The sequence below is a fragment of the Drosophila busckii genome, chromosome X (genome assembly GCF_011750605.1).
Source record: "Drosophila busckii strain San Diego stock center, stock number 13000-0081.31 chromosome X, ASM1175060v1, whole genome shotgun sequence".
In the NCBI taxonomy this organism is placed as follows: domain Eukaryota; kingdom Metazoa; phylum Arthropoda; class Insecta; order Diptera; family Drosophilidae; genus Drosophila; species Drosophila busckii.
The window spans coordinates 4,625,560-4,769,738 of NC_046608.1; the positions used below are offsets into that span (position 1 = coordinate 4,625,560).

The 144,179-nt window shown below is 36.2% G+C and overlaps 3 protein-coding genes across 5 annotated transcripts; 1 reads left to right on the top strand and 2 right to left on the bottom strand.

The window, feature by feature from the left end:
* Window positions 1–7,217: 7,217 nt before the first annotated feature.
* Window positions 7,218–23,592, top strand: LOC108606844 (mucin-19). Of its 2 annotated transcripts, none has more exons than XM_017997338.2 (6): window positions 7,218–7,697; window positions 16,727–18,193; window positions 19,676–20,185; window positions 20,242–21,090; window positions 22,341–22,565; window positions 22,643–23,592. In XM_017997338.2, exons 2-6 carry the CDS (start codon window positions 16,728–16,730, stop codon window positions 23,205–23,207), a joined length of 3,615 nt encoding a protein of 1,204 aa, XP_017852827.2. In that variant the 5' UTR covers window positions 7,218–7,697; window position 16,727; the 3' UTR covers window positions 23,208–23,592. The 2 variants fall into 2 exon arrangements, with proteins under 2 accessions (XP_017852827.2, XP_017852826.2); XM_017997337.2 differs by lacking the exon at window positions 7,218–7,697 and adding an exon at window positions 12,203–12,310.
* A 7,476-nt stretch (window positions 23,593–31,068) lies between these two features.
* LOC108604942 (homeobox protein cut) lies at window positions 31,069–103,458 on the bottom strand. 2 transcript variants are annotated; one of them, XM_033294540.1, is made up of 8 exons: window positions 103,046–103,457; window positions 59,600–60,736; window positions 46,547–47,115; window positions 45,325–45,482; window positions 44,312–44,354; window positions 43,299–44,194; window positions 35,072–35,558; window positions 31,069–34,234 (listed from the first exon to the last, which is right to left on the bottom strand). In XM_033294540.1, the coding sequence occupies exons 1-8, from the start codon at window positions 103,166–103,168 to the stop codon at window positions 31,156–31,158; spliced, it is 6,492 nt and encodes a 2,163-aa protein (XP_033150431.1). In that variant the 5' UTR covers window positions 103,169–103,457; the 3' UTR covers window positions 31,069–31,155. The 2 variants fall into 2 exon arrangements, with proteins under 2 accessions (XP_033150431.1, XP_017850066.2); XM_017994577.2 differs by having other exon boundaries at window positions 43,299–44,714; window positions 45,310–45,482; window positions 103,046–103,458.
* Window positions 103,459–137,139: 33,681 nt separating this feature from the next.
* LOC108606602 lies at window positions 137,140–138,137 on the bottom strand. The gene is made up of 2 exons (XM_017996862.2): window positions 137,358–138,137; window positions 137,140–137,303 (listed from the first exon to the last, which is right to left on the bottom strand). Exons 1-2 carry the CDS (start codon window positions 137,921–137,923, stop codon window positions 137,300–137,302), a joined length of 570 nt encoding a protein of 189 aa, XP_017852351.1. The 5' UTR covers window positions 137,924–138,137; the 3' UTR covers window positions 137,140–137,299.
* Window positions 138,138–144,179: the final 6,042 nt, after the last annotated feature.

Genomic DNA, 144,179 nt, shown 5'->3' on the forward strand with positions numbered 1-144,179 from the left:
AATATTATATTATTCTAAATGGTATAACATATATAGTAGCCTAGTGTATAAGTGTGACTATCACTCTGTATATAAATTCGTAGAATGAAATAGCGCTAGAGCGTTGATTAGACAGAGAGGCAAAGCTCCAACATGACCGTAGACCGCGAAAGAGAAGGCAACATTTCGTTAGCATTTAAGCAAAAGCAACTATATTAAGACAATTCCATAATTTATGCTTATGTGCGTGTGTGTGTGTGTGTAGTAAACACTAAATCCCAATTTAAAGTCAAAATATTAAATATATATAAATGTTAGCAGGTAAGATTTCCAGGCGCTTATTCTTAGAGAAAAAAAAACTCATGTTAGTCTGTATGAATTGATGGAATTTCCAAAGTCTTCGATGATCTTCTCTGTAAGAGCCGACATAAATTTCCGAAAAACTACAAAAGTAAAAACTTAGCAACACTTATACATATATACTATGAATAAACAAAGTTTAAATTATTACTTTAAGCTCCAATGAATATGCACATTCATTTAGAAATGAATAAATTCATTTTAGTCAACAGCCATTCATTTCGTCGATCAAGTCGATACAAGTCAAAAAGCATAAGTATAGCTTCAACGATTTTATACGTAAATCAAGCTTACATTAGTTAATGTACTAGTTATATAAGCAAGCCAAAAATATTACTCAATTTGCAACTTGCAACATTACATATAAAAAATATACATTTAGCTAAGTACAGTGGGCAGCAAAAATGAATTCATATTTAGTGGATGCAATATGGCAACATTTTTGTTGCACACTGTAAATGGAATTTTTTTTTAGCATTGTAACTGTAATATTAATAAAAAAAACAATATTAAAATATCCAATATTACCAATATTGAATTTCAAGAAACTAAATAAATGTCTGCAATCAAAATAAAAAAAATAAATTTAAGCTTACAAAATGAAAGTCTTGTAAATTAAGATGCAAGTTTAAATGTAACCAACCCCCCAAAATTGTATATTGACAGCAAGAACAAATAAAAATTTAAATAAATGTTTAAAAAAAAATACAAAATGTGCATTGCATTTAAAGAAATATTTAACAAGAAATTCCATTCAACTGACTTGGTGTTTCAAACAATTGGATCTCCTTCTAGTTCGATCTTTCAGTTTTACAATCTATAATTAAATTGCTGTCTGTTATTCGACAAAGAATTTAAATTTGGAGGCTGTTTTTCAATAAGGTGTGTCAAGAAGTTTTAGAGCATGGATTTCTTTTCTGGATTTTTTCCGATGTGCAAAACTTTGAGCGTAATTTTTTGGCATTTGACATCGAGTGGCGCCATCTGCTGCATAAGTTGCTATGACTGTGCGGCATGCGCGTTTCTCTTAGTAAGTAAAGTAGCGCCATCTAGCGCATAACTGCAAGCTTTAGCTCTTTTAAGCAAGTTGTCAGCTTTGCTTGGGCGCGCATTTTGAAATTCAAAATAAATGCAAATTAATTGCATGACATTAACAAGAAATTGAATGTTTTTAGCCTTTATTGTTAACATACCATTTAGCAATAATTAGAAGCAGCGCACTTGAGCTAAAAGCCTGTTTGACAATAATGAACGGCAAACAAATTACTAATCCATTCATTTGTTATTAACTATTTAACCTTCGGCAAATTATCACAAATATGCGATTGCACGCGAGTTGCTAATTCAAAGCTGATTTTGATTCAGATTTTCTTATCATTTATCAAGTTAGTATAGTATAGAGTACACACAACTATTTCATTCTAAGTTTGTGTTTCATAATATCTTTGCCGTTGCTGTGTTATCTTTTGTGATAAAAGCTATCGATGTACCAAGGCTTAAATTGCTGCAATGACAGCTTGATGTACAGTAAGTACAGCAGCAAAAGAGTGAGTATTGCTTAAAAGAGAGTCAAATTTATTTGTTTACATTTACATAAGCAACAATTGTATATAACAGACCATGCGTACATAGCTATGAAAACTTTACATACATTTTGAATTGCCTTTTGCTTTTGTACACATAGAACAACTAAAACGCACCGTTTGACCTCCCCGCTTGCTTTTGCACACTCTCTGCCCCTCTTACGCTAACACTCTCTTAAACGCTATCGCGCGCGCGCTCTCGTTTATGTGTGTGAGCTCTCTCTTTCGTACTCTCTCTGAAATAAACATTGTCAGCGCGCCGCCGCTCTCTGCGATCAACACACGAATTTTGTTTCTGTTATTGTTGGCTGCTTTGCGTTTTTGATATTGCTGCTGCTCTTTTTGTTTTTTATTAATTAGTTTTATGTACACGTTTGTTATACAACAACAAAATGTAAGAAAGAATAGCATTCATGAAATTGAAAACGTTTATTTTTACATGCATGTACGCTTAAATGCAATGCAGACGAAATTAAATTTAACATAACCAAACGACAAATGTGCGCCCACCGCCCACTGCAATCCACTACGCCCTGCGTCCACACACACACACACACACACACACATTCATACAAAACTACACAACAAAAAGTAATGTTAGCTGCGACGCGACCTCACCTAGCCATGCACAGTGGTATGCATGCTATTGAAATGCGTTTAAAATGCTGTGACTATTAGCGCTCTATTAGACTATTGGCAATTTGAATATTTTTGTCACACTGTGCGTCGTCATAGCTGCTGCTGCTGCTGCGTGTCAACAATTTTGAGGCGTTTTTCGTATTGCTTGCTCTTTTCACTCTTCTGTCATATCTCTTGCCACTATTAGCGTCTAAATTTGTGTTTCTTAATGTTATTAGAATTTTTAGTTTTTCTTGCCTAATTTCATTGTTGTGGAATGTTTGTGCTGGCAGGAGAGGATTTTCAACTTTGATGCGGTACACACAAGAATTTTGCTATTTTACATAGCATATTTTAATAATTAAAAAATTATTTAAAAAAAAAAAGAACAAATAGCATTGACAATGTGTACATATATCAATCTGTAAATCTCAAGCTACACTCTTTAAATATTTGTTGCTTCTTGTTTATTATTGAAATTTAATACAGCAGATTCGGACAAAATATAGGGAACGTATTTGAATAAATAAATATGTACATATATACAAATGTGGGTATGTAATATTTAGGTATGTACATATATTGTCTACTGCATTAAATAAGAACTATTTGCATTTTTCGTCTGCCCTTTCTTTAAATTGCAAATGCAACAAATTCAGACGGTAGGGTATACTACATACATACATACAGACATATATGTATATATGTAAATACATAGGTGTACACATCAATGGAAAGTGGGGGAAATGTACATATGTACACACATATATCTTAATCTAAATACATATGCACACATACATATATACATATGTATGCTTAGAAGTATGCACTCAACAGAAACAATGCTCTTTTTTCTTTTGGCTATTTTCAACTGTTTGCTTTATTGCTCCACTTTTGCTTGGTGACTTTTTAGTGCCTTGTCGCAGCCGCTGTTATTTGATTTTCACATTTTTCTTTATTTTTGGTATCACATGATTATACAAACAGGCAGACACATATTGTAGGTGTGTGTATATATACATACATAAGTATGCATGTGTTTGTAGCTAGTCTAAGAAGAAATGGCATTTGAACAGTTTAGTTTGTCGCATTAGAAGAGATCAGCAGCTCGTTGATTTAAACAAATTTGTCCCCCACAAAAATTCTATTCTGCAAAAGTTGTGACGTAAAACGATCAGTTTGGTATTATCTACAGAATAGGCATTTTTTTCTTCTATTTACTTGATGTTTGATTATGTTTTTGCATCACGTGTTGGTGTCGCAGCGTAACAATTTTCAGCTAACACTGGACACACTGTGCAAGCTTAGCGTGCGCGCTCTTTATTTGTTTGTGTGCGTCATTTTAAGCTTTTGGGCTACCGCGCGCGCTCTCTCGCTCGCATACTCGCTCTCTCACACTGTCCCCAATTGTTGTTATGCTTTTTTGCACCTGTTTAACTGTTTTTGTTTTTGTTTACTCTCTGCTGCTCGCAAGTTGCACGTTCTAACTGGTTTTTTTGTTTTGTTTTGTGCTCTCGCCGCTCTTGAAATTCCTACACATTGCAATTCCCAATCAAGCAATTTCACTTATTGGACTTTTAGTTGTATAACGCAGTATAAAATAAAACAAACTTACATAGCACGTATGTATGTATGTATGTACGCTTGTATGTATTGATGTATGAATATTCATCAGAACTTAATGTAAACCGCATGGCGACAGTAGCGTCTTAAGCTGTGTGTAAACATTTTTTTATTTTGTTTTACCCGAGGCGACGAGCACTCTTATCAGGCTAATTTGCGTGCGCTCTTTTTCTAGGCGCTCTTTCTCTATTGCGCTCAGTTTTGTCCCATATATTTTTGTTTGTTAGTTTTTCTGCTTCTTTATATTGTACATGCAGTTGCTATCGCTCTCAGCAGCGCGGTTCGACATCGCGTAGTTGTTGTGTCCCCAACCACACACACACACACACATTGACGCTGACGCTGACGTTGACGCTGACAGCTTTGGTTGCTCTGCCTGCTTCATTTGTTCTATTTAGTGTAGTATGCTTGCATGTTTAAATGCCTTTGCATGTGTGTTAGTATGTGTGTTTGTAGTATTTTTGGCCAGCCACGTTGAAAAAAACAGAAATTCTCTTTGGCCAAAACCGGCCGGAAAACGAGCAGACGCAGACAACAATTCCAATTAGAGTAAAAGCCGCTCGACGCCAGCAACGATTCAATTACGTGAGCAAGGCTATATGTACACACATACATGCAAACATATCTACACATGTATTTACATACACACACATACATATACATACATATAAGAAATCCACTTGCAGTACGAAAAAAGGCAATGGCAAAATCATAAAAATTTGTATAATTGAGTGACAAGTGATAAGAAGCTCTTGGCTGTTTTTATTATTGTTGTCAACTTTCTTCAACTTTTTTGTTGTCTCCACTGCCATCTACTATTTCTCTACTATTTGTTCTCTATTTATGTACACACATACATACTTACTTACGTATAAACATATTTATTTACTTGGTTAGTTTTGTTTGTTTTTACATCGTCACACACAAACACACGAGCAAAGAGGATGAGCTGCACACTGTGCCTAGCTCCATCTCATTCTAATTAACACGTTCGCATTACAATTCATTTTCATTAATAGCGCGACGTGGAACAAGTGTTGCTCTGCCAGCGTCGCCCACCCCCCTTCACTCATAGCTTAACTGCTTCACTCCAAATGTAACTGTATGCGTGCGTGTGTGTGTGCGTGATCAAAACTAGATCGCAACACACACGCAGCGCAACAACAATAACGGTAGTAGTGTATCTCTTTACAAAGGACAGTGTGCTGATTCTCTTAAAAAGCAGATACAAAAATTATTATGCTTATGCATATTTAAAGCTAAGCAAAAAAGGGCGCATAAATAAGTTTCGCTCAGCATATACATACATACATACATTAATACATACATATGTATGTATGTATGTATGTAAGTATGTACCTTAAATCAATTAAATGCCGATACATTGTATGCGCGAGTTGCGATTGTCGCTCTTTCTACCACTCAATGTATGTGGGAGAATGAGCGAGATAGCGTGGTCGATTTTTTTTTGTTGACGACGACGCTATGTTTTTGTTATTTGCGGGCGGGTTGCGGGGTAAACACAAATTTAGCGTCAAACGCAAACGCAGGCTAATATTGCGGTTGTGTTTGTGTACTGCTGCTCTGATTCTCTCTCTCTATCGGTTGCTCGCTCACACTCTCTCTCTCTCTTGCGTTATCTCAGCGTGTGACACATGGTGTGTGTGCACATACACACTCGCTGCACAAATAATATGCATGGCGCACTTTTTTTTTTAAGTTATATACTAAACAAGTGTTTACATATATATGTACATATATATATGTACATATATGTACATACTGATATTACGCCCAAAATTTCAGCTGAAAAGTGAGAACTTGAAATAATTTTAAATGCATACAAACAATATAAAGTGTTAATATCAATAAAAGCAAACATACAATATAAAAAACATATAAATACAGTGTATCTTCTCAAATGTGTGCAAGTATATCTTAACAATAATTATTGTAAAATGCTTACTGAATTTCCATATAGCACAATAACAATACAAAAAATTGTAATTAATTTAATTTCAACTCATTAAATCAATGTGCTTTGCGTTTACTGTGAATGTCAATGCCTTCTATGATGACATTTAGAAAGGTGACTACTCTAGTTTTTGTCGGTCTATAAAAATTGATAAATATGCATAATGCCAATTTGATTTTATATTTTCCTACTTTCTAATGCCTGCCATTGTTATTATTCAATTTCAATAAACATTTAATTTTGCATTTGAAAGCATTTCGCACCACTGTGCAAAGTACACACATTCACACTTGAACTAACTGTAAGCGATCCATGCTGCTGTAGCTGCTTCTTCGTCTACACGTTTGCCAAAAACAAAAACCATGTGTTTGCCACGCGCTTTGTACGCTCTTCAAACTGAACTCTCTCTCACGCTCACTCTCTCTCTCACGCACACAGTCAAACGGCTTTACATGTGTGTGTGCGTGTATATGTATAAAAATCACATAAACAACTTATTTGTTGTTATATTAAAGTGTGTATATGTATGTACTGGGTACGCTTGCAATAAAAGCACATTTACTATCGTTTGTATGTACATCTATTATTTAAACAAATGAATTACTTAAAATATGATTTTGCGTTTGGCCAAGCTGGCAATGCCGCGAAAAGAGCTTCATTATATATTCATACATACATACATATGTATGTATGTTTTGACATGCAGCAACAAGAATAACAACAACAACAAACATTAACAGTGACTTACAGCAGTGCTCTCAATGGCACAGTGGTACAGTATTGGAAAGCTGCTAATCAAATGTCAAAAATGCAACTCTTACAAACAGTGTGCTAAACAATAAATTAAACCACAAAGTGAAATCTCTATTATACATTGGTGTGTTTGCATATGTTTTAGGCGTCTTGCTCCACTGTTAATCGTGGGCGACAATGCCGCGGTTACCGCTGCTCTGCTGCCAGTGCTCTGCCTTTCGTTTCGTTTTATCGCAGCGCGCGCTCGTATTCGTTTCGTTACGTTCGCTTACGCTAGCGTCTCATTTCATTTTGCATTGTGCCTTTCAGCGCAACGGACGTGCCGGCAGTGAACTTCGACTTATATCAACAAAAAAGAACTCAAGTAACAACAAAATAATAAGCAACTTGGTAAATTCTGATGACTTTGATTTAAGATAATGCGTCAACGAAACAAACACAAACAGCTTAAACTATTTTTTGCGTAGTTATTGTTGCCTGTCATTTTGGCATTCGCCACATAAAATCGTTGTTGTCTGTTTTGTGGCTCGTTCGCGTGCTGTGTTAATTAATTAGTCGATATCTAACGTTTAAAAAACAAAAACAACTAGAAGAAGAAGAACATAAAACAAATAATACGCTAAATACAAAGGTTTGCAAGTGCCGCCCACAACAAAAAGCTTCAAGGAAGAGCGCAAACTACAGCAAGAGCGCTGTACGAAGGAAAGAGCAAGAGCAAGAAAGAGAGAGCGGAACGTAACGTAAAGTGCGTGCCGACGCCGCAGCAGCAGCGAAACTGGCAGACGCTGACATCAACAACAACAAATGTGAGTGCAAAAAGTAAAAACAAAACAAATAAGAAAATTTTTTGTATATATTTTTTTTTGTATACACATGTATGTATTTTTTTTTGTTGTAAGCCAAAAACAACAACAACAAACAAAAGTGTGCAGTGCATATTTTCTGCGTGTGTATGTGTGTGTGTGTGTGTCGCGTCAACAACAGCAGCGCTGTATCAGCAGACTGCGGGCAGTAACGTCAACGCGACCCCCGGGCTGTTGTTGTTGCTGCTGCTGCTGTCGCGACGCGACGCCCCCCCGCTGCATTGGCCCGCAGCAGCAGCTTCTAGGCAATAAGCAACAATTGAAATTGAAAGCCAGCAGCAGCGCAGTTGCGATCGTCTTGAATTGTTGACAGTGCCGTCCAATTTGGGGGTAGTGATAGGTGTGCCCGCATACGCAATATGTATATATGGCAACAGTGGCGATTAACGAGTGTGTGTGTATGAGTGTGTATCTGTGTGTGAATTTATTTGCTGCGCACAACCAATAAAATATCGTAAACTAAAAACGTATTTACCAGTTGAAACACACGAGAAAAGCACATGGTTTAAAAAAATGTGTCTTTGTGCTCTTGTGACGTATGTCTGAGCATATTTGTGACGTCACATGTCGTATATGCTACTTATGTTTTGTAAACTTAAGCTCGCTCTCGCTCAATTTACATCTGCGTCAGCATGAAAAACTCAGCGCAGCGCATCGCGACGTCAGCGTCAGCTTGACAGCATCTCTGCGTCTGCGTTGGCGTCCTATGGCAACGGCGCTAGTTTATATTGTTGTTGTTATTGTTTTGCTGTGCAAATTGTTGTTAGCATCGAAGTATGAAAGAGAGAGAGAGTGAGAGAGAGAGAGGTTAGCGTGCATATACAATTGTTGTGACTCGCAGCATTTGATTTTTATTTTGTGATAAAGCCGTCGGTCGGTCGTGAGCGACGACGACGACCTCGTCATTGTCTGGGGATCGTGCAAGCTCGTGCTTGCTGATCGACGACGCTAAAGCTAACCGATTACTTTAAGCAATTAGCAGCAACAACAAAGAGCGGGCCGAAGAGCGAGAGAGCGAGTGCGAAAGTTTGACAAAGTGTTTATGCAACTTTGAATAAAAACTATTATACATACATGTGCGTGTCACTTTTTCGACTTAAAAATCAATTGAAAGTTTTTCAACCACGCATGCATGCAATAGATATCAAAACCCATTAAAAACCAATTGAGAACATTATAGTATAAGTTATTCTAGCGTGTGTGTGTGTGTGTGTTCATAATTATGACTGACTGACTGACTATAGAGCACATTTTTGTAATGACGTCGCATTAAAAATACGTCAAAGAGAGTGAGAGCACCACCCACCCGAGCACCTAACGTAACGTAACGTCTCTACTCATTCTACTCTCTTTACCGTTTTGTATGCTCTTGCGTATTTTTGTTGACGCTTTGCACCTCTCGCCCCCCATGCGTGGCTCCTCTCGTTCGTCCGTTCGTCTGCCATGTGTGTGTGTGTGCTGTAGTTATAGTTGGCTCTGTGCTTTTTTTGAGAACCTTGGCAAGAGTGTAGTAGTTGTTGTGTTGGTTAGAGCGTACAGACGTCAGAGCAGGGGCGTGCGGCGAGTCGAGTGGGTAGGGGGCGGAGGCAAATGACAGAGACAGAAGCCGTCGTCGTCGCCGCATGTGGCTCGCGCCGTTTGTTGATTATATAAAAAAAAAATAATAATGAAAATATATTAGCTATGACTTCTTTACGTATGCAATGGCACTTGGAAACAATAAAACAACAACAACAACAATCATATATTTGTTCTTATACAACGTAGCAGAGCCCAGAGCCACAAATAAACTTAGCAGCAGCAAAAAAAAAATAAAATAAAAAGAGAGTGCACGACAAGTCAAAGCCAAATCCAAATCATTCAAGCTGCAGTGCAGTGCAGGCGACAAAAATGTCAGTGTGCTCGCCGCGCAGCGCATTAAAGTTATGCTTATGTAAAATTGATTTAAATTCGCTGCTATTATAAACGTTAGCTGCTGTTGCTGGGCCAAATCGGTTCGACCATAAATAGTTACGCATATTTACTAAAGCTTATCACGTGAATTAAAATACACACATACTACGAACTTTATTTGATATGCAGATCACTTACGTTTTTTTCCGCATTTGAATTCAACTAATTTCATGCATAATGGGGCTGGGATGCTGCTTGTCCGTACTAGTAAACGCCGGTTGTACTATGTCATCAACTACAATGTGGTTAATCTCTATGCATATTTATCCAAGTGCTCAACAAACATACTACTGATACATATAAACGTATGAAGTAGTTCAGTTTGGTATAGTATGTGAACATTTTAAATGTGCTAATTAGCTGAAAACGATTATCGTGCTCTTTGTGTGTCTGTGTGTGTGTGTCTGTGTGTGTTTGTATCGTTTGCCTAGATATTGCATTGTGTGTGTCAATTGATAGATTGAAGGGCATAGACAAAACAAACAGAATGTGTGTTTTCAAACAAATGTAAACCAAAATCTGTAATAAAAGTTGAAGCACGATATGTGTAACAGGCGTTGTAAAAATATTTTAGTCATTAGCGTTATTGCTAAAATACCTTGACTGAATGAAAAGAAATAAATTTAGTATTTATGCAAAACAATTTTATTTGCTTGTTAGCAAATAAAGCATTTAAAAATTACAACAGTTTGGTTCTGCAGCTACTGACATTTTTGTGTGGTGTATGTGTGCGCTTTGCTTAGCTAACTGTTGTTGTCTGCTCTGCTTGTGCACGTAAGAGAAAAGGACGTCAGCAGCGCCGTTGGCGTTGCCGGTTCGATGATCAACAAGACTTTAAAATTTTTCCATCTTTTCGTAACAAAAGAGTTTATTTATGTAGTGCATACATATGTACATATGTATTTTATATATATCAATGCTTATCAATGTTGCCGTTAAAAGGCAAACACCTTTTGGCTATATTTAGTAATGCATATGGGTATATACAAATACATTTTGTGTTGACCCAATTTCTTGTTGCTGTGTGCTTGTGGCAATTGCTTGGCCAAAATAAAAGTGTAGACACACACACACACACACACATACTATTGTAAAATGCACGAAATCAATTGAAATTGAAATTGCCCAAGAACTGTCACTCAAAGTGAGTTGTAAAGGTGGCCTGCCTTGCTTTTGCTCTCTTTTTTACGCTTGCTCTTTCACCCGCCTGGCAACAGAGCTCTAGCGTTTGCTTAAAGTGTGTGTGTGTGTGCTCTCTCATTAAAAGCAAAGCAAAGAAGAAGAAGCAGAATATTGTGTGCTGTGCTTATTTTTAGTTCAGACTTTTGTTTGATGCGCTTATTTTAGTTGCGGCGCTGCATTTGTCTGCGTCTCGCCCCTCCCTCTCGCCATGCACCTTGCCCAGTGGCTCGCATTTGAAAGCCGGGTAAAGTTTACTTGCACACTCACTCTCACTCGCTCTCTTTCTCTTACTATCTCTGCTGCTTTGCTTGGTCACTCTCTTAGGCTTATGCGCGACGCTTTGTGTTGTATGTTGAGTGCGTATAGAAAATTCATGTATAATTTATTTTTAACAAAAGAGACGACGCGCTGAAAACAACAACAACAAAATGTATTATTTCAATTTTCCTTTCCGCTCGGCTAAAATTAAATATGCTAATACAACAACTAAAACTCGCGCTGCATTTGACAGCGACGTTGACGCTGAAGCTTTTGGCTATTGCTGCTTGTTGCTGCTGCTGCTGCTTTTTTTGGCTTCTTGTATTTCCTGCTGTGTGTGCGGCTGCTGCTGCGTTGGACGCGACGTCGCTGCCAACGCCAGCGAAAATGTATTTTTTCAGCTTGAAGCAGCAGCGCACGTGTCAACGCAACGTTTCCAAATACTTTTTAATACGCATTTAAGTATTTATAAACAATTTCCTAATGAGCTACAACAACAACAACATAAACAAACATACGCAGCGCTCTCTCTTTAGCCTCTGCGCCTAAGGTAAACAGCTGTTTGTTGTGTCTGCATTGTTATTTTCTTTCTCTGCTGCTGCTGCTTCTTCTTTTTGTTGTTGTTGTCCTTTGGAGTTATTTACTGTTGTGGGGCTGCCTATTAAGTTTTGTTTCGCTCAGTTTACAATAAATGGCAATGTCATACATCGCAACGCTCTCACTCGCTCGCTCGCTCGCGCTCTCTCTCTCTCTCTCTTTGTGTCTAACTTTGTTTACGACTCGTCGGCTTCGTTTGCCTTTGCTTAGGTTATATGCCGGCTCTCCCACACATTGAAAGCTTACGTGTCACTCACTCTCGCTCTCTCGCTTCACTAGCTTACGCTCTTTTTATGCTGGTGTGTTGGGTCGTTGTCGGCATCTCATTTGCGCTGCTGTTTCATTCGTTTGCCTGCTCGCGTGCTTAACAGTTCGAACTAATAAAATCAGCTCCGGCGGCGGTGCCACCGAAATCGAAAATCTAAATAAACAAATAAAAAACACACCAAGTCGAACAAATTATAAAAATACTCGTTTAAAAAAAAATCGTTTTTTTTCTCGTTTTGTTGTTCTCAGTGTGCTCAAATGCTTGGAAAACAGTTCGCATTACATTAGTGCAAAGAGAGGTATGTGCATAATAATAATAATAATAATAATAATAATAACAACAATAACAATAACAATTTTCAATTGTTTGTTTTTGCGTGCAATATAAATTTTTTTTTTTGCAGCTTTTTGCTAAACAAATAACAGAAAGGCGCATAAAAGTTGTCGCCAAGTTAAAAAATATATGCGGAGAGAAATAAAAACCACGTTAAGTTAGCAAAAAGCGCGTGTGTGTTTATGCCTCTGTGTCTATGTCTATGTCTCTATGTGTGTGAGTGAAAGCTTTGGGCTGAGAGCGCGCGCTAGAGGCGAATAGCGCACTTGTTTTTAGTTTAAACTCAATATAAATAAAACATTTATGCATTTTTGTTTATAGGCGTTTGTTAAAAATAAAACTAATAATTAAACACACAAACATACACGCGTACGCACACACAGACATAGACACAGACACAGACACAAATACTTTGCGTCGGCCTTGTCGTTCGCTCGCTATTGCGCTCTCGCTCGCACATTTAGCGTTCTTTTACGCTTTGTTGTTGTCATACATTCTATTATTGCTGTTGTTATTGTACTTTTTATTGAGACATTTGCGCATTTTTGTTGTTTATTCTTTCAAATATTTGCAATTAACTGTTGCTCCCTACGCTTTTGCCTTTTTTATTTTTTTAATGCCTTATCAATTTTCATTTTCTTTGTCGTTTTTCGTTTGCGTATACGTAATGCAAAACTGTCTTCCATTTTAAAAAAGCATCGCAGAACACACACACATGCAAACACATACATATATAGCTAGCGCTATAAACGTACACATACATATATAAATATATATATATATATATGGGGTTACGTATACGCCGCGTGTTTGTCGTGGCTGTCAGTTTGCTTCGCTGCTGCCTTTTGTTGTTGGGAAGCTCGAGAAAATTCTTAAAAATATATGCAAAACTTATGTGCATATATATAAATATATAGTTGTATATAAAGCAGCGTGAATGTAAATTATGCAGCGTAAATTTTAAATATTAAATTATATTAAGTATTAAAAAAATAATTTAATATTAATAAGCATGCTTAAATGATTATTTAGCGCATTTAAGCAATTGTTTATATTTCACAAGGCACGCAGCTTAACTGATTTGAGCTAAGAGCTTATGGCTCTTAAGCAAAGAGAGCGCAAGAGCGCGAGAGCGAGAGCGAAAGAAAGCTCTCAAAAAATGCTTGTGGCCAGCTGTTGTTGTTGACTGCCGGAAATATACAAAGCTTAGCGAGTTTTGTTGTTTCTCTTGCTATCGCGGCGGCGCTCGCGCTACAAAATGTTTTTGTTATTATTTATGTAAAGAGTGCTGCTGCTGCTTATGAAGTGTTGAACTCGCTTCTGTCTGTCTGTGTGACAAAACTTTCAATAATTCTGACGCCCTCCCCTTTCATCTTCACACACACACACAGACAGTCGAAAGAGACAAACAAATGACGCTATTTACATATTATTTTATATTAAATAAGGAAGCAGCTCATTTAACATATTTCCCTTGTTACAATTTTCACAACAACAACAACGCAAGCAAGCAAACAATGAAAAATAAGTGTTGTAGTGTAGTCGTTGTTGATATTGTTGCTGTTGTTGTTGTTGTTGAAGCGATTAACACGCTGCTCTGCTCTTTGCTTTTGCTTCTTGCCTATGTAGATGATTCATCTACAGTAAATATGGCGCGCGTTTTTAACTTAGGTACAGTTCAGCCAGCAGCAGCAGCAGCAGTTGCCCATTTTTAATTGCAACCAGCCAACCACCCACCAACCCACCCAGCTGATACTCAAAATAGCAAAATAGCAACAACAATGCAATGGAGAAAGCTGCAATAGCGAGTCTCGTGTCTAATGTCTCGGCGCCACATTCTGAAAGGTCCATAGGTCAACGCAGCAGCAGCAGCGGCAGCGACAGAGTGGACAACGCCAACGTCAACGTCGCGTCAGCGTTGACGTTTCTAGAACGAGAGTCGAGCCACACACTGACGAGTCAGTTGGCCTGCCCGCCTGCTGGCTAATCTTATGCCCATTGCTTGGTGAAAGGTGCAAAGGGAAGTGAAGGCAGCAGAGAGAGAGCGAACGCGTAGCGTCGAGACTGCTGCACATACAACTGCAAAAATAAAATACAAACGGCTTAATAAACAACACACGAACGCGCGCTCTCTCTTTCAAACTACGCTTAAAGCTTCAGCAAATTTTAGATAAACAAGCAAAAGCTTTAAAAGAGCGTAAAAGAGAGCGCAAGAGCGCGCATGAGCGTCAAATTGCATTTGTGAACGCGCAAACAAAGCGAAAAAACAATAACAAAACAGCTGCTGCTGCTGCTTGCTGCTGATCAAATTATTTTTAAACTTTAAACTGCCCAAAAAGCAGCGCTAGCTAGACTTTATTTAAGTAATTGTTTTAAAGTAAATAAATGTTGAGCTGTCTATATGCTAATTGCAAATATTTACACTTGTGCGCTGACGTTTGTATAATGATGAAATAGCATAACAAAAAGTACAGCAGCGTCTCGCTAATTGGCACTAGTTGTAGTTCGAGCTAGTAAATTAAATGCAAGTAATTTTTTTTTGTTAGTTAGCTGCAAATTAAAACATAATTAGTCTAGTCTAGTTAATATTAAAATTTATTAAATACATTACATACTCATGCATATGTACTCATATATATCGTAATTTGAATAATGGCAAACATGGCATTAAAAGAGAGCAACAAATGCTTAAAGCATAACAAAAACCACGTTGTCGTTTGCCCCTGACGCTGAAGCCAGCGAATGCTTAGCCACGCTCTCTTCACCCTACCTTGCGCTCTCTCTTTCTTGCGCTCTCACTCACACTGTTGCTCGCAAGACGCGCGCTGCCTGTATTTGTTTATGTATGTGTGCATACGTTTTTTTTTTTTGTTTATAAAAAGTTACCAAGACAACGCGCAAAAAACAAAAAAAGTAAAACAGAACAAAAAACTTTCAAAATTGCGTCGCAAGCAAAATGCTTTTGAGAGTGTGCCTAATATATTTGTGCGTGACTGTCAACACACACACACTGAGACACACACATACAGCCATATATAGAGAAATACAAGTTTGAGAGCGTACGCTTTTGTTTAACAATTCGTTTAGTTTGTGTTTTGTTATTGTTCTTCTTTTTGTTGTGGCGCGGCGCGACGCTCGTTGAGTTTTTCATTTTGTTGTTGCTGTCAAAGTAAATGAAAATCAATAAATAATAATGCGCTTGTTATGCATGTGTGTGTTTTAATTTTTTTTTTGTATTTTTATTGCTGCTGTTGTAGTTGTAGTTGCATTGATTTTGATACTCAAGCATTAGCAACTAAGTCGAAGGCCTTCGCCACACACATACAGCAGCAATAATGCTGATAAGATAATCCCAACTGTAAATTTCACACATTTAAAAACTAAAGAGCGAGCGCTCTGGCTAAAACTATGCAACAACAATAGCAACAAAAGCAGCAACAGCAACATGAGCAACAGCAGCAGGTGAGCGCAAGCTTCTCGCACTCAGCGCGCAATAAAAAAAAAAAACAACAGCAAAAACTACACACGCGTAAATTAAGAAGCAATAAAAAAAATACGTCTGCTTGAAAATCGAACAAAAAAAAGTATTTAAAAAAAATGGCTGCCCAGGCGTGTGTTGATTGCGTAAAAAACTACGTACAGTATTTAAAGTTAAATAAAAATTCAAATGTAGCCGCAAAAAATGTTCTAAAAAAATGTTTTGTTGGTTGGGTGGCAACCCATTTAAGTATGCAATAAAATTTTAATTCAAGGACGCCAATTTACCAATAACAACAATAACAAAAACAAAAACTTTTGTGTTCTCAACAGACCTTCAGACATCAAATAAAAATCGTGTAAATTGTCTTTTAGTTTGTCACTGCTGCGTAACGTAAAATAAATTAATTAATTTATTCTTGAGCAGGTTTGAGCGTCAGTCTGACAGTCTGACCCACTCAGGCAGAACAGAATAATTTGATTTTATTATTTAAATATTATATTGGTTTTTGTTTGTTATTTTTGCGCTTTACTCCAAACAAACACATTTATTTTTGTTATATATTTTACGAGTATAATGCGCTTTTATATTTTTAATAATTTGTTTTATTATTTATTCTATGCTAAACATGCATATAATTTTTTTTTTATATTTTCAATATATTTTTATTTCTGTTTTTTTTTTGTATATTTTAATAAATTTGTATTTATTTTCATATAATTTTATTTTTATATATTTTTTTTAAATTTTGTTGTGTTCATTTAAGCTTTGTACATGGTATTGCACTGTCGGCTGCGTCCGACTGTTTTCGTCAGCAATTTCTAGTATTGCTTAGCTATTAATACAACAACAAAATGCATTAAACATTTAAACTAAATATTCTTTTCAATCTTGTCATTGCAGCATGTCCACAGATAATCCCACACAATTGCTGACAACACACGATCTGAATCAATTCCGTGGTCAATTGCAGACAGCAGCAGCAGCAGCAACAACAGCAGCCGTTGTGGCAGCCGCAGCAGCTGCCGCACACGGCTATCGCAGCGTGGCAACCACAGCGACAGCACCAACAGTAGCAACAACTCCCAGCACAGTTAACGGACACGGCCACATGAACGCGGGCTCGAAGTACGTCTTGCTGCAGACCAATGGGCAGAGCTTTACAGCTTATGAGAGCAGCGCTCAGAATGGCAGCTCCAATGGCAACAGCTCGACTGCTGGTGGCGGTGGTGGTGGCGGCGGCAACATTGTGCTGGTTGCCACCGAACCGCTGGAGTTGAGTACAGCCGATGCGCTGGTGGCAACAGCAGCAGTCACGGGAGCTGTTGCTGGTGCGGGTGATGATGGCGAGCTGCGTCCGTTGGCTTGGCTAAGCGACAGCAATCTTATCAAAGGCATTGTGACAACAACAACAGCAGCCACAACGCCGCAACAGAAACGCGCAGCAATTGTCTCGCTCAAGGCAGCAACGCCGGCAACCACAGCAACCAACACAACAGCAGCAGCAGCAGCAACCACAAGCGCTGGCAGCAGCAGCAACAGCAACATTTGCTTAGTTAGCGACATTATTGAGGGTCTGCCCAGCAGCAATGGCAGCGCCGCCAATGAGGAGCGTCAGTCCCCCGCCGTTTATAGCACAACAACGGTGCATAAAGGACCCAGTGGCACCACCACGGTGGTTGAATATAAATCAGCCACCAAGGTAACCACCACAGCGGGCACAGCAGCCACTGCGTATTTTGCACGCGCCGGCAACACTTTTCTGCCCGCCACAACAGCAGCAACAATCACAGCAACAACACCAGCAACAGCAGCAATCGTCAAGCAGCAACAGCAGCAGCAGCAGCAACAAATCTTTGTTAGCAGCAATGGCCAGAGTGCAGCAACAACATCAGTTGTCTATAAAGCAACCACTGGCAATACAACAAGCACCACACATCATCCGCATAAGAAATATTTACGCGAGAAAATGAATGTGGAGCACAACAACAACAACAACATTTGCAATAGCCATGTCGTTGCTTCAACAATAACTGTGGTCAGCTCGCCCGCCTCCTCAAATAATTCAACGCTTAGCTCGACATCCGGCGCTGGTTCGGTGTCCGTCTCTGGATCCTCGACAGCAGCCGTCAATGGCGGCAGCAGTCCAAAGCGCAAAACGAGCTTTAACAATGCCTACGATGCGCTCAACTATGCAGTCATCAGCAGCAGCAGCGGCAATGCCATAAGCAGCAACAACATCACCAGCAGCAGCAGCAGCTACAACAACAACAACAATGCCAGCGAACAACAGACGGCAGCAACAACAACAATTGTTAGCACTAGCAGCTTAAAGCCAGACTATGCTTTTGTTAGCACACCACATGTTATGTAAGTTCGCTAACGATTTGCCATACATAGCACATGGAGAGTCAAAGTCGAAAAAGTCGAAAGCTGTCGAAAAAGTTTGACAAGACTGTTCCAATAGTCGCAAAGAATAGAAGAAAATTCTTTATCTATGAAATTCAACCTTACTTCGATATCTTAGTTCATATTAAACTATTTTCAAGCATTACTACGAGTTCGAATTCGAATTATTCTTTTACCTTATTTGAGTCGAACAGTCATTTTCACTACTCGTTTTAAATATGAAATTCAACCCTACTTCGAGATTTTATTGCACATTAAAGTAATTTCAAGCATTACCAACAATTTTTGTCAACGAATTCGAATTCGAATTATTCTTATATCTTATTACTTGTCATTTTAAAAATGTAATGCAAGCTTATCTCGAGATCTTAGATCATATTAAACTAATTTCAAAGATTATCAACAATTTCGCTCGAATTCGAAGTATTCTTATATCTTATTAAAGTCGCAACTTCAATATGAAATTCAAACTTGCTTCCAGATTTTAGTTCACGTTGAATTTATTTCAAACTCTACCAAAAATCGTTTCGTTTGAATTCGAATTGTTCTTATATCTTCTTTTATTAAATTCAAACAGTTCACTTCAAGATTTTAGTTCATATTAGACTAATTTCAAACATTACCAACAATTATTGATAACGAATTCGAATTCGAATTATTCTTATTTGAGTCGAACAGTCATTTTCGCTACTCACTTTAAATATGAATTTCAATCTTACTTCGAGTTCGATCTTAGTTCATATTACATATCTTCTAATATAGTATGGCCAGTTATTCTTGTGCTCGAATTCGAATTCGAATTGTTTCTATATCTTATCAAAGCGGCACAGTTAACTTCACTCAATTATTTAAATATAAATTTAAAGCTTAGTTCATATTCAATTAATTTCAAACAACAGCAACAATTTTTACGCTAAAATTCGAATTCGAATAGTTCTTATTGTGTTATTGAGTGCTGAATTCGAAAAAATAAGCAAATAAAAAAAGTCAAACTATCAAAAAGAAATTAAATAGGCAAATCAGTAGAATATTGTTTGGCTTACTATTCGAAAAGTCGCACACTGAGCGAACAATTGATTAAATGTTTAATAGTTAATGCAAATTGCAATTTAGATGCCCAGACTTTGAAGTGCGTCACGTATGACTTTTGTTAAAGTTTTACCACCTGTCATTGCACTTGGGAGTCGCTCGCTGCGACTTTGACTGGGTCACGCATTTGTCTATGAGCTAAACGAAGGCTGCCCAAACCGGAACTGAGCGAATTATTCAATTTTTAATGTCAGCTAAGTGGTTTGCAGTGGGAATCGAACAATATGGAGCGATATAGACTCAGTCACGAATCTAAATATAAGTCAAATGCAAATTCTTTGGCAAAATGGCTGTGCCGCTGTTTGGTCGCGCCTTATTAAGTGTCTCTAACTTTTCGTTTGCTTTATTCTACAGCTCTCAACAGCCCGCCGCACGAATTGCCTCACCAACGGAGACGCCACCAGGTGCTGCTGCTGGAGCTGGAGCGCTGTTGCCGCCCGGCGGCGGCGGCGTTTATTACACTGCGGTACAGTCACGCTCGAATGCGCTGCAGCTGCCAGTGACGCCACCGCCGCAGCCAATGACGTCGACAGCAAATCAGAATGGCAGCGGTTCGGCTTGCAGCAGCAGCAACAACTTGGGCAATCTGCGCAGTCCGGCGAATAGCTATGCCAGCTATGAGAACGAGGAGCTAAAGGACTTTGATATTGTTACGGCCGTGGTGGCCGCCACAGCCTCGAGCAGCGCCACTGGGACGCGCATGCACAGCACGCCGGTGTATCAAACTATGGGCAAGGGCATCAATGCCGGCCTGGCTGGCTACAGCAGCAGCAATCCGAATACGCCGCAGAAACAAAAGCATCCCAACAATGTGCCATACGATCCGTTTGTGCATACAAACAATAAGCCGCCATATAGTTTTAGGTAAGTAGCCATTAAATTAATTAATATTAAATGCATATTAATGTTTTGCTTTGCAGTTGCTTGATCTTTATGGCCATTGAGGACTCGAATGAGAAAGCGCTGCCGGTTAAAGAGATTTATGCGTGGATTGTGCAGCATTTTCCTTACTTCAAAACAGCGCCCAATGGCTGGAAGAACAGCGTGCGTCATAATTTGTCGCTTAACAAAAGTTTTGTCAAGGTGGAAAAGGCGCCCAACATGGGCAAAGGATCGCTTTGGCGTGTGGAGCCGCAGCAGCGTCAGAATTTGCTGCAGGCGCTCAGTCGTTCGCCTTATTTTCCCAACTCTGCAGTGGAAAAGATTAGTCCAGTGCTCAAAAGTCCCAGCGCCGGCAACAACAGCAGCAGCAGCAACAACAACAACAGCGGCAGCAGCCACGTCGTCGCCTCCTTTGATAGCCTTGATAACAACACTTCGGTTGTGCTAGCGCCAGCCACGCCCATTAAGAGCAATGCCAGCCTCGCTGTTACCAACGGCATTGCCGCTCAGCTCACCAGCACGCCCAGCGTCAATGTTAGCAACAGTCACGTTGGCAGTCACGATCGCTTCGACCCCAAACTGTTTCCCAATCTATCGAAAACCTTTTCAAACATCAGCGACGAGCATCATCATCAGCAGCAGCAGCAGCAGCAGCTTAGCGCCGATGATATCGATAGCGAGGATTATGTTAGCAATAATAATAACAACAAATATACTTATGGCAATCTTAATGGCAATACCAATGGCGGCGGCGTCGTCGGCGCATTTAACTTCGAGTGCTTGGCCCGCGACTGCGGCGCCGACAGCATGGACGATGTTCATGCCGCAGCTGCAATGCTCGTCTTAAAACACGGATCAAAAGCTTTTAGCGAAAACTTTCAAAATGGGTAAGCTGCAAGTTTCAAAAAATAAAATAAAGCAAATAGCACTAGAATTTATTAAAGTTTGCCTACATTAACTTAAGGCTGCAATAGCTTGCTAAATTAAATTACAAATTAAATAAATATTGAGCACAGTCAACAATCAATCAATTAATGCAATATATTTTGCCTAATTAATTGTACAGCAGAACAAAACATTAAAACAATTAAAAGAATACAAATATTAAAATGAAATGCAAATGCAACGCAAGAATTTTAAAAAATCTTGAAGTCAATCAAATAACTAATAAAAGATAATTTGAAATTAATTTAATTATTGCTGCAATAGAACTAAAAATTAAATTAAAAAATATATGCAACTTAAAAAACAGACAAAAATTCAAATAAAAGCACAGAATTTTGAAATGTTCAAGTCAAATAAAAGTAAATGCGAGCAGGTTTTGAAATTTATTAGAATAATTTGCTTAGCAGGCTTTGCTAATGAGCAAGCAATTAAATTAATTCAATTTTAAGCAATTAAATAAAGACAAATATTGGAATAAAATGCATAGCAAGAATTTTAAAAATATTGAAAATAACTAATAACTAAATTTATAAAGATAGTTTGCCAACAGACTGAGATTGAGATGGAAAACAATTAAATTGTTTTAGGAATTAAATAAAAAATATAAATAAAGCCTGAAATAAATATTTTGACGCATTATTTTAAATGCAGCAGTTGATAGTTTTAACGCTTTTCAAATGTTTAGGCTGAAATTAAAGACATGACAATAATAATAAACTAAACCTAAAGCATAAATTATAAATTAATAGAGCAGCACTTTAGTCGTAAAGAGTTGAGCTCTAAGTCTATGCAGATATTTGAAAGCTGAACTGAAAGCTGAAAACTTTTAGCTGTAGTGGGCAATATAAATAAAAAATTACACACATACATATATAGCTATAGTTATATCATACATACAGCCAAACAATAATCAAGCTAAAGTTTACAGTTAAACTAACTGCATTCATCTAACTTACTTACACTTTATTAATCTCACTCTAACATAAGCAAACAGCTGCTCTAACGTTAAGTAAAGATTCAAGTCTACAGTTGATTTAAATTGCAATTGATTTATTATAATTTAAGCCAACTTAAGCTGCTTTTATGTGTTACCATATTAACATTGTCTAGAGCTTTAACTGCAGTTTGCAGCTTTAGTTTATGAATTTCATATAAAAATATTTTAATTTAATGCTATTTCTTGCTCTTGCAGCGCACCAGTGATAACAAGCTCGCCCAGCGAGGATCATACCTACTCCGCTGGGGGCAATAGCAATGCAGACAGCGGCGCCTCAACGCCGCTAACCAATGGCAATGGCAACGGCTTGGGTTTGGGCTTGCCACAAACGCAGCAGCTGATTGTGCAGCATCATGGCGGCGGCGGCGCTGATAGCAACTGCGCCAGCTCGGATGCCGCTTATGACAGCAGTGAGGAGAAGTAAGCATACTGAGTACTTATAAGCAAATAACTGTTTGTTTTAACATTTCATTTTGTTTGTACTTTGTGTGCTGCAGTCACAACATAACGCCCGAGGAGCTGGCGGATCAGCAGCGGCATTTGGATGGCGTCGATGCTTTATTGTCGCTGTCGCGCAGCTCGATTGTGGAATGCGGCAGCAGCTCGACGACGACGACGACGCATTATCATAGCAATGGCAGCAGCGGCAGCAGCCACGGATCGCCGCATAAGCGCGCAGCGAGCCGCAGCTTGATGCAGGATGAGGAGCAGCAGCGGCAACTGCAACATGGTGGCGTCTATACCAATGGCTATGGCAGCAAGATAGCGCTGCTAAGCAGCGCTGCCGCCAATGTGGCAGCAGCAGCAGCAGCAAGTGGACGGCCAGCGCTATATGAGGAACTTTATAGTGGCGGCGTCGGCACATCCGGATTATATGCAAATGGTTTAAATTGTCTCTCAGGTGCAGCAGCAGCTGTTGTTGCTGGCAGCGTGCAACAGCAGCAGCAGCAGCAGCAGCAGCAACATTTGTTGGCTAACAACAACAAGAGCAACAACATTAAGGTGAAAGCTTTGCGTAATACACGCGCCAAAATTAAGCGCAAAGCCGCTTGGATGCGGTGAATATGGCGCAAGGATGGAAGCAGCAGCCTCGTAATATTTCTAGGCTAAGCTGCTCAACTGTCCTAATTAGCGCTCACTAGTTAAAAGAAAAGAACCCCCCACCACCAACACAACACACTACCCCCAAAACTCGCTCCCTCTCGCACACACACACACACATCGGCATATATTGTTGTCTCTTTCTATGCGACGCATTTAGTCATAGTTATGCTTTTTACTATTTTGCTATTATGGCTACTTTGTTTACAATTTTCATAGTCAATTCATAATTGTTAATAATTGCTGCTCTACTTCTTTTAATTGTTGGCCATTTATAGTTTACATTATTATTATTATTTTTATAAATTGAAACAGACAACAATATATAATATATAGCTAACTAAACACACACACACACACACACACACACAAATGTCCTTTGGTGCTAGTTCTGGGCACGCTGTTTATATTTAATTAATCATATTAACTATTACTATTATATATATATATATATTTTTTTTTTTGTTATTTATAAGCAAATGTGAGACACAAACAAAAAGTCAACTGTTCCAGCGTCGTTTATAACAATTTATTATATATGAAAACAACAAAAAGAAAATTGTAAAATAAAAAGCGAAAACCATCAGGCGCGCAGGCAATACAAAACGAAAACATTTTAAATATTTTAAGACAAGAAAAATAAGCAACAGAACATTTAGCGCCTTATGATTGAGTCCTTAGCGAAAATGAAATATGAATTAAAAGCGACACACACAAAGAAAGAAAATGTTATACAAGCTGCTAACTATAATATATATATTATATATATGTTAAAATTAAGTGCTAACAAAATCAACCAAAATCACAGGCCAATCAATCGTAGTTTACACACACTCAACTAAATGTTAAAAAAATCAAAGAACATTATTTTAGCAGCTAAGCGCAAAAAACAACAACAAACAAATAACAACAATTTAGCTTTAAGCCTTATTACATATATACGTAGTTAAAAAAAAAAAAAACATTTGCTTTGCAACTATTGCAAACATTTATTGTTTATACATATTTTTTTTTTGGTTTTTTGTTTCCTTTCTTAAACATATTTTTATATAAGTCAAATTGTCAACAAAAAAAAATATATATTGTAAAAAATGCAATTGTTATATTTTTATTTCAACACAACACAAACAATTAAACAAAAAACAACGCCCTATACACTTCAAGTACCTTTTAGCAAAAACAAAAATCTATATAGTATATTATATACAAGAAATGAACTAAATTGTATACAAAGTGTATGTTTGCTAATTATAATAACAATAATAATATACACAAAAAACTAATTGCCAGTTGTTAAACGTTAGCTAACAGTTTTGCTTTAAATTGTTTACAACAAAATGTTTTTAGTAGATGTATAACATGTAAAAATGCCTTTCTTTGTTTTTTTTTTTTTGATATATTTTTTTTTTGTAATATTAACTAAGCTAAGCATGAAATTATATATTTGAAGCAACAAAAACTAAACTAATTGTTTAATGCAGACGACAATCGCCAGCGCCGTTTGTACACACACACACACACACACACACACATATAAACAATTGTACATATAGCTAAAAATTATAAACTATATTAATTGTTATTTAAAAAGCGAGCATGTTAAAACGAGAGCACAAGCAGAAATTTAATGCGTTGCCCACGACCTCATCCTATTATGCAATAACTTAAACTTTATAACTCTTATCAAAACAAAAATTTAAATTTAATTTTTATTATCAATAACAGCAGCCAGTTTTGTTAATGTTTATTGCTTTTTTGATTTACGCAACTATTTTATTTACTATTAAAATCTATATACATATAATTATGTATAGCTATGATTTCTTTTGCGTACCAAATACACACAATATGTGATTTCATTTCAAATGCGTTTTTGTTTTGTTTATAATATATATAGAAACACCAACGAGTTATATGTAAGAAGAAGAAGAGCAATGTTTGTAAACTGAAAGTGCCTCGTTTATGTTTTTTTTTTGTATGAAAAATTGACAACTTTCAATCATGTGTTAGCTTAAAGCTGCCCCCCGTACCCCCTTTCAAATAATTTAGTACTAAGCGTATTTACAGTTACAGGGTAACCGACAACAAACAAACAAACATGTCCACACTAAAAATCAACAACAAATCAAGGCGTCTGGAAATTAATTTCAACGTGCAGGGAACACCTTTAGATAAAACTAGCGCTGCGTAAAACTTTATTAGAACTAGCAAGTTGCAAGTTATCAAAATAACTTTAAGCACACATACACACACAATCACCAACTCATCACACACACACACACACACACACACACGTAAGCATAACAATATATATATATATATGATAAAACATAAGTAAGTGTATCTGTTTGCCCTCCAAGGTTTCAACTAGCGCCTATTTTTATGTCTAAAATCTGTACCAAAAAAAAAATTAACACCAACAAATCAACAACAACAACAAAAATCTACAACAATAACAACAACACAAAGTTTGTTAAGTAAGTACTTATGTATATTTATACAAAAACAACAACACCAACTACACCAACAACTTCAACAACAACAACAGCACCAATTACAACAACAAGCAACAACAACAACAACACAAACTTTGTTATGTAAGTACTTATATATTTATACTATAAACACAAATATATACACCAACAAATGAAACAAATATCTTAAATATATATATCTATTATATATATATATATATATATACATATAGAGTTAAAGCAGAAAAAGATTTGTTCTGTATTTTTTGAGAGCAATATTTTTCTACTTTTTCGATAAAGACCCAATAGTTTTTGTTTATAACTGTTAATGTAGATAAAAAAAAAAATAGAAATCACTGCGTGGTGTGTGCTAAGCATTATATATAAAGTGCCGTTTGTTTTAGGACTGATTTCGGATATGAGATTTATAGCATGAAGTACACAAAAGTAAAAACACCAATAGCAACAAAATTAAGTACTTAAATTAACATATATACATATGTATATATATACACACACATTAAATACATAACAAGCATTCAACAACAACAACAACAACAAAACGGTTTATATATTAAGCAACAAAACTGAACAACAAATCTAAACAAAATGTTATTGAGTAGAGTGCAAAAATAAAAGCAGAGAGCAAATTTATTTAGCGTTGCATTTAATCTTGGTCAAGTGGGTTGTTAATAAGTAAAGCTATTTGTTTTAAAAATGATTTTAAGATATTTTGTACTTTATTTGATTTTTTCGGTGTATACTTTACTTTATTTGTTTATAATTTTTTTATTTTATTGCAATGCAATCTCATACGATTTAAATTTACAACATTTTATAATTCAATGTTCTAGTTTCAAAGTTGAATTTATTTTATATTCATCTAATCTCTATAATTTTAATATTATAATTGCTTTATTTATTAAGCATTAATATAAAATATAAATTAGCAAAGCAAAAGCTTAGCAAAAATTATTTTCTGATTAGCGCCATCTAGTGTTAGTAGCATTACAACATGTACTATGCAGTTTCAGCGCATGACGCACAGATGGCGCCACTGTGCCAACACAAAAAATACCCACTTTTGCTGAATTCTTTAATGACCCCTTTAGTTCTTTTGCTCATTAAAAAAATTCATGATTTTTGCTTTGAATACAGTATATTCGTCTTTATTGAATTTGATTTCTCTGTTCAGTTTTACATGCTATATAAACTAAATATTATTATTTAATATTATTCATATATATAATTATTTATATATATATATATATATATTTCTTTAAACTTATATATTTATATATATATATATTTGAAATATTTGCATTATTTTTTTTGCATTTTTATTTGCTGTTATGCAAATAAATTCCATTTTAAAATTTGCAATATGCTTGTTTGAAATTTTTTGTTGAACAACAAGAAAAACGCAACAGCTAAAGTAGTTTCAAAAAAAAAAAACTCTTTTAAATTTCAGAGTATAATTAATGTATTACGTAATGTTTTTTTTTTTGTTAATTTCTTATAATTTTTTAGTTTTTCTTTTTCAATGGAGCCAAAGTGTTTTGCCAAAAATGTGTCAAGTGCTTAAGTTGAGGCCACTAAGTTTTAAATACTTTGCCTTTTTTGCTTGTATATGAAATATATATATATATGTAGTATATATATTTATGTTAATAATATTATTTGTATTACTTTTTTGATATTTTTGCTGCATTTTCTTAATATGCTTAAACGCTTGCCTTGTATTCTTTCGTTTTTTAGAATTATAATTAAAATATTAAGTTTTTCGTTTTTTTTTTTTAAATATGTTTGCTGGGCGGATTTTAAACTGAAAACGGTGTTGGTTGTTTTGCTGCCTTTGTTAATAGAGCTGTAAACTAAATTTATTATTTTGTTGTTTATTAATTTGTTTGTGTGTGTGTGTGTGTTAACTATATTTTGGTTCAAGTTTAACAGTTTCAGACTCAACTGTGTACTAGATTAGAAGATTAGTTAATAATACTATATAAGTGTCATAACAGTTATGCACTGTAAAAACTTTTTATATATTTTATTTTTAATGTTGATATGGTCTGGTTTTTGCTTTGAAAATGTAAAATTTACTGCGTTTATTTATATATATTTATGTATATACATAATATAATTAAAATCAAAGTCAAAAGTGTAGCATATCTTTTGGGGGCTTGTGTGTATGTGTGTGTGTGTGTAAAAGACTGTATATCACCTTGGGCTTAAATTCATTTCTATATGCAAAGAGACATATGTATATATATGTTTGCTTTTCACAAAAAAAAATGCAGTTTATTTTTTTTGTTTGTTTAGTATAAAAAATCATTTACTTTTTTTGTTTTTGTTTTTGTTTTCTTGCAGCATTTGGAAGGATAATTTCTTATGCAATTTGTAATTTGATTCTATTTACTTTCTTTTCATATATATATGTATATACATTAGATATATTTTTGATTTTTGTTTAACGCGCATACGTACATGCTAATGTTGATTAATTAATTGTTAATTACGTATAATTGTTGGCGTGATTTTTACTTTATTTATTTAATATTTTTTCAATGCTTGCTACGGCAACTATGCAAAAAATTTTCACTGCCTACTAAACTACGTTCTATAGATATAGATATATCGACTATTTGGTTTTAAATGTAACATTAAGTTGGTTTCGTCTGCTTCTTCTTATTCTTGCTTTGTTTACATTTTACTTGGCTAGCACCGTATATTGTTATATAAGTATAAGTGTATGCGTATGTAAATTAACTGTTTGTGTGTGTGTCGAGTCTTGCATGTTAACTAGTTTAAAATTTGAAAACCATGTGGGGTACCCTTTGAAAAAATTTCATACATTTTTTAGCTGAGCAAGTTTTAGACAAAAAAAAATTAACGGCAGTAACAGTTGATATTCCATGCAAGACTTTAACTATAACTTTTCGAACATGTCGGCCTCAACTTGCTGCTTCTCTCTCTCTCTTTCTCTTTCACTTTCACTTTCTCTGTGTGTTTTTGTGTGTCTGGGGGAATTTTTTGTTTAGCGAGTACTTTAGTTCCTCTGCAGCATTTTTGATTTGCTTTGCTTGTGGGGGGTGGGGTGTGGTTGTTTTGGGGGGTAAAAATCATATCGTGTCGTAACTAAAAATAAAGGATAATCGCTGGGTTTTGTTTTTTTTTTTGTTTAAGAAACACATTTTTATTTGATAAAGTTTCATGTATTAATGTTACGTTTTGTTTGTTTTTGTTGTTTGTTTTGCTTTTTGTTTTCTTTTCTCTTCGTTTTAATTGTAATTACAATAATAATAATAATCATTAAAAAAATTCTTTATAATTATTACAATATGAAAAAAAAAAGGTTTCAACTAAAACTAAATCGTTTGTTTAAACATATTCATATCTCATTATATATCATATACATATCTGTCTGAATATATATCTATATATATTTATTATGCATAAATATTTATTTAATTAAATATATTTTGTAATTATTATTTAGCTAAAGCGTATGAAAATGCAAAGTATTCAACATGTCAACGTTAAGAACTAAAAAAAAAAAAAATATAATTAAATGTGACAAAATTTAAATAATTTGTTTAACAACAGCGCACACAAAAAGTGTTGCAGATTTTCTTTACGCATATTCTTTATTGTTTAATAATTTTGTATATTCATGTTTTTTTTTTTTGTTTATCGCTTGAAGACGCAAATTTGCTTTTTTAGGTATTGAAATGTGTTTGGTATATGTTTTTTGTTTTTTCGTATTAAATTTATTTTTATTTTGTAGTTTTTTTTTTTTTTTTGCTTTTTGTTGCTTTTTTCATTATTGTGTGTATTATATTGTTATGTATTTTTTTTTTTTATATAACACCCTAGTTTGTTAAGCAAAAAATGTTTGTTTGAATTTTTTTTGTTTTTAATTTTTTGTTTTAATTTTTGGTTGAAAGTTTTTTAAACTTTAGCTTTAGTAAACCTAGTGAAAAAAATGTTTGTGATTTTTTTTTTGTTTTAAATAGTTTAAAAGTTTTTTTTTTCTTTTAGGAAAACAGTGGTTTTTAAGTTTACGTTTTGTTTTTAAACTTAATTGCTAGGCAAAAAAATGTTTACTGACTTAAATGTTAATTTTGTTTACGCTTTTTTATTTATGTGTAATTTTTTGTTTTGTTTAGTACGATATGCGTTTATTTTGTTTTTGTTTTTTTTTAAATCATTTTGTAATATTTGTTTAAAAAAAATTGTTTGTTTATGCTACGCTTGTTGTTAAATGTTTAATGCAAAAATTTATAGTAATATTAAACGGCATAATGTTTACTATATATGCTATATACTAGTTAATAATATAATAATAATAATTATTTGTTATTATAAATAATTTATAATTTAGTGCAGTTTCTTTGCAGTTTATTTTGCTATGTTTTGTATTATAAATTTGTGATTTTTGTTTTCGCTTTTCGCTTTTCTTTACATACATATTTAGTTAATAAAGGTAATTTTACGTAAATTTAAAATTTACAAAATTTATTGTGTGTGGTGTGGAGTAATTTTTTAAATTTTAGTTGGAAATCGCTTTAAATTTTTTAATGCATAAAATGTAAATAAATGTGTTGCATTTAACTATCTTTTACTTTGGGGTATGCCATTGTTTGTGTGTGTGTGTGTGTGTGTGTGTGTAAAATGTTAAAGAGAATAAGTTTAAATTTTAGGCTGTGTATGTGTGTGTGTGTGCTGCTTTGAGATCAAAAGATAGTTAAAACTTGCAGATAACAAAGTCAAATTGTTTGAAGTTAAAAAAGAAAAGAATTTCAGCTGCTATACATTGATAATTATTTACACAAATGTCTATGTACACTAAAAAGAAAAAAAAACACTAAAAAATGAAATTAAATTTAATGTTTATAATAATAGTTATAAACATGCTAACGCCAGTTGCTTACAGTCTTCAAGTCGTCAAGGAATTCAAACAAACAAACTATAAATGTTAAAATAAAAAAAAACACGCATACTAAGCTTTGTTTTTGCTATATATAATTACTATATATATATATATATGATAATATTTGTTTTTTTTTTTGTTGTTGAGAGATTGAAGTGGGGCAAACTTTTGGTTTAAGTTGTGGCGTTTAGGAAGAGTAGTTTTTGTTTAATACTTTTGCGCTACGCATAGCATCTCTAAACTTATAGCGTATATATAAGATATCGTATCGTGACTAACAACTAGCGAAAAAAAAAAAAAAAATTAATTAAATTATGCGCGCACAATTGAAATCGAAATCGAAATTAGCAACGCGTACTAAACTAATGCTATATATATAAGTGCCTATATATATATAATGATTATATATATGCTATGTTATGTATTTGTTTATATATGTAAATGTTTAAACAAATTGCTGCTGCTGCTGCGCTGGCTACAAAACTTAATCACATTGCACACAGATTTAAAAATTCCAGGCGGCGGCTGCAGCAGCAGCAGCTGCTGGCGCTGCTGTGGGCGTGGCGCTGGGCGTGGCCGACTGCTCCTCGGGCTCGCTGCTTAGGCGACGCACACGCACCAGACGCAGCTGCTCCTCGCTTAAGACCTTAAGCTGCTGCTGCTCGGTTGTCTCCGTTGGCTGCTGCGCTAGCTCCTCATCGTCCTCCTCCTGTTTGATGCGCACTTCAGGCTCCATATAGCGCTGCTCCAGCTCCAGCTGCGCCTGCTCCTCAAGCTCCGCTTCAGCGCCTGCTGCTGCAGCTGCCGCTGCCGCCGCCGCAGCCGCCGCCGCTTGCTGCATAATGCAAACGCCATTGATAATGCGCTCGCTGTCGCCAGCAGCAGCAGCAACTGTTGCTGTTGCTGCGGCTGTGGGCGTGGCAGCGCCAGCTGGATTCACCCATTGCGGCGCCGCGGGCTTGCGGCGTGAGCTGCGCACTGCGTTGCTCATGTAAGCAGCAGCGGCAGCAGCTGAGGCCAGCGCGGACTTCTGCAGCGCGCCATAGTCAGCGACGGGATTGTTGGACTCCTGCTCGCCCGCAAGCGATTCATTGTCGCTCATGTTGTGCTCCAGCTCGTCCTGGTAGTCGTCGCTGCGCTCGCGCTTGAGCGAGGGCATGGACAAGTCCAAGCCGCTCATTTGCTCCTTGAACGCTTGATTCAGCGCCTGCAGCTCATCGCCGCCAGCGGCGCCAACGGCAGCAGCCGCAGCAGCAGCAGCGCCGGCAGCCGCGGCAGCGCCCGGTATGCCCGCCAAGCTGCGTCCCAGCAGCGCAGCGGCAGCGAAGTAAGGTGGGTAGGGAATGGGCGCGCCGCTTAGCCCCATGCGCTCCTTGTGCAGCTCCACAAGACGCTGCTGCAGCAGCAGGCGAAACTGCACGGGGTCAAAGGGCGTGGCATTGGTGTTCTCGCGACTGGGTATGGGATTGTCCTGGCCGGGCTGGCCGTGCGGCACCTGCTGCTTCAAGCGCATGCGATGATTATGGAACCAGTTGGTGATGGTGCGCGTGGCCAGGCTCAGCTCGTTGGCCAGAAACTCAATGGTGCCCACATTGGGATAGGGATCGAGCGCAAAGGCTAAGCGCAGCGCCTCCTTTTGCTCCTCGCTGAACAGCACGCGCTGCTTCTTGCTGGGCGGCGCGCCGGCCACAGCGGAGCCCACCGAACCAGGGCCAGGGCTGCTGGTGTAGAAATCGTTGGTGTCGTTGCTGCTGGTGTCACTGCTGTTGTCCTGCTGATTGGGTCCGGTGCTGCGGCGACGTTTGCTCGCCTCGCGTCGCTCGTTCTTGAGCAGCTGCAGACGCTCCACATTGTTGGCGTCGCTTAGCCACAGCTGCATGCGTATGAAGGGCTCGCGTCCCTTGATCGACAACATGTGCCAGGGCTTCGGCTTGCTCAGCAGCTCCGAGACGCTGCCCTGACTCAGACCCAGCACAGCTTCGCCGAATATCTTCTGACCAATATTGTTGGCCAGCAGCGCTTCCTTGATCTTGGTGGTTATGTCATGTGTGTCCAGATCTTGTGTGAGCGCTGCCATTTCGTAAACAGTGGGCGACATGTGCGGATGCAGACTGCGCATGGAGTTGGGCGCGTGTGCGCCCGCATGTGGCATCAGCATGGGCTTCTTCTCGCCGCCGCCGCCGCCGCCGCTGCTGCTGCTGCTACTCACGGGCGTGCTGCTGGCGTTGGGCTGGCCATTGCCGCTGGCGGCGGGCAAACTGATCGCATGCTGCGGCGGCAATCCGGGCGAGGTGAGCAGCATGTTCTGATGATGCAACAGCTGCGCTTGCTGCGCTGCAGCTGCTGCGGCTGCTGCGGCGGCGGCTGCTTGTTGCGCCTGCTGCTGCGCTGCTTGGTTCTGATGCTGCTGCGCAGCGACTGCGGCCGCCTGTTGCTGCTGCTGCTGCTGCTGCATGGCCGCGCTCATTGCGGCCGCCGCCTGCATTTGCTGCATTATGTGCTGCGCCTGCGCCGGCTCCTGCAGCTTCAGCTCGTTCATCATCTTCTGCATGGGCCGCGCCGTCATCATTTTCTGCATGCCCTCGGGCATCTGGGGACTGCCGCTGTAGCTGCCCGTGCGCATCAGTTTCTCCGGCGCGATCTTGTACTGACTGGCCACAAGTTTGTGCACCGCATTTTCGTCCTCCAGAAACATTTTCATGCGTATGAACGGCTCGCGTCCCTTCTGGGTCAGCATATGCCAGGGCTTGGGTCGCGCCAGCAAATCGGACACGGAGCCCTGGGACAGGCCCAGCACAGACTCGCCAAACAGTCGCTGCGAGATGCTGTACTGGCTCAGCGCCTCCTTGACGCGCCGCACAATGTCCTCGGTGTTCAGATTGTTGAACATGTCGAATTGCTGTTGTGTTATCGGCGGCAGCACCGCCTTGGTGGGTCGCTGTGGCTGCGTGTGATGCGGCGTCACCGGTGGCTGCGTTATCAACGAATTCGTAATCGACGCCATGCGCTGCAGCGGACTCGCGGTCGCTGCGAACTCCTCGCCCTGGCTGCTCAGCGCCGGCGGCAATATCGAATTGCTTAGCGGACTGGGCGCTGCGCTGCTGTTGCTGCCAGCACCACCACCAGCACCACCAGTCCCTGGTGCGCTGTTGGCGCTGCTCTCACGCTGCGTTGTGCTGGCGTTTGGCGCCGCCGCCGCTGCCGCCGCCACTTCGCTCTTCCTCGAGTGAAAGCTGCGCTCATCCTCATTGTTCGCCGCTCGTTCGCTGTCCTTTAGGCTGCTGTTGCTGCTGCTGCCGTTCAGCTTGAAATCCTTGCCGGCCAGCGACAAGTCCTGCGCGCCATTCAGCACTTGCTGCTGCAGCGCCATCAAACTGGAAAGATTTGGAAAGCTTGCGCTTTGATGTTGCGCCGCCGCCGCCACTTGTTGCTGCTGCGCCGCCGCCGCCTGTTGCTGCTGCTGCTGCTGCTGCTGCAGCTTGGCAATCTCACGCTCGAAGGCATGACGCATGTTCTCATCGGCGGCCATTGCGCCGGGGAATGCATTGGGCGCAGCGCCGCCAAAGAATGGGGACAACAAAAAGCTGCAACAACAACAAATGGGTAAGTTAAATTAATTGCCATTTAATAATAAATTAAAAAAATTACAAATTTAAAGTTAAATTTTAGCTGCACTTTATGCTTAAGCAAAAATAAATAATTATTGAAACTTCTAATTAAAAAAAATATATTAAAAACTTTAGGCATAATTTTTTCAATGCAGTTACATTTTTGTGCAATTTTAAAAATAATAATTTGCATGCCTAATAAAAAACTTTTTTCCAAGCAATATTTAAGCTTCAAAAAAGTAATTTATATTTAATTTTTTGTGCATTAAAATCATATATAAATTATCAAGCAATATTTAAGACTCAAAAAGTAATTTACATTTAATTTTCTTGTGTATTAAATATAAATTAAATATTATATATAAAATTATGAAGCAATATTTAATATTCAAAAATTAATTTATATTTAATTTTCTTGAGCATAAATTAATATTAAATATAAATTATGAAGCTATATTAAGCTTCAAACAGTAATTTATATTTATTGTGCATTAAATATAAATTAAATATTATATACAAATTATGATAATATTTATATGATTTATGGTTTAATATTCAAGAAGTAATATTAAAATTAAGTAATATTTAAAATAATATCAATAATCAACGCTGAATTTAAATTTATGTATGAAAAAATTAAACAACGTACGCTAAATTTAAATATTTATTTAATGTACGCTATGCTTAAATTTAAAATAATATTTTTAATGCACGCTGTACTTAAATTTAAATTTGTGCACAGACTTATTTTTGCATATTTAAATATTTAAGCAATTGTTAGGCAATTAATTACTTAAGCGACTGTTGACTCACCTTGGAAATGCTGCCTCGCGTGGCGTGCGCGCCATAATCTCCTGATAGAGACGCGCCATTTTGTCCTGGGCCAAGTCCTCGTGGCGCATTCGCTGCTGCTGCTCGCGCTGCTCACGCTGCACAGCCTCGCGCTCCCGCTGCACTGCCTCGCGTTCGCGCAGGGCCTGCTCGCTGGCATGTTGCTGCTGCTGTTGCTGCTGCTGCTGCTGCGACTGTTGCTGCTGCTTCAGCTGCTGATCGACCTTGTAGAAGGGCGAGGTGCAGCTCTGCGGAGGCGATTTGCTGTCCTCATTGCTGTGAGTATCGTCCACCAAATGACGGCGCTGATGCTCCTGCTGCTGCTGCTGCTGCTGCTGCTGCACTGCAGCCACATTGCTCTTCATGAGCGACGAGGCTTCGCTTAGAATGTGCGCAATGCGATCCTCGGACATGGAATCATCACCGCCGCCGCCAGCGCCGCGTCCCGCATAAGGTGGCAAACCAGAATCTGCAAACGAAAACAAAACAAATCAAATTATATATATATAGATATATATACAGTTGGGATGTCTATATGCTGTGTATATTGATCGTAAAGCGAAGCGAAGCTGCTTTGCCCATTAAACGTTGTAAATTTTATGCGCATTCGGTTTTTGGTGCTTTTGGCTCTTGGCCGCGTTTTTTGTTTGGCCCGTCGTCAATTGATGGCCCCTTAAGCCAAAAGCCAATTAAGCCATAAAGCGTTCAAAAACGCCAGCGCAAATTTGTGGCCATAAAGCGACGCGACTCGACTCGACTATGATGCACACACTCGAAAGCGGCGGGCAGAGCATAAAAATAAAATAAAATGCACAAGAATTTAAAGCAAAAGCCGCAAATATTTACAAGCAAACGTACTAAATTCGATAAGTTATCGATAGGCAAGGGGTAAGCATTCATTTTACAAATTAAGCTCAATATATAATTAAATGTTATACGCTTTATATATATTTTATATGTAATAATAATTCAAATATTTCTTTAGTTTGTAAATATTTTAATTTATAATTTTAATTTTAAACAGACAAAATCATTTGATAGTTTGTTTAAATTTCATTAAATATTATTTAATTGGTATATGAATTTGTAAATTCTTTAATTTATTTTTAATTTATAATTTTTTTTTTATTGTATCAATCAATTCTTTTGAAAGTTTGTTTAAATTTCATTAAATATTATTTAATTGAAATATTAATTTGTAAATTCTTGATTTGTAAATATTTAATTTGATTTATTATTATTTTATATTAATTTATAATTTATTTTAATTTATATATTTTTTTATTGTAAAATTGAATTTTTTAGTTTATTAAAAATTACACACACACATAAAAGTAATAAGCATTAATTTTATTAATTTAAAATTATTGGTTAATTTTTAATTATTTTTAATTTATAATTTTTTATTTTCAATCAATTCTTTTGATAGTTTGTTTAAATTTTATTAAATATTATTTAATTTAAATATTAATTTGTAAATATTAATTTATTTTTAATTTATAATTTAATGTAATTGTAAACAGACTTTTAGTTATAGCTCAGCTATCAATTCTTTTGAAATTTTTGTTTAAATTTCTTATTAATTCAAGTATTTATATTGCTACTGAATATAACATTTGATGTAATTACTTTCATTTGTTGCTGCAATTTTATGAAATATTTTATTAATATTTATTTGTATTACTTTAGCTGCTTTAATGGCTGACTGGCTGGACTCTAAACGTGGCTCAATTATAACACCATTTGATTTTGGCCCAAACACAACAACCGCAAACAAAAGCAATGCACACAACACAGACTGAAAGTCAAGCAAGCAAGGACGAGCAGGAGGCTGAACACCAAAAAAAAGCAAAAAATAAAATGCAAAATAAATATAAACAAATGGAGTTGGGAGCATGGAATAGTTCGATGCGATGCAAGCGTTGCGCTAATTTGGCACGCGCCATGGAGCCACCAAAAAGGCCGCAGCAGCAGCAGCAGCAGCGCAGGTGTCAAGGGTCAGGGGTCGTCACATGCATGCCGCAAGCTCAACGAGCCAGCGATGCTGCTTGGCTGTTTAAATAAACGAAAAAGCGACGAGCGACGAGCGACGGACAAGCGAAATGAATAAATGAATGTGAATTCAATTGCAATTGAAAGAGCAGCGCACAACAAACAAAAACAAAAAAATGTATAAAAAAACATGAAAATTGTTTGCACAAATTCAATTGAAATGGAGAAGCATGTTGTTGATATTGTGAGCGTTGCTGCTGCTGCTGCTGCTTTTTTTGGTGGCGCCACAGCCGTTAAATGTCGCTGACTACAAAAAGAAAAAAGCAGCAAAAATCGACTGCTAACTGCTAAATTGCAAAATAATCGCAAAGGGCGACTGCACATGTCCTGAATGTCCTGTGGCATGTTTTTGTGGCTGCAAACATCAATCAGCCACGTACTGTATGAAATGGGCGTCTATGGCAGTGTGTGTGCTGTGGTGTGGGCGTGGCAGCGCAATGAAATAACTGAAAATCGCTTTACAATTGCCAAGAGCATAATCGATGGCTGGAGTGGGCCGCCAACGGAAACGGAAATCAACACATGAATGACAAATGTTTGCCAGCTCAGCGCTCCATTCAAGCGACAGATTTTTAGCGAATTGAAAAGTGCTTCAAGCCACACAAAAGCAAAAAGCAAAAAGAGCAAAATTGTCCAACAAAAGGCGCTAAAAGGAGCAGAGAATGGAAAATCATTTTTGCAAAAATTGAATTTTTTTTTTCCAGCCAGAGTCCAGTGCTCTCTGCGTCGCTTCATTTGGGGATTACAAAGTGTTTTTGTGTTATAAAGTCGAAGATGACATTGATGACACCTGTGCTGACCCCTTTGCTTTTAAGCCACAGCTCGACAGTAGACAGCAGACAGCAGACAGCTTAAGCGCTCTTTAGACGCTTGTGCGGAACTAAAAATGAAAAATGCTGGCCAAAGAAAAAAATGTCTAATTTTTTTTTTCGACCACAACCAGCAGCAGCAGCAGCAGAGACAATCGATTAGTGTGTTAACTTGGCCAGCAGCAGTAGTAGAGTTAAAGCTTTAGTCATTTTAAGTTGTTTGTAAATTGAAATAAATTTGATTTTAACTTAAACAAAACGTTTTTTTATTTAAACAAATGCAATTTAGTTAGTTATGAGTTGTTAGAGGTTAGAATTCTAGTCATAACTCAGTCAAAACTCAAGCGTTTTTGCAACGGCTAACTGTCTTATGCTTAGCATGCTGCTTGCAACAATGTTGCAACATTGGAATTTTGATTTTGCAACTTTCGATTTTTGGCAAAAATTCATGATTCACTATCATGAATTTTTTCAAAAATGCAAATTCTTCAAAACTTTAAAATTTGCATGCAGTTCAATTAAGCTGCAGATTAACTGTATAATAAGATATATAACGCGCTGCTATGACGTCATAGCGCTGAGTTAGAGCTACTGAAAGTTTGTTATTTTGCTGATATTTTGCTATTTGGCGCATAACTTGGCTAAATATTTTTTGTTGGCAACAAATTTAGGCGCATTTTAATTGTTAATGTTGCAGCAACTTAAAAATATATAAAACAGTTCCAAGCGATTTTATTGCGCCGAGTTATAGTGACGCAAACTTAGTATTTAAACAAAAAGTAAGTTAACAAAATTTGTTTATTAGAACAAATAAATTTTAAAAAATTTTTTAAACAATCAAATAACATAGTTTATAATGTTAAGCTATAGCACAAAGCGTACATAAATCATTTGACTGCATTAGCGCATTTTAAAGTACAAAAAAGCTTCAATTTTGGCGCTCGACTATATTTTGATTATACATATATGTTGGCTATTATATAAATATGAATATAAATGTAGATTTGTCGTGTGCGCACATTTGTTGTTGTTGTTGTTGTGTTGTTGGCTGGCCATTGAAGTTAATTTATTGTAAATTCTTTTTTTTTTTTTGGTTGCGTTGTTTTGTGTTACGTTTTTGTTTGTAATTTATTAGAGAGAAACATGTTGACCAAATTGTCATTCAAAAGGATTTGGATATAGCCATATATATATAGCCAAGCAACGCGAGCCACCTGTCTGTGTGTCTGTGGGTACACAATTTGCTTGATGAATATTTGCCTTTATAACAAATCAGACAGACAGACAGACAGACAGACAGACGCGCAACTCAAACTCTTTGGGCTTTTTGTCTTTGCTATATGCGTGGAGTTTTTCTAATACAATAAATATTTGCTAGCACACAAATATGTAATCATACTTCAGCTAAAAGGGGTTTCCAAACTGGGGTGGGGGGCAGCAATTGAACAGAGGAGCGCGCGCACATTTGAAATTGGCACATGCACGCAATTTGCATTAATTGCAAGTAAAAATTTTCTAATTAAAATGCCAGTCAGTCAATGCAACAGCACGGGGTTGCTGTATTAGCAAAAGTGTCAATTAAAAAAAGACAGAGACAGCTGTGCAAGAGCGAGAGAGTGTGAGTGAGACTTAGGCGCTTGAGCTGAGTGCAAACGTAGCATAATAAATGAAGTGCCTGAGCTATTGATTCTGCATAGCCCAAGCAATTATAATAAACAACAGCAAACTCGCACTCTTTATTTTTTTTAGCAATTGCATTGCCGTGTTTGTTTTGTTGTTGTCAAAGTTCATTACAAAGTAATTAAGCAGTAGCTATTATTATGCTTGCCACGCGAGTGTGCAATGGTGCAACATTTTGCGGCAGCAGACAAAGTTTATTTTTTTTTTTTTTTGGCTGACTGACAGTCAAATATTTAAAAAAGCGAAACAAAAAACTTGCTGAAATTTATATAGTTTTTAATTTAAATTAGCGTTTTGCTTATAGGCGGCTTTAGCCTAATTTATGTGCATAGCTATAGTTGCTATGTGTGTGTGTGTGTGTGTTATATTTAAAGGCAAGCGTTACGCCCATTGTTAGCCACGCGCATAGCTGGCGGCAGCAAAAGCAAATCAAATAAAATAAGCACGCAGAGCAATTGATACGGCCCGTTGGTCACTTAGTCAGACACACACACACACACACACACAGATACACACACACACACACACATGTGCATAGTTTATGGCTGCTGACAAATGCTTTTTATGAAACATTCGCTCGCTTTGCGTTTTTGTCGCTTTGGCATTTGGAATGCTTTTGTTTTACAATTTATATTTTCGCTCCCCCCCACCCCGCTCTACGCCTCTGCGCTACGCATTGCCAGCATCTAATTCCTTTTGTTTTCACTGCCGCCGTGTGGCGAATGCTTTTGCTATTTTAGGCCACGCACTTTTTTCTGCTGCTGCTGCTGCTGCTGTCGCTGCTGCTGCTGCTTCGCTTCGAGCGAAAAACAAATAGACAACGTCTGCTCAGAATTATGTGTTAATATGCTAGTATTATTAGCTGTTTTAACGAGTTGGCGAGCTCACAATGCGGCAGCGCTCCCCCTGCCTGCTGCTGTCGACAAATACAAATATTTGTCATTACGTATACGCCGTGTGTGTGTGACGTTGCAAAAAATGAAAATGACGTTGACGTTGGCTATAAGCATTTTTATATGTCTATGCGCTTTGCAGTTTAAAGTGAGTGCACGCGCTATTGAAATTAAGCAGCTAGCGTTAGCTATCGATAGTATCGATAACACATGTTTGACTAAGTTGGCGCAATAGTGAATATTATAATTTATTTTTGCCACTATTGTGACATTTGTATATCATTAATGCTGTTATCGATACTATCGATAGCTTACAAAATGCGCATAGCTTGACGCTTGTGCTACAAAACTTTATAACTTTTCGCTGGCTAACGAAATTTTCCACTCGCTTTGCCTGCGCGCCGTTTAATATGCAACAATTGTCGTTAAATGTTGAACAAAGCAATGCAACAATACAAATTGCCGACTAAATAAAATAACAAACATAAATGAAAAGAAAATTAACAGCAAAATAAAATAAAAACAACAACAACAACAAAACGAAACTTTTACGTTAAGCTACCCCACACACACACACACACACACACACAGACACACATACAGTTGCAGACCACAAAGACGACTTCAAAAGCGCGGCACGTCAACGTTTTGCATGCCTCGTTGAAGGCAGCAGCAGCAGCAGCAGCAGCAGCAGCAGCAGTTGCAGTTGTTGTTGTTGTTGTTTTTTATATTTTGTTTCAAGCCTTTCACAGACCAATTGTCACGGCAGTCGTCGCGTCGGTCGCGCCCCCCACTTCAATTTATAGCCTGCGCTGTAAAACGCTTTAAACAATTACAATTCAAAAATCATTGACGCGCTCGACTCAACGCAACTCAACTCAACTCAACTCAACGGCAAAACTCAACTCGAGAGTTCGCTCTCTACCAGTTTTTGACTTCAAAGTAGGTATTTGCAAATTGTTGTTGAATTTATTATAATATTTAGTCTGATATATATTTTTTTTTCGCTGTTGTTGCGTTGAGCGCAGCTTTGTTGCATGTGGCATACTTCTAGGCGTGCTATATTTGCTTATAATTAACTGACGTATGTGTGTGTGTGTGTAAGCCAATCGCATATAGCAAAGGGTTGAGCGGAGTTGTGGGGGGGTTGGGGGTTGGGGCGTTGTATTAATAATGCAGCCAGTGCGCTCGACAAATACGTTGGCTACATGTATAAACAGTTAGTTTAGCTGCCATGAGTAATCGTCATAAATTAATTGTCAACATTTGCATGCACTTAGACACACACACACACACATACACACACATGAGTGAGTGAGAGCGCAGCGCATAGCAAACTTTGATTAACTTTGCCAACTCAATTCGTTTGTTTGAATTGTATATTGCGGCTTTTGCGTGTGTTGGTGTGTGTGCCTGTGTGTGTGTGTGTGTGTGCTGTGGCAGGTCAAAGAGCATGCGGGCTAAGCGTCCAAGTGCGTGTCTGTCACTGTCGCTGCTGTGACTTGCTACTTTTCAAATAGTTTGCTGCATTCACAAATTTGCTGTCATTCGTTTGATGACGAATCAATAAACAGCGCACGCTAGAAATGCAAATCGATAGGCAGCTGTTAATCGATTATGAGTAGCGCTAGCAACATGTATTGCTAGCTAATTGTTATGTTCAAATCAAAAGCAACTTAGCATGTGCAAATCGATAACTTGGCTATCGATTACTGCTCGCTAGCAACACTTGTACTAATGCCTAAGCTTGCATATCGATAATTTTAGTTACAAATAGTGCTGCTCGATAACTGTTTATTTAATTAATGAATTGAATTTATTTTTTAATTATTTTCAAAAATTGTTGCGCCTAATTAGCAAACTAAAGCGCAAACTAAATGCATATCGATAACTTTAATATGAGTTGAAATTGTAGCTGCAAATAATTATTTAAATATAGTAAAGCTTGCATCAATTTTATAGATAAAATCAATAATACAATTGACATTTTCTTATATTGTTGCGCCTAATTAGCAAACTAAATGCATATCGATAACTGCGCCTACAATAACGCTGCTCGATAACTGTTGTTTGCAATGAGTTGAAATTGTAGCTGCAAATAATTATTTAAATTTAGCATAAGCTGCATAAATAATTGCATTAGTAATTTGACTAAATTGATGGCTTACAATATTAATCGATAAATGCTGCAACACATGTATGAATAAAAATGCTGTAGCACTAAAAACAGATAAATTCTTATAAGCTTTGATCAATATTTTAAAGCAAAGCAATAATAAACTTTATATGCGCTATTTATGCAAGAATTTCTAGCTGTCTAATAAACTATAATGCAAGCTAAATGCGATAACGATAACAATGTTGCTAATCGATAGCTGTTTAGTGCATTAAACAGCAGTAAATGCTTTGATATAGAACTAGCACTAAAAACAGACGCAGCAACTAAAGAATTTTTAGCTGTTGCTGCTGCTGCTGCTGCTGCTGTTGTTGTTGCTGCTGCTGCTGCTAATGTGCGAAATTGCAGCAAATTTATGGCGACAGTCAAAATGCTGCACTTAAAGTGCATCCAGTTGTCGCCAGTGTCGGCGACAACTTTGGCATGTTGATTATACGCAAAAATCAAAAATAATTAAAATTTTGCATATTCGCTTGTTATATTTTGGCTGCAGGCCAAGAAATGCCAACAACAGCAGCAGCAGCTACAGAAAAGAGTGCTGTAGCAGGCAGCTTTTGACCGACTAAACTTAGCAGCTAATTAAATGAACTTGGACTTACCTTTCTTGGGTATGAGCGACTTGAGCAGCATCACCGCATTATCATCGCATGCCCAGGCGTGCATTTTGCGATAACTATCGCGTCCCTTCTCCGTGAGCTTGTCCCAGGGCTTCGGCTTGCTCAGCAGCTCCGACACGGTGCCCTGGCTGAGGCCCAGAATATATTTGGCGAACAGACGCTGCCCAATGTTGTGCACCGAGAGCAGCTCGCGCACCCGTCGCGATATGTGCAGCGTGTCCAAGGCCTGATTCGCATACTTGTCCATGTTGTAGCGCAGCATTTCCTGCAGCTTCGCCTCCATGGGATCGCCCTTGGGGATGAGCGATTCACCCAGGCGTCCCGCCATCGAGACGCCCGGCTGCAGCTGCAGCTCGGCGTCGGCGAAACGGAAATGCGCGCGCGCCTCTTGGCCCGCAGCGGCGGCGGCGGCAAACTGAAATGCTGGCAGCCCTGGCAGATTGGGCAGAAAGCTGCTGGCGCCCAAGGCGGCGGCGTGCTGAGCATGCGCGGCCATCGCAGCGGCTGCTGCTGGCGTCAAACTGTTGTTGTTGTCCTCCACACCGGCGGCGGCTGCAGCGGCCGCTTGCAGCAGCGACTTGTTGCCATTGAGCGTGCTGGCAATGCTGGCGGCCAGCTGGGCGGTTGCTGTTGGATTGGGCGTGCTGTTGGCGCTGCTGCTGTTCGAGTCGCCGCCATGATGCAGGTGGTGAGCGGCGGCGGCGGCGTGCAGCAGCTGGCCATGGCCATGGGCCAGATGATGGGCATGATGATGATGATTGAGCGCATCGTTGCTGCTGCCGGCGGCGCTGCTGCTGCTGTTGCTGCTATTGCTGTTGTTCAGGTGATGCTGCTGCTGCTGCTGCTGCTGTGCAGCATGTTGCTGCTGATGCGCATTGCTGCCGTCTGTGCGCGCATTTGTGGATTTGGAATTGGAACAAGAGGAGTGATTGGCATGTGAGAAAGTTGAGTTAACCAATTGACTTAGCAGCACTGTGGACGAAGGTCCATGTTGCTGCTGCTGCTGCTGTTGTTGTTGCTGATAGTGTTGTTGTTGTTGTTGTTGGTTTGGCGGCGGCGGCGGCGGTGGCGGTGGCGGCAACAATTGCTGTGCAGCATTTTGATAAATTGTTGGCGTTTTGCTTGTTGTTGCTGCTGCGGCGGCGGCAACAGTTGCTGCTGCTGCTGCTGCTGCTGTTGTCTCAAAGCCACGTCGCCAGTAGCTATTGACCAGCTGCTCTTCAAGCGTTTGGCTGTCCAGCTCGTTGTCATCAACGATTTCTAACTTTGGCTGCACAACAATTTTTTCAGCTGCTGTTGCTGCTTCAGTTGCTGCTGCTGCTGCTGCTGCTGCTGGCGTTTCAATGTCAGCTGCTGCTGCTGCTGGCTCAGCTGTTGCATGTTGCTGTTGCGTCATTTCTGCGGATAACAACAAAAAATTGTGCTTTTTGTTGTTGCTACTATTATCATAATAAACTTGTGTGTGTTTTTTTTATTTTTCATATCAACAACATCCATGGAACAAAACGCCAAAAATGAATCAAAATTTTGATTTGCCGCTTACGCTTTTCGCCAATTGGAACAACAAAACAACAAAGTTTATATATGTGTGTGTGTGTGTGCGTGTGTGTGTGTGTGTGTGTATTTATTATAAACATGCAGCGCAACTCAAATTTGTAACAGCAACAACAACAACAACAACAACAACAAGTAAATGCAAAAATTTTTCATTTGCTATCATTGTAAAATGAAATTAATAAATAAAATAAAAGTGTTGCTGCAACGGTGCTCAGCGCTGTCTGCTGCCCCAGCCCCTATGGCCCCCATCATAAAAACTGGCGCCGCTTGCGCTTATCGAAGCAGCGCCGCTCATATCGCATTCAAATAAATCATAAATGTCGCTTCAAATCAAAGCCGCAGCTTGAGCACCGTTCGCACCGGAAGTTAAATTGCATTTATAACTGTAACTGTGTTTATTTGTTTGCTTGTGTGTGTGTGTGTGTGTGTAAATTACCTTCGCTTGCTGCATGTTGCACATCGCTGTTGCCATTCTTAAGCGCCTCGGCGGCCAAAGCTTTGGTGCGTTCCAGTAGTAAAGCTTGGAATTTGTTCGGATCATTGGCGCAGGCAGCGGCGGCAGCGGCAATGGCCGACTGTGGGCTAAGCACGTTCAGATCCAGTGGACTGCTGTTGGATATAGCAAAGAAGATGAGAGATTAAGTAAGTTGCAGTGGGCAATAGAAACAAAAGATTAAAACAGTAAATGGCTTAAAATTTGCATATTTTTTTATCCGATTGATAAATGAATTTGGGTTTTATTGAAATTCGAATATCCAATAAATAACAAATTGAAATTGTAACGCACAGCAATGGAATGAAACATATGGAATGCTTTGAAATGGAATTGAAATTTAATTGGCTGCATATAACAAACAAATTGGAATAGCAACAAGAGTATCCAATTGAATAAGTTTCGATTCTATTACATCAAAATGCAATTGTATTGGAATATTGGAATTGAAACATTAGAAAATGTAGTACTTAATTAATTAATTTTAAATGCATTAAACAATGAAAATGGAATTCAAAATTGATGTTGATACAAAAGCTTAAGCAATTGAATAAGTTTAATTAAATTGATCAAATGGAATTGAAACATTATGCAAATATAGTACTTAATTAATTAATTAAATGCCAGCAACTTAGAATTTAAAATACTTAGTTTAGGCAATTGCAAAAGTTTAGTTTGTTTTACAACAATTGGAATTTGAATGGAATGGTAACGCCATAAAATAGAATTTGAAATATTAAAATGCACGCATATAACAAATTTGCATTCAATTGAAAGCTTAGGCAATTGAATAAGTTTAAAGTGTTGTAGATCAAATGGAATTGAAATATTGCTATGCAGTAAATTGTTATATAAAATGTGGAATTGAAACGAAATGAAATGTTTTAACTTATTATAAAATGAAACGAAGTTAAATTAGTTTGGTTTATTTTACGTCAATTGATATTGAAACATTGCAACGCTTTGAGCAATAAAAGAAATGAAATAGAATTGAAACATTAAAATGCAAGCATGCAACAAATTGAAATTGAAACAAACAATTCCAAAACTGAGCTTAAGCTATTAAAACCAAAGAATTTGCTAATGAAATTGAAATGTGAACAACTTTAGATGCTTATTGATAAATCGGAATTGAAACAGCTAGAAATTGGCATTTGAAATATGAAATTTTGATACTTACTGCTGTTCCTTTTTGATTTTGAGCTCATTGCTCTCAACGGCGCTGGAGTTATGCGACATATCCGCATCCAGCGGCTCATCCTCCTCCTGCTCATCATCGTCATGGCGATTGTTGTTGGCAGCTGCGGCTGCGACTGCAACTGCTGACGCTGATGCTGACGCTGATTCATGCAGCAGCGACGACGACTCCTCATCATCATCATCGCCACCGGCGACGACGCCAGCGTTCAATTCAGCATCAGCTGCTTGCTCATCGTCGTCGTCTTCATCCTCGTCGAGCTTCGATTTGTATGCTGACAAATCATTGGCGTTGCTTTCATTGTTGTTGTCGCTGCTGCTGCTGCTGTTGTTGTTGTTATTGCTATTGTTGTTGTTGTTGTTGCTGGCAGCAGCAGCTAGAGCGGTAGCTTCAGCTAGAGCTTCGTTGATCTGCTGCTTGTCGAGACGCGCTTCGAGTCGCATAATGTGCTGACGTTTGACCTCGAGATGCTCCTCGAGTCGCTGAATTTGAACCAGATGAGTTTGCTCCAGAGCGCGCAGACGCTGCAGCTCATCCAGCAGTGCTTTAATCTGTAGAGTGGAGCGAGAATGGAGGACAAAGATTAGTGAAAGTCAAAGACAAAGAGCTCAATATTTGAGTGGCGCTAGCTCAGCTCAGCTCAGCTCGGCTGGCAGCAAAGTAAAAGTTTTGCCAAATAATTTTTAATAAAATTAACAACAAGCGAACGAGTTCGTCGCTGATTGCAAGTGAAGCAGCCACAGCGACAGCCACAGGTGTATAGCTAAACACACACATAGACACACACGTACGTGCAGGCAACGATGCGTTGACTGCGTGGCTGGTGGGCGGGGTTGGGGGTGAAATGCCTGCAAGCAAACGTTTGAGTTTTTGGAACTTTGTTTGTTTGATGAAAATATGATAATTGGCAAATTTGACAAGGGAATTTTTCTTAAGTGCGTGCGCGTGTATGTGTGTGTGTGTGCGTGTGCGCTTGTGTGTGTGTGAGGGCGTGGCGCCGCAACAAAGTTGACAAGATAAAGTTTGCCGTCAGCAGCGCGCCGTGCGGTATGCAATGAAAATTTTTTAATGACAGTCAGGTGTGTGTGTGTGTGTGTTCGTATGTGTGTGTGTGTGTACTTCTTATTATGTGATTAAAATTAATTTAATGGCGCGGTTTTTAATTGACGCGCATATGCCAACCCAGGCGCTTACATTTTGTACACAACTGTACCCCAAGCGCCAAGCGCCAAGCCACAGCCACAGCCAAACTAATGAAAATTGATTATTTGCGTGTTCTCAACTTATTTGTAACTCATATGTGTGTGTGTGCATAAACTTTTTGTCGCATATTTTATCAATAAACAAAGTTAACTGCCTGATTATGATTATTGGCCATAAACAACAACTAATTGACATTAAAAACGCATCAGGGGCACAACACACACACACACACACAGACACACACACACACACACACACACACGTCACACATGTGGACTCGCATGCCAAATGCAAATGCTTAGGCAGTTAATCAGCCCCAAGTCGAGTCGTAGCTAATTCCATTATCAATCAAAAGGCAGCAGCAGCAGCAGCAGCAAGTCAAACGAAACTTCTTCAAGTTGCGTGTTCGATTTTTCATTAGCATACGCGAACAGCTTCAACCCCCTCAGAACAAAAAAATTAAGCACAAGGCAAAGTAAAATGCAAAACAAAAGCAAAACTGGAGACATCAATATGACAAGACAGACTGAGTAGAACTCAAATTAATTGCATAAAAATGTAGCTACAGCCCTTTGTTTAATTGCCAACTCAATTGAGACACACACACACACACACACACACACACATATGCGCATACCTTAACCCCCAAACTGTGCTGTGCTGAGCTTGGCTTGGGGTTGGGAGTTAAAATGTAAAAAATTTGTTTTGTTAAATAAACGCAATTAGCATGCGGCGCAAGTGTGCGCCAAGGGTTGTGTCTTAGCTACACACACACACACACACACACACAACAACACACACATGTGCTCTGTCTGTCTGTGTGCTGTACTTCATTAATAATCTGCCTGCTTTACCGACTGAAAAGAAAAACTTTAAAACTACAAAACCATTGAAAATTGGCAACAGCGCTTTAGCCACGTTGTGGCAACGTTGCTTGCTTTAAATAAATATTAATGCATATATATTTTTGTCACTGTTTTCTTGTTTGGCACTGTTGAGCAATTATTAAAACGATAAATCAACTTTTGCTCAACTCAAAAATCAGTCAGCGCAACCCTTTGGTTTTTTTTTTATTTTGTGTGCTGGGCGCAAAACTTTTGCAGCAACTGTGGCTTCCAGCACACACAACTACAACAGCAGCAATCAAACAAACTAGCAGCCAAAAGGTTTCCCGTGTTTTACAGTATTGACTGTAAAATTATGAAAATTTACATTTTTCGTAAGCTGAAGCTGAAGTGTGAGTTTGGATTTTGGGTAAAAGTTGGACATTGACTGACAGTTTAGTGTGTGTGTGTGTGTTGGTGTGTATGTGTGTGCGTCTGGGCCAGCTGTTAATTGGCAAGCTATAGTAAGTATATATGCTTATGATATATACAACCCTTGTGTGCATATTTTTTTATGATCAACATTTTTGAGGGTTGGCATAGAAAGTTGCGTAAGTTATGCTAAAATAGACAGCGACACACACACACACACACATGGAGACATTAGCATAGCGGCGCAAGCAAACGATTTGTAATTAACAAAATTGCCAGGCAGCCAGCTACAAGAATTGGCAACACACACACACACACACACACAGTTACAAAAGCCTCGCAACCAAACAATTGACAAAGCATTCAATACACACAAACAAACACTCGAAGGCAAAAGACGTTGGCGGCAGCAGCAGCAGTTGGCGCTTGCTGCTGGGTCGCTGCATAAAACGCCAAAAGGAATTAAGCATTGTGTGCCAGTGTGCGTGTGTGTGTGTGTCTGTGTGTCGCATATGGGGGTAAAAAAAGGGTTTAATCAGCGTCAGTGCTGGCGCTGGGCTATGAAAACATCTTACCCAATACAAATTAACAATAAGCAATCAAAGACACACACACACACACACACACACACACACACAAGCGCATGTGTATAATTTTTTGTAGCAGCCTTTTAGGCTTTTGGCAAACGTCAAAGGAATTAAAATTCATTCGGGCGCACAAATTTTTAAATATACATATGTATATGAAGCGCTATAGACAGAGCGATGTCTATAGCTTTTTATAAAAAAAGGGGGTAACTTTTCGCAGCACTCGTTCGCATTTGGGACAAGGGTGCTGCTGCTGCTGCTGGCTGCAGTTAGTGCTGCTGTCCCCTTGCTGTTAATTTCCAAAAAGCCAAAAGACAAATGACTAAAGAGCAGCAGCGCAGGTTTTGTCATCTCAATGTCGTTTGTACATAAAAAATGTTCAACTGAGCTGCTGCTGCTGCTGTTGGCTGCTCATTGATTTTTGATTGTTTCAAGTGTTGCTGCTGCTGCTGCTGCTGCTGCTGGTTGCTGTCGCATTGTAACTTAAAGTCGCTGCCAAGTGCACCCCAGAGAGCGAGTGAGCGACGCCAGGCGCTTTTGTTTTTTGCCCCCATGTTGGCAATATACAGCACAAAGCGCAGCAGCAAGCAGCGAAAAATTGTGCAAAAAGCGTAGCAAACTTTATGCGACTGCATTTGTCATTTGCTGCTATCGATATTATCGATAGAAATTTTAAAAGCCATGCTACAAGCTATAACAAGCATTTAAATTTATACTTTAAATAAAATTTATGGTAATTAATTAAAACTTTATATTATATAAGCTGCATATCGATAGTATCGTTTAGCATTTGTTGCTAACTATCAAAGCAGCAGCTTGACAGCTACTAGTCAATATAAATTTATATAATTATAGCAAATTTATTTATGCAACTGTTTTAAGATTTACATTTACTGCTGCTAAACTTACAATCGATAGTATCGATAACAAATTGTTGCAGCCAGCTACAGCTCAAGCTTAAAGCTATTAAATTTAATGTTTAAATAAAACTTTGCAGTTATATTTATACAAAACTGCTGCGCTTTAGCTTCAGTTGCATAAGCTGCATATCGATAGTATCGTTTAGCCTTTGCTAGCAGCAGCTTGACAGCTACTACGCTATATAAATTTATAATTAAATGCAATATTTATGCTGCTGCTTTAGAATTCACATTTACTGCTGCTTAACTTACAATCGATAGTATCGATAACACGCCAAGCGAAACTGCTGTTTATTTACTTTGTGCATTTTGTATAATTGCTGCACGCTCCACTGCACACGCCGTTCAGCAAACTTTGCCATAAACATTGACTTTGCATCGATTTAAACTTTTAGCGTCTATTAGTATTCACTCGAAACTCTCGTAGCTTGCAAAGCTTTTAAGTAGCAGGTAATTTTGCATTTTTCATTATTTGTCAATTGCTCAAAGGCAAATTGTTGTGTAGGCGCTGCCTGCCCTGCCAACTTGGTTTGGGTGGGGGTGGGGGGTTTAGGTAAAGGAGATTGATTCGCGGCGGGTACGCCTGGGTAATTTACAACAATTCAAAAGCATAAATCAAACAAAATTCGAACCGAACTTGGCACGAAACGGCTGCAAAGCAGTTAGACAGACAGACAGAGAGACAGTCGAATAGACAGTCAGTCAGTCAGTTAGATAGCTGAAGAGCGAGGCGACGAGTTTGACTGGGCGCAGTCAGTGAGTGAGTCAAACAGTCATTTAAATATATTTACGCACACACGCACAGACAGACAAACAGACAGACAGACAGACAGACAGACAGACAGAGGCAACAGTTATTGAATTGATTTGGAAGCTACAAGGCGAAAGAGTTGGCTAAGAAGAAGAAGCAGCAGCAGCAGCAGCAGGCAGGCAACCAAATGAGTTTGATTGTGGGGTTGGCGTCTTCGTTTGCTTGTTGTTGTATTTTTTGGATTATAAAGTTTTGTAATTAAAATTTGACAGCTTTACAATTCCCAGGCAGCTTGAGGTAGTCGACTGCGACTATTTGCGTCTGCGGGGGCGTCGAATGACAAGCGTCAACCCTTTGCCGCGCGCCACCAATTTGAACAAATTTCGATTTATGTTTCGATTTGATTGTCTAAAATATTGTGCGTGCGGGTTGATTTTCATATAGAGACAGCAAACAATACCAATATGTAACTGTAGCTATGTGTCTATGTGTGTGTGTGTGTGTGTGTGTGTGTGTGCAGACAGCAAGTTTTATATATTTTAATCAAAGGTCTGCCTCACACTTGAGTTCGTATGTTACCCATTTTGTTTCTAATTCGTTAAACTTTTGCTTAATAATTGTCTGGCCATGCTCGAACCCAATTCCTGTTGCCCCCTCCCCCGCCGCGCATTGAGCTTGACTTTTATTCATATTTTTCTATATATAAAATGTGATTTGTATACATATATATATTTTTTTTCTATTTTTACCCTTGGCGCACGATAAGAGCGACGACGACGACGACGACGACAAGGACCCCCAAAAAATATTAAAAAAAAAATATATATTTGTATATTTGTGAAGCTGGCGCAGTCACATGTCTAATCCTTTTGCTTATTGATATGATATCTACACGCAGCCAAAGCAACAAATAAAACAAAGCAACGGCAGCAGAAAAAAAAAGGTTGACCAACAATTTTTATTTTATACATTGCTCGCTAAAAATTTCGGGTACTTCTACTTCAGCAACGTTTTTTGTTTTGGCTTTCATAATCAAAAAACGTTAAAATCATAGTCTAGACAATAATTTATGAGCCAGGCACACACTTGTTATCCCTGTATGAGTTTTTTTGTTGCTTTTTTTTTGGTAAGCCCGCATCATCAATATATACACATATATATTTATATATATATGGCAGTTGTCTGCTGTGCCAATCAACATCTCCTAGCAAACATTCGTAAGGCATCCAGTGCACAGAGTCTGCCTGTCATTGTTGAAAAATATGAAACGACTACGAGGCTAAAAGCAAAAAAAGGCAACAACACCTTAATATGAGCAGCAGCAGTTACGGGGGGGTCAGCAGCTCGTTTCAACTTCCTTCCTTCCTTTGCTGCTATGCGAAATGGGCAACTCTTTGTTGCTTTAAGTCGTCACACGTGCCGTATGCGCAATGTCAATGCAAACGCTTTTGCTTCTTTTTTATTGATTTCAGTCTGCGTCTAATTTGATTTAAGCAGCCAAGTTCTAATTGAATTTAGTGGCGGCTTAGCCAGTCGCAACTTCATTTCATTTTCTATTAATGCCAATTGCTTGACTGATGGGCATAAAAAAGCAGTGGGCAGCTAGTAAGTCGTAAGCTAGCCCAAGCTTATTTTAATTGCTACAGTGGGTCGAGAAATATATTAACTTCAAATGCTTTCAAATGCGACTGTGACCCACGGCAATTATTTTGACGACGCTGCGGCTGCTGCTGCTGTCTTCAAAAAATTGAAGCAAACTAATTAAAGCCAAGACGAAAAAAGACGCCGCCCCCAATTGCAGTTAGAGCGCTTAGCCTTTTTTAATTGTTCAACATGGAATTGAGTTCAGTTTTTTTTTTTTTTTGGGCTATGTCTGCATTTGATGTGGCGGCGGCGGCTGTCAATAATTATTTTCAGCACGTTGCGCTTTATTATGCAAACGCATTTGGCTGTGCTTTTAATTAGAAATCAATTGAGCATTAAATTGTTTGCTCTGCGCAGCGCTTTTAATCTAAAGCAACAAACTGGCTGCTGCTTTATTTCTTTAGCGTTTATCACACGTCGCTCGAAGGTCAGCAAACAACAAAAACAAAAAAAAAAAAGAAAAGTTAATCAGCTGCAACTAAAAGTTGCCGCGTAATCGTTGCAATAAATTATACTGCACACGTTTAATTAATTGTATAATGCAGCAGATTTTTTTTGTTTTTTTTTTTTAAATTTTTCTTTCTGCTCATTTGTTGATGAGTTTGCCAATTTGCCGTGGGAGCCATTTGTGCTAGTCGCACAATTTTGCATACACTTGTGCTTGTCTCTCTCTCTCTCTCTCTCTCTCTCTCTCTCTCTCTCTCTATCAATTTATTGCTTAATTTATATGCAATTTGATTTATTGACAGGCACAAGCTGCTGGCCTCCTTAGCTTTTTGCTAATTGAAATGTGAAAATTTCCGTTTATGCTTGTAAATTGACTTGAGTTTTGGCTGGCAATAGTTTGTGCTTTAAGAAATAATCTAATTTAGCTGCAGACACATTTAATTACTAACTAATTGCATAATTACTTTACAACTTGCACTAAAAACACAAGCAATGCTTAATTTTTAAATTAGTAAGGCTGCAAGCATTGTAATTACTGCAATACTTACTAAGTAATTGCATAATTACTTTACAACTTGTGCCATTTTTGCACTTAAACTTCAAGCAATATATTTTTAAGCATATGCAGCTTAATTGTAATATAATTACTGCTACAATTACTAAGTAATTACATAATTACTTTATGTATTTTAACCATTTTTAACTGTAAACACACGCCATGCTTTTAATAAATTTATTTATACAATATTTAGCTGCAGCTGCTTTTAATTACTTAAGTAATTACGCAGTAATGCACGCCTTTAAAGCTAACTAAAGTCGCAGCTGCGTATAGCACGTCTAGCAATTTGGCACAGGATGCACAAATTCAAATTGACAATTTTCTAAGCAGACGTAGGCGTCTGACCAGACAGAGCAGCGCACAGAAGTTTGCCCAAATTGATGATTACAAGTTTTTCGAGCAGAGGACGCTGCAATATTTCAAACTGCAAAAGGTGACAAGTTGCCAAGCAAAGTTGCCAACTGATTTGTTAGCCATAAATCAAAGACGAGACGCAGCAAATTGCAGCGATACTTGTCACAATTTTAATGCTTAGCAATTAGCTAAAGAGACGCAGAGAGAGAGAGAGAGAGAGAGAGAGAAGATTTTGTTTGATTGGGTGAAAGTCAATTGTAAATGCAACGAGCCGTAAATAAAGTCACAGAACGAGAGACACACAAATTGCAATTGCATTGTAAATGGCAAAACAAATGCGAATATTTTTTTTTTTTTCCAAAAAACTAGCGCACGCTACAGCAACAACAATAAAAAAAAAAAACTGAACAATGACAATATAGTAGCAGCCAACTGAACGAACTGGTACACGAAAATAAGGAAATAATCAATTTAAAAAAATCAAAATCACCATTTACCCATACAGACAAACAGCAGCTACTTAACTATATATATAGACATATATATATATAGTAAGCAACAATCAGTCAATGCATACAGACAGCAGAAAGAGCAAGCAATAGTACGAGAGCGAGCGAGCGAGCGCTGATCAGAATCCATATGCGATAAATAAATTGAATTTATCCGCAATTGGTCGAAGCAGCAGCAGCAGCAGCAACAATTTGTTTGCATGTATGTGTGTGTATGATAATGATGCTTGATTTGCTGTTGTTGCTACTTTAATCAGCAGCAGCAACAAAATACAGAAAACGATAACAACTTAAATCATTGCCTGGTTCCAAGCACTAGCCTTAGTTAAGCTCAATGTCTCTAGCATATAGCACTATATGCATATGTATGTGTTTGCCTATGTATGTGTGTGTGTGTGTGTGTGTTTGCTGATTGATTTGAATTGAATAATTGCAATTGCTGCTGAACTGTTGCTGCTGCCGCTCTAAACAAAAAATTTTGTGTAGAGTTTTTCTTTTTGCGCTTACCCGACTCAAACTATACATGACTTTAGCTTCGATTGAAAAATTCATACTAAAATAATGATTGCCTATAGATTTGAAAAGTGCCGAATTCTAATTTCGAAAGCTATCAGTTTATTATTTTCGTTTTCGTTCTTGATTGCCCAAGTTGATTGTCAAAAAACAAAATAAAATCGAATCGGCAGCTTAGTCGCCGCCTTGACACTGTCTAATCAAATATTATAAACATTATAAACATATATATATATTGTTTTTATATTAGACACGTGTCCACAATGACGCACTAAGTAATTTTTTTTTGGCTAAGTGATTAGCGCTCGATTCTAAGTCTTTATCGATCATATGCGGCGGCGGCTATTTGCACAGTTGGCTTCAAGTTTAGTCTGTTGGCCTCAAAATGCGCTCGTGTTGTATTTTTAAAACACAAATATTGTATTAGACAACAAGCGTTTATTAAATTCATGCGCTTGTTTTTTTGTTGTTGTTGTTGTTGTTGTGCGGGTTTGACTTCAAAAATCGAATTAGCTGTGGCTTCAATTCGTCAAATCAATTTTTGAGTTGAGTTGTCACGCGATGATAAGAGCAGCACTAAAATCGAATGTGAGCATTATTATTATGATTATCTCTAGCTCTCAGTCTATATGCTGGTACTAGTGCGTGGTGGGTGGGGTGGTGGTGGTGGTGCAAGTGGCTGTCAAAGTCATTGAGCCATTTGCTGCAGCTAAATGCGGGGCCCAGCGGCTCGAATAGATAGAGCATTGAACTTTTGCTTTTTGTTTAAACAAAGCGCAAGCAATTACTTAATTAATTAAGCAGTTATGCATATTTTAAAATTATATTGAAAGCAAAGTCTTGTTTGAATTACTTTAATTATTATGAAATAATTATGATTGCAATTGAATTGATATGCAACTAAAACTTTATTTGTTTAGCTAGTGCAACTAGTTGTTGTAGTTACAAGTTTAATTACAATTACTAACTAATAGTAATTAAAGCTATAATATGAATTGTCTTTATTTGCTTTAATTACTATAATTATTTAAGTAATGCAACAGTTAGAACTGCAATTGAATTGATATGCGACTAACACTTTATTTGCTTACTAACTGAATTAACTGAAACTAACTAAAAGTAATTACACTAAAGAAATATTGTATTTATTTTGTATAATTATTTGCGTAATTAATGCATATTTTAAATAAATATAATTGTATTAATTACTATAAATTAATAAATTTTGATGTAACAAGCTGCTCAATTAATTTTGTTCTATAATTACACAAGTAATTAAGCAACATTTCTAAGCTTTTAATCTGTTTATTTACTATCAACAACAAAAAGATAAAATATAAACGCAGTTCGATAGACAGTTTGTTTTTTTTATAAATATTTTAAGTTTTTTTTTTTTGGGTAGTTTGGGTAGCGATAAAAACGCGCAGCTACAAACCACACACACACACACACACACATACATATATATAGATATAGCAATGTGGTTTGATTTGGCACACATCTAGCATGTTCTATATAAAAAGTTGACTTTGGTTGCGTGATAAAAACTAAAACAACAAACATATAATAATCTAAATAATAATGCCGAACGTGTCATTGCTTTCTTTCACATAAAAAACGGAAGCAGTTTTTTTGAACACAAAATTATACATACATATATATGCTATATATGATTATTGACAGTTTGCTATGCTGCTGCTGGGGCTGTGGCTGTTAATTTGTTATTTTTAGCAGCAGCAGCAGCAGCAAATGTTTAAATTGTTTGCAGGAAGTGCTTAAAGAATTCAGTTTAATCAGTTGCGATATTGATATATATATATATATATATATATATATATATATATATATATGCAGTTATGTACAGTTTTGAGTCGAATTTGCGCTAAGCTGTCAATGCTATTTTTAAAAATAGCGAGTAGACATGGCTATTAAAAATGCACTTCTGCGAAAAAATAAACAGACGACGCCGACGCCGACGACGACGACGCGGCCAAGACAAACAAATTGTGGGCCAAAGTGTGGCTGGCAGACAAGTCTTTAACAACAAACAACTGTTGGCAATTTCCATTTATAACATTTAACATAATTTTTAGCGCTGTCGATGCGAGTTGCTGCTGCTGCTGCTGGTTGCTGCTGCTGCTTTAAATGTCAACAAAAAAATATTGTCGCATATTTACAAAAACATGTGTAAGAGATAAATCTGCAAGTGAGACACACACACACACACACACAAGTGATTTAGTTGCCAAGCAGCTGCGTTGAGCTGGGGGGGCTTGAGTTGGGCTAAGCGCCAGTAATCAAACTAATGAGCTATGTGCTCCAAAAAAAAGGAACAACAACAACAAATGCCGCATTTAATGGATTTCAAATACAGCAGCGCCCCCTACCGCACACTTTGCGCTTAAGACAGGTAACTGCTAATGGCGCAGGCTTCGCGTCTCATCTCGTCTCGTCTGCTGCTTGTGAAGTGAAGTGATAAAACATTAAAAGAAATGCAACAACAGTTGTCAGGGGTTGTGCCTTAATGGCTGCTGCCCCAAGATGTTGCTGCTGGCTGCTGCTGCTTCGGCTGCTGCTGCTGCTGCTGCAGTTAATGGCAAATGATAATTATTGCTTAGCCGCAACACTTGGGCTTGCTGGCTTGACAATAAGCAATCATGCATTCAATCATGCAACAATCAAATGCCAGGCCAGCTGTGTGTTGCAGGCTTGTTCGACTTGCATTAAAGAAATTGCTACAACAACAGCAACATTTACGAGGGTGGCAACAGCAACATTATTGAAATTTATGCCAGCCCAAATTATTTTGCAATAATTAATTGTAAGCTATATACAAATTCCAATAAAATTGAATTTAATTTTACTTTTTTTTTATAATTAAGCAGCACATATTGTTTCAATTATATTAAATAAGCAGTTTGCGCTGCTTTTTTTAAGTAGAAAAAAAACTATAAGCAAGCAATTGATTCAAAAAATTAAATCACAATTCGTACGTAATATTTATAAAAAAAAATTCAAAGCTCAAAATATTGTTCTGTAATTTATTTATATTTTTTTTAAATGCAAGCAAATGGCTTAACTTCTAATACAAATTTGATTTGGTAAAATTTTGTGCTAAAAATTTAATAATGAGTCGCAATTTAAAATATAATAATTTATAAAAATAAATTCTACAATATGAATATATAGTAAAATATTTTATTGCAATTTATTTATTATATTTTTAAAGCAAGCAAATGGCTTAACTTCTAATACAAATTTGATTTGGTAAAGTTTTGTGCTAAAAATTAAATAATGAGTTGCAATTTGAATGTAATATTTATAAAATAAATTCTTACTATTAAAATAATGCCATTTATTTTATTGCAATTTATTTACATTTATTTAAAGCGTCTTACAAGTTTCATTTGTATTTGGTAAAGTTTTGTGCTAAAAATTAAATAATGAGTTGCAATTTGAATGTAATATTTATAAAAATAAATTCTTACATAAGCTCAAAGCTCAAAATATTTTATTGCAATTTATTTATTATATTTTTAAAGCAAGCAAATAGCTTTCAAATTTGATTTAGTAAAATATTGTGTTGGCTTTAATTTAATAACAAACTAAAGCAAGTGCTGCTGCAATTTAAAATTCCCCAATGTTTTGCTAAGCCTTAAAGCTGCTTTTTGTCTACAGCAATTGAGAAAATGCAGTAAACGGCGCAGAGTAGCAAACAAAAGCGCCCGTCAACAAATTGTAGGCGTTCAAATTGTCATGTCAATATTTTAATGATATCACTTTACACCCAAAACAAGTGAAAACCCCAAGCGGCCCGCTGAGTCCTTGCTCAAAAAAAAAAAAAAGGAAGCGCAAAAGTTTCGTTTTAACTTTGCTATGTCCCTTTTTTTTCGAGGCTGACTTCTTGCCGCAGCAGCGTGTAAAGAAAAAGTCAAAAGTCCTTTTTATACAGTTGAGTTTGGGCTGTTGTTTGCCTTGAAAAAAAAAAACAAGCAGCAACAATTTTTTTGCACTAGAAAATTACAAGAAAAATGCGCTAGGCGTGGGCGGCGTGGGGGGCGTGGCTGTTTTGTTTACTTATGCAAGTGTTTTCTCAATTGTGCGTAGAGTGTGGGTGGGTGGGGGGTTGGGTGGTCGGTCAGTTTGTGCGTCTGCGGTTTTGTAATTTGTTGGGGGTGTGTTGGGGGTGGCGACGGCGGCCTAATCTTAACGGTTTTACATTTCATTGCGCTGGGTAATTGTCTAGCGCGTAGCTTTAAGTTTGATATATTTTTATTTTTCGTAGCACTTACCTCTTTGTCTTTGGCTGCTAGCAGCACAGCGGGCTGATTGTTGTTGTTGCTGCTGTTGCGCTTTTTGTGCTTGTTGTTGTTGTTTGTATTCGTGTTGTTGTTGTTGTTGTTGTTGTTGTTGGCGCAGTCGTCTTCAGCTTCGGTGCAATTATTGTTGTTGGCTACATGTTGCTCAGTTACATTTAAATTATCACGCAGTGCAACATGCTGCAAATCGTTGCAACTATCTTTGTTGTTATTGTTGTTGTTGTTGTTGTTATGATTATTGTTTAAACTAGCGTCCACAGCCTCGTGCTCCTCCTCGTGCTCATTGCTTTGTTTTTCATCACCAGCAGCAATGCTCTCAGTTCTAGCCAAAGGCTCAGCAGCAACATCCGATTCTGCTGGCAGCTGCTCCAGCTCCATATCCTCATCGTCGAGTTCCCCATCGGCAGCATGCGCCACATTTGATTGCATTGATGCATCCTCCTCCTCATCATCATCATCAGCATCAGCATCAGCATCGTCGTCGTCGTCGTCGTCTGCATGCTCATTGCAATGATTGCTCGTTGCAACAGTTGCTGCTGGCTCTGCTGCTGCTGCTGCTGCTGCTGCATTGCTGTCTGTTGTTGCTGCTGTCGTTTGTGCTGCATCTACAGCAGCAATTGTTGGTGAATGCATTGGCGATTGTTGCTGCTGCTGTTGTGCTGCTGCTGCTGCTGCTGCGGCTGCTGCTGCTGCGGCTGCTGCTTCCATCATCATTTGCTGTGCGTGATTGAAAAACAGTTTGGGATTCAAGCAAGCGCCGCCGACGCCGTTCTGCAGGCTGCTCTGCAACTGTTGCTGCTGCTCGGCGCTGAGCAACGGCGGCGATGGCGACGGTGTGTTGGTGTTGGCCAGCAGATTGCCGCCGTTCTGTTGCTGCAGCGTTATGGCCGCTGCAACAATCGAGCTGTTCAACAGCTTATCGCTGTCGCTATCCACAGCTGCTGCTGCTCCTAAAGTTTGCTCCTCCTCCGAGCTTGTAACTGTTGCTGCTGCTGCTGCTGTTGCTGCTGCTGTGTTGCTGGTATCGCTGTTGCTGTCGTTGCTGCCAGGCGTGCTGGTGTTAAGTTGCTCCTTGAGTGTGTTGACTTCCTTTTCAGCTAAAGTAGCGCGCTGCAAATAAAAAAAAAAAATGAATAAATATGGGTATAGAAATTTCTTGCAGTGTAGTAGTTGCACATATGTTTGTAAACTTTTCAAAGGCAACTATCGACCCTCATTAATTTTACTTTTAAAGTCATTACGGGTTAAATTTAGCCAAATTAATACGTTGCCAAACTTTTGGCTCAGACCGAAACACACACACAAAAAAGGCTTAGAAAAGTGGTGAGTGGTGGGTGGTGGGTGGGTGGAGGGTCTGCAACGCATTAGCAACCGTTACGAGCTGCAAGCCCCAAGAAAGTAACAACAACAATTTATAGTTTATATCGTTCGTATCGATAAGCCCAACTTGAAATTTTAGTGCTATTAGCGTTGACCTTCGAACCTTGCCTTGGGCTACGGGCCAGACTTCTAGCAACGAAATCAAATGCCAAATGAGAAATTAAAACAACAACAACAAGCAGCAGCAGCGACAAAAAAAAAAGGTTACAAAAATATGCGGTGCAAACTTTTTTGGCAAATTAGTCTGGGACCAGCCAAAAGCCTGTGGCCAGCGCATGTGCAAGCGAGACAGCACTAGAGCTAAATCCTGGCGCATTGACTTATACACAGTCCTTGGCTTACACACACACACACACACAGCAAATCGACTCTAGCAACTTGTGCTCAGGCTCTTGCGGATTGCAATGACTTTTTACCCCGCTTCGATTTTCTGTTGATTTGTTGTTGTTTTTTTTTTTTTGTCAGTTTCACTGAGTTTGGAAATTTTGTTGCAATTTTATTTGTATAAATACCGGAAGCAAAGGCAACACAAGCTCCAGCAGCGTAGGGGGCGTTGCAGGCAATAAAGAACTTTGAAAATTAGTCGTTGGTCGGTCTATGGCTTAGCGAGAGAGAGAGAGAGAGAGCCGAGACGCCAGCCAGGCTTATGCCAAGCTATAGTTTTGGGTGTGAGCCCTTTACTTGCTTCTTCTTTTTTTTTTTGCAGGTTCTTGTAACAAGTTTTTGCTGCATATCGATGAGACTTAAACTCATGGGGGGGCTCATACTTTGGGTCTCAAATAAGTTAAGCAGGAAGTCGTTACAAGCGTCGTGTTAAGAACGAGAATTTCTGTGATTAGAAGCAAGTTTGGGGTCGAAGTAGTGCCGTTAGTTTAATAAACTAATGCTATTTGATTTGGCTACGTTGACATGCGATTGGCAAATTAGCGCGCACTTTAAAGCAAGCATTGAAAAATTAGTTCAAAATGAATGCAATGCGAATTGCTTGTCGCGTTAACATGTGAATGGCAAATTGTCATACACTTTGTTGCTTTAAAGATAAGACTTAGCTTAGCGTGGCTTAATAAATGAAGTGCATTAATATAAATTAAGCACGTTAACATGTGAATGGCAAATTGTCATGCACTTTATTAAATACAAAAATCTTTTAAGACTTTGCTATGCATATTGCTATAAATTAATACATTAAATTCATGTATTATAAACTAGTTGCGCTAACATGTGAATGGCAAATTGTCATACACTTTGTTGCTTTAAAAACAAGACAAGCTGCTTAGCGTGGTTTTATAAGTTAAGTGCATTAATATAAATTAAGCACGTTAACATGCGAATGGCAAATTGTCATGCACTTTATTAAATACAAAAATATTTTAAGACAGCTGTGCAAGTTTCTATAAATGAATACATTAAATTCATGTACTATAAACTAGTTGCGCTAACATGCGAATGTCAAATTGCCATTTACTTTACAAAAATACAAAAATCTTTAAAGACTTTGCTGGCCAAGTATTATAAACTGGTTGCGCTAACATGCGAATGTTTTTTTTTGCTGCTCAAGCTTAAGCTGCGCTAATAACATTAAAGTTGTTCGCTGCGCCTGGCGCATTGCCATTCACTGTGCAGCGCAAAATATTTTCAATAAGTGCGCCTCAGCTCATTTGAAATGCATTGCGAAATCTTAAGCGCAATTGGAATTTAGCAGCTGCCATTGTGCGCTTAAGAGCTGCAGCTAAAAACACAAGAAAACCTTCAATGAGCCACATTAAATGTGGTTGCTGTTGCTGTTGCTGCTGTTGCTGCTGTTGCTATAGCCTATGCTCAATGTTTATCTTTTTTCTTGTAGATGAATGGCCCTCGAGGCATATTTGTCAACATCATCAGCCAAAGCAACCGAACTCAAACTCGCAATGTGAGCTAAGCAAGCTGCGGGGGTAGACTGGAGGGGGTGGAGACTTGTGACTCGTCGTCGTTGCATAGATATATATTTATGATATTTAAAAGCTTCTAAGTACAAACAACAGACAAGCGGCTATGACTGGGCTGAGGCTGGGACTGGGGCTGGGGCAATTCGCGTGGTTATTTTTTTGCTCAGCGCACATTTGGGGGTTTGGGTTTGCCTTTTGGTGGGTTAAAGGAAGCTGCAGTTTTGTCCTTGCCATTTGCTGGGACTTAAAACGCCAGACAGCCTTCAAAAGAGTGTGCGGGCTCGACTCGACTCGACTCGACTCGACTCGCCGCGCCGCGCCGTGTGGCAAGCAAGCTGTGATTTTCATGCTGTCTGTGGCATGTGGCATGTTGCTCTTGTTGTTGTTGTTGTTGCTGCATAGCCATGAGCTGCTTAAGCTTGAAAATTGTTTTCATAATGCCCGCGCTGCCCAGACAAATGTTTTTGTTTTGCTTTCTTTAAATCGATCAGTGGCTGCACAACTGTGCCTCTCAAACTGTATGTGTGTGTGTGTGTGTGTGTGTGTGTCTTGGCCTCGCTTGAAATGCAATCCCCGTGAGAAACGCAACACTTGCGCGCCAAAGCAAACTAAAGAAACATCGCCTGGACAATGGTCAGCAACTTTTACTCTTTAAATTCCTTTTCTTTCCTTTTTTTTTGGGCAAATCAATTAATGCGACTGGCATGCGTACTCATCCTGTAAGCGGGGGAGGCTGGGGGGGGGGCTGGCTGCCTGGCTGGGTCCTTTTGTGGCCCAGTTCGAGCGGCTTAGCAGCAGTTGCCAACCAAATGAGTTAATTAACTAAAATGCGGGTGGCTTTGCCTTGCTTCCCTTTTTTTTGGCTGCTGCTGTGTGTTTTTTTTTAACTAACAACATATATATATATATAGTATTTGTATAGCAGGCAAACTCTATGGGCTCCACTTCAATGATACGCGCATGCATGTGTGTGTGTGTGTGTGTGTGTGTGTGGTCAGCTTATAGCAGCGGCAGCAGCTTTAGTATTGAGCACCCTTTTAGCCTTTTCTGTTTTTTTTTTTTTGGGCAACTCTTTGGTTTTTTTTTGTTTGTGGGCGAGATTCATTTAATATTTTTGCATGTGCCGGCGCCGCCACTTCAAAGAAGCTGCCAAAAATAGCCAAAAAAATATATATATATATATTGTATATATATCAAAAAAGAATGCGCGCCAAAAATGTTAAGTGAAATGTTAACAGCGAGGCCAATGTGCTGTGCTGTTAACATTTCTATTAGCCAACAAAACGAGTTGAAATAAAAAGGGCAGCAGCACTTGGGCTAAAGCACAGGTGTGTGTGTGTGTGTGTGTGTGCGTGTGTGTGTGAGTGGGTGGGTCCTTTGCTTTGTCAGTACATTGACTTCAATAAGCTAAATGCTTGCACTTAAATACAATAAATCAGCCAAAAGAAATTTTTGAAAAGAACCAAACAAAAAGTTGTCTTAATATTGCAAAAACAAATACACAAAATAATAAAAATTAACAATTAATTTAAATAGCACATTGTATAATAAATATTTACTTTAATGTTAAAACAAATTAACAAAATTTAAGCAATACAAATTGAACTAATAACAAAAATGCAAAAAAAATGCAAAATATTAAAAATATATACGAAAAATTAAGCTAAATTGTTAAGCATAAAAAAAAAACAAAAATAGATTGAAAAGTCAAAATTATAAAAAAATATATCAAATAAAAACTTTTGGTAATATTTTGCTGACTCGGATAAATCCATATCTAAGAATTAAATAAAATTTGTAAGCAAATGTATTAAGACACTAAAAGTAACAAATACTAATTTTTGTTATTAAGAAAAGTCAAAACTGTAAGCAATTAAAATACAAAAATATTAAGACACTCTTTGCAAATATTAATTTTTTTAATAAAAAATTATTTTAAAATTTGTAAGCAATTAAATGCAAATATTCTTTTTTGTAAATATTTTTTTATATATAAAAAAAATATAAAGACACAAACAGCAACAAATAAAATATTTAACTAATAAAAAAAAATGCATTTTGAATTTTTGAAGTATTTTATGTATACACATAAATAATCTAACATTGATTTTAATGCTTTAGTTCGTGGCTGTGGCTCATTGTGTTGCAATTGTGGGCACTTGAGCAATTGTTGCAACTACTGTGGTTGCATGTGAGCCACTTGAGCAGTTCAACAACAATGCAGGCTAAGCAAGTCAAAATGTGTTCTTATCCTTGCGAAAAAAAAAAACAAGCAAAGCAAAAGCAAAAGCAAAGCGCTAACCCTCTAGCAACTGTTGTTGATGTTGCTGCTGTTGGTTGCTCGTGTGCGCGTCGTGCGCGCGGCACATGTCAAAAAGCGCGCACTTTTGCAACAGCAACAGCAACAGCAACTGAGCTTGCAGCCCTCGGGGCATTGAGAACTGAGTTCATATTATAATGCATAAATACTCAAACTCACGTATGTTAAGAATTTTTGCATGCGGCATTGTCTCAAGCTGTTTGCTGCTGAAGTGAGTCGAATGGTCCACGCGTGGGTTTCGCTTTTTTTTGTCGCAGCGGCAGCTGTCAGCAGCGACTGCTGGACACACAGCGCGGAGCGCGGAGCGGGGGGAGGCAGCACTTTTTGTAATTAGTACGCAAAGCAACGTTATGAATTGTGTGGCTGCTGCTTCAAAATTTTTGTGCTCAAGTGCGAGAGCTGCTGCTGCTGCTTGTTGTTGTTGTTGTTGTTGTTACCCCCAAGCATTTGGTTTTTGCTTTTGTGTGGCGCACAATAAATCAAAGCAAATCAATGCTCAAGTCTTGGGCTTGGGCTGTACGTTAAGCTTTGATTTAGAGGCGGCTGCTTGTCTGTCAGTCAGTTGAACTGACAGGGAGTGAGGCATTGCCACTGCCACTTAAACGCCTGCAACAAAGGCAACACACACACACACACACACACACACACAGTCTAGCGACAATTACACACATATTAAGTCTTTACATGTAAAAAAGTTAAAAGTTACAACAAGCAGGCAGCAGCAGCAGCAAAAGTTTGCTATCAATTGCTTTGTTGCTAGCAGCGGCAAAAACTGTAGCATGACATTAGGCGCGCGAGCAAAGATGCTGCCGCTGACAGGCAGTAAATACAAAGAAAGTCACGCACACAAGCACACACACGCACACGCTTATATACACACATGTATTTATAGCATTTATTTTATAAATAGACACAAGCTCTTGTCGCTTGTTTGTGCTGCAAGCAAAGTAATGTGTCTTTTATATTTGCAACATATTTTTAAATTTGTCTTATATTTTCATATATTATTCTTATATAGTCTTATATTTTTATATATTATTTTTAAGTTTGTCTTATATTTTTATACATCTTTTTTAAAAATGTCTTATATTTTTTTATATTATTTTTCATTTTGTCTTATATTTTTATGTATTATTTTTAAAATTGTCTTATATTTTTTTATATTATATTTTATATTTTAGCAAACGTTTTATAATTATTTTAAAAGATAAAATTTATTTAAACTTGTTTGCTTCTTGTTTAACAATTTATATTTTTATTATTTTTTTTTAATTTTTTTATTATATTATTTATTTATAGTTTTTTTTAACGCATTTCTTCAGTATTTATTATTTAGTATTTCGCCTGTTGCTACATTTGCATTATATTTTATTTAGTTGCATAATTTTATTATTTCTGTTTTATATTTATTAAAATTAAATTAATAATTATAATCAATACTGCTGCATTTAATTTGCTTTACAGATTTTGTGGCATTTTGAATTTTTTTTAACATTTTTTGTTATTTTGCTTGCTATTTATTAGTTGATTTTTTTGTGTTATTTATGTTTTTAATTTTATTTAGTTTACATTTTTAGCTGGCTAACTTTTAAGCTGATAACAAATAAATCCTTTGACGTGCATTAAGCTTTGTATACAAGTTGCTTTTACAGCTGAGCTAACCCCCCTTGCTGAGTTGGTAACCTTTCAAAAACTAAAAACATACTTTGGCGTTATTTGCTGCGTTTTTATTTTCGGCACATGCCTTTGCATTTGCTTTGCAATTTCAAACATCATTAGCAACGCACACACACATACACTGCTCTCTGTGTGTGTGTGTGTGTGAAAAGCTTGCACTAACACATACGCACATATCCCTTTTTGCTAATTATTTATTTAAATATTAAACAAAAAACACAAACAGAGCCAAAAGTAAAACAGAGAGCAAAAGAGAAAGCAGCAAGCAAAATAAAAAAAAAACTGCAACAAATATACAGCAATGAAAAACGTAGTGAAAAGAGTAGCATAAAATCAACACACACACACACACATTGAAAGAAGAAGAAAATGATGTATTGATGCTGCTGCTGCTGTGAGTTGAGCTGAGCTGCCAGGCTGTGGAGTTAGGTGTGTGTGTGTGTGTGTGTGTGCAGCAAAGACGCACAGAAAAAATAACAACAACGACGACGATGAGCATGAAACGACGAAGAAAAAGTACAGTACGAGCAGCAGCAGCGAGCGTGTGAGCGAGCGAGTGAGCAAGAGTGAGAGAAAGAGTCAGCGCTAATGTAGGGAGTCTCAGTTTGGCTTTGGCTTTTTGGGGTTGGGGGGGGGCGTTTATGCTGTGGAGACAAAGATAGCGACACAGCATAGGCATGTGTGTGTGTGTGTGTGTGAGCTGCGCATACATGCATATGCAAATACATAAATACATAACTGTACATGGCATTGATGTGTGTGCTCGCTGCTCGTCTCTCTGTCTGCCAGCGCCAGGAGAGCTAACTAATATTTTCTAATTTAAAATTCTGTTTCTTTTTTATTGCCCCCCACACACACACAACAACAACACTCACACACACACACACACATGTATGTAAATTTATAAATTTCTATTTACTTATCAAAAATCAGGCGAACGACGAGCCATTGAAAAAACAAAGAGTTGTATTTATTATTACTTTGCCCAAAAGCCTCCCCCACACACACACACACACACACACAGAGAGAAAAACTCACACTCACGCCCACATTGAAACCCTTTTTGGGCTGAAGAAGCAGCAGGCAAAAGATGATGAAGAAGCTGTTTTTAAAACATTGATTCTTTGCTTTACTTGAGATCTAGCAAAAGAAAAAAAACACAATAAAATGACAAACTTAAATTGAGTAAATTTTGTTCTTATTTTTTTCGACACGTGTGTGTGTGTGTGTGTTGGTGTTAGTTAAATAGGCATGGAGTTACAGTAAGGCTAGACTTATATACACGCGTGCCTCACATATGTATGTGTGTGTGAAAAGATGCTGGAAAAAAGGATTAATGCGCGCCAAGCAAGAAACAAGCGAACGACACAGGCTGACAGCTAAAAAATGAACGTAGTGTGAGTCTTGCCTCACTGCTTATATGCTTCGATTTTTAATGCGTCATATGACAAGCCATATACACACACACACACAGCTATGTATGTGTATGCGCTTTGGGGTAATTGTCTCTGTCCCGCTACTCATTTTGCTTTTTTAGTCACGCTTGGGGTGTGGCAAAGTGTCAAAGAAAAATATATGCGCCAGTTTCTTTTCTATTTGTATGTGTGCGTGTGTGTGTGCGTGTGTGTGTGTGCATCAAATTAGACAATTTCTAATTGCTGCATAAGCATTAAAAAAAGGATTAAAAGTGACATGTTTGTAGCCATGTAAGCTACGCCAGCTGCTTGCCAAAAAAAAAAAAAAAGAAGAGAAAACTTTGTTAGCAGCGTTGCTTAGCTCAAAGCTTAGCAGCTGCGTATTAAGCAAAGCAAAAGCTGCAGCAATTTGCTAAAGACGCAGCCAAGTTGCTATAAAAATTTGCTTTTATTGCTTAGCAATACATTTGCTTTAAGAATAGTAAGCACACATTTTTAGTTGAATTTTTTATACATACACAAGAGTTAAGTTTTAAAATATAATAATTGTTAATTTTAAAAATATTTAGCAAATATTTTTAGTTGAATTATTTATACATATACAAGAGTTAAATTTTAAAAATATTAATTGTTAATTTTGAAAATATTCTTAGGCTATATTTAGCAAATATTTTAAGTTGCGCTTAAGAGCGAGAGTTACGCTTAAGCTGCGTTTAATTTTTTACACAAAAGCTAAATTTTAAAAATATTAATTGAGGCATATATTTAGCTATTATTAAGCAATACATTTGTTTTAAAAATATTTAGCTAAATTTAAGTTGTGTTTAATTATTTATACAAGAGTTAAAATAATTGAACAAATATTAATTGAGGCATAAATTTGCTAAGTAGGCTATAAATTTATTTTAAAAATATTTTTTAATATTTTTAGTTGAGCTTGAGTTAAGCTTAAGCTGCGTTTAATTGTTTATACAAAAGCTGCATAAATAAAATAATTTTAATAATAAAAATAATAATAATAATCTTTATTATTTAGCTTAAGCTAAGCTGCTAAATATTTTTATAGCTGCAATATTAAAATAAGCCAAATATTTGTAGCTTAAGCTTTGATGCTAGCAGCAAAACTGAAGCTTAAGCTAAGTTGCTAAATATTTTTATACAATTTTTAAAATAAGCTAAATATTTATATAAATATGCCAAAATATAATATTTAAATATCTATAATATTTTTGCTATAAATTTCTTTGTAAGCTTTAGTTTGCTCACTTTGAGTAAAAGCTGCCTCATTAACAAAGCAAGCTAAGCACACACACACACATGTGTGCGTGTGTGTGTGTAGCTCAAACCTTAATCACTGTTAGCTACACGCCCCAGCCACCCACACCCACACCCACTTCAGCTGGCATACAAAAGTAATAATAATTTTTTGGCTTATCCTTATTATTACATAACGTATGCATACCTTTTTTTTTGGCCAACCCCTTCAAGCCAAACTCCAACCACTTGCTGACCAATCGTACATCAAAAATTAACGCACACACACACAAACGTGTGTGACCCTTTTTTGTTGTTGTTGTCGCCCAGTGTGCCAGCATCAGCGTTGGCTTTGGTCACTTTGTAGGCCTTTTTTTTAACAACAACAAAAAAAAGTAAATAATTAAGCATTACACTGACCAAATAGCACACACACACACGCACACACACGCACACACACATGGCTTAGAACGTATTGTTGCCAAAGGTTTTAACAATTGAGCGTGTGTGGGGTTCAAGTCAAGGCACGCGGGCCAGACAAATACAAATAAATATATATATATATATAAATATATAGCGCATATATAACTCATATATGTGGGCCTGGTCATGCCATACAAATAATGATTAGAACTGCCAACCCCCAACCCTTAGCCCCAACCCCAACTGCTGCTGCTGCTGCTTTTTTTAGCTTTGGCTGTGTGTGTGTAATTTTTGACATTTTTATGCGGGCCTCAAAAAAAGGCAGACAAAAATGTATAAAAAGCTTTGGGGGGGGGGCCACAAAAGGGTTTTCGGAAATTTTAACACTGTTGCCATTGTTGGCAATCTAACTGAAATTAATGATTTCTATTTAAGCAGGTACAGTTGTGCACGCAAGTTTTTAGCTTTGATTTCTAACTGGGGCTGGCGCTCAGTCGTCTGTCTATCTATCAAATCTTTAATTAAGCCGAAAATTAAGCAATTTATTATGTTGTGTTGCTATCGCAAGCTCAAAAAGCCTTTGGCGTTGCCATCCTTGAGAGCTTGAGCCATTTTACAATTTCAATCAAAATTTCCAATCAATGTCAATTCATTATGCGCCCAAAGCGCAGAGCGAGGCAGCCACAAAATAGAAAAACCAAGGCAACAGCCAAGCCAAAGTGAAGGCGAAGCCAACCCTGAGTCAGAGTCAGAGTCAGAGTCAGAGTCAGAGTCAGAGCCAAGCGCTTGGCATTTTTAATGAAAGCCACGCACAAAGTTGTTGCCTTGTCAAGTTTGTTGCCTAATCAAAATCGACAACATTTTATAGTTTGCCGAGACAGTCGAGACTGACAGTCAGACAACCACCTTAGTGTGTATCTGTGTGTGTGTGTGAATATATTTGAAAACGTAAATCAGAAATCTTTCACTTTCATTTGGCAATCCTTTTGTATTAAGGGTTGGGGCCTGAGTTTGAGGGTAAAATCGAAAAACATTTCGTGTATTAAAACCGAAACGAATTAATTTAATTAATTACAATCATGTCTTATTAGAAGAGACGTATGAAGACGCTGCCAGCCCCTCCCCCCAACCAGCTTCCCCCACATTGCGCTGTCAAGGGTAAGATTCGAGCCCAAAGAGTTGCCAAGCTCGAGAGCCCAAGACAACGACAACGCATTGTGCGACATTTTGTGCGTCTGTATGTGTGTGTGTGTGTCTCTGTGTGTGTGTGTGTGTCTCTGTGTGTGTGTGTGTGTGTTTGTGAGTTGGGTGGCGCGCGGCGCACATTTTATGCTCACATCATTTATAAATGCCTGATTTGTTATTTACAAAACGAGACAAGTTTGCGGCATTTTGGATTGCGAGGGATTTTCTACGCCAAAGCCAATGCCATATGACTGTCTATCCTTTGTGTGTGTGTGTGTGTGTCGCCACTTAATTTGAATTTGAGTAATTGCCAAGATGCTGGCAGCAAAATTAAAGCGTCGGAGCATAGAATTTCTAGTTAAGCATAACAAATCGATAAATTATCGATACATTATTAATATTTGTGCTATAAAGCTGCATTTTAGTTAATTACTATTAAGCGTTAGCTTATTTTAAACACTGCTGTCAATCAATTTGTAATTCGTATGCGCAACGCTTAGTTAATAATTTAATATTTGGCATTTATTAATTTGCTTGAGAAACCTTAATGAATTCATGAACTTTGAATTTACTTAAAAGTTAAGTTTTAAATTTAAAATTTGTACTTACATTTACACTTTAAAATAATTTAAAAATTTAATTGCAAATTTATTTGTATGCCATAGTTACTAAATTAAATAGTTTAATTAATTAATTAGTTGTTGCAAATAAATTAAATTTTAATTTTTAACTATTTGCTTGTTGAATTTATTTTTAATTAATAATTAATACGCTTTTATATATATTAAATTTAATTTTTTTTACTTTTTATGCATTAAAAATTTGAATATTTCAAATATAAATATTTTATTTTTATTAAATTTAATGCTTTGAGTAAATTTTCGACTATTTATTTATTTTTGTAAGCTTAACTAAGCTTTTCAAATTTTTTAATTAATTATTTTGACTTTATAAAAATTCAATGCTTTAACTATTTAAACGCTTGTATTAAAATTATTGCAAAAGGAAACTATATTTATTATAATATGCTCATTGTGTGTGTGTGTGCTTAACAATCACAGCCCACAAACAATCGACGCTAGACAGGCAGCGAGCTAAGTACGCAGCCCACATGACGCATACGCAATATTTATTAGCAAAAACAAATAAAAGCAAAAACGAAAACAACTTAAGGCAATGTGTGTGTATATACTCCATATATATATATATATACATCAGACACTGGTGCATACTTCTTTTTACACATTGTTGCCATTGTTGCTGTTGTTGTTAATTAATTTCTGTAAAAATATTTATTATTATTAGTCGCGGCCTGAGGCTGAAGCGGCGGCGGCGGCGGCAATGCACTCATCAGCACCCCAGACAGACAACAGTGAAACAGAGAGAGAGAGAGAGAGAGTGAGAGAGAGTGGGCTATGTAAATTGCATGCCACAGCAAGTTGCAAGTTGCGGCAGCGCGATCTCAACGACTTGACTGTCACTAAACGGCTCATCTAACTGCAATGCTTCATAGAAATTTCGTTTGTGTGCAGCGGCCAATATGCAGCAGCAGCAAGATGAAGAAGAAGAAGAGTGGGGCTGTGTGGTGGGGTGGGGTTGGGTGGACTGTGGCTGACTCTGTCGGTTAAACTTATTTTTACAGCAACAATGAACGCACACAAATCACGAAAATGAAAATCGAAAAGTGCATACGGCTATATATTTTGCTGCTGCTGGCGTTATATGAATAAGCGTATATATATATATAAGATATATATATTTGATGGCAACAACAAATTTACACTCCAACAGACAGACGATGATGTCGTCGTTGTCGTTGTCGATGTTGTTGTCATACTTGCTGCTGCTGTTGTTGTTGTTGTTGCTGCTGTTGTTGTCGTGCTAGTCAGTCAGTCAGCCGCGGCGGCCGCTGCCCCAATGCAGAGCGCCCCACCAGCCACCGCGCCCATCCAACTGTGCATGACTATAAAAATAGGCAAATAATTATTTAAGAATTTCTTGATTAATTGGCAGCGTTGTTGTTGTTGTCGTCGTCGTCGTCGCCGTCGTCGTTGTTGGCAGCAACACGGCCATTTTGGCCAACACTTGATTGCATTTTCAATTGTTTGCCGTTATGCATTTTTGCCAATAATTTACATAAATGGCATGCTCGCTATTTTTTTTTTCTTTGCTGCTGCTTCTGCTTTGTGTTGCTTTTGATCTGGCGGCATAGACAACAACAGCAACAACATTAGCAACAATTTTTGTAGCAATACTTTGTTAGCAAAATTTTGAAAATATGTTATAAATTATTTGCAACTTATTTTTATTTTATTTTATCAAATGCATGTGTATCAAAAATGTGTCAGCTTATTTATAAATTATTTTAAGAGCGCAAAATGTTTGCAAATTCATTTAGTTTTTTTTTTTATAGCATTTAATTTATTGCAAAATAATTTGGTGCATTAGTTTATTTAATTTTATTTGTATACAAAAATGTAGGCATAATGCTTGGCCTTAAAAAAATTGTGTTTGATATTAGAATTTATTATGCTTTTGAATTCGAATATTTAATTTATGTTAGTTTATTTATTTTAAAATAATAAATATTGCTACTAAATTGTGTATATAATTTTTAAATGCTTGCACTTAGTAATTTGATATTAAAGTATTTTTAAATTTATTTATTACTTTTGAATTTGAATATTTAATTTATGTTATTTAATTAATTTTTTTTTATAATAACAAATATTGCTACTAAATTGTGGCATAATTTTCTATATTTTCTATATAATTTTTAATTTGCTTGCACTTAGCAATTTGATATTAAAGTATTTTTAAATTAATTTATTAGTCTTTTGAATTTGATTATTTGATTTATTTATTTTATAAAAATTAATAATTGCTACTAAATTGTGACAATTTATATAATTTTCTATACTTCTTTTCTATAAAAAAAAATATTCTATATAATTTTTATTTTCATTTAATGTTTGCACATTGACATTAAAGTATGTTTATACTTGATTTGTTATTAATTTATTCTATAATAACAAATATTGCTATTTTCTATATTATGCTTTACTTCTATGCTATAATATTATAGTATATATAATTTTTATTTCGATTTATTCTATAAGAATATGCCATATAATTTTTATTTCGCTTGCAGTTGCAATTTGACATTAAAGTATTTTTAAATTGATAGCACTGCTGCTCACTCTCTGATTGAACTAACCTGTCACTAGCATCGCAGCCAGCACTCAACACACACACATACGCACACACACACGCACACACACTCCATAGTCTGTGCGCCAATTAGCATATTTTATATCAATTCCTGTCATACATTCCACACCTTGCCAAAGTTGTTGCGTTTTCTATTTTATTTATTTTTTGTACTGTCGCTGCTCAACGCCCAAACAATTCGCACAAAGGCTGAAGCTACACACACACACACACACACACACACATGCACACATGCATTAGTGTATGTGTGACTGTCTCGCTCTCATTTATTTTTATCAAGTTTTTGAGTTTTGCACACAGTTTCAGATTCATCTTGTCATTTTTCGCATATATAACTGTCGCTTCGCCCTTTTGTCTGTCCGCGCTGTCTACAGTGAGCTGTCAGTGTATGCGTGTATGCGTGTGTGTGTGTGTGCATTATTTCATTAAAGTATTACAATATTAATTCGATTTTCACTAATTGAAGCCAGAGACAGACGCAAGCACTCAACGCAACTTTGTGCGCTCAGCTGTCAGTTTGAATATTTTTAACTTTAAGCTATGACCTGCATATTCTTTAACCCCACAACCCTTAAAGAGCAGCAGCAAAAAAAATTCAAAACAAAAACGCCTACGCGTAAAAAAAAACAGCAACAACAATGGCAAAAATTTTCGCGCGCGCCTTTAAATTGTTTGTGGGCTGGGGGGGGGCTTTGTGTATGTTGCGGTTTTTATGCTATGCGTAAAGCTGCGCCAACCCCCTCTGCACACGCCGCCTATGCAAAACAAACTGTTGCTGCACATCCCAGTGGGCTAACAAGTGCCTGCCAAAGCGCATTACTTTGCACAGCTTTTTAAATTAAATTTATATATATATATTTTTTAAAGCAAATTAAGTCTGTGCGCTGCTTTAATTATAAACAACGCACACTTTACTTTTACTGTTGTTGCAACTGGGCTGCGAGTTGCGCCTCTGCCTTGGCATTTGCGTTGCTCGCATGTTTCGCATGCCGCTGCTCTTGTTGCTGTTGTTGCCTGGCTCTGACCCCAAAGTACAAATCAATTGCATGCGTGTGTGTGTGTGGCCAGCATCATCATCATCATCACCATCTGCACATCATATACAGCAATGGCCACGTGCGGTGGCTTGGTCAATGCCAAAGAGAGAGCGCGGAGAGAGAGAGAGAGAGAGAGAGAGAGAGAGAGAGAGCGAGCGAGCCGGCCTGGCCTTGTTGCTGTTGTCTGTGCATGGAAATTGTGTCAATTGCAGCAGTGCCCAGTCCCAGTCCCAGTCCCAGTTCCAGTCTCGTCCCAGCCAAAAACACAAAAAAAAGCGCAAGTCTGTGTGTGTGTGTGTGTGAGTCGCAGTGTCAACAACTTGCAGCTTCAAAAATTTAAAGCTGACCCCTGCTCATTGTTGAACTTCAACAATCAACATCGTTTAGTAAACATTGCTATACTTTATAAATGGCAATACATTCACTATATTTATGCTAAACTTCAACAATCAACAACTTTACTTACACCAAAGTTTAAAAAAAACATTGGTGTATTTAATAATGGAGCAATTTATTACTATTTTTGCACTAAGCTTCACCAATTAGCAAAGTTTGCTTACACCAACGCTTACGAAAATCATTGGTGTAATGAATAATGCGGCAATTTATTACTATTTTCACCAATTAGCAAAGTTTGCTTACACCAACGTTTAAACAAAACATTGGTGTAATGAATAATGGCGCAATTCATTTACAATTTGCAATCTAATAATTTTATTGGCTTAAATTCCAATATTGACAAGACTGCTCAAAAATATTTTACTTAATTTACTGCTTAGGCACATTGTAGAACTTATTGTAATACTTTTCTTTTTCACCAACATTGTTATGAAAGCATAAAGATTTGTTGAAATACAACAATTATTTTAGTTATAACACCAATCACCAACAAATTCAACAATAGCCACTTATAAGTCATGGCATGCGCATAAAGTTGCATTCAACAACAAAATCAACAATTGCTAGCGCTTTTATAACTGCAGCGTATTTAGTTAAGTATTTATTGTTTTTAATATTTGTATGTCTGTCTAACTGTCACATCAGCCGCAAGTTTTGCGTCAACAAAAACTGTCGTCAGTTGCAGGCTAAAGTTGGCTATGACATGCTTTCCACCTCTCGCTCGCTCGCTCACTCAGTCAGCTCTCTCTCTCACACTCTTAACCGCAAGACAATTGCGCGTTGTCTGCATATGAAGCTGGCGCTACTGCTGCCGGAACCAGCAGCAGCAACAGCCAAACAAACAAACAAACAAATACATATATATATATATATAAAAAGCATATGTCTGTATTTGTCAGCGTTGTTGTCTGCACAGCAAGAGTAAAAAAAAACTGTTGAACTCATGACCTTCAGCACAAATCAAATCAAAATCGATGCTCCCACGCATTTGCCTGTTGATCGAGCGAAACAATACAAAGCTGCGATATAAAGAACTAAAGTATAAAGCATATAACAGAGAAAAAAAAAACAATAAGCGAGACAAGCGCTTAATTTAATTTCCTCTCAGCAAACACACACACACACACATAGAAACGGGGGCATATTTTGCTGAAATTCGATCGAAAGAATTATGTTGAAGTGAGTCAAAGCGTTTTGGGTTTTTTTTTTTTTATATTATGCTGTTTGTTTTGCATATCAACAGGAAATCGTTGAATTTATTTTAAATTAATAAAAAAAAAAAAGCTTTTAATGATTTTTTGTGTGCCTATCAATTGAAAATTGAGCGCTGCGCTGCGCTTGTTGCATGTGGCTCAGACTTAAGAGTGATCTGGCAATATTATGCGGGGCATGCGCGCATTAATACAATAAATTATATTATGGCTCTTCCTGTTTGCGCCGATAAACGAAACGACGACGAAGGCAACAACAAGAGTCGCCAAGCAAATTGAATTGAACGTTTGTCGCCAGGCACGCTATATATATTGCCATAATGAAGTCGATGATGATAATAATACAACGTTGTTGTTGTTGTTGCTGTTGTTGTTGTTGCTGTTCGTTGCGATCTTGTGCGTCTGATTTGTGCAAATAATTGAAATTTGCATATAATGCGAGGCAAGCAGCAAAGCGGGGGCGGCGCCGCGTTCAACAATTTTGAGCAACAAGTCTTAGGCTGGCTGCTGCAGCAGCACAGTAGCTGCAATCAGTGTGTGGCCAAAACGGCAATGCTGCTGACTCGTCTATTGTATGCCCAGTTGGCAACATAAATAACATTTAAGGCGACGCTGCTCTGACAAGCAACTAAGAGTTACAAGCGTTAAATTCAACCCGAAAAAAAACCTTGAATTTAGTTTTCAACTCTTTTGCTTTTTCTTTTCTTTTTTTCTTAAACGCGTCTGATGATCTTGATCATCAGCATTTTTATATTATCATAAGCACAATCATCATGTTGCGCCTACTTTGTGTGCCACGTGGGCGTCGCTCGCTCTCTTCATCTCTCTTTAAGCCAAAAGGGCTAACCCTGCTGCTGCTAATGGCAGGCAGACGAGACAAGTTTTGACATATTTTTTGTGTGTCTGTGTGTGTGTATTTGCATTGATGACTACATGAATGAAACGCAAATGAATGAATCCAGACAAGACACTCAAGCCTCATTGCAGCCGCAGCCGCTGCCGCTGCCTTTGCCTGCAGACAATCAACTCTCTGACTATCATTAGTGCATACAAAAATCAACAAAAAAATATAAAGAAGTTGTATTTTTTTATAACTTACGACGTATGTTGAAATTTATGTCTTGAGCTTTAGCTTTATTGCTTTTAATTACCTGCAAAGAGTTAAGAAAAGGAAAATTTAGTTAAATGTGCGCAAATATATTTTTGTATATTAAAATTAAATATTTTTATAATTATACTAAAATTAAAATTTTTATTAAATGTATGCCTATTAGTTTAATTGAATTTAACTTTATTTATTTAATAATTATACTGTACAAAATTTTTTAAAATAAATATACAATATTTTAGGCAATTATTTATTTTCATTTTTAGTTTATTTATAAATTGTTAATATTTATTTTAGCTATTTTACAGTATAGAAATTTGTGCCTTTTACTTCTATTGTATAGAACGATAACACTATATAGCTATTGAGTCAGTTTCGATAACAAATCGATTGTATTGCTTAGTAAATATATTTATTTTGCAGCTTTTATTTTACTTAGCATATTTTAAAGCCAATTCTAAACTTTAAATTAAGCTGCAATCAAACAATTTTTAACTTTAATCGATTGTAGTAGCTGCCAATCGATACTCAATAGTGACTTCAATATATTTTCAGACTTACAGCACTAGCTTGGTGTTCTAATTCTCAAATTTTCGATTTGCGCACTAGACACGTCGGTAGCCGATTAAAACGCGTCAAATAACAATTAACAACTGATGCAGATAATCGCTGTACAAAATATTGTGAGCGCGAAAACTTCTACACACACACACACATATATAAAGCGGCACACACACATGCAGCATTTGTGATAAACGACAAAATGAAATCAAATCTAAAGCTCCAAAAAAATAATTTATATACATGTGTATAAATATATAGTAAGTACATATAATAGCAGCAGCTACTGTATGCATGTGTGTATGTGTGTGAGTTTAGTGCTAGAGTGAGACAGCAATAGCTTGTGAGCAAGCATAATTAAAAAATTAAATAGCTTCTTAGTTAAGTAAGTGTGTGCGCTGCTACAAAAAATAAAAAAATGATTATCAATTTTATATGACAAAAGAGTGAAGCAGCTAAAGCTGGGGGCGGGGCGTGTTGGGGGGCTTGCTGTCAGGTGTTATAGGTGCTATAAATTTTGGAGAGCCTCGTGTATGTGGAGACAAGCTAATTAGCACGATACTTATTTGGGCAATGCTTAAGTATTGCTAAAGATATATACGAAATACAATCGCAGTATAAACAGCCGTTGAGACTGGAGAGTCGAATGTTTGCTTAAGATATCGCCGCCACAAAATGCTGAGCTGCCATATTTATATAGAGACGTAAACAAGTCAGTCACAGACCAACCAACCAACCAACCAACCAACCAAACAAACCAAAGCCCAGTGATTACTGTCTATTGGTCGCTAGCAACGTCAACGATGCGACGATAGCGCGCAGAGTTAAGTCTAGCATTATATAGTATATATATGTAGATAAGATATTGCCTTATCACACCTACACACACACACACACACACATGTGCGTTGAGAGCGAGCTGAATGAGTGCTTAGTGTTCAAACAAATAGGTGTATAAATAAATGGACTGTACTCTGCTTGCGCGATAAGCAATTCAAGTATATGTAGAAATAATAAGTAATAACTTTAAGAAGTGGCAGTCACACACATGCACAGTTAGCTATAGATATAGCACAGTTTATATCAGTTAATCGCAGTCACAGTCACAAGCAATTGTCATAAATTGTTTAGTTGTTGACTAAACATGTTGAAAGATTTATGCGTCGCATATAATAAAAGCCACACACACACACATGCATAATCATATAATGATTAGTTAAAAATCGGCCAACGTACGTATATATATATATATGTATATCCAAGTGTACATAGGCTATAGATAGTTATTAGGCAATGGCGTCGTCGCTTACGCTGTATACTTAGTCGCGCTATTAAGTGCTGATGGATGTGTGTGACAAAAAAACCTTGAGCTACTTTTTAACGCATGCTGTAGTGCGTAGTAGTTTGTGTAGAGATTGTAATTTAATCAGCACATGGGCAATTCAGTTGAAAATGCTTAATAGATTTATTGCTGCTGTGTAGAAAATGCTAAAATGGCACTTTTGGAGACTAGTGTAGAGTAGTGTAGACTTTTTTAAATTGCTATAAAAATGCAACTAAAGCGTTTAGCAGCCAATTTAGCGCATCAATAGTGTTTAGCGATGCATTTTCAGTTTGGAGACTAGTGTAGAGTTTTTGAAAAATTGCTAAAAATGCATAGAGCAGCCAGTCATGTGTGCAAGCAACAACTTTAAACCAATACGAGCTGGCAGCTTTCAATAACCAAACACACACACACATACAATAGAAGCCATTCGTGTTCGGGCAGTGGCCAGCGCCCCAATACTAAAAACGAAGTGCACACATACGTAGCGCAAAAAAAAAAAACAAGGAAATCAAACAGTAGCAAAGAAGAGCTGAAAAATAATATATATATATTATAAGGATATATAGGTACATATCTATACACTATACACAATATATATTGAGCGCACGTTTATGTATAGCATGTGTATAGATACATATGTATGTGTGTGTGTATATAAAGTAAAATCCCTACAATAAAATGGGGCGGAGCACAAGTGCCAGGCAAGGCAAAAAAAAAGAAAATAAAATAAAGAAGAATTCTGTAAAATAAGCAGCAGCATACAGAAGAAAAAACGAGAAATGTGAAAAGCAAAAGAAAAATCTGCCAAGTGAAAAGAAATCGGAGTCAGGAGCTGGCTAGGGGTGTGTGTGTGTGTGTGTGCTCGTTATGGGTAACTGAATTGGAAGCAGTAGCAGCAGCAGCAGCAGCAGCAAATCCTGATGCTCCAAGCTCTATCTCTGTGCTATGTGTGTGAGCACTCGAATAAAATCGAATAAGCATAAAAACGCATGCCATAAGCTATGTATGTGTGTGTGTGCCTGTACATAAGCCAACGCTAGCACAGCTCTATGTATGTGTGTGTGTGTGTGCCATATAGAGAGCTCTATACACATGTCTAAGCTGTTGGCATCTCTGGATTTGGGTTGGCTGCTTGGCTCTGTACGAACGCCTCGAACGCATATTCAATAATGACATAAATAACATGAGACATACACACACACACATACGCAGCAGCAGCAGCAGCGACGCTGGCAGCGACGACTGACAAAACTTCCTTGTTGAGTACGCTGCTTAGCACCTAAAAGCATGCTACGATTTTTATACACTCGAGTGCGCCAATGTCTCGCTCTATGTGTATTGGTATTTCGCTCTATGTGTGTGTGTATGTGTGTGTGCAGTTGATTACATTTCTTTTTTTCTGCGTTTTTCTCTTTTTCCTATATATTATTTTTCTTTTGCAAGCGCCCTATACACATGTATATAATATATATTGACGCCTGCCCAACCCCCAATGCCTAGTCGTCGTCGCTGGTTGGGCGCACAAACTTGTCAACCTTTAGCTGTGTGTGTGTGTGTGTGTGTGTGTGTGTGGCCAAAAAAAGAAACCCACCCCACCAAAGAGGCGCCCCGAAAAACTTTTATTTCACATGCCGCCGCTGACGCCCTTCAATTCAATGCGGACGCCCCCCCCCTCGCCGCACACAGCGCCTCTGCTGCTCACACACACACACATACACAGTGCAAATATAAAAAAAAGAACCCCCAAGTAGCAAAAAAGGAAGAAAAAAAATATAAAACACGAAGGGCGCTACACACACTAGGAGAGAGCCCTGCAATAAGAGCGAGAGCGAGAGCAGCAGCAGCTTTGGGGCCGAACGCACAAGCAGCGCTGCTGACGCTGACTGAGCAACGTTGGCGCTGCTGTCGTTGATGGCTTCCCAATCGAAATCGATGTTGGTATGTATTACGCGCCGTCGCTGCCGCTGCCGCTGCCGACGCCAGCCTGAGCACAAAATTTTTATTTTTTCTTGTCAGCCGTGAAGCGCAAAGAACGAAAAAAAAAAAGCAGAAAAACTTCACTCATGGCGCTCATGCTGTCTCGCTCGTTTGGCAGCTTTAAGACACGCTTTAAGGATGTTGGGAGCCGAGTGAGTGAAAGTGGCGCTGTGTGTATATTTTTTTTTTTATGACTGTCTGGGCCCCCAACCCAAGAGACAAGGACAACAAATACACTCGAAGCTGTATAAGAAAAAAATGGAAATGAAATGAATTGAATTGCTTTGGTGCGGTTTTTCTTTTATTTTGGGGGTTGCGTTTGGGGTTGATGATTTAAGTTATTGGCAGCCATTGGGCGCTTAACAAATTTCAGGTGACTGTTTTTTTTTTATTTTCATTTGGCGCGCACATAAAAATTGAGCGTCAATTGAATTCGATTGGGCGAAAGCAACGCACGAGTGAGCGCCGCTGCTGCTGCGGCTGCTGCTGCTGCTGCTGCGTATGTGTGTGTGTAGGGAGAAAAAAAGTTGCATGTAACAAGCAAATGCTGTTAACCTTTTGCACATAGGCACACATACATACAAACATGACTGTGCGGCTTATGTACAACATTGCGTATGGATTGCTTTCAATAATATTGGCAACGCCTTTAGCGTTTATATACTATATATGCATTGGTATTGGCTTGTGATTGGTTTTCGCTCGAATTCGACCCCCCAGCTCAGCTCAGCTCGGCTCAGTGGCGCACTCAAGCGTTTAATTCATTTATATGCTTGGCCCCCTAATCAATTTCAATTGCAGCCTTATGTAAGCTTCTGACTCAATGGGTTTTTATTTATTAGCCCAGATTGCAAACTGCATGATTCAGATACTATAGCTATATACTATATGCATATGATTCAACAGTAAATTTGCTTATCTCAGCGCGTAACAAAAATTCTTTTGCCACCATAAAAATGTGTATCAATAATAAAAATTATAAGCGAACTTATAGATAAGCATTTTGTTTGTATTGAACACACAGTATTGATAATAAAAATAACAAAGACGCTCAGTGGGGTAAATAGTTAACAATAAGCTAAATTTATATATCAAAACAAAGCATTAAAAATAATTGAATTCAAAAAAAATTTGCAGAAATAAATGATGCATAGCATTTTATGCTGCTATTAAGTCAAATTTGTAATAAATAATTAATATGTATTGTTTGAATGCAGCTTAAAAAAATCTATAAAATTTGAAGCTACAAATAATGTGTAAAAACACTTTAAATAATGTAAATAAATTCAAATATAATTTTTAGCTGTTGCTATGCGCAAATTAAGCTATAAAATTTATAAAAACTATTAAAATCTCAAAATGAATTTTATGGCATATAAATATTTTAATATATTATATATGTATATAACTAAATGTAAACTAATAAAATGCTTATATGTTGCTTGTTGAACTGACAATTGCTGCAAATATTTAATGCTATCTATATGTATATATTAATTTTAAACATTGCTACAATTAGTTAGATCATTTTAGCTGCTGCTGCCCGCCCATTAAGTTTATTTATTTGTGGTTCAATACATGCTTAAACAGCTCGGGCAACACCCATATATAAAAGATATACGAGGCCACGTGTTAGACACACCATTGGCGGTAAGCAGGTCTACCACTCCAACCCGAAATGATATCAACGCATATAAGTAGGAGCCTTGAATGGGCCGAGCGAGGGGGGAGGGAGCAGGGGCTACAACAAGCGTATGTCGATATATTCAACGGACCCCAGTGCCTGCCAATGTGTGTAGCATACACAGCAATATACAAAAACATACACACATATGTGCATGTGTGTGTGTGTGAATGGGCAGGCGAACGAATCAGCCAGCACAAGTGGCCGTGCGCCTTGCATATGTGTGTGTGTGCGCCAGTCAATAACATCCAATCAGGTTTGTTAAAAATCTATCTATATATGATGTTCATGATGACGGCGCAGTCGATGTCCGCACAAATACACACACACACACACACACACACGCAGAGAACAAACGTGTTGAGAGTGAGAGCGAGCGAAACGAACGAGCAAAGGCGAGCGCAAGAGAGTGCCGACCCCTCGCCGAAAAAACGGGCTCAACACACAACGATGAGCAGCAGCAGAGCGAGAGGCAGAGCGCAGAGCGGTGTATGCTGTCGAACCTGCAGCCTGGTTAGCCACCCCTGCCGCGCGCCACGCTCCGCCCCCTCTGGCAGTACATTTGTGTCGCTGTCGCTGCCGCTGCCTCTGCTTATCGAACATACATTGAATGTGTGAGAGCGCTGCGTGCAGCAGCTGATAAGACACACACACAGCCATACACGAAAACAAGTCTTGTATGCTGAGAGCGCATACAGTTAGCTAGCGCGCTCTCTCGCTCTCACAACTCACTCACTCACGCGCTCTCCTGCTGCTGTTTTCACTCAATGGCCCATTTGGTATTGAGCTGATTTTGCCAGCAACAACAAAAAATAAAGCAAAAGTATTTATTTTTTTTGTTTTTGTTTTTGCTGCTGCAGTTGCTTTTGGCCCAAGTGCAAGCCGAAGCGTCGCTGCAGCGTCAAAACGAAGCCTCGACGTCGTTTGTCTTAAGCGTTGTCGTCGTCGTCTTGCAAGTTTGAGTTTGAGTTTTTTTTTTTTTGATTCGCAATGACTACTTTATTTTTTATTGTTGTTGTTGCTGCGCTGATTGATTTTCCATAATAAGAGCGCGAGCGAGCGAGCGCGCACACACACACACACACACAGCTATATATAAGCGCTGTATGTGTGTGCGTGTGTTTGTGTGTATCGAACGCACAGCCAATAGCAAAAATTTCCAATTGCGTGCGATTTTCCAATCAAAATGGCACACAGCGCAAAGAACAAAAAGAAAGAAAAAAAAACACACGACGACGACGACAGCTGCCGACGTCGCTGTCGACGTTGCACAGTGGGCGTACTAAGCTGAGCGTGTGTGTGTGTAAGCATCCCTCGCATGTGAATATGTATGTGTATAAAAAAAAGGCAACTCTAACTTGCGTTCCCAAACACTCAAAACGAATCGATGCGCACCGACCGTCGAACGAGCGAGCGACCAACAACTAACCCGCCCATCAGTAGCAACACCACACACCCCACCCCACCCCACCCCAAACACCCAAGCAGCTACCTAACCACTCACTACACACACACACACACACGTATGTGTGTGTGAGCACAGGAACCGAACTGAAGCTATAGAGCAGCAAAGTTAGTGCTGCGGAGCTGCAGCAAGTGGGTGGTGTTGGGTGGTATGGTGTGGGGTGTGGGTAGGGGCAGCGGGTCCGAGCGCAGCAAATGCTGCCGCCTTGTGCGCATCTCTGACATATTTCCAATATCATTGGTCGATAAATACCGAAGCAAACGAATCGAAACGAAACGAAATGTACGAAATGGCAGCATATAGAGTACCCCTAACCAACACCCTACCCCACACACACACACACACACACGAACACACACATATGTATATAGCTCGAAAAAAAAATAGCTAAAGCCCACTACTAGCAACATAGCCTCGCATAGAAATTGGATGCCAGCGCTTAAACTTCATATACATATATATATGCTATAACTATGCATGTGTGTGTGTGTGTGCAATTAACTAAAATAAATTACAGCTGTATATAATCACATATAAAGTTAATTGATAGAGCTAAAGCGTTAAGCTCTCAACAAATAAATAAAATTCTTGTTGAAAGTAAAATTCTATTTAAAGTCGCATTTAAACTAAAACATTTAAATTTAGCAATGCATTTTTATGCACAAAAATAAATCACACAGCAAATTATAAAGAAATGCAAGCTATATGTATAAAATATTTAGCAATATAAATGTGCAGGCAATAAAGTTTTAAATATAGATATACAAAAAAATTCTATTTGGATGAGTAGAGCAAAAAAGTAACAAATGTTGAAATTAATTGTGAATGCAGCAAAAATAAATCAAGTGCAATAATTTTGAATTAAATACAGAAAATTCTTTTTCGTATGCACAAAAATTAAATAAACAAAAATTGTTTGAAATAAAGTATTTAATTAACAATTTAAAGCAAATGCAGTTCATATAAAGCAAAAAAATAATTGAGTTTAGAGCTATAAAATAACTGAAGTTTTAAGCTACAAACTTTAAAGTTTAATTACTTAATAATTAGTGCGAATTCATTTGATATAATATTTAATTCTTGTTCTAAATCTTTGAAGCTTGCTAACTTTAATGCAATCTGCTTATATCGATTGCTTATTAGCGATTACACTTCGACTAATCGGCAAAGCAGCTCTTGACGCCTTGAGGCGTTGCACAAGAGTGTCGAGAGCGTTGCAGCCTGAGCTGAAGCTGAAGCTGAAGCTAAAGCTAAAGAACTGGCTGCCAATGCAAGCGCAGGCAATGGCAGCGTGTCCTGCCCACAATATGGAGCTGACTTTGGGGTGAGGGCAGCGGCAGCAGCAGCTTCAGTGTCGACGCACTCAGAGCAGAGCTAGCGCTGCTGCTGGTTTGATGTTCATGCCGACGAACATGATTGTAACGTTCGTTGTCGTAATAACGAGCAGAGAAATTTGCTGCTGCTGCTGCTGCTTGCGGCTGCAGCCTGGTCAAAGGACGAAGGATGACGAGCAGCGAGACTACGAGCGCTGCGAGATGACGACGATGAGTACGACGACGACAATGTCCTTTCACATTTGTCGTTTTAGCCCGAGACGCTTGGCAGTAGCTTTTGCCTGGCTCCTCTCCACACACACACACAAAGTCTAACCAATGTGCGAGTATTTTTTTTAGTTGTTGCTTTCATTCAATGTCTGTCGGATGCCGAATGCTGCTGCTGCTGCTGCTGCTTAGGGTCGCTCTAGTGAGGGGTGTGTGGGCTGGGGGTTTGCCAACTGTAAGTGTAACTGTATGTGTGTGTCTACAGCGGGTTGGTGTGGTGTGGGGTTTTTGGGGAACTTTAGGGGGTTTTCGCTTGTCTGCGACGCTGTCTGCGCTGCCTTCGTAACCCAAACTGCTGCCAATTTTTATGCGCTCCCTATTTTTATCCCGAGTTTCGTTTCGTTTCGCTTCTGCTGCTGCTGCCGCTTCTTCTACTTTATTTCACGTTTCTATATATTTCTTTGGCAGCCCCAAAGCGCTCCCTAGCACCCCCCTACTACCACCCTCCCTCCTCTAGCAGCATGTTCCCATTGCCATCTGTGATTCCCATTCAGCTGCTGCTTTATTTTATTTCATCTTCACTTTCGGGTTTCGTCTTCCTTTTTACTTCTTTTTTTTTTTTTCGTGTGATTTCTTCTTTTTTTGTGTGTGTGTGTGTGTGTTTTGTGTTTTTATGACTGTTGGCTGCTGTTTCTTTCTGACGCTCGTCGAATGTGTATAGATTTTTCTGTTGGGTTGCTGGCTGGCTGGATGGATGGCTGGATAGATGGATGGCTGGCTGGTTGGTTGGCTAAAAGTTTGAGGGCTGTGTGGGCAGTAGGAGGAGCCGTTTATTTCGATTCAAGGATATTTCCCAATATGTGTAAAGAAAATACCAAAAAAAAAAAGAAAAGGAAATCATGTATATATAACTGTGGTGTATATAAAAATATACAAGGGAAATGAAGAACTGTAAAAGCAAAGACAGCAAAAATGGCGAAAAGCTTTTTGAAGGTGTGAGGGGATTCTAGGGAGGAGTCGCCGCCGCCGCCTCAGCGGTAACAGCAACTTGCGCTTCGTGTCTGTATATCTCATAGCTTTGCATGTGTGTGTGTGTGTGTGTGTGTGTGTGTGTGTGTGTGTGTGTGGGGTGTGGTAAGCTGCTTTTCCCAGTGCTTGATTGCGCGCGTTAGCAGCAATGAAAATCGCGGGCATATAAGAAAAAAAATATTTATTTCCTTCTTCGCTTTTATTTTTTTTGTATTTCAAGTGCGCAGCATTTTAAGCATTTGTATATAAAGCTAGAGTAGGCGGTCACATACAGTCGAAAGATATATAGGTATATAGCTATGAGTGCATATGCTATGTGGCTTGAGCTATGGATAAATTGTCTGTGACTTTAAGCTAGATACAGCTTATGCTAGAGCATGTGAACTGAATGGAAAGGCATTAAGTTTGTAATCGATAAATTGCATTGATAACATATCGAGAAGCGTAACAATATAAAAATTGCTTAATATATGCCATGAAATTTGATGCACAATCGATAATTAATACAAACATCGTTACAGCAATGAATGAATGAATATTAAGCAATAAAACTATCGATAAATTACAATATTTATCGACAAAAATCCAAGATTAAGTTTAGCCGATTGTTAGCAAATCGATAACAGCAGCACTCTGATTGTGCAACAACGATAAATCGATACTTATCGACAAAACTTTAAGCTACCATCAATATAAAATTAGCTTAGCTGAAATCTATGATTTAACTTCGACACAAAGCGTAGTGAACGACTTCGAGTCATTTGTTCATTGCCAAAATAACGAAGAAGAAAACACCGAAAAAAAAAAAACAAAAAGCGTATCCGGTGAGCAATGTTCAACAAAAACGAATCTTCAATCATCAACTCTCGAGACGGCGTTGATATGTCTGAGCTACGAGTTCGATGCTTGCTTTTTGAGCTGAGATAATAATCATTAGTATGATCAATTGCCGCATAGCTTGGAGGGCAGAGCGCGCGGCTTGGGGTTTGGAGGCTGAAAAAGTGTTGCGTTTAACTGGTAAATCAGTTTGGGTAGTTAGTCTCAGCGGACGTGGCGGCGGAAAGCCACTTAATTGAATTCGATTTGTAGACTGATGATGACGATGACGACGGCGACGACTTTGGCATGTCAATGTAGAACAAACGGAAGTTAAGCGAACGAACGAACGAACGAGCGAACAACAACAATAAATAAATTGAAAGCAAAGCCCAAAGTGAGCTTCAGTTTTCGAGAGGCTAAAAATCAAAGCAATCAACGCGACGAAAACAAAAGCAAATAGCTAAGCTAAAGATACAGCTACAAGTACGGATACAGCAACAGCTTAAGCTATAGATACATTTAATAGTTGCTGCTGTTGCTGTTGCTGTGTGGGCAGCTCGTCGTTGTCGCTTCCTGTGTTCATCATAAAAAATCAAAGTAATAATGCGTGTACTTGCGTTTGCCACTTTATAGATTTATTAGTCTCTCTCACACACACACACACACGCACACACACACACTTGATGTGCAGTAAGTGCCACATGAGGTTTTTATGCTCAACGGAAATTCAAATTAAAACTGCTCCGAAGGGGATCGTATAAGGAGGCTGCCAGCCCTAAGCAAGTGAGCGTGAGCGTGAGAGTGAAGCGAGGGGTAGGGACAATGAAATGAACGCGCCTTGCAAATGATGCGTACGCTTGATTTTAATTTGATTTTTTTTTCCAGCTTCAGCTACACATTTAGCTGCAAGTATTTGCATATAAAAAAAAAAAACAGAAAACTACAATTCGGAGCAAAAACGAAACGCAAATGACAAAACATAATAATAATAAAAATCGAAGAGTCGCACAAGCTGCGCGGGCGTGCATATAAATCAAATTGTGGACTTAATGCACACACACGAACACACACACACACACACACACACATAAACATTATTGTGGCTTGGCCTACGCATTCGATTGCGTTTTCCGTTTCAACTTCCTTTGAATTCTGTTTACTGTTTAGGGGATTTTCACACACGCACACGGCGCAGTCGCGAACGTTGCCTAATTAAGAGCCCAAAGCATTCGATTCTGACAGTCAAACATATATAGCAATATATAGCTTTGTTTATTAGAGCGCATGACTAACTAAGCTAATATATTTTATTATTGTTTGTTTAAATTAAAAGTCGTGAATTTGCTAACCAATATTGCTGAGCTATTAGCTAATGCATTGATAAGCAGCTTTCGATAGTTTTTGTCTATAATTTATCAAACTATAGTTTAGATTAACTTAGATTTAATTAGTAATTGTCTTTTTATATTGAATTTGTATGCACTTTGTCAAACAATAGCGCTCAATGTCATGCTAGCGCTTATAAAATATATCGATAGTATCGATAAGCGCTGCTCTGATACTGCAATTTATAAATTGCATAATTATTGTTTGTTATTTAGCAATATGCTAAGCTTAAGCTTGTATACTATTGTATAGGCCTACTAAAATCTATCGATAGTATCGATATTCGCGCTTTGTTGCTGCAATTTTTGAATTGCATAATTATTGTTTGCCATTTAGCAATAAGCTAAGCTTTATATAAGTTGTAGACTATTGCATAGCGCTAATTAAATATATCGATAGTATCGATTACACTTTTTTAATGCAGCTTAAGCCTGCTTCAACTTATTAAAAACTATAATAATAATAAATTACTTACATTCGAGTAAACGCACTTAAATCAATGACCAGTTAAATAAGCGTTACATACCTGCAAGTAAAAGAAAATAGCATTTAATATAAATTTAAAGCACACTAAACACTTCATTTAACAAACAAAAGTGAATTAAAGTCATTTTTTGCCACACAGCGAGAATTTTTGTGGCAAGTGTGGCAAACGTGCGGCTGACGCGTGTCCACAGTCGAAAACCCTTTAAGGCAGGCCCCAATGCTCGCTATATATATATATATATGTGTGTGTGTGTGTGTGTGTGTGTGTGAAGGGTTAGGCAGCTGCTGCTGCTGCTGCTGCTTTAAGGCAAAAGGCGTCTTCAAAATTTTAATAGATGAAGCTTAAAGCAGGCGCACAACTGTTGCCAGCAGCAAAAATAAAAAATAAAAACAAACAAGCAGAGCAGCAAGTAGTGTAAGAAGAAGCAGCAGCAGCGGCAGCGGCAGACAGGCACACCAGACAGGGAGCGAAGCAGTCAGTGTGCAAAATGTTCTAATTAAAGTCGGCAGTAAAAAGTCGACGGCGACGGCGGCATAGCCGAAGAATTGTGCCAAAAGGCGACGTCGGCGTTGGCGTCGGCAGTGAAAAACTAACCTCAGACAACAAACAATAATGAAAATTCTAAGCAGCAGCAGCGACAGCGCAGCAGCAGCAGCAACAACAACAACAATGGCGAAACTAGCAGAAGAAATTAAATTTAAAGAAAAGCTGCAAACGACGTCAAGTTTTTGCTGTAGCATAGCGTCAGGCGCACAAGCAGGCAAAACAAAGTAAATTAAGCAAACACACACACACACACATAGACATAGTGGCTAACCCTAACATGGAGCAAGAGAGAGTGAGAGAGCGAGCGAGCTAAAGTAGCAAAATTAGTGGCAGCCAAAATACAAAAAAAAAAAGCAGCAGCAGCACACAAAACTGTTAAAAGCAAAAGTGCAGGCAGCAAACAACACAATGTGTGTGTGTGTGTGTGTGTGTGTGTGTATTGCTTGCAACATATTTTTGAGGCATTTTGCACGCTGTCTTAAACTTAGCCAATGGCAGCTACGTCCTTGAGCTTCAAAAAATGGCGACTAACTGTTTGTTGCTGTTGTTGTGTGTATTGGTGAGCCTACCAAAAGCAACAGTTTAAAGCGACGCCAAAAAAGTGAAGCACGTGCCAGTTGCGCTCGCTCGCTCGCTCTTGCTCTCTCTTAAGCGCGCACTCGCTCTTTCGCTCACATTGTGTGTTGCATAGTTTAAGGATTTAAACAGCAGCTGTTTAGACACACACACACACACATGCGCTGGCTTAATTACGCACGTTGCTAACTAAAATCACAGCTATAACTGCTACACTTTATATGGCTGTGTGTGTGTGTGTGTGTTAGCCACAGCTACGCATTTGGTTGTGTTGTCCTTGAAACTTTTTGGCATAGTTTGTGCAAAAAAATTGCTCTAAAGCAGCTGCAACTAAGCAAATCAGCTGCGCTAACTAACATATATATGCGTGTGTGTGTGCGTGCTTGTGTGTGTGTGTATTAGGGTTAATGACTTGCTGCAGCTGACAGCACAAATTAAACACTTGAAATTGTCTGCCACTTAAGCTACAAGTTGTTTATTATTATAATTATTATTATTATTACGTGGAATGCTGCTGCTGCGACTGAGAGGGGTTGACTGTCTTATCTATAGCTACCGATCAGTAGTTAGTAGGCAAAAATAACGCGCACCCAATGATATGACACAAAATAAATGACTTCATAATAAGCAGCGAGTCCCAAACTAAATTCAATAGCAGCAACACACACACACACACACACACACACACGCACTTGTTTGCCAAAATGTGCGTAGGGCAATTAAAATTTGTGCGTCGCACATTTTTGACATTATTTCATTATTAGGGCTCAGGCTCAGTCCCCAACAAGGGTTCGACTATTATCAGTTGCTAGCCCAATTATGATTGCAGCACACACACACATTTAATGCTTGCGTGTGCGTGTGTGTGTGCCCCTTGAGCATTTCTTTTTGATGGCGCTATTAGACGCCTATAAACTATTTAGGTTTTTATATATTATTAACAGCATTTTATTGCTTGCATAAAATTAAAATTAAATTGCAGCCTCCCCCCTTTAAATATATTTTGTATTTTTTTTCTTCGACCTCGCAGCTTCTTGTCTGTGTTTTCTACTTTGCCAAGAAAACTTACAACTGACAGCGCATAAATTTGTTTGTCTTTAACTTAGACTAATTTAAATACATATACTAGGCTAATGCTAATCCCGCTGCGTGGGCGGCGCGCAAAATTTTGAGCTGCAACAATAAATTGCGCCAATAATGAAAATCGAATGCTACAGCAAATTCTTTCAACATGTGTAGAAAATCAAGCAATATAATTAATTAGCTTAAGCCCTATGCCCCCACCCACTATCAATTTGCTAAGCTGCCGCACACAAAAAAAAACAACAACAACAACAACAAAGAAAAAAAAAATAACTTAAGCAATATAAAATTTTATGACAATTTGGCGCGTTCTTTTGTATTGTGTGTATATTTCATGGCAGATTTTCAATAAATTTTTATTTTCGTGCCCAAAAGCTATAAAGCTATATACATATATATGTTGTTTCAAATTTATATTCTTGCTCGATCGAAATATTGTGAAATCAAAAAAACAAATAAATTAAAAGCCACACAATAACGACAAACACACACACACACACACACATGCATACATATAAATAAATTTATATATATATAATAAGCTTGTAAGTATGAGAAAAAAAAACAAATATACAATGCGCTCTAGTTCCCAGCACGAAACGCTTTAAACACAATGGGAAAAATATAAAGTCCACCCCACCCCCCCTCTAAACCAAAACTATGCCAAATTGATACCGAGAGTTGTTGTGTGTGTGGGGAAGGCCAAAGCACCGACAATCGAGAACTGAGAACTTGGTTTCAAATTCGAAATTCAAATTCTATCGATGTGTGTTGTGATATTTTTATCAAATGTCTGGCCGTGCGTCCGTCCGTCCGTCCGTCCGTCCGTCCGCTTTGTCTATTGCCAGTCTATGTGTCCCAGCCAGCCACAAGTTCAGTTTTTGTCAAATCACATGCAGCAAATGTCTGCCTTGCATCTCGCTCCCCCACTCTCCCTCTCTCTCTCTCGCTCTATTGCACTCATGTGCGTGCGCTCTCTTTTACTCGTTCGCTTGTCTCTCGCATGTTGTTTGTATATTTAGTACAATATAATACCTTTTAATTTAATATGCAGCTGACGTGCGCTCTATGAACGATCCGATCGACACCCCCTCCCCGCCCACGCCCCTGCACTTACATTTACTTCGCCGCTTCACCGTCAGCTGTATGCGCGCCGCACTTCTTTTGTCTGTTTTGCTGCTTCTTTTTTTTTGTTGTTTTTATTTGGTTTCGTTGTTCGAAAATAAAATAAAATAAATCGAAATGACAGATCATTAAAATTTACAACAACACAAAAAACAGGCAAAGAGAGCAAAGAGTGTAGAGAGTGAACAAAAAGCAAAGCAAATGTCAGACAGACACAGCAAAAGTTGTGGACCAAAATCAAAAACCAAAACCGCCAACCCCACCACCACCCCCCGCCTGCTCAACCCCAACATATGCACCACCACCTCCACCCGCGCCCCCTATTGCCGTGCTGCTCGAGAGTCTCTCGAGCCACACCGACGACACTGTCAGCAAGCTATATTTGTCGTTGTCGATCAGTTTTTATGTCGTTCGATATGGCAGCAGGCGAAATTTTTTTTATTAGCCTGTGCTGCCGTCTGCCCCCAGTTGTTGCAAGTACCGCAGCAAGTGCAATTTGCGTGTTTATGGCTATAAAAGTGTGCGGCAGGCATATGCGCTTTAATTTTAGCTAGTGTAGAGTTTTTGTGTAGAGTTTGTAGAGTTGCTAAAACGTCGGTAAATGCAACAAAATAGTTAAATAGGCGTAGTTAGTGCGCCTAGCAACGCTCTAAAGCAGTTTGGAGACTTGTGTAGAGTTTGTAGAGTTGGCGTTTTTGCTGCAACTGTCTAGCAGCAATCATTTTGTAGTCGTTTTTTTTTTTTTTGGACAGCTTTATGCATATCATGCTGGGGCTACATTTATGCATATGCGGAGATGCTTCACCCCTGCGCTGGGCTCTGATGGGAATCGCTCTCGATACCGCCGCGCCGCTGCACCCCCCGGCTGCCAAGCACATAAATTAATAATGAAGGCGTTCGAGAGGAGACGCCGCCGCCGCCAGTGTGTGTGACAACAGCACGAGAAAGAAACACATTAAAAAATGTTGAGTGTGTGCAGCAAATACAAAAAACAGCAGCAAGCAACAAAAAGAAATAAATGCATAATATTTACGCCTATAATTTTTTCTAATATTTTCAACAGCTGACATCAAGTAACACCAAAAATTTAGGCACACAAGCATGCATGTGTGTGTGTGTATAATTGACACTCAATTATTTGTAGCGGGAGTTGGGGTTGGGGGGGGCTTTGGCATTATCTGAGCTACTTAGCGGCGTTCAACTGCCACTTGTTGAAAATAACGGAGGCCAAACGCCCGCACAACCAACGCAAGCAGCTAATAATACAACAACAACAATAATAATAGACAAGCACTTGAGCCACACACACACACACACACACACACACAAAAGATTTCCGCTGACAAAAACAGCAGATGAAACGACTATAAAAATACACAAAGTAAAATCTTGAAATTGTTGGCAGGCAGAGAAAAATTGAAGCGCGATTGATCATCATTGATCGTTGGCAGCTAAACAGGCAAAGTATTTAGTTAAATGACAACCAGCACAACAACAACAACAACAACAACAACATCTATGTTTCAAGTACTGGGTTGTGCTATATAATAATTCAAATGTCTTGCTCATTGTCTGTTTGCTATTGAAAAACATAAAGCAGCAGCAACTTGAAAAACTTGCTGAGTTTTTTTTTTTTTTTTCTTCTTGTGCTGTGAGAATTTTCTTGGACGCGTAGGCGTCTTAACTTAACTTTATCAGCAGCTGATCTCTGCTGATCAATTGATTTAGCTAGAATTTTAGCTGCTTTTTTATTTAGACTCAAATACTGACAGCAGTGCTCTTTTTTTATATTTTAGTCAAGCTGCTGCTACGTTAATAATTAAAAACATAAAAGGGGAGAACAACAACAAAAAAAAAAGCAGCAGCAGCGCATTGGGCATGAGCATGGGCATGGGAATGAGAGCGGGGGAGCAGCATTTTGCCTACTTAATCATTGTCTGAGCGCCTGTGCGTGCAACATGCAGCAAGCAGCAGCGGCAGCGGCAACTGTTGCTCTTGCTACTTGATTTGATTTACGCCTGCCAATGCTTTATGATTGAGTGGGGCACACACACACACAGCTACATATGCCGCAAATATATTTTAGAATTTTATACATTTTGTGCTGCTTTGGCTTTGCTCATTTTAATTTTTTTACGTCTGTTGCGTTGCAATGAGCCGCAGCCGCAGCCGCAGCAGCGTTGCATGCCACGCACACCAGACTGAGCACTGAGGGTTGCAGCTTAACATCATCAAAAAAAAAAAAAAAGGTTGCTTGTCTATTTTTTTATATAAATTTTATAATATTTGTGCATTAGTTTTTTTCGGGCTCATTGAATAAATCAAAGCTAATTTGCATACACTGATAAATTATTGCCGCCCTGGCTTGACAATTGACAGCAACTGACAAACGTAACCAAAACCAATGCGCAACGCCACCCCAAAAATTCCAATTCCAATTCCAAAACCGCTTCTGCCTGTGAACCCTTTAGCCTGTTCAGCTGGACGAGCAACCACCGTTAGAGCGGTCAATAGCGCGGGAACCAGCAGGCAGCTATATCATCTTCTATATAGATGTATAGATAATGTAACTGCTTGGCCAGCTAAACTAATAGAGTCTGTAATCGAATTCTCCCTCTTCTATATACTTCATATATATATTTTTTTTTTTGCTGCTGCAACTTAGAAACTTGTTTTCGCTTATGTTGCATTTAATATTTGACCAGGTGCGCTGCGCTTTGAATTGTGTAAGGCATGCCCCAAATATATAATTTGATTCTCAGCTCTCAGCTATAATTCTATTTTTTTTTTTTTTGGCTTACTTTGCATATTTTTTTTAGTTTTCAATGCCAAGCAGTTGTTAGCCCATTTAGCAGCTAAAAAGCAATTTTTGCAGCTTACTAACTATGCAGAACTCATAGAAAAATGGTTAAATAACATAGGATTTAGCTAAAATTTTGCATAGAGTTGTATAAACCCAAGATATAAAGCTAGGCTGCATGAAATGTTTAAAAAGTTTCGAGCTAACTATGCAGAACTCATAGAAAAATGGTTAAATGACATAGGATTTGGCTAGAATTTTGCATAAAGCAGCAGCTAGCCTTAAAATAAATGAAACTTGAGTAAAATTTATAAAAAGTTTCGAGCTAACTATGCAGAACTCATAGAAAAATGCTTAAATGACTTAGGATTTGGCTATAATTTTGCATAGAGTTGCAGCAAGCTTAGCTATAAAGAAAACTTGCTTAAATATAATAAAAAAAAATATAGCCATCAAATCAATGCTTACGAAGCAGCTCAAATTGAAACAGAATTTAATGCCTAAGTTGAACTCATTAATAAAAAATATTCTTGAACTAGAATTTTGAAAATTACATGACATTTGGCATAAAGAAAACTTTGTATTTGTTTTTTATTTTACGAATTATTATTATTATTATTATTATAGTCAGCTAATGAAGGCAAAGCGCACAAGAAAACAAATAAAGGCAGCGGGAAAATGGAATTCGACACGAAATAAGAAAAACATTATTGCAAATCGCAAACAAGCACTCAAAGTCAAAGCGAATTATATTCTAAACTAATTTTCATGTCGTGCCAAAAATAATAAAAACAACGAGCAAAAACAGTTCATTGAATTTCTGAGCGAAAGAGAGGCAAACGAATTTTCCAACAGCGAAATAAGTCTATGTAGTAGGCGTGGCCTATATACATGTGTGTGTGTGTGTGTTTGATGCCGACAAACTTAATTAAAACATCAATAAAAAATTGTAAAAACAAGACAACGACTCGTCTGTAAAATTTGTGTGCAGCAGCAGCAAAAAAAAAAAACAACACAGAAAATGAACGAGTATAATAAAATAATAAATATGCGAAATGAACGAAGTGCAGCAGACAGATATTTGTGTCTTAATGGGGCTGCATATAATCCTTGATATAAGGCCCCCCCCTAACCGCACGCCCCTGTGAACGCAGCGCTGCCAATAATGATGATTCCTTTTTAATGTGCGCTCCTCGGGCGTTGGTCATTACTCAAGACGGCTGCAAAAATATTAAGAGAGAGAGCGAGAAGCTTTTGCAAGCTGTATCGATCACAAAAGTTGCCAATACCAGCAATGAGAAGAAGAAGAAGCAGCAGCAGCAGCTAGTGGCAGCAGCCTTCAGTTTTGTAGGGTTAATGCTCAAAACTCATCATCATCAACTTTGGTGCGCTCAAGACACATTTAGTTTGCTTTTTATTTTATTATTTTGCTTTTCTTCTTTTTTTTTCTGTTTCTTTGTGGGCGTGTACAAAATGATATTTTATTCAATATGCCTGGACTCGCCGTCGATTTGTCCTTTTCAAACTGAAAAGTGCCTAAGCGTAGTAAAATCAAAGGCGAACTCAACTGAGCGAGCTAAACCTGAAATTAAAAACTCATAAGATATCGACTGATATATTGAGCTGCACAAATTACTGACAACTTGTAGATGAAAAGACAGACAGACAAACAAAGCGAGAGCAGAGACAGGTTTGCAGTTGCACACACACACATATATGTATATGTGTGTGTGTGCGTCTGCATATAAAAAGACAATTAGTTGTTATTAAGTTGTATGAACAAAAGCCTTTAAGTCTTTTTGCTCTTGTGCAGCTTTTGTTGCCAGTGTAATGTTTAAATAATAGCAGCTATGTTTAAATTAACATTATTAATATTTAACACACACACATACAGCTGCTACAATTAGCTTTTTGGTTAGCGCATAACGCATAAAAAAAATAATAATAAATTGATCAACAGTCAGTCAGTCGCTCGTTCGGTTCATGAACTCAAATTTTTTTAATAATCATACAAATGTTTGATTATTTCACATTATTAGTTCTATGTGTGGCAAGCGTACGTTGCACGCCCCCACAAGCGAGCGACATATGAAAAAAAAAACAAATTCCGAGTTAATTGTTCGATTTTCAGTTACATATATATACATATGTATGTGTGTGTGTGTGTGTTCGGCTGCGTGGTTTTAATTTCCGTGCTGACAAATTAATTTAATTATATTAACATATATAGCAAGCGATCGAGCGCGATTGACTCGCACATTGAAGCGTAGAGAACTAAAATTTAGTTTGTTGCTTTGCTGAATTTTTTAGTGCTTAAATTTAATATAAATATATAAATTTTTGTATTTATTTATTAATGTTTAATATATAGCATGCAGCTATTTTTTTTAAATAATTATTTTGCACTACAAAATTTGTTACGTCGCTCAAATAAATTTTGAGATAATTGAAAACAGTTTAATAACTTTTTTTTTAAAAATTACTTACAATAGCTTAAATTTAGTACACAGCTTTTGTTTCCATATATGCATATATATATTATATACTGTATCTACTGATTTTTAACCCTTGTGCGCCGCTGACTGATTCATTAGCCTTGCCCCAGCGCAAATTGCACTTAAAACGCTGAAAAATTATATGACACACGCCGTTCGATCTTTATCGCTCTCTCTCGCTCTGTCTCTCTCTCTCTCGCTCTGCTTATTATTTTTGTAGCTTAGACAACCCCACTGCGAAGGGCTGCTGCTCATTTTCGGCATATGCAAATGCTATTAGACAGATACAGAGTCGGCCATATTTGAATTAAACTTTTAAACTATCAAACGTTGCAAGCTGCTGCTGGTGGTGCCACCACTTGGTGGTTGCTCTGAACCGGTTTCAATTTGATTAACACACACAATCCCGGGAATCATGCACAAAAAAAAAGATTAGCTAAAAAAATTTGTTCAAAAAGTGAGCATAACATTTTTTTGTTTTTTTGTTTTTTATCTCAACAATGCAATTAAAATTGCACCCAGTAAAAAATAACACAGTTACTTGATATTCTATATATTCTACTATTTTGTATTAATTTTAAACTTTTTTTTTTTTTTTGTTGCTTAGTTTTCTTTTATCGAACTCAGCATTTATATGAGCGATGAGCAATTTTTGCTTCTTGCGCTGCTTTGAGCCATGTTAATGGGTCAAGTTTATAGATTGCAATTGGCCAATTGGTTGTTGGCTGTTGATGCGGCTAGATATGCTTTAATTTATTTCAATTTATTTTATTTACAGCAAATTTATTAAAATTACATTTGCTGCTTGCATTTAATTTTTTCTAATTTTAAAAGTATCTACTAGTATTTTATTTATTGTTCATATTAAAATTGCATTAAAAATATTTTTTTTTAATATTTTCGCATATTTTATTTTATTACAAATTTATTAAAATTGCTTTTTTAGCACTTTAGTATTAATTATTATTATTATATAAAGCTAAGTATTTAATTTTAAATTTAATGCATAATTTAAATTTGCATTTGCTTGCTTCAATTAATTTTTTTTTTATTTTTTTGCAGTATTTTTTAGTCTATCATTTGAACTTTTTATGTTTTTCGCCATCGAATTCAACATGAATGCAAATTTTCTGATTTTCTGTCTGTTTTGGTGTCACTGTGCTACTTCTATGGTAACACACAGACACACACACACTAACACACTACGACAGCTTAATTATATTTTTGTTAATCTAGCAATTTTCGATAAAATTGGTGCCAATTGTTTTTTATTTTTAATAGCGCACGTACTTGAAAGCTCAAACTCCAATGAAAAATCAACAAAACTAACAAATGAAAACTAAACAAAAAAATATGTTAAAAATAATAATAATTATCATTTGTACAGCTGATGTCTCAACTGACGTTCGTAGCTGTTTTTAGACCAACCAACTGCTATTTTTGGCTTAGTAAATAAATTGATGTTAGGCCAATGTTTTGCAAACTGGCAACAGATTTTTTGTTGCGGCTTTTAAGGCAAGTACTAGATATTGATAAGCTAAACTGATGAGCTCACTTAACAAGCAACAACAACAAATAACAAGCAACAAATAACAACAACAATTTACAGTTGGTAACATCATAATCGATCGCGCTTCACTTCAAGTGATCTCGAAACTTGAAATGCCAAAATCTTTGACTTGAAGCACACGCTTGAGTTTCTCAAGTTTGTTTCAATTTTATTTTTTTTTTTTGGTATTTTGTTCACTCTCTCGTCTGCCATTAATAACAAATCAAATGCTCGTTAGCAGCAGCAGCAGCAGCTAAGCCAGCAAAAATTCTAAGAAATTTGTTTAACACACAAAACAAAAAAGCGTTGAATATAAAAATAAAACAACTACAAATTGTGCGGAAAATTGCGCTGGCTTAAGAAACAATTGTTATTAACTAAGTTCAATTTAATTTTTGGCTAGCATTTATTTAATTTAAACATGCAGCGCATTTAAAATTTAAGCTGTTTAATGCTGTTTTATATTTTGACATTCACTTATTTTTCACTAATTAATTTTTTTGTATCACGCAAGCTCAAATAAATATTTAAATAATTTTTTTGTATACAAATTTATTTATTTTTTAACTTTTAACTACAAATTAAAACGCTTATTGACTTATTTTTGTTGAACTAATTTTTTTTGTTACACAAGCTCGCATAAATTTTAAAATAATTATAACAAAATTTTTTTTTAAACTTTTAACTACCAATTATAGCAGCACTAATTTTAAAATTTTTAAAATTTAAATTTATTTAATATTTTAGTTGCATTATATTTATTAATTTATTTGCTGTCTGTCTAAATTGAATTTATTTTCTAGCACGCTGAATTTTATTAACTAATTGCATAATTTTAATAAATATTTGTTTGCCAGCGCATTTGTTGTTGTTGCTGCTGATGCTTTTGTTATTGTTTTGGCTTTGGCTTTGGCTAACGGCAACGGGGCGTGGCCATAAATTGGTTTTGCTTATTTAAGTTTTATTGATTGACTCGCTGGCTGCACTTTGCACTAATTGCAACTGCAACTGCAACAGACACACACACACACACACACACTTGCCACATTAACTATAAGCTTGCTATCTCGCTTGCACATAGTTTGTTGTCTCATAAGTTGGCTCTGTGCTTCATATATAAATATTTGCATTTGTATTGAATTTCATGCAAGCATAGCAAAAATTTGCCGACGGCAAAACGTTGCACAAACAGCGAACAGATTTATATATATATATATATATATATAATATATGGAAAGTACTTAGCGGGAGTTTACAGTAAATCAATTGCACTGCGCATATTTCTAGGAATTTTTACATAAATCTTTGCCTACAGTTTCTACGAATGCCAGACAATTTGTATATATAGCTGTTGCCAACTCGATATATATATATTTTTTGATTTAGATCGAAGCATGTTTCATTAGTAGCGCAGCAAATGTCGTTAAGTAAATACAATAAATGTAAGCCGACATATGTGAGCATGTGTATGTGAGTATGCTGCAGTGCAAAAAAAAAAAATTTTTGTCGTCTGCCTGCAACTTGCGGATCAACTGTTGATCTGGCTGCTGCGATCCGCTTGCAACTTATAATTTAAATTTTTAAATGTTTGCCAATTTGTAAACAAATCAATAAGACAGCAGCGCAAAATAAAATTAATAATAGACACGCAAGCTCAATTAGTTGCAAGTGCAATAACAACAAAAACAACAAATTTATTTCAAATGCATAAATTATTTGTAGCGTGGGCGTTGTGCATATAAAAAATATAAAACACGCTTTGCTAGTTGTCACTATAGCACTTTTTTTTTATATAAATATATACTACAATTTATAATGCTTATTGTTGCTTGTTTATTTTATAAACACATTTAACCAAACTGCAATTTTTCTAATGCTTGTTTTAATTTTCTAAGCTGCTAAATTATTATTTTAATGCTTGCGCATATTTAATAGAAATTTTTAAACTGCAGCAACAGCTAAATTATTGTTTTATATTTGTTGATTATTTCTAAATGTCTAAACTGCAATTCTGGGTCAAATTCATTTCATTCTAAACTTCACTACTGCTAAATTATTATTTTGGTATTTAATACAAATTTCTAAACTGCAATTCTGTGTTGAATTCATTTCATTCTAAACCGCAGCACTGCTTAATTATTTATTTATTTGTTGCTTACTGCTAAATCACTGCTAAATTATTGTTTTATATTTTTGGTATTTAATACAAATTTCTAAACTGAAATTCTGTGTCAATTTCATTTTATGCTAAACTGCAGCACTGCTTAATTATTTATTTATTTGTTGCTTTTATTTTTGGTATTTAATAAAAATTTCTTAGCTGCAATTCGGCTTCAAATTCATTTAATTTCATTCTAAATAGAATTTCTGCCTTATCATTTGCTTGTTTCTAATTGTTGCTTACCTGTTGCCAAAATTGTGCCAATAAATAAATTTGCTCCTTTTTGAAAAACCAATCGTTGATTGATTGAACAGCCGTCAGATCCATATCGGCTGTCCCAGCGGCTTGTGGCAATGTTGGCTGCATTCGTGGGCTGGTATATTGTTATTGTTTATTTGCGCTTTTGTTGTTGTTGTTTGTTTTTAGTTGCTTATGTGTGTGTGTTAACAATTGATTGTTGGCTGCTGTTGATGGCAGCCAAAGCTTGTGGCAACATTGAGAACTGAGCGCGACACAAGAATTGTTTTGTTTATGTTTAATAATACACAATAAATTGTTGCTGTTGCTGTTGTTGTTGTTTACGTGCTCAAAAAAATTCTTTTTGTTTTAATACAAGTTGTGTGCTTAACTTTGATTTGTTGCAAATTGATTTTGTTGTTACACACACACGGACACACGCACAGGCACACACACACACACGCACTTTTTGAAATATATAAACACACACGCACACACACTCAACAAACACACACAATGTTGTTGTTGCTGTCGTTTGTTGTTGTTGTTGTTGTTGTTGTTAGTGCAGCAACAATTGCGTCGGCATAGAAATTTGTTGCCATTTGTATAAATTCTAATTGGCATATATAGTTGTTGCTTATTGTTGTCACTTGTTGTTGTTGTTGTTGCTGCTGCTTCTTGTTGTTGTTGTTGCAAGCTTGGCTTTAAGCCATGTTGTTGTTACTTTTGTTGTTGTTGTTGTTGTTATTATTATTATTATTGTTGCTTACACTTGACACTCGCGCACTTTGCTTCACTTTGATTTGCATTTCATTGCTGCTCGTTGTTTTTGTTTTCAAAACAAACTTTTGCGCAAAAAACTTAAGAATTTCGCTTACGCAAATTGAACTCAAAAAAAATATATTGTTTAGGCAAATGAAGTTGTAAAAAAAAAAACAGTTAAAAAATTAGCTGCTGATTTTTGTTGTTATTATTTGTAACTGTTTTAACTGTTGTTTTGTTTGCGTTGTTGTTTTGTTGTGTTGCAACTGTGGCTCATGTGAAGATGATTCGTGGATTCGTTTAATTCGTACGACTCTCCCACAGACCACAGAGCGCAGGCAACGTTGCCAGTCAGAATTCAGTTGACGACTGAGCAGCATTTCTCAGACTGAGGCCACATTTCTCGCACAGCGGCAACAACCCCAACCAAAAGCCAAAGCAGCGAACGAACGAACGAGCTCACACACACACACACGCATGCAAACGAACGAACGCGCTCGCTTTCGCACTCGCACTCGATACGATGTAGCAAAAACACGAGCGCGCACAGCACACACAGCTCTAGGCAAACGAAGCGAAATTTACACTCAAGAGCGCGCGCTCGTTGCGCTCTCACTCAATTCGACGCTGAGTGGCCTTTTTGCTTGTAATTTCTTTCAATACGGTTTTCGTTTTGATATTTTTGTGGGGCCTGCGCCGTCGTCGACGTCGTCGCTCAGCAAAATGTTCTGTTTACTTTTTTTCTGCTTCTTGTTGCTGTTGTTGTTGTTGCTCTTGGCTTTTGATAACTGCCTGTCAGTTGCATGTATTGAAATTCATTCATTCAAACCCAAAGCGCGCTCTCTTTTGCTGGCGCTCGCGCTCTCGCTCTAGCACATGGTCGCTCTGCCCTGCATATGTGACGACGCGCTGTGTTTGCCTTTTTTCTGATTGGGAAAAACTTATAGGAAAATGCCCCGCTCTCACTTGCTCACAGAAATTGTTGCATTTGTTTATTGAGCCGTACATTGAGTGCAAATGTGTGCATGAGAGAGCGAGCGAGCGAACGCGCGCCTCTGAGTGAGTGAGTGAGCGCTATGCAGGGGAAATGCGATTTTTTGCCGGCTTTCGTGTTTAGTTTGATTTTTTTTTTTGTTCCTTACTGTTGTTGTAGCTCTCGCTGCTTGTTCTTCTTGTTTATGAATTAAGTTGCCTGCTTCTTTATTATTATGTATTATTTATACTTTTTCTTGTTGTTGTTTCCATATGGCTCGAAAGTCGGGGGGAGTCTTGTGGGCTTCCTTGCGGATTTTGTTCGTTAGCTCAAATTATTATTGTGTCTGGCTATAAGCTCTGTGTCTGTTTCTCTCTGTGTGTGTGTGTTTGTGTGTGTGTTGCTATCAAGTGGCCTGCCAAAGGTCAACCTGCTGCTCCTTCTGCTCCTCCTTCCTTATCTGCTTACAGTGGCTAAGTTGGCTGTGGGGGCTTTAAGACAATTTTTAGCGCTTTAGCAATTGTTCCACAGTTTCAAATTGTTGCTGCATTTCCATTTGTTTCAGCTAAAAATAATAAAAGTAAGCATATAAAATATTATTATAATAAATATTTATTAAGTGTAGCATAAATAATAAAATTTAAATAATAAAATTTAATGTCTATCCCCTCAATATCCTCAATAGGTTTGTATATTATTGTTTTTATTCTATTCAAATAATTGATCAAACGCTTTAACTGCATATTTTAATTAATAGTTTCAAATAATTTATCAATATTAAATCAAATTTCATACACAGCTGCTTCTATTTAATTAATTAATTTAAATTTTTTGAAGTATTCAGCAACATTCTATAGACAGCAGCTGCTAATTATATTAAATTAATCAATTCAACTAATTTTCCAATATTATGCAACATTTTATAAATTAATTAATACAAATAATTTATAAATATTCTGCACATTTTTATAGATTGCTGCTTTAAATAATTTATTAGCATTTTATGCACTGCAGCTTTAATAATTTATTTAAAGTCTTTAACATTTTATGAATTAATTCAATAAATATTCTTTAGCAGCTTTAAATATAATTCAATTCATTAATTTTTCAATTCAGCAATATTCTGCAACATTTTTTAAACTGCAGCAATATTTTATTAATAAACTTCTTTAGCCTTTTATAGACTTGCAGGGCCAGCTTGGCTGACTTTAAATCTGTAAATCTTCAAATCTCTTAAGCAAGCTTATTTGCCACGCTAAGAGCAGCCTTAACCATATAATACAAATATACTATATAGTAGCTATGTATAGAGCCTTCTACCTGCTGTCATGACCAACCTGCCTGCCCCCCCTCCCAAACCAGCTCAGCCCCCTTTTAACGCCACTCAGCAACGCCCTTGCAACGATTCATTCGCTGCAGCCGTTCGACTTGCACATAAAGAAAAAGTTCAAATTGTATCGAAGTACCAAGTGCAGCGCTGCTAGCAGCGCGGCCAGCAGCAGCAGCACCCCGAGAACGAGCAGCAAACGACGCTGGGACACAACCTTAACCCTGTGTGCTGGGTAGGGGGAGTGTGGAGAGGGGTAAGCGCGCACCTAATGCAAAACAGAGAGCAGCAGCAGCCGCCGCCGTCGTCGCTGCAGCGCGAGAGTCTGAGTCGGAGTCTCAGGGAGCGCCACCTACGCTGCTGACTGCGACTTCGGTTGGGTGCTGCTGCTGCTGCTGCCGTCGGTGCTGCTCGCTTCGGTCTTGTGCCGAAACTCATTTCATTTCATTTCATTGCTGTTAGATTTTTTCTCAGCGCGCTTGATGCTTTTTTTTATATTTTATTTTGCTTACCAGCCAACCATTTCTTTTACAGTTGTAGTAGCCTTCACACATATGTGTGTGTGTGTGTGTGTGTGTGTGTGTGTCTGCTGAGCGAACGACGAAGCGCAGCTCTTGGCTTGGCTTTCTTTTCGTTCGTTGCTCACATGTGTGAGAGCTCTGAGCTGATTGACAATCGATGGATGTATGACTTGCTTATCCTCCTCCCCCCCCCCCCGCCCCCTCCTCCCCCCCCCACCACCGCTATCCCAAAAGCAACAACAACAATGTAGGCGGGGAAATGTTTCCGTTTTTGCTGCCGTATATACTTCTCAGCTATGCCAAGCGGCAAACAAAACAAACAAGTGTTTGTTACAAGCAGCACAACAATAAACAAAAAAAAAAAAAACACATGAAAAAAGCGCTCAAGTGCTCGCTCTCACTCAAACTCGTAGCATGTGCGTTCGCTCTCAATTCGCTGGCGGAGAAGTTTGAGTTGCAGTTGCAATCGAGCTCGTTCGAAATACAATTTTTCGAACTTGCGTTGAGTTTTTCGAACTTATGACAAAGTGGTTAACTATTATTGCAATGCAAGCGTATAATAAATAAATTATTGAAAAATAATAATAGAATAAAAGAAAAGAAGAAGAAGATAATAAATTATATGTTAAATAATAAAATTTCATGACAATAAATTAATTAAATAAGCTAAAATATTTAATGCTATAAAAGAAAAATATTATATTATATGTTACATTAATAATAAAATACTATTAACAAAACAAATTAATTTAAAAAGTTAAATAAATAAATTATTAAGTGAAATAAATGAATATTATCTTATCATACAAAAAAAATCATCACGAGTTATGTAAGTAATAATAAAATATATTCATATAAATATTAAATAACTAACAAAATTGGCAAGCTAAAGAAATGATCAATATTTAATAATTAATATAAAAGTATTTATACTTGAAACGCTTAACTCCTAAGCAACAAGCTATGAAAACTCACTCGTAGTTTGCTTTGAGCACAAAAAGCTCTTGTCGCTCAATTTTCGATAATTCGCATAATAAAAACCCAAAACCGAAGCGCACACACACACACGCACACACGAGTGACACCAACACAGACGCAAGTGTCACAAGCCAGGCAGCAGCAGCAGCAGCGGTGGCAGCAGAGCATCAAAAAAATAAAATAGAAAAATATAACAGCAGCAAGTAGAAGAAGAAAAAAAAAAAGAAATACACACACATACAAACAGACATACGATTTAAGCCCCGCCCCATTTGATTGGCGAGCATACGACAACGACAACGACAACGACGACGACGACGTCAATGGACACACACGTGAGACATGTGTGCGTGCTCGGTCGCTGTGTGTGTGTGTGTGTGCTGCGCAGGTAGCAGCAGCAGCGACGGCAGCAGCGCCAACATCATTCATCGAACGAAGACAACAACGAAGCTTCGCAGTCGTTGGCAGCATCGCCACAGCGCCAACAAATTGCTGGTGCCTCTGCTTATTGTTGTTGCTGTAATAAGTTAAGAAAGCAAGCAGGAAAAAAGGCAGCAAGAGCAGCAGCAGGCAGCGCAGCAGCAGCAGCAATGGGCAAGCAGCAGCAGTGGCATTTTATATTTTATGACGCTCGCGCTCGCTCGCACCAAAAACGCCATTGAATTGAGCTTAAGTTGGCGCTCTGTACTCTCCATATGTACACACACACACACACACACACAGACACATACGTATGCATGTGTAGCTGTCTCTGCAAGCGTGTGTTGTTGTTTTTTTTTTCAACAGCTTTTGGCTTTGATTTCTTTTGGCTTCAAGTGTATAGCTTGCTTGTTGTTTTTGCTTTTTTTTTATTTCTTGTTCGCTTGCACGCTCTCTCACTCTCCCGCGCGCTCTACGCTGCGCACGCGCTTATACAAAAAAATTTGTTGCTGTGTGTGCTGCTGCTGCTGCTTGAGCTCAAGCTGCGAATCTGCGAAAAACTGTAACTGAAGCTGTGTGTGGAGACTGAGCGTAGCTCATTGAGTGCGTTGCTTGATTTCTGGCTCAGCTTGCGTTTTTTTTCTTCTGTTGCTGCGTATGTGTGTGTGTGTATTTTTTACTGCTGCTGCTGCTGCTGCTGTTGGAGCCGAAATGGTCCGATTGCCCGAGCTGGCAAACCGATTGCATAGGTGTAAAAGAGTGCGAGCTATGCAGGTGCCGATGCGTAGTCATCGTCAGCGTTGTCGTCATCTCATTGTTGTTGTTGTTTTTGTTTTTGTTGCTTGCTCCGTTTAGCTGCCTACAGTGGTTGTGGCTGTGGCTTTGGCTCTGCTGCTGTTGCCTTTGATTGAAATTATGATTTTTTATTATTAGTTGTGCGTGTGTGTGTGTGTGTGTGTGTCTGTGTGTGTGTGAGTGTGAGAGCGCAACTCGTGTGCGTGTGTTGCTCTAACTGTTAAAGTGTCATATTAGCGTTGTTTTTTGGTTGGTTGAATTCAAACTTTCGTCTGTGTGTGCGTGTGTGTGTGAGTGTGTGCATGCAACAAATTGATTTGATTTGTCTGGCTGCTTGATGAGGCGGCAACACTTCGTAATTAAGTTATAACTATGCAACTCTAACTTATTTAAATAGACATTGTGTTCATTACTAATTATACAATGTTGTCTACTGTCAACATTAGCGTCACATTTATTTATTTTTTTTTATCACATGCAGCCACAGTTAACATAACGCTTGACATTTTATTTATTTGTTGCACTATTAAAAAAAACATTTGCTTATAAACTTGCAAGCAAATTAACAATAGCAAATATTTAAAATTCTTTTTTAATATATAACTTATTTAGCATTTGAGGCATATTTTATTTATTATTTATTTTGTAAAGCAAAGCTCGTTTATATAGCTCAGCATTTAAATTGCTTTAATTTTTGCAGTATTTTTTACTATGAAAACAATTTTTCAGTCTTAAAAAATTATATCTATTAACATTTTGTTAAAGTGAGTCTGACTAATACGCATAAAATGCTGGGTAAAAGTTAAATTAAGCAGCTTATGCAGTTTTAACGAAATCAAGTTGAATATTTTGTATACTATTATTTTTTTAAATTGTTAAATTATTTTATAATGCATAGAATTGCATTTTAAAGCAGCAAGCATTTCAATTTGAGTTACAATTTGTTAGCAAATGTGTAAAAAATTAAAAAATATGTTATATATTGTATTAATATTTGCAATTAATTATATTATTTTTATTCATAATTTGAGAAATTATTTGAAAATGCACTGAATTGAATTTTAAATAAAAAAAAAGGTGACAGCATTTTAATTTGTATAAACAATTTGTTAGAAAATTTATTAAAAAAATTAATAGATATGTTATAAATACAATTATTATTTTTAATTAATTATATATTTCTTTTTTAATTTCAGAAACTAATAGAAAATGCTTAAAATTGTATTTTATGTAAAAAAAAGCTGACAGCATTTTAATTTGAGTAAACAATTTGTTAGCATATGTATAAAAAATTCAATAAATATGTTAAGTATTGAATTAATATTTGCAATTATTTGCAATAAATTCAAATAATAGCGCATTATGTTTTAATTATTTGCAATACTTGTATTAAGCAATTAAAAATATTCCACTAAAAATTCATTACAATTATTTGGCTATAAATAATTTTATTGCCTAGTTATGTACATTAAAATTGAACAGCTATAGCAATAATATAATTATAATTTATAAATATTTTACAAAGTTTGCCGCTGCCTACAAAAATGTTATACAATTGAGCAAAGCAACAAAAAAATATAAAAAAATAAAACAGACTAGACGGCAAAAAATTGATCAAAAGTCAAAGCGCTGCACTTTCACTTTGCCCCAGCCCTGGCAGCGACATTTCCACACACGCCTCTTTAATGCGTTAATTACTGTTAATTAGACGTAAACATGAGAGTCAAATACAAAGGAGAGACAGACAGCGAAGAGAGAGACAAGCAAATAAATTTGCCGAAAATAAAAAAAAAAATAGGAAAAGTTGCGTTTGCCTTTCAAAAAAAATACGCAGACACAGACATGTGTGTGTGTATGTGTGTGGCAACAACAATGCAGAAGGTGAGATTGACAGCAATTACAGGAGCAAGCCGCTGATGACGCCGCAGGACATCAACAGGCAGCAGCAGCAGCAGCCGCCGCAGACTTTTGACCTTTGCCGAAAACGTAAAAAAAAACAACAAAACAAAAGACAAAAGCAGCACCAGCAACAAATTGCATAACAACAAAAGCAACAGCAACAGTTGAAAAACTCACACGCGTGTTTTGGTTTTTGTTGTTGGCAACTGGACCTGAGGATTATTGTTGCCGTTACAATATTTGCATTGTTTTGCAATAAACGCGTGATAATTGTACACACACACACACACACACATACAAGCACAACTAAAGGTGTTGCAAATGGCAGCAGCAGCAGCAGCGCCAAGTGCAACTAAAAGGGGTTGCAGGCATTGTAGGGTTAAGGGTTGGCCGCCGCCAGCAAATGCGAAAAATGAAGCACAAATTTTTTTTTTTTTTTGCACGCGCTTTGCTTGCGGTAAATTGCGGCTTGGGCTGGCGCAAAAGCAACAGGCGATTTATATACATGTGTGTGTGTGTGTGTCAGTAATTGCGTAATAGATAAATGATTCGAGTTTAGAGTTGTTTACATGGCCGCAGGCTAAAATTGCAACTGAAAAGGGTTAAGCGTGTGCAAAAAATTTAACAGCGGAAAGTGAGTGAGAGAGTGAGAGAGCAAGAGCGTAAAAGAGAGTGTGGGCGCACATTTTATTTTTACTGTTATACATTACTTAGTGCTGCAGCTTTACCTTAAGCCTGCGCTAAGCTTTAATGTGTGCATTAAGTAATTAATGCATTTTAATAAAGCAAACAAAATAAATAAAAATATGCTGGCAAACATTTTTTGTTTGCTATCTAACACTTAAAATGCAATAATTTTTAAATATATTTGTTTAAGCTGTAATGCGTATAAGCAAAATCTATGATATATAAATAAATTTGTTTAAACTTTAATGCTTATAAGAAAAATCTATGAGCAACATTTTACAGCATGCAATTTATTTATTTGAATTTAATGCAAATATAAAATTGGATATATAAAATAATGCAAATAAACTATAAACAAAATATAAAAAAATTAATTTAAATTAAAACAAATAAATGTTTAATGTTTAACGTAAGCGAATTTTAAAACCAAACTATAAGCAGCAATTTAAATTAAATCTTGACAATCTTGAATTGCATTGTTTGCATTTTAAAGAAAATTGAATGTGAAACGCTTGTTGAAAATATATTTAAATAATCGCATAATGCTGTAACGATTTGTATTGTAAAGATATATGACATGTCTATATATGTATACTATTATACTAGATTTTTAATAGCTTTAAGCGTTAACGAATTTCAAAACTAAGCTATAAGCAGCAATTTAAGCTAACAAATGTAAGTAAATAAAAATAATTGAATTGTAACCTTGTTGAAAATATTTCTAAAAAAAAATCGGGTAAAGATGTAACAATTTGTATTGTAAACATAACATATATAGTATACTATATATATGTAATATTAGAGCTAATAAATAGATTATTGAATGCAAAAATAAATAAATTTTTAAAATAAAAAGAAAAAAAAAAACTAAATTTTGAACATAACTGCATTTAATTATAAAGAAAATAAAATAAAGTAAATTTATTACTACTATTTTTAAACTTTTTACATGCTTATTTAAGTGACTTTGACTAGTACTAGTTAATATTTAAAGTTAATAGCCAGCAAATAAGCGAGTTCTGAACTTTCAGCCAAGTATAGCTTAAATATTATTTTTCTAAAATGAATGAAATATATATAAAAATTTTGTAATTGTATAAAAAAATGATAAACTAAACTTAAAAGGCTAATTGTATGTCAAATAGAAAATACTACAGGCAACACAATTGTGTATGAAATTAGTTTTTCAAATAAGGCAAAGGGTTCGCTTTCAGTTTGAAACTAACAATCAATATGAGAGCGCTATAATAATTGCTTGACATTGTATATATAATTTTATTTCATTTATATGCAAGACTCACTTGCAGCTGCTTGGACGCTAAAAAATTGAAACAGCCAACTCAAGTATTGCTCAATAAGAAGTTGGACAATTAAACACCATTGCTCATTAAGGCAAGAGAGAAAGAAAGAGAGAGCGAGAGAGCGTGAGGGGTTGAATAGGAACTCAAGGCGCTAATTTGCATATTGCTAGCTGATCAATGAAGAAGAAGCAGAGCGCACTGGGTGCGTGTTCGTCCCACTTCCCTTAATAATTTTTTTTACTTTAGTTTTTTTTTGTTAGTAGGCGAAGGTAGCACTGAAAATTATTATAATCAAGCTACAGTTGCTTAGGGGGTTCGTCTCAGTACGAGTTTGTCTTGGCAGCTGGGCTGAAATTTGGCAACGCTGCTGCAGAAGAAGAAGCAGCAGCAGCAGCGCTCACATTACTTAAGCTTAACGCCTCGCTTAGCGCCGCGTACTTGTTGCAAGTTGAGTTCTCTCTGTTGCTGTCATTTTAATTGGAATTCAGCAGATGCATTTCAATTGTTCCAATTACGTATATAAGTTATATATTATACCTGTGGCTAAATCGCTATTGTTGATGGTTATTGGATAGCCCGAGCGCGCTAGGTCCAATCAGATCTTTCAAACGACGACGTCAGCTTAAAAAAATCTGTTGCTTGTTTAAGTTTATTTTTTATTTTTTTTTTTTGTGGTTTTGTATTACATTTCATTCGTTTTGATCGTGTTTAAGGCGCGTGATCCATTGGACAATGCGCTCTGCTCTCTTTACATTCGCAATTTGCATTTCAATTCAGCAAAATTTGCATAGAAAACTCATAGCTCATCATCAGCGACGCAGTGTCGAATGCATGAGCGGAGCGGGGGGAGGGGAGGGTGTTGGCTGCAGATTTATGAGCATTGCATATGCCACTGCCACTGCCATAAGCTGTAGAGAGCAATACAATTTACCAATAACTGGCAATAGCTACAGAAACAGTCGCTCAGACGCTCAGACGCTCAGACGCTCAGTCTCTCTGCATTGCAATTACGCTTGCAAGTCCTGCGGGACTTCAGCCAAATGTTTGCTTTTGCCAGCAGGTTTTGACCTTTTATCATTATGCCAACCCCCTAAGCAGCAAAATTATTAACTCTACTTATAAAATATAAAAAAAGCAAGTGCCAGCAACTTAGGGTATAGCTCAAGTTCGCTTTGGTTTGAACTTTTAAATATATTATTTAAATTTAATTTTAAAAAAATTAATATTTTGTTTGAATATAAATCGCTGTCAGCTTAATTTATAAACTACATTATTATATTTTTTTTTTTGTAATTTAGTTTGGTCTGCTTTACTTGTTTGTTTAAAAATAGGTCAATTTTGTAAGCATTTTATTTTTTATTGTATTTTTTTTGTATGTTATTTATATGCTTTTATTTATTCATGATATTTTAATCAATTTATATATCAATTATACTATTTGTCTGAGTTTCAGATACAAGTGTCTTTATAGTCTCTATAGAGTATAAGTGCTTCGTTGTCGCGTAGTTTGTTTCCCTTTTCTTTTTTTTAATTTTTTATGCTGCTTATTTATTTGCTAGGCTATATTTTGATTGTTAACAAAATTAAACTAAAATTATTAATATTTTTTTAAATTTTTTCTGCTTTTTTGTTTTTATATTATTGTTACTTTGCCTTTTATGCTGTCTATTTATTTATTAATGCATAAATATAAATAGTGATCAAAAACAAATAAAATAAATTCTATTAAATATTTTTTAAAACATTTTTCATGCCTATTTTTTGTAATTTTTTTTACTGCAGCCTAACATTAAATTAATTTATTTACTTAAACGTTGCAGACAATTAATTAATATATATAGATAAATTATGATGTATTAATAAATTTTATAAAATATATAATTTTTTCTTTAATATTTTTTACTGCAGCCTAACACTAAATGCTGCTTAATTTATTTATTAAAGCGCTGTAGGCATTAAATAAATGTTTGCAATTAATACAAATATATAAAATAATTATAAGCAATGCAATATATATATCTTATATATAAAAAAATATTGTTTGTTTTATTTTTGTATATATAAAACATTTGTAGTGCATACAAAATTCGTTACAGTGCCTGCAAATATTTTGTTTGCTGTCATATGCAAATTGTTGTAAACTGTGGCGATCGTTTCAAAAAACCGCCCCGCATGGCCTCAGCCCAAGCTGTTGGCATTTTGCTTTCTAATTTTTTATATATATTATTTATAGCCAGATATGTGATATAGACAGGCGAAGGGCCAAGTTTAAAGTTCCCACAGCTTTCTAAGTATGGGCGGCTAGGCAATTGGTAATTGTTATGGGTAAACTATAATTTCTGGGTTACTGCCTGGCATTTAATAAAAAAGAAGAAAAAAAAAACTGTAAACTGTGCCGTTTGCTACGCATTGACGCGCTGTAGATACAAACGTATCTAATAGATACATGTGAAAATCACGCATTTGACAAGCCCGAGGAGCTGGGAAAACGCCAATGAATTGTGCTATTGGCTCTAAAGTGCAGTCATGAGATACAAAAGCAACAACAACAACAAAATCTGAGGCTCTACGTGTTATGACAAAGAGTTTGAGTCTTGAGCTCTGCTCATTCTTTTGTTGTTCTGGTCTATTAAGCAATGCGTCGCGTATCTTAAAGATACAAGTTAACTAATAATTAGCTTGGCCAACAACAATTGCAGACTCTTGCTTACGAAATATTCATTGTGCCTGGGAATTTAGCTATGCATTCAATTCGATTGTTATAGTCACGATATAAATAAAGATATATATACATACGTTTATATACTTTGAGCTGCTTTTTGTTGCTTTTTTTTTTTGAATATTGCTGTCTGTGATTTTTATTTTAAAAAATTTTGCGCGTTTTGTTGTCTCAACTTTTGGCCCCAACCCGTCGTCGTCGTCGTCGTCGTCGTCGTCGTCGTCAACTCTATTAAATTACACGTTTGGCAATTGCGTTTTTTTTTTTAGCTGCAATTTTCGGTAGCGTATAATGGACCACAATTTTATTGACATTATTTTAATTAGCAGTTGTTGCTGTCATAGCTTTTGTTGTTGTTCATACGCAAGTCACTAATTGAGGTTAATGGGGTTTCTTGAAATCGTTCAAGCCACGTTTGCTTTGGTTATATTATGGCCACAAGGCTCTCGCATTTGTTAGTTAGACTTTGACTTAATAATCACAATCGCACAAATACAATCACAATAGCTAAGCTATATAGCTATAACAATACTTATTGCTCACACATCTAAATATTTAAAAAAATTTTTGCTGCCGCTCGACAATTGAAATTGCTTAATGAAATAAATTTCATTTGCTTTTTGCCAAATTGCCAACTGGTTTTTTAGTATATAGTACATAAGATTTTTGTGTCTATATATGCAATTGGGTTTTTCTAGCACTAAAATGCTTGTTTGTACTTAAGGTTTTTTATATTTATTTTTGAAAAATTTTCAAAATACTTGTAACAATTATTTCTTGCTCAAATCGTTTATAATTTATTTATATGCATTTAACTTTATTGAGTTTGCTTTACGAGAGGGGAGGAGGGGCGGGGGAAGATGTGTGTAGAGAGGAGAGAGTAGGGAAGGAGGGTGAAGGATTGAGAGGTTTATTATAAGAGCGAGAGGGCTGATGAAGAGAGCAGAAGTGAGAGACGGGAGAGAAGTTTTTAAAGAGAGAGGGGTAACTATTGAAGAGGAGTGAAAGGAGATTAGAGAGATTATTAAAGAGAGAGGATGGAGAGAGGAGAAGAGATGAGAGAGAGGAAGAGAAAGATTCAGAGAGAGATAGAGAGAGAGATGTAAAAAAAAGAGAGAGAGAGATAGAGAGAGAGAGGCAGAGAAAGATAGAGATAGGGAGAGAGAGAGAGAGAGAGATATATAGAGAGAGACATACAGAGACAGAGATATCGAGAGAGCTATATTTAGAGTACGAGAAAGAAGCTCATCCTAACCCTGAAGTTCTCTAATCGAAATACAGCAACTTTTCTAATCTATTCTATAGAAAATATTCCAAAGAATTTAAGTTACTAATTATTACTTAAAAATTATTTATATGCATATCCATAATTATATATATATTGATACATACGATTTATAAAATATTTGTATAATCCTTGGTTTAAAAGAGAGAAAAACACTTCAGAATATATTTGAAGAGCAAGACCAACCCAGTTAGTCCCCCTATCCCTTTTCCAATCCTGAGGTTCTCTAATCCAATTACAGAGTCTACATAAACATCTTCTCGTCCATGGCTGTAACAATTCAATGAATTTCTTCTATTGCATTTCATTGAATGATGGAATTATTTTCCAAAATGAACTAGTGCACAGACTAGTGCAAGTGTATACATATGCGATGAACTATGGTGCAAACAATTTGTAATTTGCAGGCTTATAACATTTAATTTATTTTGAGCCAACAAATTCATGACAATTAGCCTCAAATCATTTTATTAAAAGTAGAATATTATTCCATTTTATTTACTACTAACTTAGGAAGTTCCTAGTAATCAAAACTACCTGTGAAACTTAAGATTAGCAGCCTTACTGAAAGGGTTTAAATACAATTTTAAAAAGTTCTTTTCACGCTTAGCTTAGACTTTACCCTCTTTAGTTAGTTAATGTGTTTACAGCTTAAAGGACGCAAGCAGAAATATTAAAATTAATGCAAGCAAATCAAAGCTGGCAACGATTTTCAAGCTATGAATTGTTAGCTAAAATTTATGGAATTTAAATTTGAATTTTGAGAACTTTAAATTGGAAATGTTTGAGAATTTTTGCTTTTCAAGGCTTAAGCGTGTATGCAACATTTGCTGTGTGTGCGGGCTTAGCTGTGTGTGTGTGCTGCTGTCATTTCGAACGCAAACGGAAACTCCGAGCAACATGAGCGACATTAAAAAACTATTTGCCAGGTTTGTGCGCTGTATTTTTTTTTTTCGGTTTACTGTTTTTTCTGCTTTTGGGCATCATTAATTTGCATTAATTCCGAATCAAGAGATGTGCGCAAGGCTTTTCATTTCGTTTGCTTGAATCGAATTACATGAATCGAGAGCATATGTGTGACAGGAGCAAGAGGAAGAGAGACACACAAACAGCAATTGGCAGCAGGGGGTGGGGGGAGGCTACGTCTTCGTCAGGCCTTGGCCTAATGACATTTTTTGAGGTTTTGAAAAGGGTTTTTGCGACTGTCTCTTTCGCACGCGCGCAGTTTGGGCCGCATATGACATTTGTTTATTTGCATCATTTACCTTATTTGTGGCACAAACGCTCTGAAGTATGCTATGCCAGCTAGTAAAGGATTATTAATGATGCCGCTGACAAGTGAAGTGGCAAGCCAGCCAGCCAGCCAGCCAGCCAGCAAAAAAAAAAAAAGAAATAAAAAGCAGCCAAACTCTTTTGCAGTCACATACGTTGCTACATTCGTTTTTGTTTGCCTATTTTAAGCGCCTGTGATTTATTGGCATTTACACCCCCCCCAACCCCCAGCCGAGCACAGCGCTAAGCATTAGCATAAACCAAAGTCATTTCATTTGGCTACACACAATTTGTAATATTGATTAATGCGCCTCTATACAAGCGAATTAGTCCAACAAGTGCGTGAGCTGCCGCACATTGAGCTGCCTATCTCGGCTTCCTCTTGTTGTCTACTCCTCGCTCTCTACGCTCTCTATGAGAGAATTTTACGCAACAGCTACTAATGCTAATGCGTTGAATTCAAACAATTCATTTGCATATCCTCGTGTCTATTACAATTCATAGTCGGCAGCAGTTTTGCCCGCGTGAGAAGTGCCCGTGTCCTTGAAGTTCTCGATAATATCGCATTATACACGGGCACCGACGACGACGACGACGACGACGACTGCTCCCTCCCTCGTGTGCAGGCAGCAGCCGCCGCACTGCATTAGCACACACACAGTCACACACACACACATGCACAGTTTGGCTTTGCTGCTGTTTATGCGCAGCTACGCATTGCCCATTGCCTTTCTGATTTTGGTGTTGCAGTCGTGCAGGGCTGGGCAACAAGTGCGCGGCGGCATTAGAAATTTAAATAGATAAACAGCAGCGTTTGCTGGTCGACTGTTGTATGACCTTTTCGCAAAATATTATAAAAATTTAACACAATGCCACAGTTTCTATAACTAATAAAAAAATATTTATATGCAGCCAATCATTTTGCCTTTTTCAATTGATTCATTATTATTATCTATTTTATTTATTATTACTATTATTATCTATTTAATTTTATAAATATTATTATCTATCTATATAATATTTGAAAACTGACACAATGTTATAAATTGAAATTGAATTTGTTGTAATTGTTGCGACAACTTAAAACATAAGATGGCCATCATTTGTCATATTATTTTATTTATAGTTAATTATTTTTTATATAATTTTATTTTTTATATTATTATTATATTTTATTTTTTATTATTTATTTTATTTTTATTATTAGATCATATATTATTATTATATTATTATTCTCGCCATTATTATCGAGCAATATTAAATAATACATTTAATTCCAATATTAGATTAACTTTATGCACTTTAACATACTAACAAATATTTATGCATATAAATACATTATTCGTTGCATATATTTTTATTTTGTTCTCTTTAATCGTTATATTAAACTTAACGCTAAAGTGCATATTTTAATTTAAAAAAATGTTAGCTTACTTTATATTATATTTTATATTTATATTTCTATTTTTTTCCAATAGCTACTTATTGTTATTTTGCATTAATTTTACTGCTCTTCGATTTTTATACTAAATAATATGATTTAATTTAGCGATTCAGCAAATATTTGAAATAAATATTTCAATCTTTATATTAAATTTAAATCTAAAGCGCATATTTTTATTTAACAAAAATTTAAGCTTACTTTATATTATATTTTATATTTATATTTTTTTATTTCAAATAGCTACTTATTTATTGTTACTTTGCACTAGTTTTAATGCTCATCAATTGTTATAAATGTAACTGCAAATCATTTTATTATTTTAATTTAAACAAGTTTAATAAGCAAATAACAATTTATCGGTTTATATTTTTTATTTCAAATAGCTACTTATACATTAGTTTTAGATCTCTGCAATTGTTATACTAAATACTTTGATTTAATTTAGCAAGTATTTGATATAAATAATTCAATTGCTTAATTAAAAATATATTAAAAATTCCAGTTTGCTTTACTTTAAGCATCAAACAATTATTTATTAAGCATTTATTTAAGTTATTTATTGTTATTGTTACTTGGCGTTGTAGTAAATAAATAATTGCTTACTATAATTTGTATATTTTTATGCTCAATAAATAGTAATGTTAATGCTTTCATACATTTTTTTAACACTCATTTTTAATATGCATTAACTTTTAAGCAAATTAAGGCAATACTTAAAAAATTTGGTAATATTATTTAGAAGGGCAAATATGCAAATTGAGTTTATAGTAATAAGTAATACATTGATATTGATGAAGAGCATTTTTTAATATTAAATATTTTAATAAGCTGGCAACATGCTTTGAAATAAAATAGTGTAGAGTATAGAATTATGCTTTTGCACTTGACTTTAAAGCGAACAATGCCTGTCAGCACATTATGCTCAATATACGCTGAGTCGCCGAGGGGCGGGGTGGGCGGTGCTGGGGCCAAAAAAGAAACAAAACAAACAGCGACAGGTTCAACATGCTCATTATTAACTACTAAATAACAGCGGCAAACAGTGTTAGCGCTAGAGTGAGGGGCAGGGGAGTGAGGGGTGTGAGCTGTAGCTTGCAACTGTTGCAACGTACGTTGGGGCATATGTACACGCTTTAGCATTTGTGTATCTCATAGATACGCAACAGAGACTAAAGGCAAGCAACACACACGTAGGCCAGGCCAGGCCCTGGCAAAAATTGCAAACTGTGGGAAGAGTGTAACAACAGCAAAGAGTGAGAGAGACAGAGAGAGACAGAGAGAGAGTGTATGTGTGTGGTGGGGGCTGTGCGGCAGGTGTGGCGCGACTAACGGTGCATTTTTGCTACAACAACAACGTCGACCTTTTCAAGCCCGCAGCGAGTCGCTTTTTATCAGCGCTTGGCAAATCTGCAGCGTGCCAGCGTCGCCCCCCCGCCCCCCGATTGCTGCTGCTGTGGACTGCACTTTGCATTTTGCCATTGCCATTGCACTTGCCGCTTGGAAATTAATTTTCGTGCAACAGCCGTAGCCGCTCGCTCTACTAGAACAATAGACAAACAGACGCGACCAATGCTTCAACTACAACTTGTAGATAAACTACAGTTCAGTTCAGCTCCCCCCCACACCCACAAGCTAAAACCAATGCATAGTTTTTGGGGCGTACACATGTGTGTGTGTGTGTGTGTGAAATTCACACACGTATTAAAGTTGCGCGTGCTCGTTCGTTGCTGCATTTGTTGCATTTTTTTCTGCTGCTTCTTCTTCTTTATGGCCGCAAGCAAAACCGAAATAAAATGCAAACGACTCTCTCTCTCTCTCTCTCTCTCTCTCTCTCTTGCTTGATCTTGATCGCTATCTAGGCGACCATACATAGCGTCGTCTATGGCTTTAACTTTTTGCATTTTCACAAGTCTTTGATTCATTTGTCAAGCTGCGACTGCAAATGTTCAAATTATGTTAAAGCATTTTTTAGTATTTAAATTTATGCAATTTAAAGCATTAACACTTGCACTCTAACTTGACTTTATCAATTTCGTTTTGCATAAATTCATTTAGAGCTTGCCCCAAAACAAATTGTCATAGTTATTAGAAATTATTAAATAATTTAAATATAAATTTTAAAAAATTTTGCTTTAATAAATAAATACTACAAATAAAACTACAAAATAAATAACGATGCTAATAATTTTTAAAAATCGTCTTAATGGGTTAAGACAAATTTTGTAGGGATTTTGAAGACCTTTCCATTGATACCAATATAAAGTTAGCTCAAATTATGAGTATATTTAATTTTAAAGTATGACAAAATATATATGCCGGCCAGTGTAGTCTTTAAATAAAATTTACTACTTAACAGTCACTTGAAGTTAAAGCTGTTTAGCTTTGAAATATTATTATTCATTTATATCGCTTAAATTTATATTTAGTTTAAAATTATAAATTATGCAAAAAGAATTTTATAATATTTTTTTTTATAATATTGACTGTCAATAAATAAAATAAGAGCAACTATTTTTTACACTGGCCTGGATTTTCTTAATCGAATGAGTCATTGCTGCTCAGCTAATGAAATAACTGCTAGCCAAATATTCTGGGCTATGAAAATTGTGTCTAGTATTAAACTTGCTTTGTCTTTCTCAAGCTTTATCAATGGATAACTCTTAGCTCTTCTATAATTGTTAAAAATGTTCACAGCTTTTTGTTTGCAAATCAGCTGCATAATTCTAATAAGCGAATCACTTCCTTTCGCTTTGTTTTCTCATTGAGCACTGGCAACAATTTCAGCTGTCCTTGGGCCAAGGATTAACATATGAAAACGAGTTGATGAAACAGCAGCAGCAGCTCCAAATCTCAGATCGCAGCCTTGATCAATCAATAGTCCAGGCAGGCAGGCAGGCAGGCGTAATATGCAAATTGCAACAATCTGCGGCCTGTCAGTGCGTTATTGAGACTTGTGAGTTATGAAAACTAACTGCGTTAGATCGCCTGCATTTATAATTATGTGAAAAAAAATAATGCCCAGACGTTACAGAGTGAGAGAGCGAATCACATCTGGCAGCTTTGCATGAAATTTTCGTTTCATTTCGAAATGAAAATAAATAATATCCGTTGCATTGATATGCAAATAATTCGACCTGGACCGGGGGCAAGGTGAAGGTGAAGAAGACGCCGCAAACGGAAATCTATTGAAACGAAAAGTGAAGCATTATTCCCAACCCTTAGCTTACTACCTTACGATCTTAACATTCCAGGCTTATGATTATGCAAATTGCCTAAGCGGCGGCTGCAAAGATACTCGAAAATCAGTTTTGTCGCTTCTCCGATCCGATCGCAAATCAAAAGATTTTTTTTTGCTTACAAGGGTTTGTTGTTTTGTTTGGCAGCTTGGGTTACACGACTTCTCGTTTCATATATTTTTCATTTTATTATGCTCAGCTGTGTGTTTGGCATTTTGCTTTAGCCCAAATTTGCCAAAATTGTATTGATTGTTCGCATTGTGTGAATTGCGCCATTTGAAGTGGCATTTGTGGTAATTGATATGATTCGCGAGAGTCTAAAGATCGATCAGCAGTAGTAGCCCCTAACCCTTTTTATTGCAAAAAAAAGGGGTTTAGGCTTCATTGTTTGGCAGACAGCGATTTGTGCGAAAATTTGGCAGCGCAGAAAGCAAAGTTGGCAAAATAATGCGACAGTTAATGCCATTTTCCGTAGGTGAAAACTGGTGAAAGGGGTGAAAGTAGTAGTAGCGCGTGTGCAAGGATCAAAACAATTTTCGCGTTACGCTTTGTTTGCCCCTTGAATTGACATCTAGCTGCTTAGCAGTGAGGCTAAGTACTAGGCTTAGCTACTAGAGCTTAGATAATTTAGATTTACCAACTTTTTTAGTTTACATTTATTTATTATTTATTTATTTATATTATATTTATTACTATAGTTGGCTACGCAATAAAGTATTTCTGCTTATTTATTCAATTTTTAAATTATTGAAAATTGAATATAAATGAAAATTGAATTAAAAGTATTTAAAATTATAAAAAATAATTTTCAAAAATAAGCTAAGCTTGCTGCTTTAATAATAGAATTTAAAAAATGTCATATAGAAACATACTGAACTAACGATCTTAGCTACTAAAGCTAAGTTAATTTAGATTTCCCAACTTTTTTAGACTATACTTTAATTTATTTTGTTGATTTCAGTTATTTATTTACTATTTACTTATTATTTATTTATTTATTACTTATTTAATTATTATTTATCTATTATTTGTTTTATTTATTTTATATTTATTGCTCTTTAAAAGTATTTTAGCTTATTTATTAAATTTGTAAATTATTAAAAATTTAATAAAAATGTTTTGACATTTTTAAACGCAGCTAAAATTATAAATATAATTTTACAAAAATAAAGTACTAAGAATATAGTAAATGTAATATAGTAACATGCATAAGCATTAAGCTTAAGCGTTGTTAGTTCATCCGAATAAGCAAATTAATATATTTAAAATTGTTTAATACGTAGGAGGCAAAAATTAAATAATTGCTATAGCAAAATCTACGAAAAATTCACAGACTATTCTCTATAGAACACCATGGTTTTAGTTTGAACCCAAATTAAAATCGTTTGTGAGCTATGCTTAAGGTTTTTCCTTATAATAAATGTTTAAGTTTATTAAAATTAATGAATTTTTGATATACGAAAATTATTTTAGCGCTTTTTTAGAAATTTTGTTTATGCTTTTCATTTATTTAAATGAAAACCAAGCACGCTAAATTATAAACGTTTCGAAATCGAATTTCGACTAGCAATGTAAGCTTAACTACACTTTGTTATCACATTAATGTAATTAATCAACATTTACTATATTTTCGTTTTATGACGCGCATGTTTGGGCTTAAGCGCATTAGTTATTAACTATTTGAAATAGTTGACGCTTAAGCCAAGCGAACGAGCAACCCTCGACAGCAAAATGAAAAATGAACAAAAGTTAAGCACACTTGACCAGCGACACACACACACACGCACAGGGCTACGGCTCACAGTTCATATAAAATGCTAATTTATAACTAAAACCGATCTATTAACTTGAAATGTCAAAATAAACGCAAGTCGCAGAGCCAACCCTTAGAGCAATAACAAAATTCATGGCCAGTTGGTCAAAAAGTCAACGAGCGGTGCTCAGTTGGGCGGCTATATACGATATATATATATATATATATATAGCTGGTAAGCTATATGCCACCATTGGGTGTCATTTGATTAGCATAATGCAACTATAAACGTAGTTTTTACCAATAGCAATAGCTATAGCTAACTCGCTTACACTTGCTAGACTATATATGACTAGTTAGCATATGAGGGCAGCCAGTTGGACTCGCTTCAGTGGCTATAGTTGCCTGATATATACATTAAGCGTATTTTATTAGTGTAAATGTTGACATTTGGTTATTTGTTAGCCTCAGAGCTCGGGCTCGGGGGTCAAGCCCAGCTACGAGGCAATGGAAAATCGAAATGCAAAATGGCTGCGGTAATTTGAATATTTATTACATTATTTTGTAGTGAGTGCTTAGTAATTAATGCTATAGCTATAGCTAACTATTTTTCATTAAGCCACAAACACGCCTAAGGCTTGGCTTTGACTCTTTCTCTTTCGCTCATTCGCGCTCTCTCTCATCTCAGCTCTTTGGCTGTTGTGTTTGCTTGTCTTCTAGTGAAATTTATTGGCGGCTGCATCTGCTACGTGATCACCCATAAAGGTGTAATAATTTTTATTAAGTTCACATCTCCCCTCTCCCTTCTTTGCCCTTTTTTTTTTTTTTTTGCCTTATGACTTATGCGTGCGCTGCATTTCGTTTGAGCCCCGACAACGATGTGAATCTTTTTTACGCAGAATTTCACATTTTTAACTTTATTTTTCAGCTTCATTACAATCTCAGTTGCTCTCTCTCTCGCTCTCTCTCTTTCTCGCACTGAGCTTTGGCGACAGGCACGTGTCGGCATGCGATCCATACAATTGCTTTGGCTATCGATTGCCCTCGAATTAAGTTTTGATCAACGTGCGCGCGATAAAATTTTATAACAATTGTTTATATATTTGCTTTGTTCACAAAGCTTTGCTGGATGCTGTTCAAGTGTTGACTCATTGATTCCACTTCCACTTTGATCGATTGATCTTGGTTATATCTTTAACTAAATATCTTTTGTTGGCGGCGCCGCTTCAAAGCCAAGTCGAGCATAAGAGTTAGACCTAGCCTTATATTAACTCAAAGCAATTAATAAGGCAACACTAACAGCTCAAAGTATTTGCACAACAGTCACTAAAAAAAAATTGTACGGCGCATAAAGCAGTTTGATATTTATGTTAAGCGCTAGATTAAGCTTAATTTCAGCTAATTTTGTTTGCACAGTGGGTTAATTTTGTTTGCAATATTTGTAGATTTTGCACTAGTGCATTAAACTATTAATTTGTTTAAAAACTTATATTAAACATATAGGAAATTCGCGTCATTGATAATTGTGAATCTAAAGTGTTAAGCCAGAAAAAATTTGTACTATTAAAACATGAAAAAATAGCATAAACTATTAGCTCAACTAAATATGTAAAACAAAAGTTATAGCTTGATTTTTATAAAACTTAATGTTAGCTTTTGAAAATATTTGTAGCTTAAGATTCTACTAAAATTAGTTAAGAGACTTTAAAAAAGAAATATAAATATGAATATGAATAAAATAGTAGCAATCTTTATTTGAAAAACCAAAATTTAAATAAAATAATAATAAATAAATACATAATTAGTAAATAATAAATATAATAAATTTAGCAACATTTTTCTAGATTTACTTTGCTATTTATTAACTTGCTGTGTTCATTTTATTGGCTATATAAAATTTAAAAAAATATTAAAAACAATTTTAAAAACAATAAAAGTGGCAGATTACATAAAACACAAATTTAAAGCAAATAAAAGTTATTAAAAATATTAAAAACTTTTAAAAATATATAAAAGTTTATTGAACTGAAAGCCTAAAATAAATTGCATTAATTTGATTATTATTTAAACATTTTAAAATAAATTGCAGCATTTAAAATTAATTTTTAATTTTATATCAAGTGCATGAATATATTGAGAATAAATTCTAAAATAAACTAACAGCGCTCAAAGCCTTGAAATTAAATTCCAACTGCAATTTGACTGTTTAATAAATATTTAAATTAAAGAAAAGTGATTAATAATATAAAGCACAATTTTAAAATCAAGAAAAAAGTGCATGAATATATTGAGAATAAATTCTAAACTAAATTGAAATAAACTAACAGCGCTTATAGCCTCGAAAATGAAATTCCAACTGCATTTGGGACTGTTAAGTAGTTAACATAACTAACTCATTACAAAGGCAAATGAAAGGCCGTAAGAACATGAGCAACGCACACCGTTAACTTAACCCCATTTAACACTTGTACACTGAGAGGGCCAACCACCCCCTTTGACTGGCGCTGGTGTCGGGTCGGGGTTGCTTGTTATCACCTTTCAATAATAAAATGCACATGACCAATTGGTGGTAACAGCCAACAGTCATTGGGTTTTGGGCCAAGAGTTAGGCCCGAAACGAGCGCTAGAAAAATGACTTCAATTAACTTGACCAGTGACTAACCAAAAAACAGCAACAGCAACAATAACAATAGGTAAATGCTATGACACAGGACACGCACAGGATACAGCTTGAAGGGGTTGGCTGGGTGGCGCCATCTAGCGTGCATATATGTTAAATACAGCTGGTAGGGCTGGCTTATCGATTCGCATAAATTAATTTTCATTTAAAACGAATACGAAAACGTATTTGAATAAAAGTCAACGCGCGTTCCATGCAGAGAGAGAGAGAGAGAGAGAGCAACAAATACTAACGATAATGGGCAGGTACATAACTACTAATGTACATATATGTTATATGTATATATATTTACGATATAGTTACATACGAAATCGTGTTTGCATATAGCGCCAATATATGACGAAAGCGAACTTTGCATTGCATGTGAAAACTCATTCGTTACCTTTGTGTTCAAAAAACTACAAAAGCAACAACTACACACAAAAAAAGGCCAAATTTAGCGGGAAAGGGCAGCGAGTTACTATGGGTCAATTCATATGATTGCTTTGGCACTTTTTTTTTAATAATAAAAATATATGCTACAAAATATTATAATAATAATATTTATGTTAATCTGTATAGCGCTTCAGCGCTGAGTTCTATTTTATTGATTTAGATTATTTAAAAAAATTAAGCTGTCTATTTATAGTATTATTATATATTAGAATTATATTACATATATATTTTTTTTATTATATATTAGAAAAGTAGACTAGTAAACATAATTTATGGGCTATGTCTTGATTAACATAAAGCAAAGCTTTTTTTATTTGCTCTTTTTTTTTCTTTTCTAAATTTGTCAATATATTTTTTAGCTTAAGTCCTTTTTATGTTTTTCATTGCATTTTACTTGAGTTTAATAAATAAAATAAATTTAATATAACAAATAAAATATATATAAGATATATAATTTTTAAAAGCAACACTTGAAGCTTATTATAAAAATTATTTAATTTAAAAAGCGCACGCTTAGTGGAAACTTAAAAATAAATAGAATTTTAACACATTAATAATTTTATTATTTAAGCAAAAAATTGTCAAATACTTTCTTCTAAATAATAAATAAAAAATTTAAACTTAAAGCTGGCAGTAAGCAGCGGAGTTGGCAGCATGAAAATATTGAAAATCTAGACTCAATTTTAGTTGTAAAAGAATTTTTGACACACCGAAATTTGCAGCAGTTTTGCCCACTGTGCGACGCTGGGCAACGGCATGTGAAACGCATACAATTCATATGCAAAGCTACACAGACACTCATGGGACACACACACACACACACACACACATATGTTTGTGTGTGTGTATAACTTTGTTCGATTTTATATATGCATATATAGCATAAAACTTGACTAAAAGGACTCGAGGGAGATATTAATCTACTTTTTTTTCGCTCTCGCTCTCTCTGTCTCTGTCTCACTCACACTTACACTCAACTCTGTTGTTTTATATGTTTTTTATACGCGCCAGCAAACTGGCTAAAGCCAAAGTCAAAACGTTTCAGTCGCTACGTTCATTATTATTATTACCAACTATTCGCGGTTGTTGCTTTAACTTGATACCCCGAAACCGAAAACTGAACGGAACCCCAATCACACACACAGACACACACACATACAGCTACAGTTACCAACAAGGAGTTGCCCTTGTTGTAATTTTCACAAGTTTTCAGCTGCTTTTCATTTTCATTGCACGACTTTTCCCTTTGTATGTGTGTGCGAGTTCGGGCCTTGGCTTGAACAACTTTTATTGTTAACATTCATTTATTAATAATATTCATATGTGTGGCTCTCTCACTGCTGCGCATGCATAATGTCAATAACAAAGAACTAACTTGGCCAAAATGCCGCAAACTTAATTAAAAATCATTATTATTTATACTTGGGGCATATGCAATAAATATTAGAGACTAAACTAAATAAAATTTGCTGCTTTAGTTTTGAGCTATGAAATGAAAGCGATGAATCATTGCAAGTAACTTAACTACACTTAACTAGTCTTAATAGCTTCTTATAAGCCATAAAAGCAACACAAATATTTCATAAATTCAACTGAATTAGCAGCAGTTAAAATAAAAATTAAGCACACAAGTTGAAAATCATTAAAAGATAAAGCCAAACTCAATAGCTTGGCACAATTTTTGATGCTAGTGATTAAACTATGAAAATAATTGTATTATAATACTAATTATTTATAAATTATATATATTTTTGTTTTTCATAAACTATCTTTAGCTACATTTTGAGTTTTTGTGGAATTTTTGTTAAATAATTTAGAAACTCTAAAGTATTTTATTTTTTCAAAAGTTTTATAGAGCAAATAACTTAGATAACTGACTTTGCCATAAGTTGCTTTATATATTAAATTTAAAAATGTTTTATAGCTTTGATTAAATAATTATATAAATATTTTTGCTAATTTTATTTAGCTCATAGTTTTTTTTTTTGTTGATTTCGAAAACAAAATAGTGAAAAAAGCTAAATATATATTTAGAAAATAGTATTGGAATATTATAGTAATGCTCATATTATCATAGCTGATGGTGCTGCATATTTATTGTTGCATTAGTGTGTGTGTGTGTGTTTTCATGTGCGTGTGTGTGTGTGTGAATAAATATCACATTTTGTAATAAACTTGTACACAGTTTTAATTAACTTCACACGTTATATATGCAATGGCCCCAAAAATATATTAAAATATATAAAAAAAAATATACCCTACACGTTGAATGCTCTCTCGCTCTAGCTCTGCCTCTCCCTCGCTCTCTCTCTCTTTTGTTGGCTGTTGCTGCAACGTTTTGCACTCTGTTTATAGCTTTGCTGGGCTATTGTTGTCTCGCTTCAACACACACAACGCTTAATATTTTAACGAGTTTAATTTGAAAAACCTTTAAAGGTAATTAACGTATATTTTTGGCAGTTTTATTGCTGGCCGTGTTTGTTTTCTTTCTTTGCATTGGTTGAGTAATAACCAAGACAAGTATATTTATGTAAAAAGTCATATGAGCTACACATACATAGTATGTGTGTGTGTGTGTGTGTGAGTATATAAGATTGTTGGCATTTGTTTTATTTCATTAAGCCAAGTGTTAGTCAGTCAGACAACTCTCAAATGAAAAAAAAAGATATTTAATAAAAAGGCAACAACAAGAAATTACTTAATTGTTGTCATAAACTGGCTAACGATGCGGCCAAGTACAGTCACTGCCGAAAGTTTCGACACACACAGCTTAGTATAATGTTCAATAAATAACTTTTGTCAGCAACTGTACTTACAATACGAAGTTCACATAACTCTGGCGAAGAAACAAGAATAACAATGGCAATGGCGTTGACAGCTAACAAAACAGTAATCATAATAATAACTGAAAACTGGTTGTTAATAATAATATTTTATTATTATTGCATTACTTGGTAATGATTAATTTAAAAAACACAGAGTTAGTCAAAAGTCAAGTGAGATAGCAATAGATACTTAAGACTTGGCTGTTAGTTAAGCTAATTGAGATGCAGCTGTTGAGAGTTTAAAGAAAACAAATTATTTGCAATACTTTTAGAGTCATACGATTTGAATTTCAATTTCATAAAGTCAAAATTAACTGTCTGACTATTATTCATCTACTGGAGGTAGACCTTAGAGCTTTGTATAGAAAACGTATCACCTTTAATTGGGGTCTACTTTAGATAAAATATAATATTGGAAGATCCAACTTCTTCTTTTTGGAATTTTGCTACTTCAATCGATTATCGTAGAAACGTAGTTATTGTTCCACTTTCACCTCTGTCTATCTTTTTCAGCAATAATATTGAAAATAAAATAGGACCCCAACTTCTTCTTTTTGGAATTTTGCCACTTTAATCGATTATCGAAGAATCAAGGTTATTGTTCCACTTTCACCTCTATCTATCTCTCTCAGCAATAATATTTAAGAGACCATTAGACCCAACTTATTCTTTTTCGAATTTTATCACTTCAATCAATTATCGAAGAATCGAAGTTATTGTTCCACTTTCATTTCTGTCTGTCACTTCTTCTTTTTGGAATCAATTATCGAAGAATCGAAGACTTTGTACGACGAGCTTCAAGTTCAAATATTCTTTATAGAGCAACCACTGCTCTATGAATTTCCTAGTTCGCTGCTTTCAATTTAAGCGTCGCTACTTGTTGAACGAATTGCTAAAGCAAAGTTCATTCCAAGTAGAGCAATTGTATTAAAATGCGCTTAATATAAAATACATAGACGATGTGTATGCTTGATTCGATTTCCTGTTCCAACCCTGGCACTAATTCTCAATTAAGTTGCTGCTGCTTAGAAGGCATGCGGGATAGAATGTTTAATGTTAATGTTTGTTTTTTTTTTTTTTTTTTTTTTGGTTTGGTTTTTCGCTCTTTTCGGCACGTTTTTGAATTGCATCATAAATTTAATTCAAATAAAGTTGAGCAGCGATATACATACATATATACATTTAGCTTAGTCATCGCAATACGACGACGAACTGATCTTAATTGAAATTTTGTGATCTTGCCTTAAAAGTGAATACACATATATATAAAAATCAACGTATGTATATTCGACATGAGATTCTCTGCTGTTTGTTTTGCGTTTTAATCAGGAAGTTTTTAATTGCGTCGTACATTTCAACTTGTGCCTAGCCCCTCCCCCCTGCCCCACTGCCAACCATGTCCATGAACTGATGATGCTCTAACCCAATCCATACCGCTTCACTCCGCCCCACTGCGTGTGGCGTCATTTAATTGAATTATTTCGAACGACTATAATAACGACAACAACAATGGAAAAAACGTCGTCAAGAAATCAAAAAGATTGCTTATTGTTTTTTTTTTGTTTTTTTTTTTTTTTGCTGTGTTTGTTTCTCTCTTTTTTTTTTTTTTTCGTTTTGTTGCTGCCTGTCGTGTATATAATTAATTTTTAATTTGACTCGCAGAAATTGGGTAATAAAAATTGTAAATTGTAGCAGCCCCATCATGTCTGCCACGCCCCCCACTACGCCTGGTCAGCCACAAGGCACAACAACAACAAGTAATGAACAAAGTAAAAGTAATAGAAAAAAATTATATAAAAAAGTCTTTGTTTGATTTGCCTTTTGCACCCTTTGGCTTTGCCTATTGCTGTCTCGCTTGCACACAGTTCAATGTTTAATGTTTTTTCCAACAAGCTGTTGTTGTTCAGCAGCACGCAAAAAATTATTATAATTTTGCTCTCATACTTCGGCATCGATATTGCGGCAAACTTCTTCGACTGCGGCTGCGACTTTGACGGAAACGGAAACGTAGCCAAAAAATGCGACGCCCTGCAGCCGTCACCACCCACTCAGCCCCAACCAACTGCTGCTTGTTGTAACAATAAAAATATGTTTGTATCCTTTCGCTACGTTTTGTGTTTATTTTTTTGTTGGCTTCAAGACAGCGCAAAATCAAAGGCTGCAATGTTGACGCCGTCGTCCTTTGACTGTCTTAACACCCAAGCCCCCCCCCTTTGTGGCCCAGCGCAGCGTCTGCTGCTGCTGCTTGTTGTTGCAACAAAAAGAAAAAAATAATTGCGGCCGCAACCAAAACTTGCCTTTTGCTTTGTGTTATTTACAGTTTGCTTTACTTTTTTTTTTTGCATTTTCATAAACTTTCAATAATTTTTACTTTTAGCCATTGACTCCAAAGGCGCTACAAGTCAAATGAGTAAGCATTTAAATTGTTGCAATTAAATTTAGTATAATATAATAAAGCAGCAAGTGCTGGAATTGAAATATTGAAATTAAAAGTAAATTATTGTAAGCATTAAAAATCTGTAAAAAATATGTAGAAAATAAAATGTTATTGAATTTATATTAATAAAAGAGTTATATTGAAGGTTTATTAAAAAATAATACAAATAATGCAAAATATTTAAATGTATTACGCTTAAGTGGCTAAAAAGCAATTAATATTTCATTTTTAGGTCAGTCGAATAAATGATATTCATAAGCAATAAAAATTAAATATTCTTAATATTATTACGCTACAGCTCCTAAGCACTAATTTAATTCTGTATTATTGAAACAATAAATTTATTTTAAATTTCATCTATGAGCTATTTTTCCATTGCAAATATTTGGAGACAATGCAGGGACTAAAAAATAAATAATTTATAGATGCGATAAATATTTTTAAAATTATTTATATAATTTATAATATTTATTTAAATTAAAATATTTAAACATTTAAAAATTTAATAGAGTGCTGCTGCTGCTGCTTAAGTAGTTCAAATAATATTTATATTTTCAATTTAAACTTTTGCTTTGAATAGCTAAAGAAACAGAAACTATTGCAAAATTAATAAATTAATTAAAAATAAAAATATATTTCTATACAAATCAAGTAAGTTAAATAATTTATATATTATATAATAATATATAATTATATAATAATTAAATATAATAAATAATTTATATATTAGTTGTTTGAACTATTATTTGCTTAAGACTTGAATATTAAAGCATTATCTACAATGATTAATATTTAATATGTAAAACATAATTATGTGCATAATATTTAGCTTTAATTTAAACTTTAAGCCTACAGTTATATAAATAAATAAATTTAAACTTATGCTTTTACTAAGTTTTACTTAAGTTTAAATTTTAAGCCTACAGTTATATAAATAAATTTAAACTTTTGCTAATACTTAATTAATTAATTGCTGCAGCGCATTTGCAAATCAACTAGACCGACTATAAATATTTCTATTAAATTGTATTGGCTGGTAAAACTTTTTTTTCAAGATTTTGTTACTCACATTTCCGTTGCTTGCTTTATTTTTTTTTTTTTGCTTCTTTATTAATTTTGGTGCAATTTTTCGCCCCTTGCGCTGATTTGGTTTGCCTGACTTGCACCCTTTTGGCCCAAAAAAAAAGAAAGAAAATGTATCAAAGCAACTGACGCCACATTGTTGTTGTTGTTGTTGTTATTATTATTGTTGCTATTGTTGTTGTTATTTATTTCTGCTGGCCGCCCTGCAGCTTATCGTAATTCATTTGGCGTTGTTTTTCTTATGCATAACTTACAAGGCAGGCGGCTAGGATATTAATGCCTATATTGAATCCTTTTCAAAGGCAAAGGCGTTGCCTACATTTATATATATATATATGTGTGTGTGTGTGTGTTATATACATAGATTTTATTTTTATATTTACTATAATTTGAGACGACTAGTGGGTGGAAAAAATGTTAACATTGCGTGCTTGGCTTTGGCTGTTTGCTTTTGTTGTTGTCTTAAATTGTTAGTTAAGCGACATTTGTGGAATACAATGAGACTCGAGTTGAGTTCCCACTGCTGCTAAAAATGGAAAAACAATCAAAGCAGCAATGGCAAAAGCTAACAAATTGTTTGAAAATTGAAATGTGACGCAATTTTAAATCGAATCTAATGCAATGGGCAAAGAGCGACAGCAACTTGTTCTTATTTAATTGTTTTCAAAATATTTTCATAATAATAGCGGTCACATTGCGCTTTCGGAAGTTTAGTATTATTGTTATTATTTATTTTTTTTGGTGTAAGTAGCGAAGTCTAAACAAACAGAAAGTTGCACGCTCTCCAGTTTGTTGTTTTATATTTTTTTTTTTTTGGACAGGCCACCAGCAGTTTTCAGAGCTGAGGGCTTTGGGAAAGCTGAGACTTTAGCTACCTTTCTACGCAACCACATCCGGTATTTGTTGTAGTTGTTGTTGTAAGTGTGTGAGTATTCCAGAGGCTCCCACATGTGAAACAAACAGCAACAACTACAGTAAAATAAATACAAGAAATAAAATTCAAAATAAATGCTTAGTCTTTGCAGCTCCAAAACCAAGAGAGCGCGAGAAAGTTCAGTGGGTCACTCTTGCTGGTGGTTAAAACTAAATACGTATATATGTATATATACTTATGCTTTTTAGATCTCAGCAGCTCCTGTTGGCGCTGCTGACTTCTCGACAAGTGTTTGCCTGCCAAGCGGCCAGCCAAGTGACAAGCGGATCTAGCTACACCTACTAAAAATTTAAATGCAGCAGCTAGCGACGCTTAGTTAGTCAAGCTGAGCTGCCTAAATTATTGCAGACGAAATCTCAAGCGATCTAAATCTAAATAAATAAATAATCTAAATATAAATAAATAATCTAAATCTAAATAAATAAATTTAGCGAACAAATTACAGAATCACACAAACAGAAAAGTCAGCTATATAAAATATTAATAAATAAAAGCCAGAGAACTTCAAAGGAAGCCCTCGCATTTGAAGACATATCTGTAACCAACAAACTGCTGGAATTACAATTATAATAAATTTCATTATATATTATTTTAACTTTATACATTTTTAAAAATAAATTAATGCTAACTGATGACATCGGAAATCGTAACTAGTCTTTTTCACAATAAAAATAATCATAACCAATAATCAAATATGATTTTTTTTTAATATAATATACCGTTTTTGATTTTTCAAATTTTTTAATATTATTAAAATGCTGTTACTTGTAGTATAAATATGAATTCTAAAAAAACAATGAACCTTGCATTTATATAGAATATCGAAACTAATAAACGATAGCATGATAACAATATTTATAATCTATATATACATTTTTTTTATTAAATAAAATATTAAAAATAAATTAAATGCTTATTGTATAACTTATGAATTTCAAAGGGCATTGAAATTCGGTCAATCGCAATAGGAAAATCGTAGCTAAGGAACTCTCATGACACAAAAAAATTAATACTAATAATTAAATATATTTTTTTTTATATAAAATGATGTTTTTTTGATTTTTTCAAATTTTTTAAAAATATATTAAATGCTGTTACTTGCAGTATAAAATATGAATTCAAAAAAGCAATTGATTTATTAAGCAATGCTAACACGATAACAATAATAAAACTAATAATCTAAATATAATTTTTTTTAATTAAATAAAATATTAAATGCAGCGCTATTCAATGCTATTAATTTGCATTTAAATAAACAGAGCTTAGATTTTAGGCAAAAAAAATGGTGTAAACTAATATAAATATTATACTTTTTCATTTAGACTTTGGAGGCTGACATATTGGCACTAAAATAAATTGTTAGAAAAAAAAATAAATATTTATAAAAGAGCATCTATCATCTATGAGTGAAAGACTCTTCAATGAGAGGCAGACTTAGAATAATAATAAAGTTTGGTTTGCTATAGATGCAAAAATTTAAAAATATATATTTAATATAGTCTACAGACTATTTGAGCCTTTGCTTAAATACTGCATATTTTATAACTACAAAATAATTAATTTGCTGCAACTTTAGGGCTTTAAAAAATAACAAACAGCAGCGTTGCAACCTGCGATCAGCTTGAATTGTTATATATATATTTTTTTTGCTGTTAGCTGCTTTTGTTTTAATAAAAATTCGCATGTCGTCGAATTTGACGTACGCCTGTCAGGCGCTGGAAATTACTTTTCCTTCGTTTTCGTTTTCATTGTATTTTTTTTGTTTTCTGCTGTTGCTGTATGTTGTATTAGTTGCTACTAATAATAATTTATTTTTATATACGTGTTTCTTTTTTTTTGGTGGCAGCACCTTGTGTCAAGGGTCGCTGTGCAGGGTTCAGGGAGTGACTGGTGACTGGCTGAGCAGTGACTTGGTCTTTAGTCCATCAATCATCGGTCACATTTAGTGCAGCAGCAGCAGCGAACGTAACATTCAAATCAATCAAAAGCAACAAAAAAAAATTATATATATATATATACGACGACGACTGTTAAAACGAATTGGCAGCACATGGCTACGGACTTATGCAAAAGAGCGAGAAACGTATAATTTTTCATCGAATGTGTAGAAAAAAAAAACAAGCGAAATGTGCTGCATGCTGATGAAGTTGTAACAACCACCCAAACCACCCACTCCATATAAAACATATGATGAATGCGCATAGAGCGGGGGTTGAGGGTGAGGTAATGTGCAGATAGCGTGTGTGTAAGTCACACACACAAACATATGGCTAGGCTGTTTATTTGTTGCTACTTTGCATATTTTTTATTAGTAAAATTTTCAAAAATGCGTAATTTTGAGTTTAAGCATTAAAAATTATTTAGAATTTATTTCTTGAGCAGGCCGAAATATAAGCCTAAAATCTATTGCCATAGGTGCTACTAAAAATGAAAGGCTAGGATTAGCATGTGAACAGTCCGGTGGGTGGGTGGCTGGGTGGTTGGGTTGGTCAGCTTAGCTGTAAGACAGTTAAAAGTTAGAGAGTGCGCTATAGTGTGTGATTGAAACTAACTGCTTAGCATCCTTGGCGCCATCCAAATGCACTTGCTGCTTAAGCTCCCAATAGTTGCTTATGACCAACTCGTTGCGTCGCTTCTCGCTGGCCAATTCCTCGGCAAGCTTAACCAGCTCATTGGCCAACTGCTGTGGGCATTTGGTTAGCTGCAGCACTTCCTCAACATTCGAACATTTGCGCAGCGATTGGCATTGACTTAGCCCAAAGTTTGGCTGCTTGAACGGCAACTTTAGCTCTGGCGCATAAGTTTGCGGCTTCACAATTAACTGCTTTATCATCTTTGCATATTCCTTGTGCCGTATCTTACGTTGATCCAATTCGTTAATTTTCGAACGTATGTTCTCCAACTCGACCATACGCTGCACTGGTTCCGGTGCCTCCAGCATTGTCGTCTCGCTCTCTACGCTCTGGGACGCCAGCTGTGCAGCTGCCGAGATTTTCGTCAACACCTTTGAGCGACCGTCATCGTGTTTGCTATAGGAACGAGTTGGTGCCAGTAATGTGGCCTTATATGCGCGACTTATCCACGAGCTAACTGGCATTAGCTTTTGCAATGGCAGCATGTCAAATTTTGCACTTAACTTTAAAATTACAAAACCAAAAACGAAAAAAAAGCTTTCTAAACAAAAAAACGCGTTAAAAAAAATCCGAAAACAATCGCGACTACACGTATATACTAAATTTAAGACTGTGCCCGTATTTTAAGCAATTATTATTTACTTAAATTTTGATTTTTGCCACGACGAAATACGGAACGAGCTAAAAAAAAAAAATGTATAGAAAGTAACTCAATAAATATTTAATGTTTGCTAGCAGACTGTAATTTGTTGACTGAACTGAAAATGTTTAGAAATCTACAGCAAGACTTTTGGATAAACCAAAAGCCTGCTGAGGTCAAAACTCAATGATTACTAGATTAGCATTAAGTGAGCAAAGAATATGTACAAGTAAATATAAAAATAAAATTTTTATGCTGGCAAGGCTTATTTCTTGTGTTAAAAACAAATACATATTATTATATATATTTTTGGAGCTATAAAAAAAATTTATTAATTTTTATATATTGCTAAAATAATAAGCAGAATTGTTTTAATTTTTTATATTGCGCAATTAATTTCAAAAATAATATTTATTTACTAATTTAAGTTTTACTATAAACAGTCTATTAATTGAAAATTATTTTCAATTATTTTAAATTAATAAAGCAGCATGTTAACATTTAAATGTTTTTATATAACTAATCAATTTAAGAAAAATCTATTTATTGCATCAATGGAACGTGCAAAATAAAATTAATTTATTTAAGAATTTTAGCAATAATTAAAATAGCTTTTTCAAGAATTTTACATATTTAAATTAAATGTGATATGCAAGCTTTATTTATTAACTAAATTAATGTCAGAAAATAATGAAGTTATGCTTGCAAATTGTTTATTTATGTATAATAAAATATTAGCTACAGTAATAGAAAATAAAGTAAATTTATTAAAGAATTATACAAATATTTAAATTAAATGTGATATGCAGTCTTTAATTATTAAATAAATTGCAACTAAATTAATATTCGAAAATTATGAAAATTGGTAATGGTATTTAAAATGAATTGTTTATTTACATATAATAAAATATTAGCTACCGTAATAAAAAAAAATAATAATAAATTTATTAAAGAATTTTAAAATTATTTGTGATATGCAAGCTTTATTTATTAAATTAATTGCAAGAAAATTATTAAAAATGCTTGCAAACATATAGCTCTTTAAAATGAATTGTTTATTTTTATATAATAAAGTATTAGCTACTGTAATAGCAAAATTATTTTAATAAATAAATAAATGTATTAAAGAATTATACAAGTATTTAAATTAAATGTGATATGCAGTTCTTAATTATTAAATTAATTGCAACCAACTAAATGTTAGTAAATTATGGAAATTGCTTGCAAATTGTTTATTTATATATAATAAAATAAATGTGCATGCTGGACTGCAACTAATAAATTAGCTAAAATCTGCTCTAGCCTGCATTTGTCTAAAAATACATATATGATCGCATATAAATTATAATTGAAAGTCTGATAAAAAAAAAACAAATAAAAATTGTTGCAGTTGCAATCGCTGGCGCTGTCATCAGTTGAGATTGCTGGTCTTAGGCTCTGGATCGCTGCTGTGTGTGCTGATGACTTGATTTGAGCAACTCAAATTATATTTTAAGAAACTAATGCCGACGACAGACAACCCAACACCCCCTCCCCGCCCCTACACACACAGCCAGGCATCTCGATCATTCTCTTGGACGCGCTCCCTCGCCTTTCGCAGCTCTCTAGGCATGTTAAATGTCATTTAATAGTTGACAGTTGCACTTGCTTGTTGCTGTTGTTGTTGTTGTTGTTGTTGTTGTTGTTGTGATTATTGCAGTTTATTATTATTTTGTTCTTTCTGCTTGTTTTTATTTCACTCTTTCTTCGTGCGACTGTTTGCACACACAAAAATTTATGTGTAGGTGGTTTTAAATTTATGTTGTCGTTGTCGCCGACACCGAAACAAGTCGCGAAAAAAATTCTTTTGAATTTGGTTCGTTTTTCTTTAATAAAACTAAATTTTATTGCTTACACTAAAAATGCGCAGCGCACACACACACACACACACTTGAAAATGGCCCATTAGACTGATCAACGACGTAGCTTGGCTTATGCCATTTGCGATCTGGCGCTGATCAAAGTGTCTTATATTGAAGACATCCTGCTCAAGTAGTTATTGCCATCCATACGATATTTTATGTCATAGATCAAATAAACCAAATATATATATAGTTAATGCTAACGATTTTATGTTGCTGCTTGCAAATTCATAAATTAATATTTATTGCAAATTTTTATAATTACTATGGGAAAAATAATTCTGGGAAATTTTGCAAACCATTAAAAATATTTTTATGGCTTACAACAAATATTTAAGTAATTCTTGATAAATAATTTTTATGCTTTGTTAGTGCTTTTCACTTTCTGCTTTTGACTAATTTAAAAAAAATTTATTTTATTGCCTATATTAAAGAAAAATTTATAAAATTTAAAGCGTCTTAATTGCGAAACTTCGCAAATGATTTAAAACTATTTTTTATAGCTTAGAAAAATAATTAGAGTAATTCTTATTTTCTTAATTTTTATTATTTCTTAGTGCTTTTGACTATATATGCTTTATATTAAATATAATTTAATGCTGCTTAGCATAATTATTGAGCAAATTTATTTAAATTAAATACTAACAAAAAATATATTAAAAATAGTTATGCAATTAACGCTTTATAAATATTTTTATAGCACAGAAAAAATAATTTATTGAATTTAACTCTTGAGTTTTAAACTACAAAACTCTTCGATTTTAATTATTGACATTCAAATTAATTTGTAAATTAATTCCTAACTGATTTGCTTCTTCATATGGCATTAACTTACTTTTTATTACAGTTACATCGAGCGTAAAAATATATTTGTGTCTATTCAATTTGCGTTATGAAATTAACTAAAATTGCAACAATTCAAACTCAAACTTCTATGCAATTTTTAGAGAGTTTCAATTGTCTGGCAACGCTTTCAACAATGAGTTTACAATTATTGTGCCAGATCTTTGACTTTTGACTCTATTGTGACGGTCTTTAGAAAGTTTTGGCAAATCATAAATGCGACTATCAAAAATGGCGCCATCCACTACTCACGTCTCGGTCATGGATCACAGCCCCAGCCCATATTAAAGCGCTAGAGACTAGAGTAAAGAGAAGCGCCTAAGCGCGGCTTTGCGCTCTAAGTTGAAGTTTTTTTGTGGCTACATGTGTAGATTTGAATATTTGGCGTACAGTTGCCGCCGCCGCCGCCGCCGCGACGTCAGTCAGTCAGTCAGTCAGCGAAGCGCGTAGGGCCAATGCCGTCTTGCCTCACGCCTACGTCGCTGCCACTGCCACTGCCACTGAGTACGCATTAAACGCGCTCAAGACTTGAGTTTTAGGTTCATTTCTGTTTTATTTATTTATTTATTTTTTTTTTTTTTTTGGTGGGTCTTATCTAGGTGAGTGGTGGTGGTGGTGGTGCTGGCATTCCACCTGCTTGCTTAGCGGGGGCAGACGCCATTTTGGAATTTCGTTTTCTGGACGAATGCCTCTAATATGAATTAACAAACAAGCTACGTAAAAAATAATATAAAACAAAAAAATTCGAAATGTTATGCTCATTGTTAGTTTTTTGGATAGACTGGCTATATAATTCGGTGCTATGTGTTTTTTTGTATTTGGCTAATTAGCGTGGCTCATGGGAAACACATGGGGAAATGTGCTGCGCTTATAAACTGAATTTCTTTAAAAGCATTATTCAAAAAAAAAAAAAAAAAATGGTTTTGTTTTTATTTTTGCATAAATTAAATAATTTCCAGTTTATATATATAATGTTGGCAGGCAGTTGAGCAATAATGGGGCGCAACGCTAATGCAAATGGCTTTAATAGATTAATCAAAAATGTAAAATAAAGAATTTAGTGCTTTGAAGACTTGAGTTATTTCTTAGATTTTCTTTTATATATGCAGCAATTAATGCTAAATATATTCTACTTTTTGCTTATGAGTCAATTATATTTTTTTATAGCAATACTAAGCAATTTAAACTAAGCTTAAATATTTAAACAAATTTGTCTTAAATTAATTTAATTATATTTACGCTAATAAAATTTAATACCAAATTATATTTCTTTTATTTTTTGATGACTTTATCTTAAGCAAATGCAATTAGTAATATTAAAATAATTTTTGTAATTTAATTGAATTAAAATAAAATATTTAGTACTAAAGTCTGCATTACATTTCTTATATTTAGTTTATTTTTATATACTATTCAAGTTATATTTCTTATATTTTTTATCATTTTATTTTACGAAAAGTTAAAATAATTTTTGTAATTTAATTGAAGTCAAATTTAAGTAAATTAAATTAATATTAGCCAAGTAGCTTAAAAATAAATTTTTGTAGCTTACTTAAGATAAGTAATATTGATAAAAAATGCTGCAAAAAATAAAATAATATTTTTTTAAATAAACTAATTGCTTCATATTCGTTGCTGCTCTAATAAAACAAATATGCCGCAGCAATTTGGATGTAGCGCATGCAAAAAGTTATTAAAGCGAGACTTTGATGCTTACACACACACACGCACACACACACACACATGTGCGCATATTGTTTTAAGTTTTAAGCTTTAGGTTCACACTATAAAAAAAAATTAGTAATATCTTTCATTGTTTTTGGTGTTATGCTCGCATTTAGTTTATTGTTAGCATTTGTCTGTCTGTCTGTCTGTCTGCCTAGGTTCAATGACTAATTTATGAAAGTTAACCTGACTTGGCATTTTGTGTTTGGCCAATGGCCGGAAATTTACGCCGCAGTTCGTAGCGCTCGACGGACGCTTCAAGCAGCAACATCAATTGAATAATGCGCTATCAAATGTTGCAACAACAGGCGGTTGCAACACAAACAAGTGTCGCGACCCTAGCCGACAAGGATATATTCCAGGAAGTGCGTGTACGCGCTTCTTATCTTGCGGTTGGAACAGAATTTTGGTATTGGCTTGTGAAATTTCGCATCCTAACCAGGGATGCTAATCAGAGGCGTGTGCCGACAAAAGGTTGCCGCTCTCACTCTCTCTATGCTACGCTTCTAATTGAGCCATAATGCGCTCCACAGCTTGCGGCATTTGATTTCTTCTTGCACTTTTGCCGACTTTGCCGTCTAAATCAATTTTAATGTCGCACTTTGCATTTAATGTGAAGTGTGGAGTCGCTTTGGTCAGCTGCCGATGCCACTTACATTAAATATATGCATCAAAAATTGATGATGATGCATTTTTAACGATTCCGAATGAGAATTTTTATGCGCTTTGCATTTGACAAACCATCGACAGCGTCTCGTGTCTCTTTCGCTGATCAAATGTAACAATCTCGAACTTGAATGCATGATGATCCATCAAGTTGTCTACTTAAACATTTGTTATTGTTCTTGTTATTGATGTTTCAACGCAACGTTATTGCCTCAATTTGATTTTGATGGCCTTTTGATAAATCACCGACTAAAACTCGCCCACTCAACACACAACACACAACACACGACGACATCGACGAAATCGACTGGCGTCTTGGCCTTTGTTTATGTCGCTCTTCGAGACATATTAGGCTGCAATTAATGCTATCTTTTGTTTTTAATGCTGAGCAGAGTTTGGTTTTTATCGCAGCTTGCAAAAATACTTATGAGCTAATTATATGGAGAGCCCAAGCTGAGTGTGTCAATAGTTACAGTGGGCAGTGTAGTATTTATTTGGAATTTTATTGGCATACTTTAGCCAAAGATTTATTTAACGCAACAATTTGTTAAAAAATATCACACATAATTTGCTTAAATTAGCTCTAAATTATAAGCGTTGATTGCATATATAAATTTGATTTATATAATTATCATTGGCTGCTCAAAGTAAATTATTATAAAAAATTTAGCAGACATAAATGTAAAAAATATTACGCAATCCTAATAAAAAAAATATTACGCAATGCTAATAATTTTATATAAAATATGTGCTTAAAATATTTTTATTTTTTAAATTTGTTTTATATAATTATCAAAACTAATGAATTTGCTGCTCAAATAAAAGTACTATAAATATAAGAAAAAATGTAGCAGACATAAATGTAAATAAAATTAATATATATATATATAAGTACGCAATGCTAATAATTTTATATAAAATATGTGTCTAAAATTTTTTTTAGATTTTAAAAAATATTTTTAATGC

Coding starts and splice junctions, on each gene's coding strand:
- LOC108606602 (XM_017996862.2), bottom strand. CDS start 137,923: ATGCTGCCATTGCAAAAGCTAATGCCAGTTAGCTCGTGGATAAGTCGC.
- LOC108606844 (XM_017997338.2), top strand. CDS start 16,728: ATGTCCACAGATAATCCCACACAATTGCTGACAACACACGATCTGAAT. Junction 18,194..19,675: donor GTTAGCACACCACATGTTAT/GTAAGTTCGCTA, acceptor TTTATTCTACAG/CTCTCAACAGCCCGCCGCAC. Junction 21,091..22,340: donor AGCGAAAACTTTCAAAATGG/GTAAGCTGCAAG, acceptor TTGCTCTTGCAG/CGCACCAGTGATAACAAGCT.
- LOC108604942 (XM_017994577.2), bottom strand. CDS start 103,168: ATGCAGCCAACATTGCCACAAGCCGCTGGGACAGCCGATATGGATCTG. Junction 60,737..103,045: donor TGGCACAATTTTGGCAACAG/GTAAGCAACAAT, acceptor TTTTATTTGCAG/CGCGCTACTTTAGCTGAAAA. Junction 45,483..46,546: donor AAAATCAAAAAGGAACAGCA/GTAAGTATCAAA, acceptor TATATCCAACAG/CAGTCCACTGGATCTGAACG.